Source organism: Notolepis coatsorum (assembly GCF_963971535.1).
Source record: "Notolepis coatsorum genome assembly, chromosome: 12".
In the NCBI taxonomy this organism is placed as follows: Eukaryota; Metazoa; Chordata; class Actinopteri; order Aulopiformes; family Paralepididae; genus Notolepis; species Notolepis coatsorum.
Window position 1 is genome coordinate 52949183 of NC_140176.1, and position 133781 is coordinate 53082963.

The following is a 133781-nucleotide window of genomic DNA, read 5'->3' on the forward strand; positions in this document are numbered from 1 at the left end:
GGCAACAGGTCACTAAACCATAGAACGTTTGTCTCCTTTTTGGAAGAGATGGACACTGATTATGGCGACTTGCAGCTACACACAGAAATCCGATGGCTGAGCCGTCGGAAAGTACAGGAGCGACATTGAAACACTGCAAATGCAATTCAATGATCGGTTTGAAGATTTCAATGGCATGCCGTCACGGATAGCGCTGTTTGCCGGCCCCCTCACCGCTACGGTGTCAGAGCAGCCCCCACCGTTGCAGCTTGAACTGTGCAAGCTACAGTCGGATCCTTTTTTTCAAGCAAAGAGAAATGAGAGGGGAATTTCGTTTTGGAAACTGCTACCTGAGCCCCGCTTCCCACTCCTCAGGGACTTTGCCCTCTCTATGTTTGGGAGCACATACATATGTGAGAGCAATTTCTCAAACATGAAGCACATCAAGTCAAAGGAGAGAAACAGGCTGTCGGATGAAACATTATTTCATCTGATGCAGATTGCATGCACAAACATTGAAGTTGACATTCCTGCTATTGTGCGCCAACAAGAGAGACAACAAGTGTCTCATTAAAGACAGGGGGGAGGAGGAGATGATGAAGAGGTGTAGAGGGGGGGAAGGAGATGATGAAGAGGTGTAGAGAGGGGGGAAGAGATGATGAAGAGATGTAGAGAGGGGGGGGGGGATGATGGAGAGGTGTAGAGAGGGGACCATTATTATTATTATTATTATTATTATTATTATTATTATTATTATTATTATTATTATTATTATTATTATTATTATTATTATTATTATTATTATTATTATTATTATTATTATTATTATTATTATTATTATTATTATTATTATTATTATTATTATAACCATTATTGACCCACTGTGGGGCGAGGGTGAATGTCATGCCAGTTTGATAAAGGGTCAATGGGAGGCATGTAGTATTGCACTTTACTTTACTTGCACTTTACTTGTTTACTTTTGTAGTGTTCAGATAACACTAATAACACAAACACAAAGCAGCATTCCTGCTGCATTTCACTACAACAGTAAATCAAAAGTGCAATAATAAATGATTTTGTTAAATGTATACACTTTTATCCTGCTACTAAACAAAACATTCTTGAGTGCTTCATATCCATAACATGCATTTCAGTGTTATAATGTTTTGTTTAGTAGCAGGATAAAAGTTTATACATTTAACAAAATCATTTATTATTGCACTTTTGATTGACTGTTGTAGTGAAATGCAGCAGGAATGCTGCTTTGTGTTTGTTGAGCAGTGGGCTTTAAGTTCATACATTTATTTTATTAGAAGCCTTAATTATAATTGATAATTTTTGTATATATTTGGGGTTACACAGCAATACTTTTAAATTCAGCTGTTTATAAATTCATAAAGTTGAAATTGCATTACTAAATGCATTTGAAATGGAATAAAAACAAAGTTACAACAAATTATAATTGTTTATATACCTTGTGGCTATTTGAGTGATGGGGTACTACTGGCGGGACTGCCGATAAACAATGCGGCCCCCCAGATTGATTGTGGACATTTTGTGGCCCTCACCATATACAAAGTTGCCCACCCCTGGTCTATGTAATTAAGCTGTAATCATGTATTCTCACTTTTCCAACTTCACATTACTTTAAATTGTACTTAACTGTAAGAAATATGTATGCATATGAGCGTGACTGAATAAATAAATTACCATATAGCGATTTCACTTTAAGTAATTACAGCATTATTACACAGATAGGGAAACTGTGTGACTGTGAAGTATTAAAAAAAAAAAGGAAAAAGCACCCGTTCACACTTTTGAACGTTGCATGCATATCATTGCCTAAGAGCACAGATAACCAGGGTGCTAAGACGAGTAGTATTCACATTCCACATTCACAATGGACATTGAGGCAATAGAGATTATACTGTACAAGAATAACTATAGCCCTCAAAACCTTTCAAATCTTGGGCGGCTGGGTGGCGCAGCGGAGATTGCGCTCGTCACCAATGCGAGAGACTCCGGTCTCGAATCCGGGTGTCAGCATTGCCTCCGGCTTGTGCCAGCCGTCATACTAACTCGTTTGGCTGAATTAGCGGGAGGGAAGTCGATGGGGTGGTAATCTGGCGTTGTGGACAGCGACTCCTACAGGTCAGGGCGCCTGCACAGCACGCGTTACACTTCACCAATGAGAGTCCACGCTGTCAGGTGAAAAGAGAGCCGCTGGCTGTCTCTGCATGTGTCGGAGGAAGCATGTGGTAGACCTCAGGGCTACCTTGACCGACCAGTAGGGGGCACATGCGCACAATGACCAGGTAGGGGAGGGGGGAATTGGCATAACGATTAAATTGGGATGGAGGAAAAAGCACAGAAAATCAGGCGGAGAAAAAGAGGATTAAAAGAAAATAATAAAAAGAAAAATTCAAATCAACTTTTTTCCTCTCCTCACACTATTTCGTTAACCTCCTTAAGACTATAAAATAAAACGATGCAGGGGAGGTAAGGAATGTATAGACATGCAACTCTGGGCTGCAATAAGATCACTAAAATGTTTCTTGGCAATGCTTTTTCTTAAGGTACCATTAGTAATTCCTATTGCTCTTTTTTTATTCAGTTGTCATTCACTCCAATTTTGGTGGGGAAGTAGGCACTTGTTTGCACTAGATAGCATTTTTCTTTGGTGATAAAAGTAAACTATGACTTATAGGCACAACCTCATCAAGACATCGCCAACATAATTGATCTACACTTCTTTCTCTATTAATAATTATCCTCCTAGTAAATACATTTTCTGTGCATTATAACAAAAAGGGGGCAAGGTTGAGGATTCGAGGGCCGAGCTTGGTGAAATTACAGAAGTGATCAAAATATTTCTTTGTACCCAATCCTTAAGAGATGCATCCCACGTAGCAGTTGTCAAATAATTTTGTGTTACGCCTTTCATCAGTACACCAGGGATTCCTTCATCCACAAAAGGCAATGACAATTTTAAATTAACTGAGGTAAACGTTCTGAAACGCAGAATTAAATATTTCAAGTGTTGCGTCACTCACAGCCTATAGGGTGATGATCAATGTAATTTGTGCAATTAAGAACGAGTGGTTAAAAAATAATGAAAAAAAAAACATTAGTGTGGAAGAAAAAAGTCATCAGAAAAAAGATTTCATAGTCTAAAAATATGAATAGGGATGGCAACATATTAAGTCACAGGGCCAGTTCTTAAAATATATCTTATAGAATTTGTGGTAAAAATGTAAGCATACAAGAATTTTTTTTAATAAAATAAAGGGAGTCATGGGTGTGACATCACACTGCCACACATTACCCAAGAAGATGGGCTAATATGTATGGATTTGGGTGCAGTAAGATGGCATATTCCCACCTAAACCTTAACCGTTATAAAATGTAATTCAGCACAGCTGTTTGCGACATCATACACCTCAAACTCTACAATGCATTTACTTTTGTATTATTATTATTATTAGTAGTAGCATTTTCTTTTAAATATCTAGGGCTAGTTTAGTTCTAAATTAAAACTATCCATGTTACACACAATGTAATGTGGTCAAAGTCAGAGACGGAGACTGTACAATAATTATTTGGAGTGTGATGAAAAGTTGACCTAAAAATGGAATATGGAGTGCCACCTTACTACTTCTGACACAGGACCACGAATAGTTTCTTCCCCTCAGCTGTCGGACTTCTGAATCAAAACTCTACTTAGCCCACTGCACCTCACTATATACCTGTGTATATAGCCATAACTTATGTAGACTTTATTTGAATGATTATTTTAATTATTATTTTGTATTCTCACCATTGCACATTGTGCCATTGCACCTTACTGTACAGTTTTATTTATATGCGTCTTATATTGCAACTGACTATTGATTGTCACATCCTGGTTAGACGTACACAATCTCCTTGTACTGTCTTGTACTGTGTAATGACAATAAAGTGAATCTAATCTAATCTAAAGATCTGTAGGAAAGCAACAGTTGCAATTAGAGGATCAAGAAAAGAGGGTGGGGTCTAACATAGGGCCATTAAATGCAAAAAGAAAATCAGAAATGTGTATGTACATAAGCAGTCACTGCTGCTCTCTTTTGCCACTATAAAATACAGCACCTCTCTCTAATTCTTTTGGCCAAACTTTTACTTTCATTTTTCTCTTTGCTGTCCTCCATTTTCCTCGCTCGGATCTCTCTCATCAGGTCAAAGAATACCTGTGGAAAAAAGAAAACCACACATCAAGTGTTCAATATTGACAAATGGTTTCATGATGCCATGTGTCTGACAACTACGTAAGTTAACTCTTAACACATTGTCTGCCACGCAGTATGCCCATCCTTATGCCCAGTCTGCAAGTGCTGTAACCCTATGGAGATGTTTACCTTCTTTGCAGGGCTATAACTTTTTAAATACTATAGCTATATCGACATTACTATGGCCCATTCAACATCCGGTATCTATCGTTCCGGATGTGAGAACGTTATATTTTTTCATTCATACATTGTTGTGTTAATACCGTCGAGAATATAAGTATGTTTTTAAGGTTTTCTGCAGTAATTCCTAAAACGCGAGTTATAGGCCCTGACGCATATGATAGATTATCGATTGGCGTTTCTTTCCTATACACGCTATATTAAAAAATTCAAATGTATATGATCGGTATACATTATGCTTCATCATGCGTGAAGGAAAGGGGGGGGGGGGGTGTTTATAATTCCTTGATCGTCAGTAACGGCTTGATCAGATCAGATGGATTGCCGTGAAATGAATAAACAATCGGGCTGAAAATAACGTTATATTCCTCTTACCGTTCGCAGATGTGACTGGAGGAAAAATATTCCAATTATTTGACGTCGATCTGCTAGATCCATTTCCCGTTTGTATGACGCAATAAACGCCGAAATCATATTGATTATTGCGTTTCGAAAGCGATCCCATGCACTTGAGTGTGTATCTAGACCCACGTTACAAGATATTACTGCCGGAGGAATTTCCTGGATGCACCGAGCGTCACTTCCGGTTTGGCTTGGAGTGTAACTCGCCTGACATCCACCAGGCGGCGGCAATATCAGACAGGGTCCAGCTGCAGTCCCGGAGGGAGGCTGGATGAATTATGAATGCCATGGCGAAAAAATTTAATATTGATCCCAAAAACGAGTTAACTCGTTTCTGGCGCACAACGCATGGCGGGCAATAACGAGTATACTCGCTTTTGGCGTCCAATGTGTTAAAGGAGCAATAGGCGGCCGTTGATTTTGGGCCAAACTTAGAAATATAACACCCTTCCCAATCGGAACGCACCGGGCTGCCTCCAAAGCTCGCTCATTGCAATCATTTGACTTGGTCGTTCATTTGATTGTTGTTGTTTTAGCTCCTGCCCATAATCAGAACATCAAATATTTAAAAAAAAATTTAGTACGATCGATTACGGTCGAGGTATAATGAAAAATCTAAAATGTTGGTCCTTTAAGCCAATCAGACTTACCTTATCGACATTGGCACGGGTTTTAGCAGAAGTTTCCACATAACACACGCCCCACTGCTCCGCTCGTGCCTTCGCCTCGTCTGCGCTGATCTGCCGCCGGTCCTCCAAGTCTGACTTGTTGCCCACCAGGAGGAAGGGGACGTTCTCATCCTCCTTTACTCGTAGAATCTGTTCCCTGCAAAAACACAAAATATTCAACCGCCATCATCAACTATACCACCAATGTGAACATTAACCAAGGTTGACAACACTACTAGAAACAAGATTTGGTGAGCGCCTGGAACCACTGTTCACTCTACCGGGGTGCTTTTTCCAGCTCCGGTCCATAGCCAGGATTAAGGCCATTCTCTCACCCTCAGACCTGGAAAGAGTAATTCACGCCTTCATATCCTCACGCTTAGACTACTGTAACTCCCTGTACCTGGGGCTAAATAAATCCACCATAGCCCATCTACAACTCCCACAAAACGCTGCCGCTAGACTGCTCACAGGTACCCGGAAGAGAGCTCACATCACCCCTGTACTTGCCTCCCTCCACTGGCTCCCGGGGCGCTTTAGAATAGACTTCAAGGTCCTTTTATTGGTTTACAAAGCCCTAAATGGTAAGGCCCCTGCTTACCTAGCAGACCTTCTCACCCCCTATACCAACGCCAGGGCAACTTCAAGTCTAGGGGGGCACATGCTTTTGCGGTCGCAGCCCCTGACCTCTGGAACAGCATCCCCATGTCCATTAAATCTGCCCCCTCCATCGAGTCTTTTAAATCAAAACTCAAAAGTTTAAACCCACCTATATCGCCTGGCCTTCCCTGACTCACTTTGACTCTTGCCTTACTTGTTGACGTGTTGTTCTGTTTTTCCTTTGTCTATCCGTTGATTGTTTTTTTTTCTGTTTATTTTATACTTTTCTTTGTTCTTAGCTTAGCTATGTGAAGCACTTTGGTTGACAAGCGTTGTGTTTAAACGTGCTATATAAATACATTTGATTGATTGATTGATTGAAGGTCTTTGTTACTGGTGTAGAATGTACTGGGGCATATCAGACCACTTTCAGGAATATTTTCTAATGGAAGCTAGGAAACCAGAGCAAAATAAAAAGGGGAACTATGCCCAATAGGGTTGCACAATACACCGATACTAGATAAGTATTGTGATACCTAGCCGTTAAAAATTGTCCTATACTCCATTTTATTAGTATCGTTACTTTTAGAATAATAGCCTGATGCCGTATTTTCTATGAGTAGAGTGGGTGCGTGACCGGAGCTGTGTGTGTGCGTGCGTGAGCACAGGCTTTGCATAGTGGGCGTGTCAACAGTGTCAGCTGAACACTCACCAAAGCAGTTTTCCTCATTGTCTGTTGTGATTCTGTCTAAAGCCAGGACTCCACAGTGCAAGTGTTTTGCTCGCATATAAATCAATAAAATTTACTATTTTATAAAGAATGTTCCATGTTCTGTTCTAATATTATATTCCATAACTTTTCCTGATGTTTTAGGTTTTTGCTGTGGTATAATTTTAGAATTGGTATTGTGATACTGGTATTGAAGTAAATATGTTGGTATCGTGACAACACGAATGCCCAATGTAAGAATTCATACATGTTATTCCTATGGTCTAAAAAAGTACAAAAAGTGAACACAAACAACTCCATGCCAAACACAAAAGCTTGTGTGTAAAAACTAAAATCTTCAGTTTCACTAGTCACCTGCCAATCAGTCCCATCTGTTCTTAAAAACTGTTCTTTATGCCGCTTTACCTGAAGTCCAACGTCGCTGCAAACGACTCCAGTTCTGTAATGGAGAAGACACAGAGGAAGCCCTCGCCACTGCGGAAGTAGTTGTCCCTGATGGCCGCGTAGTCCTCCTGTCCTGCTGTGTCGAGGATGTCTATCTGCACCTCCTCTCCGTCGAGCACCACTTTCTTCCTGTAGCTGTCTGCTTTGGTGGGCTCGTAGTCCTCCACAAACTGAGAGGGAAACAACGAGACAGTCAGGGATGTGAGAGTGACAAATTCAGGCAAGCTAATTGTGAAGAGATGATAGTGCCTATATTTGAAAAAGGCGGGTCAACTTGGTCACCCTTTCATTTTGCAAAGACAAAAATTAGGAACAATTATATACAATCTCTCCCCCCCTCTCTCTCTCTCTCTCTCTCTCTCTCTCTCACACACACATACACACTTGCTCACTACATCATTAGGGCTGTCACTGTCCCTAAGAACATCATTCAACTATGAAAAGGTCGAATTCAAATGAATTTTAAATATTAATGATAAAAATTACATATTATTACAGCATAAAATGGAGGTGTAAACTGCTTACAATTAACAAGTTCATTGTGTGTTGCCTTTTCCATTATGGGTAACACCAATAGGACAGTATCATTAGGCATTGGGCTGTGCTTTGTAAGACCCATTGGCTCACATTGCAGGCAAATTTGTCCAAAATCCCGATAAGGCAGTTTGGTATAAAAATAAAAATTATATTGAAATTTGTTTCCGACAGCCCTACACAATTACATACTGTAAACTCTCTCTCCCTCCCTCCCTCCCTCTCTCACAAACACGCCTGCTCAACTCATTAACTCTCACACCTGCTCACCTCATTATTAACTCTCACACACATGCTCACCTCATTATTAACTCTCTCTCACACACGTGCTCACCTCATTATTAACGCTCTCATACACCTGCTCACCTCATTATTAACTCTCACACATGCTCACCTCATTATTAACTCTCTCTCACACACGTGCTCACCTCATTATTAATGCTCTCATACACCTGCTCACCTCATTATTAACACCAGCAGGGGGCGCACGATTTAGCACTTGAGTGCCAGCGCTGTAGTCAATGAGAGGGTGAGCACATTTGCGAACGCATAAACTATATCTTAAATTATGGCTATGTGTCTAATACGCCCGTCGCTTATCAATGACTTGTTTGCAGTCAACATTGTCGAAACGGATTGTTTTTTTAATCTGTACATTTCCGTTTTATACCATTTTGAAAAACGCTCGTTTTTTTAAACGTCCAGAAAAAAAAATTCTGCAGGAATCGCTCTTTAGTGGAATACACAAAACACGTTGTAATTTTTCGGCCTATTTATTAATCGTTTTCAAATAAACGCTAGATTATCGATAGTATATGTGTACTTATGCACGCTAGAGAAGCGGGCTGAAAAATCGATTATCCATTTCCTGATCAGCACACACACACGCACACACATATGGGACACGCTGAGATATAGGTTAAAAAAACTCTGATTACCCCAAGACTGGTAAAATTGATTCCTTACCTCAGATCAGATGTTCTCCAAAAAGATTATTCCAATTCCTGATCGCCATTCCAAATATCGATCGCGTTTATTGATCCAACGCTGGGTACTGGAAACACATATTCCACACTGTTCTGAGGGTGGGCAATGAATGGGATCGTCTCCGGTTACATGCCTGATAAGTAAAATGTGGATTCCGGAGTCTTTTTTTCCCATCCATTTCATTCAGTCCAATCCAATGGGTGCAATACCATCAGGAGAGACGATAGGGGGCAGTATTTTCCCTGTTTGAGCTCAAAGCCAGTCCCAATGGTAACGTGTGGCTAGATTGATGAAAAATGAATAGAAATCACCAATAAAAAAATGAATGGAAATCACCAATAAAAAGAATAACGATTAAAAACGAGATTTCTCGTCCTTGGCACTCAACGCATGGCATGAAATAACAAGATGTCTCGTGGCTGGCACTGAATGTGTTAACTCTCTCTCACACACATGCTCACCTCATTATTAACTCTCATACACCTGCTCACCTCATTATTAACTCTCTCATACACATGCTCACCTCATTATTAACTCTCTCATACACATGCTCACCTCATTATTAACTCTCATACACATGCTCACCTCATTATTAACTCTCTCATACACATGCTCACCTCATTATTAACTCTCTCATACACATGCTCACCTCATTATTAACTCTCTCATACACCTGCTCACCTCATTATTAAATCTCTCTCATACACATGCTCACCTCATTAACTCTCTCATACACCTGCTCACCTCGTTATTAACTCTCTCATACACATGCTCACGTCATTATTAACTCTCTCATACACCTGCTCATCTCATTATTATTTTTTTTTGTCCACTTTTTCTCCCCATTTTCTATTTTTCTCCCATCCCAATTTTGTATATCCAATTCTTCCCTCCCCTGTCTTGACGTTGCTAGACTATGCCTCCCACAGGTCGGTTGTAGTGAGGACAGAAGCCTTGCATCACGTGTCCCCTCCGGTACACGAGGAGGCAGCCTGTCGCATCTTTTCACTGCAGCAGCTCGAACTCTCAGTGGCAAGGAGTAACGCGTGGGAGGCTCATGCTGCCCCCGTCACTTCCTGCTTCCGTCGCACCGGCGTCACCAAACCGACCTGTAGGAGTCGCTGTCCACAATGTCAAATCCCCACCCACCGACTTTCCCACCCTCTAACACTTGCCAATTGTGTTAGTATGAACGACCGGCCAGCCGGTAGCAACACCGAGAGCTGGGCTCGAACCCAGCGTATCCTGCGTTAGAGGCGAGCGCCTTGCCCACTGCGCCAATCAGCCGCCCCTGCTCACCTCATTATTAACTCTCTCATACACGTGCTCACCTCATTATTACCTCTCATACACCTGCTCACCTCATTATTAACTGTAGCGGCCTCTGCTTGGGTCCGCTTCTAGTGGTAGTCGGGGACGTGATTCCGTACGTGCTCCATCCAAATAATAGTCTCCACACCTTGAGTTCCGTTATCAGATACCACAGATATCCGATTTATTTAGAATATATATGGGTTACATGGGAGAGGTGATCAAAGCGAGCCTATTGTTCCTATAATGGTTCAAAGACTATCTAAAGCGTTCTAAAGCGATCAGAAGCGGTCAGAAAATTGTATGCTTTCCCCGTGGCTACACCACCCAGCTGATTCCTATCACCCATTTATGATCTCCGCCGCGCTGTGGCTGGCTCGCCTGACTCTCTCACACACCTGCTCACCTCGTTATTAACTCTCCCACACCTGCTCACCTCATCATACTCTCTCACACTTGCTCACCTCATTATTAACTCTCTCACACTTGCTCACCTCGTTATTAACTCTCACACCTAATCAGTGATCACCTCATCATACTCTCTCTCACACTTGCTCACCTCGTTATTAACTCTCTCACACACCTGCTCACCTCAATATTAACTCTCACACTTGCCACTCGTTATTACCTCTCTCACACCTGCTCACCTCATCATACTCGCTCTCACACACACCTGCTCACCTCATCATACTCGCTCTCACACACACCTGCTCACCTCATCATACTCTCTCACACACACCTGCTCACCTCATCATAAACAGTCTCTCACACACTTGCTAACCTCATTATTAACTCTGACACACCTGCTCACCTCATCATAAACTCTCTCACACACACACTTGCTCACCTCATCATCAACTCTCTCTCACACATACCTGCTCACCTCATCATCAACTCTCTCTCACACATACCTGCTCACCTCATCATCAACTCTCTCTCTCACACATACCTGCTCACCTCATCATACATAAACTGGAGGGTAAGGGCTGATTTTCCCACCCCTCCACTGCCGACCATGATCACTTTGTGGAGTGCAAGAGAGTTCTGTCCTTTTGGCTTTGCAGCAGCCATGGCTCTTACACACCAAGTGGTCCAAGTATGAGTGGATGAAGGAGGAGGAGAAAGAAGAGTGTCCAGCTGCAGTGAAGAGCAGAGCTTCTCCTGTGGGGATAAAACACAAGAATATTACTAGATATGCCAGTGATACACATTTCTCATAACGGATAGAAGCAGGCCTACTGTATTGCGTGGATCTGGCAATTGACCTATCTCAAGCCATGCCGTCTTTTCTTGATCCTCCAATCACAACTGTTACTTCGGGAAGCAACAGTTGTGATTGGAGGATCAAGAAAAGAGGGTGGGGTTTGAGATAAGTCAATTGGAGCACAGATCTGAGATGAGTACTTGTCAATATCAGCCATTCAGGCCAACTATAGCGTTGGTCAATTTAGAAAACGTACTACTACAGTCATGAATGCGTCATTTGTATCATTTTAAAAGCTTCACAAGTTTGGAATGTGTTGCCTTTTCTAAAGAGCCTATTATATTAAAGGACCATACCAGTCTTTATGACATGTGGGTTTCAAGTAATTATTGTCTTGATATAAAACAAGGCTCCCTTCTTTTTTCATAATCTTTTCCCATTACTGAAAAATGTGGTAATTATTTTCTGCCGATTCACCACTGCCATTGGCTTCCAGTGTATTTGAAAATGTGTCTTAAATACCATATAAACTGAGGAATGTCACCACATTTGACTAAAATGGAAAATAAATGCACCTCAGATGTTAGCACGGCATTTTAGTCAAATGTTGTGGATTTATGTCATCTTTATTTTATTTATATGGTGAATCTGCATAAAATAACATAGGGGTGGGACGGTTCACAAAATGGACGGTTCGGTTCGTATCACGGTTTTTGGGTCACGGTTTTGGGTTCGGTTCGATATACGTACATTTTTATTTAAAAGAAATTTAACACTCAAATCTAAACATGCTTCTCATATATATATATATATATATATCACTGATTCTTGAGAGTCGGGACAAAACACTTTTTAATATTATATTTTGAGAATGCACACTATATTGATTAGAGTTGTATATTCATGTGTAGATAAAGGTCTGAGCTATTTAACCATGTAAAGGTGCGGGCTCTACATAGAAAAACATTTTCAACAAATTCACATGTTTCCCTTTGAAACTTGATTTGTGTTAACTCCCGTCAGACACACAAAAAAGTATATAATTCTAATTATTCCAGTCCAACAAGAATCTAAAGTTCTGAAGTATGTTGTAATAGTGTTTAGTTACTCTGGTATGCAATCAAATATAATATATAAACCTCCGGTGTAATTTCACACTATTCTGAAAACCCAGATTTAGAAATATTTGCATTTTCAAACTTTGTTTTTAATTTTGATATGATAAAAAAAAGATCATTAAGTAAATAAGACAAGAGGATGAAGATTTGATGCTCCTTTATTACTTAAACAACATAAACTGAAGAAGGAATTTGTATTTTCCACAGAATTAACAAAAACAAACATCTGACGGTGTTGACAATGATCTGACGGTGTTGACGAGAAACTGACAGAGTTGACAAAATTGTATATGCATCTCTGATAAATGAACACATGCATTTTTTTAAAACAGATGGAAGTGACAATGATAAGAACTAATAACCCCTTGTCTTATACTGAACATTTTGTTAACTCAATTGTAATAACAACAAACTTTACATAGACTGTTTCCAACTATTACAAAATGCACTGTTTCCAACAACAAAAACAGTAATGGAGACCAGGGCCCTGTTTCATGTACGTGGTTCAACTAAGTCGATCAAGATGTCCATTATCCAGCTTCAGTTAACCCGATGTTCGAAGCCGGGATTTTCCTGTTTCACAAAGGTGGATTCAGTCTCGTTAACTCAAGCCAGACTTGCGAGTCAGGCTAAATGCGCGCGGCCGTTTTAGGTGAAAAGCCAGCACGTATCGATGGCAGAGATCCTGATTCTCAACGGCATTGATTGATTAATTGATTTAAGACTTTATTGACAGATTGCAATACGGCTCAATCGCCTCGCCGACAAGTTAAATGCGTTATCTATAGGCTAATTCTAAGTCCCTCATTACCTCAATCAATCAGATTATATTTCTTTAAACTTGCCTGCTGGATTGAATAATCAAATGAGATCTTGCTAGCGAAAATTATTAGTTAACTGTTATACAGAATTACGATACGGCTCTCTTACCCATTGATTGATGTATAGTCAATCTTTTACTTATCTTCTCTGTGGTGTAACGGGTTGTTCTTTTGACTTTCACACGGACGACCGGGGTTCAAGACCCTAGTCTTTTCCTTCTTTTTGCAATATAGGAATAATTCAATTTGGTGCACGTTGAGAGCTATATAAAGAATGACATCCTCAATGCATGTAGATTTATAATATTTTAACTTAAAACCAGGCTACTTTGGCGTATAATCATTAATATTATATTCAAAAAAATCATATTGGAAACACCGGGATTTGAACCCCGGTCGCTGGATTGGCAGGCTTGAGCACTACCGCTGGGCCACTGGGCCAGATGGGATAAATTCATTGTTTATACATTAATGAACGAGAGACCCGTGTTTAGAATATCCTTTGTTTTGAATGAAGTTTATCTCTTTATCCTCATTCATTAATGTGACGTCAACGGCTCATTCAATTTCTCAAATCCGTCAAACAGCGCATCTCATCAGACATCTTAATCCCAGTTACAATTAAAATAACCACATCATGTGTACATCGCACGAGCGAGCGCCACCGTCGCCACGGTATATATAACGTGCATTATTTAGGACAAAGTGAATTTAATATCAGCATTTTGGGTCTATTTTACATTTCAAAAGCCCCCTCTGGAAGAATGGAGCACAAAAACGTAATTCAGAATGGTATAATGCAGATCGTAGACTGTGGGAATAGTTTCAGGAAACGGGCTGTCACTTCTTTGCGGGGGCGTGGCGATAGTTCAGGCTAACTTGAACTTGAACTCTGCTTTCGAGCAGGCTCAAACTTTTGGATCTGTTGGCATGGTGATCTGGAAAATCCACGTATATGAAACCGGAAAGTCCGGCTAACCCAGTTATCCAGCTAAAGTTATCCGGCTAACTCAGTTATCCAGGTACATGAAACGGGGCCCTGGACCCCTTCTTCTCGTCCCTGTTTTCATCTACACAACTTCCTGATCTCCACGTTCTCACCCTGCACTTCTCCTCTTCATTTCCTTCTGCATTTCCGATTAGTTTCACTATGATGTCTTGAACTGGGCAGAAACGGAACCTTTTCTGTTGGACCATGGGGATGCAGAAATTCCACTTTTACATCTTATTGATCAGTATCCACATCGATGATCTTGGCTAGCCACCAGTGGTCGTCATATTAGGGCGGGCCATACTTTTGTGCAAACATGAATTTTAAAGAAATCTTAACATGAGGGGTGTCTAAAATATGTGTTTCTTGTGGGGAATTAAAATATAGGAAACATTTTCGGATATGATAACTCTAACTTACATCATTTTGGATTTCAAAATGGCAGATTTGACAATTGTTCACCCCTTCGCAGGGCCGGACTGGGGGAATTATTCAGATTTGAAAAGATATGGGAAATAATTTATAATGACAAAGTCATCATTAGCACTATCCATCTTCACACATCGTCACACGTGCAGAGTTCAGGATGAAATCCTGGACAGTCTGTGTTACACCCTGTATGAATGTTGGCTTTTTCTGAGGATGCTCCCTTTCTCTCATTAACTTATAGGTTAACCCAAAGTCTTTCATTTGTTGAAGAAGACGATACTTTTTAAGAATCGTGCCTGATGACACACTCAGTGCTGGTTTTTGGCGCCGTGGGCCAGGAGTTTGTTTGTTTGTCTTCAGCTCTCTTCTGAGGATGTGGTGGAATAGCAGGGCCTTTTGGATTTTCTGATTGCTTACTTTGCTTCCTGATAGCATATTCTTTGTTTCCGTGCCTGGAGAGTCCAGTGGTGATGTACAGTATTTGTAGCCTTTTTTCAGCACATTATTGTTTTTCTCAGGTTGTTTTGTTGCTTTGTTACATTTGTAATCTTCTCTTTTAAAGTTTGTATTTCTCTTGAATGCCTTTTTCGTGTTTTACTTTGTTTCTGTTCCTGTCTGAGAGACTCTCTGCGCTGTCTGGCATTGTTATCTAGAATATCCTGATCTGGGGGGGTGTTTGCCTCCAGCACCGCACCTTCACAGGACCTTTTCTATCTGCACCTTTTCTTGACCTCCAATATTTTCTCCGATACCTCTGTGCCCTGTCTCCCATCTTGTCTATTTCTATTACTTTTTTGTCTTGAACCCTCTTTTTCCACCTTTGTCTTTCCTGCTCTTGCATGACATGTTTGCTCTCTTCGTCACTGTGTAATTCTTCTCTTTCATTGGTACTCTATTTCTTCTCCTTCGCTCCTCAACTGACAATTTCTGTCTAGCCATGCTTTCCTATAATACAAAAGTCATGAAAATGTATTAGAATAAGACTATAAAATCAGGTGTCTATTTACTAAACATGATTGATTGATTGACGTTAAAGCTGCAGTGCGTAGTTTCTACAACTAGATGTTGCAAACATCTTCACACTGGCTTGTGCAGACAAAATCCATGTTCAGTGGAAGCAGTGGGAGAAAATTCAAGAAAATTCAAGAAGACATTCATTCCAATAATCCTAGGGTATATTACAACTAGTGCTGTCAATCGATTAAAATATATAATCGTGATTAATCGCATGATTGTCCATAGTTAACTCACGATTAATCATGAATTAATCGCATTTTTTTTAACATTTTTATCTACCTTAAACAGATATTTTTCAAGTTCCAAGTTTTAATAATCTTATCAACATGAGTCAACAAATGCTTGCTTTATGCAGCCATTTAACACAAAAGGATGACCCTCATGCATTGCAAATTTGCATCAAATTCAAAACAGAGTGATGCACAAAATAACTTAAAAGAAAATAATAATTTAAAACAATGAATAAAGTGTGCATGAAATAATAGGAGAAAGAAAACGTTAGGAACTTGTTACATTCACCCACACAAGGGCTGAGTAATCACACACCCCCCCGGCCCCCTCTCTCTCTCTCACACTCACCCGGCTCTCTTTCTCTCTTGCCCCTTCCTCATCTCTCTCACCCCCCTCTCTCTCTCTATATATATATATCTCACACACACACACTTCAGAAACAAACATAGTATCAATGAGAGCATCAATAATACACCTGAGTGAAGTCTAGTAATAAAAAAATAATAATAATCTTAAAAGTTAATCGTGAGTTAAAAAAAATAGTGGCGTTAATAGAATCGGGCGATAACGCGTTAATACCGTGTTAACTTTGACAGCCTTAATTACAACTGATAAGATTGTGACAACTGACTAGCAAAGAATTATCCTGTTGATCACTCCATACCATAATGTATTACACTATGGATGGAAAGTCAGAGAAAGGATGATGCAGCAATCTAGACAAGCATGAACCAGTCCTATATTAAGAATTATTATAAAGATATTAAGATGAAATCAAATCAAATCAAATTTATTTGTAAGGCCCGACAACACACGTTAATGTCCCCATGAGCCGTACACGTCTTCTTTAAACAAGTCAAGAAGAAACATAACAATAAGTCAAGAACAGAACAAGAACACCATAAGGTCCAACCAATTTAAAATAAATGCAAATAAATGAAAGAATGCAAGCACTCCCAGACATACCCCACGCGAAGGTAAGGAAAAACTCACTAAAACCTAACAAATATCCACAGTTTACCACCGTGCCCCTCTGCTCTGATGATCTAAGTAAACAGTATAATAACAAGAATAACTGTTTTCTTCAGTCTTGTATCTCTTCTGGGATATGAAAGGGCAACATGGAACTCCTTCCCCGCTCTATAAGAGGCAAGAGTGTAGATGTTCGGTAGTGAAAACTACACACTGCACCATATTTTACATCAATCAATCAATCAACGTAGACAAGTGATATATTTATATTTATTTATTAACACATGTGCTGGGAAAGTAAGACAATTATTCAATAAGCAGACCACAGCCTGCCCATGCTCTGATGCATGCTATTATATGCACACTTCTGTGCAGATAAAACTCTGAAATAACATTTAAATCCTTTACCATGTTCAAAAATAGTATAATAATAGCATATTATGAGGTTATTGATGGATTTGTCAACTCCATCAGCTTACACGTCAACTCCGTCAGACACACAATCTGATGGAGTTGACGTCTGACGGAGTTGACAAAAGGGCACACATTTTCCCTCCAAGCCTGTATTGTGCACTGCAGCTAGCTAGTTTTTTGGCAGTTGCTAGCCGTCTTAATAATCTCACTGAAACACTTGAATTCAATCCACTATTGTTTTTTTTTAAAGTATAATAACGGAGAGACGGTGTTGACATGTTCCAGCTGTGACCATCGGAATATTAATAATAATAATAACTTTATTTGTATAGCACTTTTCATACAGAGGTTGCAGTTCAAAGTGCTTCACAACAGTAAAAAATAGGCATAAGCGGGCATAAAAAGATAGACAGGTAGCAAGGTATGGCAAATCACAGTGTTTCACATTAGGATCTAGCATCCCAATAGGCTCTCCGCTTACAGTTTTCAGTAACACAAATAATAAAAATAGTTTAAAATGATTCAGTTTAAAAATAGTCTAAAAATTATAAAATAGAACAGACATAAAAAATACAGGCATGAGCGAGCATAGCAAGGTATGGTAAATCACAGTGTTTCACATTAGGATCTAGCATCCTAATAGGCTCTCTATTCAGTAATACAAATAATCACAGTGTTTCAGTAAGAAATAAAAAGTGCAATAACCGACCCATGAATTTGATAGGCAGGGTATGGTAAATCACAGTGTTTCACATTAGGATCTAGCATCCTAATAGGCTCTCTATTCAGTAATACATATAATAAAGTAGTTTAAAATGATTAAGTTTAAAAATAGTCTAAAAATTATAAAATAGAACGGACATACAACAACAGTAAAAAATGTAAATAGCAAGGTTACAGTAAAAAGTGTGAAAAATAGTTTAAAATGATTCAGTTTAAAAATAGTCATCAGTAAGAAGTAAAAAGTGTGATAACCGACACATGAATTTGATAGGCAGTGTAAAATAAGATAAAATTAGCATAGTAAAGTAGGCAGGGTAAGAATAGTGCAGGTAAGTCATTGAAATGCCTGAGCAAAGAGATAGGTTTTAAGCTGTCTTTTGAAGATGTCTAGCGAGTTGGCTTCCCTGATGTTTTGGGGTAGTTTGTTCCACAGTTTTGGGGCATAGTTGATAAAGGCTGCATTTGACTGTTTCTGGGAGCCTCTAGTAGTCCAGCAGCTGATGATCGCAGTGTTCTTGCTGGCGTGTAATTTATTAGAGTGTTGGTGATGTAGCTAGGTCCCTGTCCATTTAGAGCTTTGTATGTAAGGAGAAGGACCTTAAAGTCAATTCTAAATGTTACAGGAAGCCAGTGTAAAGCAGCTAAGACTGGACTAATGTGCTCTCTCCTTTTGGTTCTAGTTAGCAGTCGGGCTGCGGAGTTTTGGATTAGCTGAAGCCTCTCTGTGGTTTTCTTAGGGAGACCTGTGAAAAGTGCATTACAGTAGTCTAACCGGCTAGATATGAATGCATGAATTCGCTTATCAGCATCGTTCTGATTAATAAATGGTTGTACTTTTGCTATATTTCTGAGATGGAAGAACGATGTTTTCGTTACTTTGCTAATATGAGAATTGAAGTTTAGTTCTGAATCTATGATAACCCCGAGACTAGTGACCTCAGATTTGATCCAAGGGGTTAGTCCTCCTAGGTTCTTTATTAACGTTTATTTTTTAGTTTTGGGGCCGATAATTAGAATTTCAGTTTTGTTCTCATTTAGTTTCAGGAAGTTCTTACTCATCCATTTATTTATTGCCAGTAAGCAGTCTGTAATGGAGCTGATCGCTGTATCATTTGGTTCAGCAGATATGTACAGTTGTGTATCATCCGCATAGCTATGGAAATCTACATTATGTTCTCTGATGATATCACCCAGCGGTAACATGTAAAGGGAGAAGAGTAAAGGACCTAAGCAACTCCCTTGTGCAACTCCATAGTTGTTGTCGTATATATCAGACATGTGCTCTCCTAGTCTAACATAGAATTTCCTCCCTCTGATGTATGTTTTGAACCAGCTTAGTACATGTTCTGAGAAACCGACAAGGTTTTCAAGACGATCGATTAGAATATCGTGATCGATTGTATCAAATGCTGCACTGAGATCTAGCAGGACAAGGATGGAGATCTTATTCTCTAAGATGTTGTTTTCTTCAAGAAAGGAATTTATTTGAACTGAAACTATCTTTTCAAGTACTTTGCTAATGAATGGTAGGTTGGATATTGGACGATAATTTGCCATTTCATTACTATCCAAGTTAGGTTTTTTTAGTAATGGCTTTACAACTGCTGTTTTAAAGGCATCTGGGAAAATACCAGTTCTAAGGGAAGTGTTTATGATATCTAGCACAGGGCTTGAAACACTATTAAACACCCGGTTGAAGAAAGCTGTAGGCATAGGGTCAATGTCTGAGGTGGAGGAGTTACATTCTGAGACAGTTTTGCAGAGTACATCTAATGTGATGCATGTGAAACTTCTCATGGTTACATTGCACGGTTTGCTGCAATCAGCTTTATTTCCATCATGAGTAATGCTGGCCCTGATCAAGGTTATTTTGTTGTTAAAGAATAGTGCAAGTTCTTCACACTTAACCGTTGATGACTGAGGAGGTGTAGGGGCAGTGTTGAGTAGTAGGTTAATAGTGGAAAAAAGGATTCTGGAGTTTCCAGCATTTTCTGTAATGATTTTAGAGAAGTAGTCTTTCCTTGCTAAGCGGATGGTTTTATTATAAGCAGTTAAAGCATCTTTGTATATATCACAGCATGTGGTGGTTTTAGTTTTTCTCCATTTTCGCTCTGCTGCACGACATTTCCTTTTTTCTTTGTTGACAGCATTATAGTTCAGCCAGGGCGAGGCTCTGGTTTTTTTCTTTTTCATTTTTAGTGGGGCGACAGAATCTAATACAGATGACAGTGCATCATTGAGATTTTCTACCATTTCATTTAGAGAGCTGTCATGATTGTGTGGTTCATGTAATCTGATAAGATTAATGAACTTTGATTCAGCCTTGTCGTTTAGGAGCCTCTTTTTAACTATGATTTCTTTTTTTGTTTTAGTAAGGGTTATTTGAGTATCAAAAAATATACAGTGATGGTCGGAGACAGGTAATTCAGTTATTGAGACATTTGTTATGCTTAGCCCAGTTGTTGTTATAACTAAGTCTAATGTATTTCCAAGCTTGTGAGTTGCATTTGTTATATGTTGTGTTAGGTCAAAGCTATCCAGTAGATTTTCTAGCTCTATAGTTTTGGAGTCTGTTTTCTTATTAAAATGGATGTTCAAGTCTCCATTTAGGATCACCTTATCATATCCGATAACACATAATGAGATCAGTTCAGAGAGCTCCTGTATAAATATTGGTGAGTGTCTGGGCGGTCGGTAAATCGTGACAATAATGATTGATTCTGTTTTCAGCTCAATGGCAAGATATTCCATCGACATGAACTCGCCTAGTTCCGTGATTCTAAACAAGAGTTTTGAGGAGAAAATTGCTGCAACTCCGCCACCCCTTCTATTTTTTCTGGGTATTTGATAAAAATTATAGTCTGGTGGAGAAGCCTCAATCATTATTGATGTAGCTGTGTCATTATTTAGCCATGTCTCTACTAGGCAAATGCAATCCAAGTTATTTTCTTTAATGAGATCATTTACTAAAAATGTTTTATTATTCAATGATCTGACATTTAGGAGGGCTAATTTTATTAGCTGGACTTCTTTAGAGGAGGTCTGCTTTGGCTTGACCTTGATGGCTTTGAGGTTAATAGCAGGTGAACGCATTGATGGTGTATATCTGTTATAGCTTTTACCATGCCATTGGCTGGTTAAGATTACCGGTATGTTTTGAAAGATGGCATGGTGTTTGTACTATTCATTTAATACACTTTTTGGTGCTAGCAGATTGTCCGTCTCCTCTAGTGCATGATGAGCTGGTTTGATTAGCGCTCTCGGGGACATTTGATCAAGCGCGTTGCTGGTGGCCATGATGGCCTTGTCTGGGGACAGGACGCCTTGTGCTTGTGCTTGTATCACGAGTTTGATGCCCTTGGAAGTCACTAAGGCATGACGTAGGTTTGCTGCTAGAAGCTTCGAACCAAGGCGGTTTGGGAAGAATCCATTCCTCTGAAAGCGTTCAGGATTATTCCAGAACACATTAAAATTGTCAATGAAATTCAGTCCGTGTGTAAGACAGGCAGATTCTAACCATGAATTAAAATGTAGGAGTCGACTAAAGGCTTCTTGTCCTCTGCGATAGCATGCAATTGGTCCACTGATGGATACATCCTGATATTTGTCTAGTGTGTTCATTAAGCAAGTGAAATCCTCTTTCAATGTCTCTGTGCCCGTTTTCCTTCGCAGGATGTCAAACGATCCAGAGTGAATGACAATTTTTGTTATGTCTGGAGTGTTGGAAGTATTTTGGTCAGCTCCTTCACAGATGTGTTTTCTAGACATCGATTTTCTGTGTTTGCCATTTCCACGTACCTTGTTGTGGAATCTCCAATCAATATGCAGTCTGTTTTCTGTGTGAAGTTAGTATTTTTCTTTCCAACAGTTCTGGGGCTGTTTGTTTTTGGATTAGGCAGAGTCTGCCGGTTCTCACCAGTCTTGTGGCCTTGGTGAAATAGCCTCGCTAGCTGTACCACTAGCCTTCTCAGTAGCCGTCATGTTAATGTTAGTCTCGTACCTTCGGCGTCGGCTACTGCGACGCTCTCGTGGCTCTGTTTTCCTTGTCGTCTCATCGTTAGCGTGTGCTCTGATGTGCCGGCTGTTAGCTTCGCCAGCATTAGCGTGAGCTCCGGCATGCCAGCTGTTTGCTTCGCTAGTGTTAGCGTGAGCTCCGGTATTCTTGCTATTAGCGTCGTTAGCGTGAGCTCCGTTACGCTCGCTGTTTGCTTCGTTAGCGTTGTTAGCCACGCTTCTATGTCTCTTTGCTTTGGGTGTTGATATGCGTGTTTCCGAGAGTAGGTTGAAACTATTTCCTGGCGGTACCGGGGGTGAGGTCCTGGTTCGTTTATTTCTCCTTTTATCCTTGACGGTGGTCCACTGCTTTGGTTTAGCTCCTTGGTTGTGCCAAGGACCGTCTTTTGGGTGGTGCTGTTCTGTAGCTACTAGCATAGGCCAGGTCTCAATCATGGTATTGTTGGCTATATTTGTAGTAGCTTCAAAAATAGAGTCAAGGAGTTGCTCATCCTGCTGTATTTGGTACAGGGTAGAAACCCGAGCCTCCAGCTCTACAATCCTCATACTCATCTTCAAGCAGTTAGTACATTCTGTGGGAGAGCCGAGTCCCGGCATCTTCCCTTATTTCCTGTCTTTTCAGGTTAGGCTAAGCTGAAGCTAAGCTAGGTACTTAGCTGGTGGTGGTGATGATGATGATGGTGGTGATGATGGTGGTGGTGGTGGTGATGGTGGTGATGGTGGGTCACTCACTTCACAACCGGGGTCTTTATGAAATATCATACAAGAGAGCTGTCCGTCGCTCTCTCCTAAACGGGGCAGCTTCCGTCGCCCCGGAGATGTCCGTTTCTCTCCCCTACACGGGGCAGTTCCGTTGCCCTGGAGCTGTGCTATTACTCACACGACCAAACCACTGTCGTCTTCCGTCTCGTTAAAACTCAAAATAACAAGGAAAACCTTCCTCGTCTTTCATAAATATCCTTGCCTTCCGACATAGTCCTTTGTGTGTAGCTGATAAGACGGCTCGCTATTCCTCCCACGGAGAATCTTGCTACTCGTCCTTTCGACTGTGGTAAAAAATCTGAATAGATACGAAAATTCACAGTTCTGGAGAAGTACCATAGGAACTGGGAGTTAACGTACAGAGTAATTAAAGTTGAAAGGGCTGTAATAAATCATTATAATAGCGATAGGCAAAAGCAGCGGAGCGGAGCGACAGTAAAAGCAGCTTGCTTTGCTGAAGCAGGAAGTAGTCCATATTGACATTGTTTGTCTAAAATATCAAAAAGTGTAAAACTTACCAGACCATGTGTGGTAGTGTTGCATTCACCACATTCAGGGGAAGGAAAAGGGGTCCTCAGGGATAGAGCTAGCCATGCTATTGCCTGATTTAATTAGGTTTATGAAAAGGTCTGACAGAGTTGACATAAACTGAGGACACAACTTTGATAGGTAGATTTCTATGGGCAATATTATTTGAGTTTCATGGCATGCATTGTTTTATACATGTATAACCCTTATCTTTGATTTGATATGTATGTTTTCACAAGTGGAGAGGTCTTTCAAGCTTTTTTGGGCTGGTCAATAATCTGACCCCTTGCTGAGGACAAGATAATTAACATGGGAGCTTCTAACCACAGATTATACATTTAAACAAATATGTATACACAATACCTTTAGATGTAACTTTGTGAGTATGTCAATCATTATGAATTTCTTTCTTTTTTATATAAATTAGACTTTTCTATGTAGGACATGTTTTGTCCCAACTCTCAAGAATCAGTGATATATATAAAAAAAAAAAAAAAAAAAAAAAAGGGGTGGGTTACAGTGTTTACAGCCTTAAATAATGTTTGGCACACAAAGACCGAACTGACTGAAAAATATAGGCCACATTTGTCAAAGTATTAACTTAGTGCAAACAAACAATATTCTCAGACAGCACTAGACTTTCCTTTCTTTAATATAAACACAAAGAAACAATGTCAACCATGTTTAAATTCCCTGATTGTCAGTTCTTAATGGAAAGATTAGTTTTCTGCTTGAAATTAAAGTGCAGTATTTGAAATACAATGAAAGTAATATGGCTGGACTTCTTATCAAAGGGAACAGTGTCACTGTTATTTAAAATAAATAAATAAACAATATAGGCCATCAATATAAATGGCAGCATACATCAAACTAACACACACACTGTACTGTTTAAAAACAACACTGCTCTGTTCATTCTATTTTTAAAATACGTACATTATCTGTCTACATTTATTTAGACTAACATTATTTAAATATTGAATGCAACTGTGTAGTGTTGTCAAAAATATCGAAGTATCGATACATATCGATACTGAATATTTAAAACGGCTTCGATACTTATTTCCCGAAGTACCGATACTTTCTGCAGTATCGGTACCAGCTGGCTTGCTCCCGCAAGTTGTTGACAGACAGACGCGCTGCCAGAGCCTTGCCCTTCCGCCTCCTCCTCCTCCTCGCTCAGAGCAACAGACACAAGCTGCTGCAGCCTCCTCCCCCTCACAGCCGGGCAGCGCAGCCCTGTCTTCAGTTTGTAAACAATGCTATTATTAGCTAACGTAGGGCTGGGCGATATAATGATAACGATAAATATCGCGATATATTTTAATAATCGATATCGAATATCGAAATAAAAAAAAAATTAAAAATCGTTTTTTTTTTGTTTTTTTTTTGTGACCTGCAACAGGGCAGTTTTAAAACAGAGACAGTGGACAGACTTGTCTTTCTTGCCTGCAACTTAAAGTAATGGCTTTGCTTGTCCAAATGACAATACTGACCAAATTGAGATATATTTTTCTCTTGTCCATTTATTTTGTTTGCTTTCTAATTTAAAATACAGTTTGAAACCGTCTGTACACAGTAGGCTATGTGTGCTAGCAGAGCTAGACTCCAGTCACGAGTCACGGTGCACATGTGCGGTGGTTTGTCCACCAAAAAAGCGCCAAAAGATCGAAAAGAAACTAGCAGAGCCAGAACTGTTCAACTCCCCTGGAGCCACAGCCAGCAGAGAAGCCGGTTTACTTTAGCTTTTAAACCAGCTGCAGCCTGAGAACTGGAGTGTGAGGGGCTGTAACACTAAAGATGGCGGCAATGACAAAGAATTGCTGCAAAATAAACATACATCTGTTGTTTATAAAAAAAAAAAAAAAAAACGAAAAAAAATTATACTTATAACAATTTCGATAATTATCGATATCGAGAAATATGATAACATTATCATATCGTTATCGCGATATGATTTCTTTCCATATCGCCCAGCCCTAAGCTAACGTTAGCTGTCGTTCCTCCGTTAGCTTAATGCTAGCTAGCTGGCCACCTATTACTTCATGGAAACGGAGTAACGTCAAGCCGAGCCCACTACACCAGTACACGCATGAACTCGACACAACTACCCTGTTTCCAACGTTAGGTCTAGCGGAGCCGGAGCCCATCCTACACCAGTACACACATGAACTCGACACAACTACCCCGTTTCCAACGTTAGGTCTAGCGGAGCCGGAGCCCATCCTACACCAGTACACACATGAACTCGACACAACTACCCCGTTTCCAACGTTAGGTCTAGCGGAGCCGGAGCCCATCCTACACCAGTACACACATGAACTCGACACAACTACCCCGTTTCCAACGTTAGGTCTAGCGGAGCCGGAGCCCATCCTACACCAGTACACACATGAACTCGACACAACGTTACCCCGCCTCCATGAAGTGTCCAATTAGCAGCAATGTTGTTGAAAATGTAACGTTAATAAATGCTCCGAGCATATCTCTCTCTCTCTCTCTCTCTCTCTCTCTCTCTCTCTCAAGTACCCTTGTTTTCGGGTCATAACTAGAAAGGTGCGCTCAGTAGACCTAAAATCTCCAGCAGCCACTCTCTCTTTCTCTCTTTCTCTCTCTCTCTCTCTCTGATCTAAAGATAAACAAAGGGTTTTAAAAGTGTATTTATCTTCTCGTATAGTACCAGAGAGAAGCTGAGGAGAATCAACCAGCAACAAAAGCAAAATTTGTTAAAAAATATATATATATATTGTTATAATAAAAAAAAGATTATTATAATTTTTTTTTTTTGGTATTGAAAGTATCGAAAGTATCGATACTTTTCAAGGTATCGTATCGAAGTCGAAATTCCAGTATCGTGACAACACTACAACTGTGGTGGATTACGTAATTCGGTGAGTTGGAACTATCTATGGGTTGGCGGGTCCCCACGGACATTTTAATGTCACGGACCTTCAACTCAGGCAATGTTATCAGCTCCGGTAACGTTAGGAGGAGTTCATAACATCAACATGCAGTGGGAAAGCGGCAATAGTCCCGGTTGGAGTTAGTAAAACACAGTTGTATGTTAGCCTTCTTGGATGTTGAATAAACGCCTATCATTGTCTTTAAACACCCCGACTCTCAGACTCCCATTTCCTCCTCTGCTAGCTAGTAGCTACGGTAACATTTCATTGACTGTATTAGCTGGCGGGCTACCATAGTTAAAACGTGCGTTGTCAACACCGGAGACGCTGGATTCGCCTGTTCGAATCCAGCTTACAGCTCCGGCGTTGTCACCAGCTTGGCTGGCCGTTCACACTAATACAATTGGCTGTATTAGAGGGTGGGAAAGCTGGCGGGGTGGGTCCGGGTCGTTGTAAACAGTGACTCCTACAGTTCGGTCGGGGCGCCTGCTCAGCGTGGATAGGATCTAAGGGGGGTAGTGTGATCCTTCCACACGTTACACCCTCTCAGTGAGAGTCCGCGCTGCCAGGTGAAAAGAAGCAGTTGATTGGCTAGATGTGTGTCGGAGGAAGCACGTGATAGCCTCCACTCTCCCAGACCGACTGTGGGGGGTAAGTGCGCAGCGACCAGGAAGGGGATTGGGAATTGGCATAACGACTAACATTGGGATGGGAGAAAATCGGAGGAAAAAGGAGGGGGAAAAAGATCAAAAAAAAAAAAAAAAAAGTGCGTTGTGTTGTACAAACTGCTAACGCTATGGCAAGATGTGTGTAGGCCTATGTAATGTTAATGGCTATGTTTTTAAAGTCGTAATGAAGATTGATTTATATTGTGCTTGACATTTTTACACAAACTGACTAGCACCTGGCTGCAGTGCTGCTGCCTGCAGCCAGTGCTCACCTCTCCCGGCTCTGCCAAATGAATTTTTTTATTTGCGCGTCATCTGAACCGTACGATACACAGACGCCCCGAACCGTGGGGGTCGTACCGTACGGTACACGGTTAGAATGCGTATCGTCCCACCCCTAGTAATGGTGAACGATAATGAAAAAAGGAGGGCACCTTGATTTTTGTAGCACGGGAAGAATGACTTGGAACCCACATGTCAAAAATACCTTTGACCTGGCTTTTTGTGTCTTACTAGAAGAGGCCCTAATTGTGTTTGTTATAGCTTTTGATGTGCATTTATTGGTCCTGCACTAAGCATTTAATAAATCTTTGTTTGCATTAAAGTGGCTTTCAACTACTATCCCACGTACAATTTTCTCAAAATATCCTATATCTTTGTCAGATGGACATAGATACTGATAATAACCATCAACACTGTTCTATTAATAGTATTCTGTTACATCATCATCACATATCGTGGTAGGCAACAGGTGATTGTAAACAAATAAGGAGGTGATCATCAACCATGGTAAATTAATTGACTCAGTTACGGTGGGTGACAATATTGTCACAAGGAAAGATGAAATTACATACCTAGGTTCCATCCTAGAGGCAAATCTTTCCTGTGACAAAATGGCATCCAATGTAATAAAAAAAAGTCAACCAACGAACTAGATTCTTTTCTTGTACCGGATCTCCTCTCTGGTAAACAAGAATACCCTGAAGACTCTGGCAGGAGCACTCATTCAAGGGTACTACGATGCTTGCACCTCATGGTACCAAAGCACCTCAAAGGCGCTAAAAACAAGAATACAAACATCACAAAACAAACTGATCAGACTACTACTTGACCTTACTCCTAGAACCCACCTCACCCCTGCCCACTTTGACTACCTAGGATGGCTTAGAGTAGACGACAGAGTACCGCAACTTGCAATGGGCCTGGTCTACAAGATACACTATACGACTAAGGTACCCATGTACATGTCAAAATACTTCCCAAAGGTCAGTGAATGCACGACCACAACACCAGAGGGAGCTCAACAAATCATGTTAAACCCAGATTCGGCTCAAACAAGGGACTAAACACGTTTCGCAATTATGCCACATCAATGTGGAACGCCCTACCCAAAGCTGTAAAGGAATGTGAATCCCTACCCACATTCAAAACCGCTCTTAAAGAGCACCTACGGGAGGCTGCAATTCGAAACTGGCCACCGTAAATGTCCAAACCCCCCCACCCCCACCTAATAGACAGTCCCCTCCCCACCGTATGTATATATTCTCTCCCCACCGTATGTATATTTCTCTCCCACCCACCCACCCCCTCCTAATGTACAGTCTCCTCCCCATCATATATTCTCTGTTAGGATCTATGGGTAACAGTACTGTATATTTGCATATCGTATATGTCACAAATGTAACAGTACTATATACCTGTATGTGATGTATGTCCCTATGCCATAAATGTCATGATGTCATGTATGTTGTGTATGTCATACATTAGGGCTGCAACTAATGACTAATATGGTAGTCGACTAATCTGTCGATTATTTTTTCGATTAGTCGACTAATCGAAAACCAATTATGTAAAAAAAAAAAAGAAAAAAAAATGATTTTTTTTTTTTTTTTTTTATAAACTACCTATCTTTGTGAAAGTGGCTTCTCAGCTCTGGTCCAGCTGAAGACAGAGCAGAGGAACAGATTGGACATTGAGCATGACCTCAGAGTTGCTTGTCTACCATCACCCCAGACTTTGAGACTCTTGTCAGGACCAAACAACGACATCATAACATGATGATCCCATAGCAAATTAAAATAATGACTCATGAAACATTTGAATTTGGATCTTAAGCCACTTTAAATGAAAATGTATTTGAAGAACAATACAGCAATCACTCATAACAAGATAAATAAATTAAATAATACAAATTAAAGTGGAAGTGTACTTTAAATAACTAAAAAAATAATAATAAAAAAGAAATAACTAGCAGCATCTGCCCCCAGCACCGCGGCTGATGGGGCTGTAACTTGGTCCAGGACCAGGAGGGTGACGTGGAACAGCTGTAAGGGGAGAGGGGGATGAGTCAGATCAGACAGACTTCTAGGTATTTTGTTTGCTGTGTGTGAGAGGAGTCCGTGTGTGTGTGTGTATGTGTGTGTGTCTTACTCTGATCGCTGTGTGAGTGAGAGGAGTGTGTGTACTGTGTAATTTGTGTGTGTGTCTTACTCTGATCGCTGTGAGTGAGAGGTGTGTACTGTGTAATTAATTTGTGTATGTGTGTGTGTCTTACTCTGATCGGATCGCTGTGTGTGAGTGAGAGGAGTGTGAATGTGTGTGTCTTACTCTGATCGCTGTGTGTGAGTGAGAGGAGTGCGTGTGTAATGTATTGTGTGTCTAGTCTGATCATCTCCTGCAGGGGAACAATGTTTTCAATGTCCAAAATTTGCTATGGGATCATCATGTTATGATGTTGTCTGGAACCCTGAGAAGCCACTCTCACAAAGATGTGCACACAAAAAAAAAAGAAAAAAAAAAAATGTTAATGACTAATCGACGCAACAATTTCTCGTCAACGATTTTTTTATAATCGACGTCGTCGATTATGTCGACTAATTGTTGCAGCCCTATCATACATGTCACTATGAATTGAAAATGGGGGACCCTGATGTAAACAAGACAAACGTCTTTCTCTGGTCTGCATCCCCTTATATTAACACTTTGGTTGCCTTGGGTTAAATTAATGATATACCATAGATTGCCAGCGCTATTTGTCTATGGAGAAAGTCCCCTTCTTTGCAGGGCTATAACTTTTTAAATTCTATTGTTACATTGCCATTATTAGGGCCCATTCAAAGTCCTATATGTATTGTTCATTGTGTAGCAACGTTAAACTTTTTCATTCACATATTCATAGTAAAGTATGGTCTAATGTATAAGTATGTTTTCATCTCTTTCTGCAGCTTTCTCCAGAACGTGATATATAGCCCCAAATGCATTATATTGATGATGAAATACAGTTTGATGGCAATCAGCGCGATATAAAAAATTCCAACTAGACGTACTTCTAGAAGTTACTACACGTCATCTGATGTTGACCGGATGGGCGAGGGGGCGTTTATAATTCCGTGGGCAGCGTTATACCAATCATCTAATGTGGGTCAAATGTTGATAATAGCAGTTAGTATCTAAGACGGTAACGTTACACGCTAAAACTCACCCCAGTCTCCGTGCGCCGTTGGGCGATCATCGTCGAGTAGACATTTTATCATTATGGGATATATTTTTACCCGGTCCATCTCCAGCTTGTATAATGGTATATACGTCCAAATCATGTTGTTTATCGAGTTATTGCCAATCGATCACCGTGTAGCGTGACGAGCCAGAGTCCCATGAACCATAGCGAGCGCCCGGAAGTACTACGGTCGTCATGACAACCTCTATTCAACATCCTGTGTGGCGATTGCGCCGATCGGCCACCAGATGGCGCTCCTGAACCGCCAGAGAGCTCAGTGGGTCCTGCTGGTGGATCTCAGGCCAGCGGAGGGGGAATATGAATCCGATCGCAGATTTTTGAAATATTGATATAAGGACGCTGTACAGCGTCCCCCGGCAACTTTAGCATGGCCAGCAAAGACGTGAAAAGACGTGTCCCGGCAGTCAAAGTGTTAACAATTGTGTGTATTGACTGAGCCGTACTGTATTGTACCCATTCTCCAATCTGTTAAATAAAGTTTTCATTCATTCATTCACCTATTTCAAGCAAGCTCTAGAATGGATTTAGAGAGGAATCAAGCCTGAGAGAACTACTCTAAAATTGGACCCATATGAAAGTGCTGAACATAAAGTCAGGCTTAATGTTTGTCAGTAGTAGGCCTGGGCGGTATAATTTTTTTTCACACCGTCATACCCTGATCAGATGAACTAATACCCCGGTATACGGTATATGACGGTATGACTTTCATTTTCATCAGCGGGGGGGGGGGAGGGGGCGCAGCTAACAATATACTCGTTATTATCACCATACATAACGCTTGCTTATATTGAAACACGTTGAGATTAGGGCCGTTCTTTCAACCTGAAAGTGCACTTTCTTCAACCTTGAGGTAAACAAATCATAGAAGGTAGCCACTGCCGCCTGCCGGCACCATCCAGGTATCGACGTGAGCTAACGGTAGCTAGTTAGCCCGGCCGTCAGCCCGGCACCATCGTATCAACGTGAGCCAGTTGCATTAGGATTAAAAAATGTCAACACTCACTCACCCCTTTTTATATTACATTCCCAAAGAAGTGCCTCCGTCTCTCGTAGTCTCGTTGTGCTGGATGAAGTCACTGGCAAGTCGACTCGTGGCGCGAGGGTTTTGCTTGAATCCGAACAGACTCCAGTCCTTTAATTGTCCAAATGCGACAGTGTGTGCAAGTTTAGCTCTTGTTTGACAAAACGTTAGCCATCTGTGGTCAGGGAGCTCATCGTGGGCTGGAGTGACGGTGGTTAACTTCGACACTTCATCGTTCAATGGTAAGATATTATTATTATTGCTTAAGCTTTAGCAGCTGCTCAGAGATAGAGGAAATGCATACAGGTTAGTGTATGCTCAGCTCTGTGCGGGGAAATACGGACCGCCTCCCCTGCCCTCTGCTGGCCGTGCTGTGTGTGTGTCAGCGTTTCCGTTAGCCGGTAATTACCGGTATTTGACCGGCAAAATCTGTTGAAGTCCGACATATTTAATCTCTCCGGTCATAATGTCCGGTAAAAATAATTCCCTCTAAACACAATTAGATTATTTGAATTGTATTAAAATAGGCTAAAATTAAATAGCCTATGCGATGAACGAAACAATCATTACATTTGTCGTTGCTTCACCAAGCAGCCGGTCTAATAATGACATCCTGTTGTCAGCGCGAGCTGGCTGCTGATATATTTGCGAGAAGCATGGCTTGGCAGGGTGCAGTACTCCAATTCAGCCATTGGCAATTCAGCTGTTGGGTGGGGGCGCTGTTGAGCGGTTTCCAGACCGGACTTAAAAACACCACTCTGCCTGCTCCATGCTTCACGTAAATATATCAGCAGCCAGCTTGCGCTGACAACAGGATGTCATTATTAGACCGGCTGCTTGGTGAAGCAACGACAAATGTAATGATTGTTTTGTTCATCGCATAGGCTATTTAATTTTAGCCTATTTTAATACAATTCAAATAATCAAATTGTGCTTAGAGGGAATTATTTTCACCGGACATTATGAGCAGCACCAAGTCGTTGGGAGGTGGAGATATACATAGGGCTGGGCGATATAACGATAACGATAAATATCGCGATATATTTTAATAATCGATATCGAATATCGAAATTAAAAAAAAATCGAAAAATCTTTTTTTGACCTGCAACAGGGCAGTTTTAAAACCAGAGACAGTGGACAGACTTGTCTTTCTTGCCTGCAACTTAAAGTAATGGCTTTGCTTGTCCAAATGACAATACTGACCAAATTGAGATTTATTTTTCTCTTGTCCATTTATTTTGTTTGCTTTCTAATTTAAAATACAGTTTGAAACCGTCTGTACACAGTAGGCTATGTGTGCTAGCAGAACTAGACTCCAGTCACGAGTCACGGTGCACATGTGCAGTGGTTTGTCCACCAAAAAAGCGCCAAAAGATCGAAAATAAACTAGCAGAGCCAGAACTGTTCAACTCCCCTGGAGCCACAGCCAGCAGAGAAGCCGGTTTACTTTGGTTTACTTAACTGGAGTGTGAGGGGATGTAACACTAAAGATGGCGGCAATGACAAAGAATTGCTGCAAAATAAACATACATCTGTTGTTAAAAAAAAATAAAAAAAAAAAAAAAAATTAATACTTAGCTCATAAAAATGTGATTATAACAGACTGCTGTTTATTAAGGTCGGGCAGACTGCCCACCGACACCTCAAGTCGGCAGCAGCACGAAGTCTCGAGGGACTTATTTTATTTGGAATATATTAATGACTATATACGCAAAAGTAGCCTAGTTTTAAGTTAAAATATTATAAATGCCTTGATGATGTCATTCTTTATATAGGCCTATCAATTGTTTTTAAGCTCAATAAACTCTGACCGGAATTTATCCCATTTGTCCGGTAGATTGAAATCTACCGGACACTCAGACCTGCAAAAAAAAATTCTAACGGAAACCCTGGTGTGTGTGTGTGTGCACGCACTTCAACCAACTCGAAAGTTAACTCCGTTTCACTAATGGAAACCGAAACCCAATCCCGTCCCTGTATAAACTCAGTTTCAGTGGAAATAGAAACTTAAAACCAACTGTGATTTTGACGGTATTGATTTTCAATACCGTCGGTATTTCTAAATACCCCGGTATACCGTAATACCGTCATACCGCCCAAGCCTAGTCAGTAGTACCTTTTTATTTGATTTTTTGTTAGGCCTAGTTAGTGAAGTGAATACTGAACTGTCCTGGGGCACACAGGAAGAACATGCATTCTTAAAATGGGTGGCATTCCCCTTTAATGTCAAGTCATCACGACAAAGACACACCCATAACAATGGCAACATTAACACTTTGGCTGCCATGGGTTAAATTAATGATATACCATAGATTGCCAGCGCTATTTGTCTATGGAGAAAGTCCCCTTCTTTGCAGGGCTATAACTTTTTAAATTCTATTGCTACATTGCCATTATTAGGGCCCATTCAAAGTCCTATATGTATTGTTCATTGTGTAGCAACGTTAAACTTTTTCATTCACATATTCATAGTAAAGTATGGTCTAATGTATAAGTATGTTTTCATCTCTTTCTGCAACTTTCTCCAGAACGTGATATATAGCCCCAAATGCATTATATTGATGATGAAATACAGTTTGATGGCAATCAGCGCGATATAAAAAATTCCAACTAGACGTACTTCTAGAAGTTACTACACGTCATCTGATGTTGACCGGATGGGCGAGGGGGCGTTTATAATTCCGTGGGCAGCGTTATACCAATCATCTAATGTGGGTCAAATGTTGATAAAAGCAGTTAGTATCGAAGATGGTAACGTTACACGCTGAAACTCACCCCAGTCTCCGCGCGCCGTTGGGCGATCATCGTCGAGTAGAAATTTTATCATTATGGGATATATTATTACCCGGTCCATCTCCAGCTTGTATAATGGTATATACGTCCAAATCATGTTGTTTATCGAGTTATTGGCAATCGATCGCTATGTAGAGTGACGAGCTAGAATGCCGGAACCTATCCCGAGTGGCCGGAAGCAATACGGACATGTAGCACAACCTCCACTGTGCTTCCTGTTAAGCGGTTGCGCGATCGGCCACCAGATGGCGCTCCTGAACCGCCAGAGAGCTCAGTGGGTCCTGCTGGTGGTTCTCAGACCAGCGGAGGGACATTATGGATCAGATCGCAGATTTTTGAAATATTGATATAAGGACGCTGTACAGCGTCCCCCGGCAACTTTAGCATCGCCAGCAATGACGCTGTAAAGCGTTTTTAGGCAGTCAAAGTGTTAATTAACACATCATAAAGCCACCAACAACAATTAACATAAATGCATGCTCACGCCATGTAATTACATCTATGCTTGTGACGGTGTTACGTCAACCATTATGGGCAGCATACCCCCTCCAATGTACAGTAAATGACGAAGTATGGTTGTCAATATTCCAATGTACAGTTTTGCTTGTACAGTTGTACAGTGTCCCTCCCCACCCCACCCACCTCCAATGTACAGTCCCCCCCACCCACCCAACCCCACCCCACCTACCCAACCTCCTCCAATGTACAGCTTCTACGTCAAATGTATATACTCTCTTTTCTGGACTCTTTTTGTATCACAAACAGTAGCCTACTGTATTTGCAAATCTGGTATGTCATAAATGTATAGATGTAGCAGTACTGTCTATCTGTGTATGTCATATATTATGATGAATTGAAAATGGGGGACCCTGATGTAAACAAGACGAAAGTCTTTCTCTGGTCTGCATCCCCTTAACAATTGTATTGAGCTGTACTGTATTGTACCCATTCTGCAATCTGTTAATAAAGTTTTCAATCAATCAATCAATCAAGCACCCCTTCTTATAAAGTGTTGTGTTTCCACCTGTTGAAGCTGCTGTGTTTTTTTACCCCATAATAATAATAATGTTAGCTGCCTAGGAGACATCACTGTGCTAATGTTATACACCGACAACATCTGGCTATCGTTATGACGCCACAATTTCAATGAACACTGCCAGTAACGTTGACGTAAAGCACTGGCTTCAGGTGTAATGAGAAGAGACACAGCTGAGATGTTACGTGGCTCATTAACGCCAAACATGAGCTACTAAACAGACCTCGGGTCGAGAACAGCAGCAGATACATCATCACTAGCCGGCCAGGTAACTACCTACCTAACGACTGACGTTACCATTTAACCTCATCTAAAGTTAACTAATGATAGCAAATAGTCTGAGCTCTGATATTTGTCTAACAGTTATAAAAGACACTGCATGAAAGAATAAAAAAGCTGACAAGGTGTCCTTCTACGTCAACGTAATGCTGACTAACGACGCCGTTACCTTTTCGAGCCAGCTAAGGTAAACTAGTCTACCTAGCTAGATTAACTAGCAGCTAATTAGAAATAATTATGCGATGCAAAGGGGAGAGACCATCCAGGATGCTGCCCGACGACAGTCACGATTAACGTTAGTTACATTTGTGTCATATATATGGTCTGACGCTAATGTATTATGATGAATCGAAGCTCACCTTGGCTTGGCACACTGTTTGATGACGCCTGAGTTATTCTGGCAAATGTTGAAGACTTTGGCTAGTGTTACTTGTTAGCTCATGGCTAGCAGACAGTGCATCCTAGCAGCAGACAGACTGCACGTCCGATGGGCGTGGCTCCAGACCTGACCACGCCCGCCCACTTGGGGAGAGTTGCTACTAGATTTTCTAAAATGAATGTCGATTTAATTTTTTTTTTTTTACTTATAATAATTATTGTGTTTTATTTGTTTTTGTTGATGTGATCATATTTCGGTTAATGTCTATGTGCTACCTAATTGATTCATTGGCCCAACCGTATAATTAATCAAGTAGTCGTAGAGAGTTGGCAGAGAGAAAAGACGCGTGCTGTATGATAATTCAATATAATTTCAGAAGCCATGTAATGTAGGCCTTAAGGCCTCTACATGCTACAGCAAATTCAAAGCAACTTCAACACAACATCGGCGCAATTTCAGCGCGCTTGTTGCAGACAGTCTTGTAGACTGTGTTGCGAGGACGTTGCGTACCTGTCTCCAAAATCTAATCTAAAGACCCGTTGCGTTGGTATTGCGTAGCAGTGATTGGTTGGTAGTGAATGGGGGCGGGGCTGTCTGTCACTTCTAGTGTTTTCCTGGCTCGAGACCAAAAGAAAACTTTCTGACAGGAGCTCGAGACCAAAAGAAAACTTTCTGACAGGAGCTCGATAGCTAGTGTATTGTTTCATTACACTTGTTTAATTGTTTGTTTAAAATGAATCAAATGCAGGAACGTATTGCAGAGGAGGTCCGAAAGTACAAACATTTATATAATAGCGGGTCTAAAGACTACAAGGATAGCATTATGACGATGAATCCGTGGAAGGAGATTGGGGAAACAATGGGGATGGACTGGGTTGATGTGGCGATATAACTATATTACACTATATACAAGAACACAAGCGAAAACAAACATAAACAGGGCTATTATTATACTAACGATGTATGGTTGAGAAGGGAAATCCGTTTGTAATTGCTAGAGTGCGCACCTTCGGCTGCCCAAAGTATTCAGGCGGGCTGGGCGCGCTCGAGCCGCACATCCGGGGTACATTTTGTTGCATCATAGGCTGCGCGTTGATTTTGCAGAAGCATAAAGGTAATGTGTCTGCAACACCGTTGCTTTGTCGATGTTGTGTTGAAGTTGCTTTGAATTTGCTGTAGCATGTAGAGGCCTTTAGTGTGATGCTGTGGTTCCCAAATGAACACTTCTTAAATTAGACCCTTTTGATTAAGGCTTTGGATTTAAATTTTAGAGTAAAAATATATATATATTTAAAGTGTGACTAAAGGGTTCAAACTATACAGTCTTATCAAAGCTATATTTCTGTGTGTTAGTGATGAAAGACGCATCCATACTCTCCAAGCTGCACCTGAAATATGCAGAGAAGACATGGCATGAGACCTTCCAGCTGGTCCATCGATGCATGGTAAGGCAAACACAACGTGGGCCCTTGATGAAAATGTCTCTTAAAGGAACACGCCAACATTATGGTAAATTCACTCACCGTCTTCTACAGAGTCGGACAAGAAGATGGATACCAATTTCCTTTCTGTGCGTTCAGTAGAAAGCTATCTGACTGCAAGCTAGCCTAGCTTTGCACAAATTAATGGAAGTGGATACGGACCACTAACCTAGCCTAGTTTAAAACTCTGGGAGAGGTGTTTTTGGACAACAGCTATAGGCTGTTGTGCTAGCTAGGCTAACTTGCAGCCGGATAGCTTTCTACTGAACGTACAGAGAGGAAATTGGTATCTATCTTCTTGTCTGACCCTGGAGAAGACGGTAAGCACATCCCATAATGTTGGTGTGTTCCTTTAACCTAACAGTACAGTATTTTCATCCCCAGCAACTTGACAAAAGAATGCTTTCCAGATGTTGGCCTACCCTGATCACAGCTGCTGCGCAAAAAGCTGTACTTTATCTCCTCATCCTCTCACCCACAGTAGTATCAAGTGTTCCTCCTGTTCAGCTATTGCGTATAACTCATCCCCTTGATTTCATGATTGATGGGAGATTTTGTGCACAGGTGAGGGTTGTCTGAATGATGGGGCGACAGTGGCTCGGGAGGTAGAACAGTCGTCTGGCAATCCGGAGGTTCCCGGTTCGATTCCCGGGCAGCGTGTCGATGTGTCCTTGAGCAAGACACTTAACCCCTATTGCTCCCGATGAGCAGGTTGGCACCTTGCATGGTTGCCTCCGCCGTCGGTGTGTGAATGTGTGAGTGAATGGGTAAAATATGAGCAACAAATTGTAAAGCGCTAAAAAATATAAAAAAAAAGCAGCCATTTACCATGATGCACTTAACCCTCCTGTTATCCTCAGATTTACTTTACACCCTTTATCCTCGGGGTAATTTTTACGCCAGCAGCTTAAACCTCCAGAAAATTATCATAATCAAAACTGTTACCCAATTTTATATTTCAGGTGCTTTGTTTCTTTATTGACTACATAAATAACCATTTAATATGTAACCATTTAAGTATGACACAAGATATAATGGAATGTCTTTAGAGACAAGGTGGCTGGAAATATTGCCCTTCCGGTGCCGGCATTCCAAAGGCTTGCTATTGCGTCTCCTAAAATGATCAACACAATGTAGGCTTGTAAGTGGGTCCCTCCCAACTGTCTTCCCTCTAAATTCTTCATCAAGTATATCCTTCTCAATTAATGGTGTTGGACATGGCTGACATCGTATCTGGTGGGACCTGGACCAATTTTTATGATATTAGCAGCACTAGTAAGCCTACCCAAGTAGGGAGCGGGACCATGATAACTTTCTATTTTTGGAAAGTAACATGTCTGCTTGTGGTTGAGAGACAACAGGAACATCTGCACTAAGTGTCTCATTCTCATCAGAGGTGATTTTCATCATCAAAGAGATGACAAAACCTCACTAGCAGAAAACCTTTTCTTCTAGGTCATTTTCAATTGAGGGAGAACATGAAGAGAAATGGTGCTATAGCCTATATACAAGCTGCTATGCAAGGTGTTATGTTTGCTCCTCCCCTATGTTGCGTGAACTACCAATGGCCTTGCGGGAACCATATGTCCCCATGTTACTGGAAATAGAGTTCTTGCAATGTGGGTATTATGCCACCAATGTCCTAAAATTTACCCCAAGGAACACTGATGTGTACAAAGTGTGTACAGGACATATGATAATTTTATGTTTACCCATTTGTCCTCATTAAATTAGGAAATAGTCATGAAATAATACTCAAACAATTATGTGACATTTATTTAGATGTTTAGTTAAACATTGAATGGGCAATGGGGGTCAAATTGACCCCAAGGATAACAGGAGATTTAAAGCTGCAGTAGGCAAGTTCTGAGAAATTAACAAGAGTGAGTTTACCTGCCCATAAATAGAGCAAGCTCTGCATCACTTTTCAAAGAGCCCATGCGCACACAATGGTTTTCCACAGACTCCCAGAGGAACCAGCAGCTTTAAGCTGAATTGGGGGGAAAGGAAAAAGCCTGTGAATGGCAGGTGGTACATTGCACTTTTTAACGAGGAATGCAATGGTGGTCTTAGTTTACCCATACGACCTCAGGAGCATCACAGAAGGCCAAAAACAACTTATTGGTTACTGATGGTTTTTGGCCTGCCAAGTCGTGTGCAACATGCCGATCAGAGGCTGGGAAATATATATATATATATATATATATATATATATATATATATATATATATATCACTGATTCTTGAGAGTCGGGGCAAAACACTTTTTAATATTATATTTTGAGAATGCACACTATATTGATTAGAGTTGTATATTCATGTAGAGAAAGGTCTGAGCTATTTAACCATGTAAAGGTGCGGGCTCTACATAGAAAAACATTTTGAACAAATTCACATGTTTCCCTTTGAAACTTGATTTGGGTTAACTCCGTCAGACACACAAAAAAGTATATAATTCTAATTATTCCAGTCCAACAAGAATCTAAGGTTCTGAAGTATGTTGTAATAGTGTTTAGTTACTCTGGTATGCAATCAAATATAATATATAAACCTCAGGTGTAATTTCACACTATTCTGAAAACACAGATTTAGAAATATTTGCATTTTCAAACTTTGTTTTTAATTTTGATATGATAAAAAAAAGATCATTAAGTAAATAAGACAAGAGGATGAAGATCTGATGCTCCTTTATTACTTAAACAACATAAACTGAAGAAGGAATTTGTATTTTCCACAGAATTAACAAAAACAAACATCTGACGGTGTTGACAAAGATCTGACGGAGTTGACGAGAAACTGACAGAGTTGACTAAATTGTATATGCATCTCTGATAAATGAACACATGCATTTTTTAAACAGATGGAAGTGACAATGATAAGAACTAATAACTCCTTGTTAATGTTAATACTGAACATTTTGTTAACTCAATTGTAATAACAACAAACTTTACATACACTGTTTCCAACTATTACAAAATGCACTGTTTCCAACAACAAAAACAGTCATGGAGACCAGGACCCCTTCTTCTCGTCCCTGTTTTCATCTACCCAACTTCCTGATCTCCACGTTGTCACCCTGCACTTCTCCTCTTCGTTTCCTTCTGCATTTCCGATTAGTTTCACTATGATGTCTTGAACTGGGCAGAAACAGAACCTTTTCTGTTGGACCATGGGGATGCAGAAATTCCACTTTTACATCTTGTTGATCAGTATCCACATCGATGATCTTGGCTAGCCACCAGTGGTCATCATATTATAGGGCGGGCCATACTTTTGTGCAAACATGAATTTTAAAGAAATCTTAACATGAGGGGTGTCTAAAATATGTGTTTCTTGTGGGGAATTAAAATATAGGAAACATTTTCGGAAATGATAACTCTAACTTACATCATTTTGTATTTCAAACTGGCAGATTTGACCATTTTTCACCCCTTTGCAGGGCCCGACTGGGGGAATTATTCAGGCCAGGAAATATAGTGCGAAATATAGCCCAAGTCAGGCAAATTTTTAAGCAGGGGGTCTGGGGGTCCCCCACCAGGAAGATTTTTGTTACAATGACTTAATTCCCTACATGCTGGTGCAGGACTTTTAAAATGTTTACCCTTTAAATGCCATTGTTTGTGATGGCATCACAAATTATTGTTAAAAAAACACACGCATTTAAATATTTTCAATATATCAAATGCAAAGTGGATTTTTCTGGGGGGGATTATTACAGGCTAATAATTGTTATAATCATCATGTGTCAATGATTAGCAACAACACTGATTTTGATGGATTTTTAGTTTTTGTAATGTCAGACTTAACAACTCAGAAATCAGAAAAGTTAGAGTATTTCATTTTTAATCTGACATTACAAGAAAAATTTAAATGGTTATGATCAGGACTGAAGTTGAATAAAAGATTTATGTGGGGAAAAAATGACAGGGGATGATGATGATGCATGGTAACATTAGCTATGTTAGCTAGCTAGCATGTTTATTTTTATCACTGACTAACCTGGTGGTCCCGTGGTGCAAGAAAACATTTGGTCAATGTTGCCACATTTAGCGGCAACATTTAGGGCGTCCCGTCTCTGCTCCATGCTTCCTCTTTTTTTCACTGTTGAAGTGTTGAAACATTTCATTTCCAGTAATTCCCATCTGACTGTTCTGTGAAATACAAGCAGTCAGCAGTATGTATTTTTCTCTCCCTCCCTCTCTGCCCCACCCTTCCTCTTTTTTCCACTGTTGAAACATTTCATTTCCAGTCATTTCCATCTGACTGTTCTGTGAAATACAAGCAGTAAGCAGTATGTATTTTTCTCTCTTTCCCTCTCTGCTCGACCCTTCCTCTTTTTCGCAGGTTATGCTTGAAATTTTTTGTCTTTCGCTGTCTCTCCCTGTCATTTTGCAGAAGTGCCATCTGCCATTCCATTCGCCATCTGAAGACATGGCTCAAAAGGGACTATACCTAGACACTTAGCTTAAGGCACCCTTGCATGTTGTATGAGTCTGTATGTATATAAATGTTAAATGGTATATGTGATGTGTTGTGATGTCACGTTTTGTATGATGCATGTTTTAAGCATCACATTCCCCCACCCCCCTACAAGGACCACAATGGAAATAAGCTCTGAGCTTTTTTGTGTTTCATCCTTGGCAGTATATCCCGACTGTGCTCTTCTGTCACATGTTTATTTTTTATATTGTCAAATAAAGTCATTCATTCATTCATTCATTCATCTCAACTGTCAATCAGTTGTATGGCCTGGTACCGCCTCCACCAATCACATGCGGCTCCCTTTGTGTGTGTGTGACAGACAGACAGACAGAGCTCCCGATGGCCAGTCCGGGCCTTCGCCATACATGGATGCCAACATGAATCTGAAGGAAATCCTAACATGCAAGGTGTCTAAATGATGCATTTCTTAATGGGGAATTTAAATATGAGTACATTTTTGGGATAGGATAACTCTAACCTACATAATTTTGTATTGCAAAATTTCGAAGATTTTAAAAGATATGGGAAATAATTTATAATGACAAAGCCATCATTAGCACTATCCATCATCACACATCGTCACACGTGCAGAGTTCAGGAAGAAATCCTGGACATTCTGTGTTACACCCTGTATGAATGTTGGCTTTTTCTGAGGATGCTCCCTTTCTCTCATTAACTTATAGGTTAACCCAAAGTCTTTCATTTGTTGAAGAAGACGATACTTTTTAAGAATCGTGCCTGATGAACTCAGTGCTGGTTTTTGGCGCTGTGGGCCAGGAGTTTGTTTGTTTGTCTTCAGCTCTCTTCTGAGGATGTGGTGGAATAGCAGGGCCTTTTGGATTTTCTGATTCCTTACTTTGCTTCCTGATAGCATATTCTTTGTTTCCGTGCCTGGAGAGTCCAGTGGTGATGTACAGTATTTGTAGCCTTTTTTCAGCACATTATTGTTTTTCTCAGGTTGTTTTGTTGCTTTGTTACATTTGTAATCTTCTCTTTTAAAGTTTGTATTTATCTTGAATGCCTTTTTCGTGTTTTACTTTGTTTCTGTTCCTGTCTGAGAGACTCTCTGCGCTGTCTGGCATTGTTATCTAGAATATCCTGATCTGGGGGGGTGTCTGCCTCCAGCACCGCACCTTCACAGGACCTTTTCTATCTGCACCTTTTCTGGACCTCTCCAATATTTTCTCCGATACCTCTGTGCCCTGTCTCCCATCTTGTCTATTTCTATTACTTTTTTGTCTTGAACCCTCTTTTTCCACCTTTGTCTTTCCTGCTCTTGCATGACATGTTTGCTCTCTTCGTCACTGTGTAATTCTTCTCTTCTCTTTCATTGGTACTCTCTATTTCTTCTCCCTCGCTCCTCAACTGACAATTTCTGTCTAGCCATGCTTTCCTATAATACAAAAGTCATGAAAATGTATTAGAATAAGACTATAAAATCAGGTGTCTATTTACTAAACATGATTGATTGATTGACGTTAAAGCTGCAGTGCGTAGTTTCTACAACTAGATGTTGCAAACATCTTCACACTGGCTTGTGCAGACAAAATCCATGTTCAGTGGAAGCAGTGGGAGAAAATTCAAAGACATTCATTCCAATAATCCTAGGGTATATTACAACTAGTGCTGTCAATGGATTAAAATATATAATCGTGATTAATCGCATGATGTCCATAGTTAACTCGCGATTAATCATGAATTAATCGCATTTTTTTTAACATATCTTTTTTTATCTACCTTAAACAGATATTTTTCAAGTTCCAAGTTTTAATAATCTTATCAACATGAGTCAACAAATGCTTGCTTTATGCAGCCATTTAACACAAAAGGATGACCCTCATGCATTGCAAATTTGCATCAAATTCAAAACAGAGTGATGCACAAAATAACTTAAAAGAAAATAATAATTTAAAACAATGAATAAAGTGTGCATGAAATAATAGGGGAAAGAAAACGTTAGGAACTTGTTACATTCACCCACACAAGGGCTGAGTAATCACACACCCCCCCTCTCTCTCTCTCTCTCTCTCACACTCACACTCTCCCGGCTCTCTTTCTCTCTTGCCCCTTCCTCATCTCTCTCACCCCCCTCTCTCTCTATATATATCTCACACACACACACTTCAGAAACAAACATAGTATCAATGAGAGCATCAATAATACACCTGAGTGAAGTCTAGTAATACAAAAATAATAATCTTAAAAGTTAATCGTGAGTTAAAAAAAATAGTGGCGTTAATAGAATCGGGCGATAACGCGTTAATACCGTGTTAACTTTGACAGCCTTAATTACAACTGATAAGATTGTGACAACTGACTAGCAAAGAATTATCCTGTTGATCACTCCATACCATAATGTCAGAGAAAGGATGATGCAGCAATCTAGACACGCATGGACCAGTCCTATATTAAGAATTATTATAAAGATATTAAGATGAAATCAAATCAAATCAAATTTATTTGTAAGACCCGACAACACACGTTAATGTCCCCATGGGCCGTACACGTCTTCTTTAAACAAGTCAAGAAGAAACATAACAATAAGTCAAGAACAGAACAAGAACACCATAAGGTCCAACAAATTTAAAAGAAATGCAAATAAATGAAAGAATGCAAGCACTCCCAGACATACCCCACGCGAAGGTAAGGAACAACTCACTAAAACCTAACAAATATCCACAGTTTACCACCGTGCCCCTCTGCTCTGATGATCTAAGTAAACAGTATAATAACAAGAATAACTGTTTTCTTCTGTCTTGTATCTCTTCTGGGATATGAAAGGGCAACATGGAACTCCTTCCCCGCTCTATAAGAGGCAAGAGTGTAGATGTTTGGTAGTGAAAACTACACACTGCACCATATTTTACATCAATCAATCAATCAACGTAGACAAGTGATATATTTATATTTATTTATTAACACATGTGCTGGGAAAGTAAGACAATTATTCAATAAGCAGACCACAGCCTGCCCATGCTCTGATGCATGCTATTATATGCACACTTCTGTGCAGATAAAACTCTGAAATAACATTTAAATCCTTTACCATGTTCAAAAATAGTATAACAATAGCATATTATGAGGTTATTGATGGATTTGTCAACTCCATCAGTTTACACGTCAACTCCGTCAGACACACAATCTGATGGAGTTGACGTCTGACGGAGTTGACACACATTTTCCCTCCAAGCCTGTATTGTGCACTGCAGCTAGCTAGTTTTTTTGGCAGTTGCATAGCTGTCTTAATAATCTCACTGAAACACTTGAATTCAATCCACTATTGTTTTTTTAAAAGTATAATAACGGAGAGACGGTGTTGACATGTTCCAGCTGTGACCATCGGAATATTGACATTGTTTGTCTAAAATATCAAAAAGTGTAAAACTTACCAGACCATGTGTGGTAGTGTTGCATTCACCACATTCAGGGGAAGGAAAAGGGGTCCTCAGGGATAGAGATAGCCATGCTATTGCCTGATTTAATTAGGTTTATGAAAAGGTCTGACAGAGTTGACATAAACTGAGGACACAACTTTGATAGGTAGATTTCTATGGGCAATATTATTTGAGTTTCATGGCATGCATTGTTTTATACATGTATAACCCTTATCTTTGATTTGATATGTATGTTTTCACAAGTGGAGAGGTCTTTCAAGCTTTTTTGGGCTGGTCAATAATGTAACCCCTTGCTGAGGACAAGATAATTAACATGGGAGCTTCTAACCACAGATTATACATTTAAACAAATATCCCCCAAAAAACAAATATATGTGCTAAAACATAACATCAGTATACACAATACCTTTAGATGTAACTTTGTGAGTATATCACTCATTATGAATTTCTTAATTTTTTATGTAAATTAGACTTTTCTATGTAGGACATGCTTTGTCCCAACTCTCAAGAATCAGTGATATATATATATATATATATATATATATATATATATATATATATATATATATATATATATAATTGTATTATTTTAAAAAGCTGCTGGTGCCTCTGGAAGTCTTTGGTAAACCTTTGTTGTTCATGTGTGGGCTTAAAGTGATCCAGAGCTTGCTCTCTTTCTGCTGGGCAGGTAAACTTGCTAATTTCTCAGAAGTTGCCCACTGCAGCTTTAACACAAATAAAACTGATATTGTCATGATGGAAATCAATATTTCCCAATTATTTCTGTGGTGTGTTGCAACACTGAGTGAGGTCATCACTATACTGGAACCCTTGGCCCCAGCCCCAATAAGTGCTTTCGGCCGTCTGTCCCAAAGCCGATTTCCCCCCGAAAATAGCTTTCTGAGGCTATACAGTCTGGATGGGGGTGGCTTAGTTTTGGCATGGGTAGAGCAGCAGGATAGATAATACATTGGCTTCATAGGAAGTTGAACTTGGCAGTGGTCACTTCAGTCTCCATGGGTCTAGCTGAGGGAGGGGTTATAGAGGCTGTTACTGTATGTGTGGTCTAAGGGGATGAAGCAATTGGAAGCACGCCAGACAGAATGTCTGCCAGCGGTGATGTCCTGCACATAATGACTCTTCCGAGACTGGATTTCTCAAGCTCTCCTGAAGTACTGATAACGGCGATCTGATGAGCTTTCCTTAGGGTGTGTGACATGATCACAAACATAAATAAGCCTACAATTTATTTTCAAAAGCATAAAGATGCCAACCTCCCGGTTTGACATAATTAACCTATCCCACAGTGCACAGCGTTCAAGCGGCATCATCTGCTATTGCCAGCGTGTGCCTGTTCAAAAATGCTTGATGTGCATTAGACTGTGTGATGACCATAGCATAGAGCAGTGTTTCTCAAAGTGTGGGGCGCGCCCCCCAGGGGGGCCGCAGAGGCATGACAGGGGGAGCCTTGAGATAAAAAAAAAAAAAATTAGATTTTTTTTTTTTGATTACAGAAAATTATCACTAAAGTGCTATCTGTTGCAGCTGCACTGTTCTCCATGAAAATACCATATTTGGATAAGTTTGACCATTTCTCAAAATCTGAAAATCATTATTTAATAAAACACAGAAAAGGATCACCAAGTTACTCTGGATAAAACATTTTTTTACAGACAACATTGAGACAAATCTTCCTGACACATCTCCATCCAAACTCTTGGAAGAACTCATTGAAATCTCATCTGATACCACCTGGAGAGCTAGTTTCAGAGTGCGGTGCTGAGTACCAAGTATCTCATGATGCAGCAGTTAAGGTGTTGATACCATTCAGCACCACATATCTGTGTGAAGCTGGCTTTTCATCCATGACAGCTCTGAAAACAAAATATAGGGCCAAGTTGAGCCTTGAGGATGACATGCGTGTTGCCTTGTCAAAGACTGACAGCTATAAAGACTGTTTGCTTATAAATGTTCGCTTTGTAAATTCCCAGTTACTGAGTGAAGATCTGCTGTTTTGCAAATATGTCAAAAACAGAGCGACAGCTGATGAGCTCTTCAAAATTATTGACAGTTACCTGACAGAACATGGACTGAAATGGGATAACTGTGTGGGCTTTTGCTCTGACGGTGCGCAGGCCATGGCAGGGAAAAGGAGGGGGCTACAGGCGCTCATCAAGGGGGTCTCGCCAAACGCGCAATGGACGCACTGTAAATTCACAGAGAGGCGCTAGCTTCAAGACAGCTTAGCCCTGAGCTGAATGAGGTTTTGACAGAAGTTAAAAACGTAGTAAATTTCATCAAAACCCGACCCCTGAAAGCGCGCCTGTTCTCTGCGCTGTGTGAGGAGATGGGAGCTGACCATTCTGCAGTGCTGTTTCACAGCGAGGGAAGGTGTTGTCAATTTGAAAGGTCACGATATTGGTGTTATTTCAATACATTTAAACATGGCCCATTTCATGACTATTTTGTTGGGGCGAGGGGGGGGGGGGGCCCAAAATATTTTGTTCTGCCCAAAGGGGGGCCTGACAGAAAAAGTTTGAGAAGCACTGGCATAGAGAATGGTGTGAATCCAGGAAAGCTGCCATCTTTATGCTGCAGCTGGTCCATTGTGTTTAACAGGCAAACTGGAGAGAAGGCCCCAAACCCAGTGAACCACTGGTGAGATGCCTCAAAAGACTCCATGAAGCTCTGAATGGTAAACATGCAAGATATTGTCATTTTTTATTTGATTTCTTTTATTTAGACCATTTCACTGGAATTCTGTTACAAGGGGAACATGTATGACCTTTATGGGTGTATTTCCTGTCAGTTATTGCATTAGCAAACATTGCAACAGGAACATTTGGAATGTTTATGATGTCAAGTTGAAACCTAAGTATAAAGGCAATTGAGGTTAATATTTGCTTTACATTTAGTTAAACTTCATATTTGTCCTTCTATTTTATCCTAATCTGTTCTAGTGACCTCCTTGAGTGGCATGGTTTCTCGTTTGGAAATGATTGCTAAACAAAGAGGGTAATGATCCTTTCTTTGTGTCACTGGAAATATGTTTTAATTTGCTGTCCCTCTACTAGATTATTATTTCCTTACCCAGTATTACTGCTACCACCACCAACAGTAGTTTTACTGCTACCACTAATAGTGTCTTGAATTAAAGTGCTATTTGACTTAAGTAGAATATGAACGGTCAGCTACTTACTTGCTGCCCTGTATATACTGTATGATGCGGTGGATGTTACTAGGTTGCTTCCATTTTGAACACATGGGAATTCCTAATATTTTGTACACTCTATATATATATATATACTGTACACTGCTAAATCTGCCAGGACATTTGAACCTTCTGGCTGACATGAATAGCCCATAAATGCTTGCATTGTACAAGAGGCACATTATAAGATTATTATACGACTTGGACTGGGAGCTCAGTGGGTGGGTGTTTGATCCATTTTCAAATGCAAAACAGTACGGTTTCATGTGATAAAATTAATGAAGTCCATCACTGTAAAATGAGTGAGGGTTGAAATATTTCCTCCCCAGATTGGGTTCCCACTTTACAGAGGCCACCTGCTACCTGACTGCTGACCTTTTCTACCTGGAGGTGGTGCTGCTGCCGGGGGGAGAGGTGGACGAGGTCAAGGTGGCCCAGCACGGAGCGGCCCCTGTGGTAAGAGGACGAGCTTATATTCCAACAAGTCATCCATCCCGCCCCTTGTAAAAACCTGACAAAAGGAAACTGTTTTGCAGGCCAGTGAGTCGCTTCTTAAGCTGCTCAGGTAAGGCATAGTTTGATAGTAACTGTACATTGATATTTTCAAAATGATGGAATGACCCATTTCAAAGCATGCGTTGATTACCGTTTTATTGGGTTATTTCACAGGTCACATAAATTTGTGGAGTTCTCTGTGAAGTTGGCGGACCTGTCTGACCTAATCAACGTCCCGGGAGACGAGTACTGCATCTTATTTTCTTTTACGTTTGTTTTCCTTCAATGTCTATACAACTACTGTAGTCATATGGCTAATTGTGTCTTTCTTCTTTTCTCTAGTGAAACCAAAATTAAATTGTTCACATCCCTACAATACCTGGGAAAAGATCTGCAAAAAATATCGTATTTGCCAAGGTGAGTGAAATAAAATGACCAGACCAATGACTTGTTAAGAGATTTTTAGAGATTAAAAGAGATTTGATTCTGATCCCCCTCTGATTCTATAGGGCACTCGTAGAATCTGATTCACGGATGGATATGATTCTCAATGGCAGGATTGGGTATCTTACAGCTGGAACAGCAGGTTCAAAACAAACCCATGACTATAATTTTTTAATTTTCTCTTCAGGTGTTCTGTTTTGATGTGTATGTATCTCTCACCCCAGACTGTCCACTGACGATCCAGTTTTACATCAACCCCTCTGACGTTCTGAAAGCCTCAGATCCAGGTTAGGTGCCACATTTGGAAGCCAGCTATAGTAATTTAATAACTTGATGGCTGATTTCACAGATGTGGATTAAATCCAATCCTAAACTAAAAGGTTTTATAAGAGAGATTGCCATTTGAAAGTTATTTTAATCTAAGACCTGGCTTAATCCATGGCAAAAGCTCAATGACCTGAGCTGCAAACTACGCTCTTTACACTCGCAAACTTTGACTGTACTGCAACTGAAATACACCTGTGACGGTCTGATGGAATGCATCGAGCAATTAAGGCACGAGTTTACCTATGCTTTCTGCTGTCGTAGACTCATTTCCAAAGGCAAGCAAAATCCACACGCCTGTCTACTTACTGCCCCGACGTGTCTTAGAATTTCTTGTTGAAAATATTTAAAGGGATCTCGGAGGTGGAGAGTGTCGGCTACAGAGCCCAGGTGATTGTGGGGCTCAGTGACTCAACCAACAAGCTCCAGATGGCGTCTCTGATTCCACAACCTCCTCAGCTCGACACCCAAGGGTAACGGCCTCTCCCTACATAGACCTGTTTATGTTCCATCAATGCATTGATGTTGTATTCCACAATGTGTATTTGATTGGCAGTGTATAACAACTATGTTTTGGTGTTTACTAATGTGCCTTCTCAAAGTCATCCAGTGTTCAGTTCTTTGAGTGAGATGCCCTATGAGACCCTGCCAGCCTACTTCCTGCTCAAACTACAGCCACCGCTACCAATGTTCTCATCCTTTGTACACAAGCTCAGCCAAATTACAGGTCTGGAAACCTTTCACAGTAAAACATAAATTAATGGATAATGAATTACTATTACAAATATAATATTACTCCTAAAATGGGTTGTTGGGTTGGGGTGTTTCATACAAAACACACTTGCACCTGGGAGGAGCTGCCCAGGACTACAATTTCATACTGTTGTTGGGCCACTGGGCAGCTCTACAATAATTATGTATTGATATTTTCTCACTTGAGGTGCCAAGCAGCAACCAACAAACATGTATTTCAGTCACATACTCTGACCTGTTCTCACTCGTTGGCCCTGCTGTTATTTTTGAAGATGTGGCCATACCAGATGTCGACCTGCAGGGGGCACTCTTGCCTAAGCTTCTGACAAGAAGTTCATTCAGCGCAAATAATTTTGAGGAGGCGTTCGATCAACAGGATAATATCTTTATAGTGGTATGTAATGGGCCTTGAAATTATAAGTCCCCATCGGTGTGTCCTGACTCCTTAAGTCTCTTGACTTGCATTTTCTTTCCCTCCAGCCTCTCCCTGGGGACACGATGCACAGCTATGTCTTCCCTGGAGCTGCGTGGGAGGCAGCTGCCCTGAGAGGGACTGTGGTGGGCAGCGTTCCCTTCACCCACCCCGGCCACATCCCTGCCTTGCTGGAGGTGCTCCGTCACCAGTGTGCCATCAACACCCTACTGGCCAGCTGTATCACTGCCCAGCGGGGCAGCCCAGGTAAGTCGCCACACGTGGATCGATTCTTTAATGGGAGTTTGGAGTAAAGAAAATAAGTCATCCTGGCATGAGTGACTTTTTTTGTAATGTCACTATATTTCCTTCAATTTTCAGTCTTGTGATATTATGGTTGCAAGGTTCACATCACTTTAGCTCACTTAATCCTGCAGATTGCCGAGATTAGCCAAGGTTAATAGCAATCTATAATCGAATCTATCGAAATGACTACATAATCGTGATGAATCCATTTAAATGGAATCTGGAGATTCTCAAAGATTCCCACTCCTAGTGTTACCTGTTTGATAATGATCCTGTTGACCCTTGCATTGCCACCTGTTTGATGATGATCCTGTTGACCCTTTCATTGCTATATCCTGTTATTACCGTAAGGGTCAGTTTGTAGCCCACACCTTGAAGTCCTCCCAGAGTCCGACACCAGCTTCTCCTTGACCTTCCAGCGACCTGACACAGACTCCCTGGCTGTTTGTGAGTATTTACCCAACAGCAACATTTATTATTTATTGTAAAGTAATAATGCCAATTAAATTATGTATTCTTGTCTGCAGTGCTGGTGAATGTCCCAGAGTCTCGTCAGCTCACTTGCAGCCTGTTTGCAGCGGGGTTAGGGGATTCCTTTATGGATGCATATATCTCAACAGTTATGAAGAGGTGTGTTTTGTAGCTTATATTGTCCTTTTTCTTCTAAGTGTTTTTCTAAATGTGTTAATTCATCGTATTGCCTTTATACCCTGCCTCTTTGACGTTGAAGCATGCTTGTGATTGGACATGCCTGTCCAATCACTGCACCAGTGGGCGCATGAGTGCCGCCATGCAGAGTTGTCTACTTTCTTTTTGAGTATAGAGGGTGGAAAATGGGATTCAGCCTAGGTCCATCCATATTCACAAAGTTCCTCTAAAAGTATGATCGAGATTCAGCTTGAGTCTTAGTTTGAATAAGGTCACAAAGACACATATTCCTGGTCACTGATCTAGAGTTAGATTAGATGGATTAGATTCCGATTTATTGTGATCATACAGCACAAGTATAGTACAACGGAAATATGTTTGGCATCCAACCAGAGTAAATGTAACAAGTGAAACTTAACATGTAAAAAGGATTATACCAGGTATGTACAGACGGATGATGTATATATATATTATACACAGTATTATTCTACATGCCATTATACAGAGTTATATGGGTAGACTATAGTATGAGGTACTGTAGGTATGGGAGGGGGCTGTCATTGTGGTACAGAGTTCAGGGAGATGACAGTTGAGGGAAAGAAGCTGTTCCTGAATCTGCTTGACTTGGAGCAGAGGTTCCTGTAGCGCCTCCCGGAGCGGAGGAGGGAAAACAATCCATAATGCCACCTTGACTAGAGTCGGCCAAGACTCTAGTTTTATCGTCATTACAGATTTGTATGCCCCCCCCCCCCCTGGTCACTCATCCCAGATCAGCACTCCTACTCTGGGAAGCTTTGTAAATATGGGCAGAACCAGTTATTTTATTCCAATTCATGATTCATAGTGTCTGTCTTTATGATGCAGGTCTATGTCCGTTCCTGTGACCATGAGGGAATTGGGTGCCAAGTTGACGAAAAAGATGACCTCCCTGCTATGCACCCCTGTGTACCCAGTCACCATAGCAACAGCAGAGCACAACCCTACTCCCTCTCCTGTTCTCATGTTCTGTAATGCACACATTGCCAGCGTCACTGAGTACAACGCCACTCTTGCCACCCAGCCTGCCATGTTGTCCCAGAATGCAACGGGGCCAGAGGCCATCCCAACAACGACCTTCATCTCCGGCGGCACTCTTACCACCCTGTCGGCCATGTTGTCCCAGAATGCAACGGGGCCGGACGCCATCCCAACAACAACCTTCCTCTCCGGCGGCACTCTTACCACCCCGTCGGTCATGTCTTCCCAGAATGCAATGGGGCCAGAGGCCATCCCAACAGCAACCCCTGTCTCAGCCTGCTATCTCATGTCTGTAGCCACATCTGAGTCCGTTTCTGAAATCAATACAAATCCTCCTGTCAACCCTTACCCTTGTGCCACTGTGAGTGTGTATTCACATTGGATAGCTAACAGCCATCTCCCAGAGCTAGTCTAGACTTCTAAGTACAGACCATGGTAACTCCTGAATCATTTTAAGCCTTTCAATTGTCACTTGATTTGTTTTAGAATTGTTTAATAAATAGTTTGACCAAGTAGTTTGTTTACAAATCCGTATCATTTGGCTTTTGAAATGAAATTTATTTTCATGTAAGGTAATTTTGAAATTGTCACTGCATGAAACTATCAGCCTCTTTAGAAAATATTTTAGGCTCTTTGACTCTTTCGATGGGTTATAGTTGGGTCTAGACCGGCATGGTAGAATAAATTACATTTGAAATGTGACTGCTTGGGTTGCTAATGCCTTAAAGGGGCACTTCACCAAAAAAGAAAAACATTGATTTATTTAGCACATAAAAGTGTGTGAGATTATGTGCAAAATCTACAGTTTTTTTTGGGGGTGAAGTGCCCCTTTTTAAATAGATGTCTAACCGAACAGATCTTTGTTGGTTTGGTGTCGACTTGAGAAGCCAGAAACGCACCAGTTTTTAGTTTTGCTGCATAACTCTCTTCTCATGCTCGCATCCATCAATAGTATACTCTTAAATGCACAGTGGGAGAACACGTTCTTGGTGTGCGTTCCAGTGTGGCAGAGATGGTTTGCTGTAAAAGGGATTGGGGCTTGGCATTTGACCCCTCTCGAGACAGCCAAGAACTTGAGCTTATTTACATTTAGTCATTTAGCTGACTCTTTTATCCAAAGTTCTGTACAGTCATCAGGAAGGGCACAACTCTTATCAGCTGAGTATGTTCATCAAAGTGTTGAGTAGTGTATGTTAGTTTATTAGGACCAGTGCATGACAGTAAGGTTAGTTAGGGTTAGATTTCTTTCTTTTATTATTTCAGATAGTGGTTGAAGTGAGTCTTATTGTTTAACGCATGCTGTACCACGTAAGCACTGTAAAGGAATAGCATGGCCAACAAGAAATATACATGCAGTATTTTAATCTTTTAACACAAGCTTAATATTTTGAGTCAACTGTCTCCATATGTTTTATTTAAAAAAAAAATATATATAGTAGTCCTATTCCACACTATGCATTTCTTTGAAGACAATAGTGGGTGTGAACAGAAGACAATTTCCTTTGTGACATGATCGTATAATAAAAGCACCTTTTGCTTATTAGACAAGCTATGAGATGTGACACCGAGAGGAAGTAATGGTATGGAATGAATTACCTCAGTCCAACACATGAATCACAGAGGACTTTCCCCTTCATGGTGAATGTTAGCCTATACATAGCCTACGGGTATAGTATTCTTATACCTCTTGCTACTGAAAAGCTAAAATAAATCAGTCAGTCCTAATTAGCAAATTTGTCAGTGTTGAAGATATCAGTGTTTACTGTATGGTGAAGGTGAATGCCTTGCACATGTTGTACTATGTCTATGACTCTGTTGTGGGTGTTTCAAACACTTTTGGGTCCAGTTTCCTGCCCCAGACCTGCGGTCCCTTTAAATCGAAGCGCACTGGACGAATGCTATGCGTCCTCAGGATATACTCCGAAGTAGCCTGGCCGCTGTAACTGCACGCACTCAACCTGATCAACAGCTGCTTGCCATTTAGGGCGTTTGAGAAAGTTTTCTTGATAGGCTCCCGCTATAATCCGGATTTGGTGAACGATGCTGTACCGAGGATGATCACAGATAGTAAACCTACTCAAAACTCAACTCTACTTTAGCCATTGGTTTTGCGTAGTGTTTGAGACGTTCTCTTCTCAACATCTGGATTAACTATTTGGAGTCATCACATAACGGACTGCAACAATAGGCCAACTATGTGTTGCCCATCATAGTCCCTGACAGGGACTCTTATTCTGGGATTTTACTTTTGCACATAGATTATGTATTCTTTAGAATGGGTGCGAACAATGGCAAACAGTATGGAAGTGAGGGTAAGTAACTATGATTTATCAGCACCAGACTTTCTAGCAATAGCTATACGTTTTCCTTTTAAAATATGATACTTTAGAATGTTTTTAATGGCAAAGGGTAATGCATTTTCAACCTTGCTCAATATATGGACCTTTTTCATAAGCATATCCAACATTGGTTCTGATATCAATTGAAAATGCCATCATCACCAAACAACGTTTCACTTTGTATTTGATGGCTTCCAGCTCTCTTAACACTTTCTACTCACCCCCATCACTTAGAAAACTACTTGACGGTCGCATCAATAATTATTTACGGTATGATAATGGAATGGGAATTGCAATACTTTGCACAACAATTAGCTATTTGACACGCACCTTAAATTAACCAGCTTTATGCAAGTAAAGGTTTTGACCTGGAACTTGGCGAATGCAGTGGCTGTATATTGTTGAGAGTGAACATCTGTGTAGCCATTGGTCTCACTCTCGTTATGTTACACCTGCATCAATTCCTCACTATAGTATAGAGCATCTCTCAAATAAATAGCATATTTCTTTATTCGTAATCACCTCATCCCCAACAAATCAAGTCAACAATAGCAGTCATTTTCAATTGAAATAACGTCCATTGCGTTATTCGCTTTAATCTTACAAAATATTCATTATAAACCAGAAGTGGGTTAAATGACAATATGCCGGTGTTTTGACACCGGGGTCCAATGTCCTCCTTGTCTACTAAATATGATTTATATGGCGGAGAACGACATACCTGGATCTTTTACCATTAAAGAGGTATTTGGTTACCATTTTGCACTGATCCTTCACTGCCACAGGCAGTCTTTCTGAACGTGTAACAACCGCATTGAAAATCCACAGTGACCTCATTGACGAAAGAGGCCACTCTAACCTCAGAAGTGTTGTCACCTCGTCTGTTATATACTCGGCACATTTTCAGATTATGGAAAAAACCAATGGCAGCGATGAATTAACCCACAATTGCAAACAATATCGGTATAATACAGGAAAAAGACCAGACCGTGCGGTCTGAGGTCATCATTACTCAAGTAAGAATAGCAGGAGGGCCGGCCGGCCCGCATGTTAATAAAACCGTCCATGCCAACTACTGACAATCTGACATATATTAATATTATTATTACATGCTTACACAAAATGAAATACTATAGTCTTGTATGATCATTTCCAAGACTACATCAATAACCAAAGCAATTGGCACAGCAAAATATTTATGTCCACATCTGTTTTCGAGTCTTGACGCTGCAATTAATCATGCTTTGGTCACAAACACGCAGTAAAATTCCCATTATATAAGCACAAGACAGGAAGCAGGAGCCTTTCTGAAAGTTGTTTTCCATAAATGTCAACAAACAATTCTCAGGCGCCTTTAGCAGTTAGGCCTATTATGTCTTCAGCATGTGTCAATCCTTAGGAGAGGATCGACTCTCAAATCAACAAAAAAAAATTATATTTGTCTTATGTGCAGGCTTCACTTGTTTCGTCTTACGCTGCATTTTTAAAGGGGTAGTTCACAAAAAAAAACATATGTCCCCCCCCCCTTACCTGGAGTGCTATATCTATCCATCCAGATCGTTTTGGCGTGATTTGCCTAGTTTTGTAGATATCTGCCGTCACTCCAATACAATGGAACTGAATGGCACTCGGCTTGTGGTGCTCAAAGCATAAAAAAAACTAAAAACTCCACAGTAATGTCTCTTCCCAGGAATCATGACCCGGTTACTCAGGATAACACACAGACCCGGTTGTGAGCAGTTTCAAGTAGGATCTATTTTCTATGAAGTACACCCCCATTCATTATTATGGGGGGTGTAGTGTATAGTTTTAAGTTTGGCCTCAGCTAATGGAATGGAAATGTGGTCTCAAGTGGCCATCTGCAGGCCCCTCCAGCATGAGGCAGTGATTCACTCTGTGAGGACCGTATAGGAAGCAGCCAGAGCAGATGGCTCGGTGATGTCACCTCAGCAGTCGTCTCTATCGAAGACATGTCCCACATGAGCTGCAATCATTGAGCACCTCAGACGAAGAACCACAGTTTTAAAGAGGCATTTCGCAGATAAAAAAAAATAAATCTGAATCCTATCATTCCGTTTCACAGAGAATGTGTGGGATAATTCAACATGAAACCCACCAACGTGTTCTGTGTTTCGAGAGCTCGGCCACGTCGGCCCCCTGACAAACTGCCGCCAACTAAGTGATGTCACCCGGCTGAGAGCGGACCTTTAGTGAACTGCAGGCACTGTTCCATATCTTTTTCAGAGGAACGATGTTTCCAAACTTTTATCATCTAAAGATGTTGTGTTGTCTAAAGTGTTCATTCGTAGCCAAAGTCAGTAGAGGTTGAGTGCTTTCTTACGATACATCCCATTCATCTGGATTGTACTTTACAATTGCAAATGCATGGGCTTTCCAAAAAATACAAATTCAAAACAGAGTTATTGGTTCTTCAGTGGAAGGGTTCAATCACATATCTGACATGATCAGTATCAGTATCCCAAAATTGATGTTTTTTGTAACTTTGGGATCGGTGTATAGCTATCGCAGATGCCGTCACAGCATTCACATTTACCATTTTTCTTTAGGAGCTGTCAAGGCTGTGTCGCTATAGTTGCACTTGACATTTTCTGCATTGCATGCATGCGTATACTGAGCCATGTGTTTGTGTGTGTGTGTGTGTGTGTGTGTGTGTGTGTGTGTGTGTGTGTGTGTGTGTGTGTGTGGGTAGAAGTGTTTGGGAGTACCTCTCAGTCTGTCATGCTGCTGGGTAAAGGCACATACTTCTGCTCAGGAAAGCCACAAAGCCGCATTTATGATCTGACAGAGGAATGAAGTGCAATAAACAACTACGCTACAGGCAGCCCACAGTCCTGAAAGACTGTAGGCACTTCTCAAGTGGGCCGCAAAGAGAGACACACACACACAGAGAGAGAGTATCTCTTTGGAATTCAGCAGATCAGTCTTCAGCCTGGCTAGGCATTATGCATTATGTATATTTGATATGTTGTGAATTGTGATGACAATTCTGTTGTCTGGATTAACCCTTTCACTACCACACCACCAAAGGGTTAACACTTTCACTGTGACAATACAGAAGGTTAACCTTTTCACTGCCACACGACAAAGGGTTAATCCTTTCACAACCACACTACAGAAGGTTAACCCTTTCACTACCACCATCTGCACTAGTGTGGTAGTGAAAGGTTAACCTTCTGTAGTGTGGTAGTGAAATGGTTAATGATAAAAAGTAGATGTTAAACATCCAGTAAAAAAAGAAAATCATAAATGGCTGTTTTGGAATGTTAATGCCATGAGTATAGTTTATTTCAGCGTCAGATGTCAAATTGTATTTGCACCCTCTCTGAGCACAGCCAACTCTCATTAGACACTATAGATGCTTGATTGTTAAGAACAGAGTGTTGTCCTTACACCACTCAGCTAGATGGGCCAATCAGAGTAACCCAAGGACATTACGCATTATCTTCAAGGAAGCAGATTGGATATCTGAAATGGCTTGATTCTGTTGATATCCGGGGGATAGACATCAAAGAGCTTTAGTCATAATTTTCACAACAACCGTTCTAACATTTTGGATGATTTTACATCAACATAACTTCTGTTAAAAACTGCAACGCAATTGCAAAACACAATTGTCATTGTACTGAATCTTTAATGTGGGACTCAGAGGGTTAAATGCCCAATCAGTGATTAAATCGTAAACAAATTATAGCCCCAATACCAAAAATAAGAAATAGGCTATTTTCATTATCTAGTTGATTAATTGAGCTTTTCAAACAATGACTAACACTAGACTAACAGGTACATATGACTTGGAGTTAAACATATCTATATTCCGATTTACAATGGCGTATTTTCCATCTATAGTTCAAACTCTTCAATAATGTTTGTGAATATACCCCACATTTGGGGCTTGGCGATTGGGCTTTAGATTTCTCACTACATGATTATTGAGTGTTAATTGACAATTAGTGTTTCATATAAACACTGTCATAATTACCATTACCCTGCAGTCCAATATGATCAACATCAAATGGATTATCTTGTGATAAAAAACCTAAACAGATATCCAATCTGGAAAAAGCTTTTCTGAATAGGGTTCTGAATAGGGTTATAGGCGACAAAAAGTCCTTAATGTGATCATAGTTCATAATGTAAACGTTGCAAACCAGTGTGTACTAAAAGGCACCCTAGAATGGCTATTGTGCGGTCTGAATGACTGAGGAAATGATATGCTGTTGACGACAGATGTAACTGTAATCAGAGATCTATAGAGCAATTACTCATACGGGAGCGTTACCACTTGTTCCTTTTGGAAGTAAAGGCCAAAGGGGATTGATGGGAGACTTTATTCCTCTTCCAAATACCGAGAGGGGACACTTACTCATACAAACGAGCAAAAGACTTTGTGCAACGTGCCAAGGCTAATTATTCTTCCATAACCGAGGTACCGGAGGGAGCGACGAGGCTTCCCTTACACTTCACCCTTCCATCCCATATGAAAGTGTTTCAATACGAGATTACATTGCTTTCAAATGAAAACGTCATGTCTGGGGGGGGGGGGGGGGTAAACTGAAACTATTTAGATTACAGCCCTGCAATGTACAGTGCAATCACTTTGGAGTTATGGCGTAATCTTTTGTACTGACGGTGTACCAGTACAGTACAGTACAGTACAAAAATAAATACATATGTAGGTACAGGAGAAAAAGATGTTAAGGGGGTAACAATTCAGGATCTTACAAAGAACTTATACTGTAGTTATTTTTTGACTAGCGGGTACCTATTCTATTATAGGGTATCTACAACCTACTGAGAAATAATCTGGATGTTTGGGAGTGATGATTTCTCCAGCACTTAATAAATCTGATGTGATTTTATTTCAAATTGACCTGATTACCAACACACAGGCGAACTACATTACTCTGGGGTACTTAAACAAGCTACAGTACAGGGTACATCTGTGTGTTTACTTGGGAACAAAGGTCCAGGGGACAATGTATCATCATGGATACTGTCGGCCTCTGAAGACTTTCTCAGCTGTCGTTCACCTCACCAGCAAACCTCATTAAAATTATAAAGGAGAAATGTAGTTATTCGTAGGAATAGTTTTACCGTCACCAACACAACTTCTGTGTTAAGGACTGCAAATTACCATTTAAAAAAATTCAACAATACAGTGTGTACTATATTGAACAGAATGTCCCCCTTGACTGCTACCGACTGGAGTGGCGCTTTTTGAAGCCTCCAGAGTGTTAATGCTCCAGCTTCAAAATGGCCTTCGTAACACGTACCCTCAAAAAGGCACAACTTCGAGCCAATCTTCAATCTTCCTTTCCTCAGCAAAATCCTGGAAAGGGCAGTTGCCAGCCAACTCCACCAACGCATGTCCAACTATGAGCTCTTTGAACCTCTTCAATCTGCCTTCAGACCAAACCACAGCACCCAGACCACCCTCGTCAAAATCACCAACAACCTTCTCACTGCTGCTGACTCCAGCCACATCAGTATCCTCATCCTCCTCTTCCTCTCTGCAGCCTTCAACACTGTCTCCAACATTATCCCCCTAAACTGCCTATCTGACCAACTTGGCCTCACAGCTCTCTCTTGGTTCCACTCATATACGTCAGCAGGAAACAATTTGAGAACATTAGAGCCTCCAGTTCCACCCTGGCTCCAGTCAACGATGGCATGCCTCAAGGCTCTGTGCTTGGCCCCAATCCGTTTCACCATTTACATGCTCCCCTTTGGCCAGATTATCCGTCACCATGGTCTGAGCTTTCACTCCTACCTACGACACACAGCTGTATCTCACCACCAAACCATCCGCTCAGCTGCCCCCCCCCCCCCCCCCCAGTCCCTTGTCAACATGAAATGAAAATGTGGATGTCATCAAACCTCCTCAAGTTCAACACCAACAAGACAGAGCTCATGGTTGTGGCTCCCACGGCGCTGCTCTCATCTGCCTGTCCCCCGAAGTCCACAACCTGGGTGTATTTTTGTATAAAAACTGCATTCTTTCACATAAAAAACATCTCCATACTCAAGCTGTCACTCACTGACTCACTGTGGCAGAGACCCTCATACATGCCTCCATCACCTCCTGCCTTGGCTACTGTAATGGAGTCCTGTCTGGGGTATACCCATGAATGCCCTGGACAGGATCCAGTATGTGCAGAACTCAGCTGCCAGGGTTCTCACCTGCACCAAGCCCTGGCAACACATCACCCCTACCCTCATCCACCTCCACTGGCTCCCAGCCAAGTCCTGTATCCTCATCCCTACATACAAATCCCTCCATGCCCTTGCCCCCTAGTACCTATCTGACCTCCTCCTTCAAGACAGCCTTGAAAACCCACCTGTTCACTATGGCCTATGTCCTCTAGTCCTGGGGTTCCCAAACTTTTCAGGCCAGGGCCCAGAAAATAAGGCGTCAGAGAGCCGCGGCCCAATGCACATCGTCGGGCTTTTTTTTTTTTTTTTTTGCCAGTCGACCGATTTTTTAAGCCAAATATCACTTCAATCCTATTAAGTTAGTTCAAGTTAGTTATTCATTTATATGTGCTATTTATGAGAGGGCTAACTTGTTGCAAAATAATAATGATAATAATCATAGCCTCATTAAAAACTATTGTTGCTTCGGTTGTTTTCAGCATTTTATGTGCATAATCAGTTATTTAGTTTGAAATGTTCGTTGAAATAAGTAGATTTTTCGTTTTTGTTTATTTATTAAGTTAACCATATAGTCACATTTTAGAATACAATAGAATAGAATTTTAGAATACAACTAGAAACACTGTCCTGGCCTGCTTCTAAGTTCAGTGGCCTGACAAAAAAAATAAAAAATAAAAAATAAAAAATAAAAAATAAAAAATAAAAAATAAAAAATAAAAAATATTATTTTTTTTATTTTTTTATTTTTATTTTTTTAAATCATCTCGCGGCGCACCCGTGGTTGCTCGCGGCCGACCTTTGGGTCGCGACCCCGACTTTGGGAACGACATTGTCATTGTGACTATGCTTTTATAAATGTTTTATTTGTTATTTGTTTTATTAAATGTCTTTGTGTTGCTTTATAAAGCGTTTTTCTTTTGTTACACTCAGAACATATATGGCATTAGTCAGTCGACTAATTTATCATTAGGGCCTAGTGGCCTAGGGACACTTTTTTGTTGTTGTTGATTAATGTGTTCTTTTTTTCATGCAGAATGAGTTATTTCCCAGGAAATTGTAAACACATCTCTGGCATCACATTAATGTTTACAAATGGTTTGATCTTTCATGAGCACTAGATTTAAAGAGGTCTCTCTGTATGATCACATTTGGAAATCAAGGGAAGTAGGAAATATAACGTTATAGTCAATTTCTAAGACTTTCTTTAGTAAAGAACAGCTCCATCAGGAATGATGAAAATACCCCTATTTATGCCTTTTATATTATTATTATTATTATTATTATTATTATTATTATTATTATTATTATTATTATTATTATTATTATTATTATTATTATTATTATTATTATTATTATTATTATTATTATTATTATTATTATTATTATAATAATAATAATAATAATAATAATAATAATAATAATAATAATAATAATAATAATAATTATTATTATTATTATTATTATTATTATTATTATTATTATTATTATTATTATTATTATTATTATTATTTCAGCTTTATTAAAACCCATAGATTTTTACATTATACATTGAGACTGGACTTAACCTCAGCACATAAAGACCCATGCAAACTTTACATTCAAGCAAAATGAAACAAACAAACAACAAACAAACAAACAAACAAACAAACAAACAAACAAACAAACAAACAAACAAACAAACAAACAGAAAATACATCTGGACTATCACCTGAATTGACCATATTCACACAGTGGGCATTTTGATCTTATGTCCTACTCCGGTTGGGTTCCTTTCCACCTTGTTCCCTGTGGGGAACAGCATGCATACGTATACATTCTAAAACACATCCTATATGCATTTGTTCCTATATTTCCAGTCCTTTAAGTTCTTGTGTTGTCTCTCTTGCTGTTTTTTGGCTGCAGGTAAAGGGAGCTCCAGTATCTCCTCTGATATAAGCTCCAGTACAGATCACACACCAACTAAAGCTCCAAAGAATGTGCCTACCAGTGAAGGTAAGACATCTGGTGTTCATTACCCAAACTCTCCTCCCCCTCTCCCCCGAACCCACTTTCTGTAATGCTGCCTATTTTTGGAGAGACTTGTGTGTTCCTGGGATAACCCTAAATTTAAAACAAACTCGCAGCTCCTATCAGAACCAAGAAGCCGAAGGCATTTCTTGTGCTTTGTTTGAGAGAGTGATTGAGTGAATGAGTGTGAGAGAGAGAGAGAGAGAGAGAGAGAGAGAGAGAGAGAGAGAGAGAGAGAGAGAGAGAGAGAGAGAGAGAGAGAGAGAGAGAGAGAGAGAGAGAGAGAGAGAGAGAGAGAGAGAGGCAGAGAAGAGAGGCAGAGAGGAGAGAGAAATACTGGCTTCTAATTGTGGAAGAATGCTTGTCTAAACTATGGTAATATCAGGCCTTGCTAGTGAGGTGTGTGTGTGTGTGTGTGTGTGTGTGTGTGTGTGTGTGTGTGTGTGTGTGTGTGTGTGTGTGTGTGTGTGTGTGTGTGTGTGTGTGTGTGTGAGAGAGAGTGTGTGTGTGTGTTTGTGGTGTGTGTGTGTGTGTGTGTGCGTGCGTGCGTGCGTACGTACGTGTGTGCGTACGTGTGTATGACAGAAAAAGATGGTAAGATAGTATGGGAATCAAACTCTCATTAGTATTCACAAACAAATGTCAAGTTACGTAACTTGTAAAACACAATGTGCGGTAAATCACAATGCACAAATAATTGTATTTGTAAGTAACCCATCATTTGTATTGGCAACCCATAATTTGTATTTGTAATCCATCATTTGTATCTCTAACCCATAATTTACCACTTGTATATGTGTAACGGTTGTGACAACGTCACCTCAAACTTCGATGCCCCGAGTGGGAGTCGAACCCCGGTCTCCCACACTGCAGGCAGCAACACAGACCGCTATACCAAGAGGTGAATTCACTACTTTGCAACGTGTCTATCTGTCTTTGAGGATGTGAGAGTGAGTTTAACCCATAGCACCGCTACTCACCCCAGCCCTTCTTGACTGCGCTTCACGATACCATCCGTTACACTCACCCTCTCAAACTCACTCCACTCCACCCAAGGCATCCGGGTCAATCGGCACCATTGTAACGGTTGTGACAACGTCACCTCAAACTTCGATGCCCCGAGTGGGAGTCGAACCCCGGTCTCCCACACCGCGGGCAGCAACACAGACCACTATACCAAGAGGTGAATTCACTACTTTGCAACGTGTCTATCTGTCTTTGAGGATGTGAGAGTGAGTTTAACCCATAGCACCGCTACTCACCCCAGCCCTTCTTGACTGCGCTTCACGATACCATCCGTTACATATGTAAGGGATAATCAACAAGTTGGTTTGTGTTGAGCGGTTTTAAGGCATGACATGGAGGCGAAGAACCACCCGACACGCAGTGGAAATGCCTTAAAACCAAAACAATTATAATAATTATCCCACTTATACCATAGCCACTTACCAAACAAAAACAATATGTGCCATTTATTCATATTTTCAACATTAAAATATAAAGAAATGTGTTATTTATGCTTTGCTCACTGCTGACTTTCATTATAGTCCCTCTGCACCACCTTACTGTAGCTAGAGTGCAATCAGCTGAATAGTGAGATGAAGCACATCCTACCTGGTCAGCAACATTGTTGTAAACCTTGCCGCAGTGACACTATATACTACATCTAACGTCAACCCCCATCATCAGTGTTACTGACAGGGTCCACTGACAGCCTTCTGTAAAACAGCAAGGAGTAAGAAACTTTTATATTCCTTGTAAAACAGTCACAAATATGAAAATGATGAATGAAAGTCCCTATTATTAGGCTCCTCAAATATTGTCATTCATAAAAAAACATTTATGTAATATTTTACAACATTGAGTATACTCAACGTTGTAAAATATTACATAAATGTTACATAAATAGATGCTGCTGCATATTTATGCTCTGTCATCTTTGAGATGGCGAGATCCGCAGTTGGCGCCATGTGAGGCCATGACATATAAGCGAATGAAAATGATGGAGATTTGAGCTAAACTTGCTTGGTAACAGTTAGGATGTGGACGACGTGCGCCATGATAAGTGAAGGGATTATGAAGTGAAGGTTGGGTAGTGAATTCATTCACAATGGTGATTAATCTTGAGCCAAACTACGCATGCCAAAGCTGTGGTATTACATAATTTCTATGTCAACTTAGAATTTTTTAATGGAAATAAACGTGTCACCTATTTGCAGTGGTGGAAAGTAACTAAGTATTTTTTACTCAAGTACTGTACTTAGGTACAATTTTGAGCTATTTGTACTTTGCATGAGTATTTTAATTTGAGGTAACTTTATACTTTTACTCCACTACATTTCAAAGTAAATATTGTACTTTTTACTCCACTACATTTATCTGAACACATCAGTTACTAGTTACTTTGAAGAAAGAGATTTTGCATAGAAAACATGGTAAAAATGTATGAAGATTATATACATTCACAATTGAATCTATCTATCTATCTAGATAGATCTATCTATCTATCTATCTATCTATCTATCTATCTATCTATCTATCTATCTATCTATCTATCTATCTATCTATCTATCTATCTATCTATCTATCTATCTATCTATCTATCTATCTATCTATCTATCTATCTATCTATCTATCTATCTATCTATCTATCTATCTATCTATCTATCTATCTATCTATCTATCTATCTATCTATCTATCTATCTATCTATCTATAATTATATCTATTGTAAAAGGACTATGAAACAGTGTCTACAATATGCCATATCTACTGTTGAGGTTCCATGGTAACCAGCATTCCATTTGTAGGCCGACCTTGAGAGTTCTCTCTCTCTGTCGAGGTTGGGCCAGGAACTACTACGTTTTGCTATGACAGACTCACTGGACAGACGGGAGCTTCTTGAGGGAAACTGCTGGACAGCTAACTGACCCCACCAGTCTGTGTGGCATTTTGTTTTAGGGACTCACTGACTCGAGAATATATTCTGTTGTCTTTTATTTTTCTGCATCAACTGCTCTGTTATTCTTATTACTTTTGTATAATTCAACTATAAAAGAAATCCACATCTGAATAGAACTAAATAATTTGTTGCGACGGATCCCCCTCTTTCAAAGAGGATGAGCATGGTCGGAATCCCAGACAATACCACTTTCATAACCTATAGGTCAATGGACCGAGGCTTGAATGCACTGACTAGGATACACAAGCGTCATGTAGAATGCATTTAGAAGGTCCCGTGTTTTGCTATTCCTTTCACTATTTGGGCAATTTTACAGAATTCCTGTGAGTCTATGGAACACAATTGTAAGTTTTTCTTTTTTTTAAATGCATTGTTTTGTATTTCTAATCAAGTACTCTAAAGCTAAATGTTTCCGCTTCCGCATTATTCCCACTGCTCCGTTGTTGATCGTATTCTCTCTGTCGGCACCTGTCAACCCGTTTGAAGAAGTGTCAGTATTTCCACTTGCTCTGTTGTTGAGTGAATGGTTGAGTGTGCGCTACAACCATAGAGGGGGCGTTAGTTATGCAGATGAGAATTCTTGGACGTCACAGGTACGCAAAATTCAGAATGGCTTAGTTCAGTGGGGGAGGATCTCGTGACATATGAAGTGGACTGATAAGCCAAAATGAGAATTAGAGACACAGACCCCATTGATACAACCCCACATTGCTAGAAAACAATGCTAAACACTGGAAAAGGCAATTTATAAGACATGAGACCTTTAAGTACATTCAATAGCAAATACTTCTCTACTTTTACTTAAGTAGAATTTTAATGATGACTTTTACTTTTACCAGGGTACTCATTTATCTGGGTATCTACTTTTTTTTGTATCCACTTTTTCTCCTCTTTTTCTATTTTTCTCCCATCCCAACTTCGCTGTGCCAATTCTCCCCTCCCCTGTCTTGAACGTTGCTCGCCGGTTGTAGGGAGGATTTGTATCATGTGCCCCCTCCGATACACGAGGAGGCAGCCTGTCACATCTTTTCACCTGCCAGCGCGGACTCTCATTGGCGAGGTGTAACGTGTGAGAGGCTCACACTACCCCCGCCATTTCCTGTCTCTGCTGTGCAGGCGTCCCCCAACCGACCTGTAGGAGTCGCTGTCCACAACGTCCAGATTACCCCCCATCGACTTCCAAGCCGGAGGCAACGCCGACAGCTGGATTCGAACCCGGTGTCTCTTGCGTTGGTGACGAGCGCAATGTCTGCTGCGCCACCCAGCCGCCCTATCTGGGTATCTACTTTTACTTAAGTAAAGGAACTGTGTACTTCTTCCACCACTGCCTATTTGTGTGGATTCTTTTGAGACTGTTCTACCATGCGGTTTCACATAAAATCCACAAATGCATGTGACTTGTAAAATGTCACACCGTGCCTTGTATCTGTAACCCATAATTTACCACTGGTATATCACTAGCTACTACCATGGAGTAGAGTATGTCCTCTCATAGCTTTTTTGATAATGTCCTTTTCATTATGAAGATGTGTTTTCATTCACACTTTAGGTATTAAGAAAAGTCACTCAGAGCCATAACTTAGCGAATATAACGATTAGACAGCATCTGAGCTCCGCCGTCGGAATGGGCAGTGTGTCGGCTGATAGCTGCAGAGGCGACTGCTTGGATCAGAGATGACACAGAACTCAAGATGGAAGTAAGTAATGTCAAGCTAACTGTCTTACTTTAGTCAAGTCTGTGTCAGAAAACCTCCTTCAGATGAAAGGAATTTGTGGTTGCAATTAGTGGTATCACAGTTTGGGACCTGACCTGCTAACATTACAAAGAAAAGTTAGCAAGCAACAGCTGGCTAACCTGCTTAGCTAGTAGCTTATGGGCTGGAGAAGGTACAACTGTAATTCTGTGAGTTAGCTACTAGGATCATAGTGACTACAATGTGTCTTTCCAAGTGTCTTTCCATTATCTTGCGTGGAGGAGCTAAGATGTGGCATTAAAAAAAAAAAAAAAAACCTGGACCAGAAACCAGTACCATCTTGGGAGGAAGCAGAGAGTTTAATTAACCAAGACGCCTAGAGACCTGGGACCACAACACCAGTCAGCTGCATGTGGAAAGTTACTGTTTTCTTTCATATACTTACAATAAGGTTAACCTTTGCTTGACAGGTTTAGAGGGAAGAGGAGGTGTTGGGGTAACTATGTAGGTAGTTATGTACCTGATGTCCTCTTGTCGGTACTGAGGAATAAAGGAAATTACATAGTAACCCAGTTGTCTTATTTGCCCCGATGAGAGAACAATAGTTCATACTCAACGAAATAGGGTTGCACAATAATTAACATATTAACAAACTATTCCATAGTTCTATCATTAAATTAGTTGTTAAGGTTGATGAGGCTGTGTTACAACCCCTGCCTCTCAGGGTGCAACAAAGGATGGAAACCACAAAAAAAACAAGAAAATCTAATGATTTATTAACAAAAGTAATCAAATCAACTACGTACAATAAGTATGCATGTTTGTCAGTGGAATCAGTGGTGTTGGTGAGTTTGACTTTACCCTGGAGCAAACACCCGAGGCCCAGGTGTATGGCCTCAGTGCTAACGAGCCAACGTCCAACCTAGACATGAAATGGAATTGAACAGAAATGAACTGAAACAACCCAAAAGGGGGGGGGGGGGTCGTCACAGAGGCTAACTGGATATCAAATTGATTATGATTGTGATCAGGGGCCATCATAGTTATATAGGTCCAGAAAAGTATTTTCATAGTAAAATTACAATTGCCTTTGTATGGCCATTATACGTGTCAGTGTATCAACTAGAGGGTAAAATGAGATTTTTTTTTTTTTTTAAATTGTATTTCATTATTGACTTGCGTGATCACTTTAGCAGGTGATACCTCACTTGTCACAGTTGCTGTGGATGCCATGTGCAGGGGACCCTGTGTACTCCCCTCGCATCACAATGAAAGTCCATACTAAAGTGGATATAACATTGACTGAGCAACATTTTTGAACAGCATTTGTTTTCTGGACTATGGTATTTCCTCCCAACCTGATACTATGCGGTTGAGCATTGTATAGGTTCGCTCTGAAAGAGACCGCAAATATACCTGACTGTGTGGTTAATGGATATGCTGTTCTTTTTACAGGTGAAAATATCTGATAGACCAGAAGGTTTACAACTACCAGGCATGCACAAATGATCATCCTGACAGCAAGGTTCAGGATCCTACCTACGTCACCCCATCAAGAGCTCAGTGGACAAGGTAGTGGACATAGTGAAGGCATGTGTGGCTCTGCACAACTACCAAGTATCCACTGATGTAGCATCTGGGGAAATGGCGTTTGGTATATCACCACAAATCTCCTAGCACCTCGGCAGAAGGAGGTGGGGAATACCCTGGTGAACCTGGGGAGGCAGCCTGGCGCCAGGGCACCATGTCCTGCGAGTGCAACAAGGGAAGTCCTGAAGGAACACCTGTGGGGTGTGTTCCTTGGCAGCTTGACAGTTCTATAAAAGAACAAAATAGTGTTTCATAATCAAAGCACATCTAAATTTGCACATTCCATGAGCAAAAAGAAGCAGGGAGAAGACAATTTTATTTAGCCTGCCCCTTACTCAAAACATAAATAAACAATAGAAATAGATGGTCTGTCAATTACAATCATTTAACAATCAATACTTACAATATCATGAGAAAAATACGGAAACCTGTTACCCCTCAACTTCATAAAGTCTAATTGTTCTTTCTTTATACATTTTCTTGAACTGAAAGATATGTATACAACTCTTTAAATCATTCTGTAGAGAATTCCAGTTTTACGCCACATACTGAAATACACATCTGCTTTAAAGTAGTCAGTGCATACTGATCAAATTACATTTTCTTCTATGGAGCACAATCATGTAGTTGGCCGCGGTCGCATCGATGGCGTGTGATCAAGCTACTGTGATACTTTTTCCCAAGGGATGGCGAACATTTGCTTTTATAGACTTGAAGGAATTTGTCCTCTGCTTGGTTTCCCTATAGTTTAGATGCTATTAAATACTGTGTTTCTGTACCTACATTTTGTATGTAGTCAATAAATGTTTCTGATTGTATGCTTGTCCTATCTTTCATCAAAAAAGCTTTAGCCATTTTTATAGATGTGACGTCTTTTCAGAGGTTCCATTACCAAATGGACTGCATTTATATAGCGCTTTTATCCAAAGCGATTTACAATTTGTTCCTTACATTCACCCATTCACTCACACATTCACACACATACGGCGGAGGCAACCATGGAAGGTGCCACCCTGCTCATCGGGAGCAGTTAGGGGTTAAGTGTCTTGTTCAAGGACACTTCAATACGCTGCCGGGAGGAGTGGGAATCGAACCGGGAACCTTCCGATTACCAGACGACTGCTCTACCTCCTGAGCCTCTGTCGCCCCCCATTACCCATTTCTGTAATCACTCGTTGACAATCATGCAAGTACAAAGACAAAGAAACAAATGGTGCGCACACTGCATGGCTCTGTTAGCCATAATCTGTAACACATCAGTGAGATTTCGTGTGTGAGCCGTTTGTTTATTCTTTGGACTGTCTTTAGACATATTGTTTTATATGGCCTGTTCCACATGAACTGAGAACACTATAAAATAAACCTCATTTGAGTATTAAAAAAACATTCTGTGGGTCCACCAAATAAAGTCCCTCATTCACTGCACAAAAACACCAGCATGCAATACAAATGCCCGGTTGCATATTATGTGTTAGTTGGAAATGGTTTCCATAACTTTGTATTTAGTAGATTCCTTTTTTAGATTAAAATATATTGTAATGTAGAAATACATGAATGGCATATTACTTCAGTAAAAGTATTTTCGGTTCTGCATTCAAAGTTAAACTCAGTATCTATCTACTAATTGCAATTGTCACTTTAACAGGTGAAGTGAATATCGGTACTATGGTTCACACACTGCATGGCTCCATTAGCCTATACTCTTTAATACAACAGTGCTGTTTTGGCAAAGAGGAAGTGTGCTGGAAATGCCACTCTGGTGAATTGAAGATTACAGGGCCTTTGTTTATTCTTTGATAACTGGGGAAGTAACAACCACGCTGCAGTCAGAGGCATTTGTTGAGCTTGGTAGGGATGATACACTTCAAGAGAAAATAGTGCAGTCAAAGTCAAACGTGTCAATGTCATTTATTGACTAATAAAATATAATTTCTGGGCACACAGCATGCAGTTAGTAAACTTAAAATTAGTTGCAACAATAACATAATTTCACGGCACACAGCATTTTTTTTTTTTTTTTGGAAGAGCCGACCCTATTCCAAACTGTTTTAAAGCACAACCAAGTAGCTACAAACATATTTTCCCATGTCTGCAAGAACCGTCACATATCGGTCAAACACATCAGGTTCGTGCTGCTCCTTGTCCCGTAACAAGTCTCACAGTTGTCTGTGTTGTCCCTTCTCCTTTTCCTTCTGCTCCGAGTTTGGTGAGCTGCACTTGAGGTCCATCGTGACCGGAGACGGAGTGGTTGGGGAAGGTGTAGCTTGGAGAACTCATGAAGTCATTCATGCAAATAGTGGTATGGTGTTCGTCAGCACCGCTTGATGTTGGCGGCGAGGGCTCTGGCCCAACGCCATGCACTGTCGTCTCCTGCAGAGGAGCCAGCAGTAGCAGCCTACAGAAAGGGAAGACATTGTTTTAATAGCTTTATATGGGACCAAGAAAAAAAATACTTCCAACATAGCAACTATTGTTTTGCAATGGAAGAGACAATGGTTGTGCAAAACAATGGTTGCTATGTGTTTATGCAAAACATATCAACAAAAACAATAATTTGGTACTAGATACAAATGCTTGGGACTTATATCCTGAAGAGCAGGAGCACTGTCATGTGCCAGAAATAATCAATGCAATAATCACTACTGCAGTCTACTATCAAATAGATTTTCAAGAATCCACGCCATTCGTGCAGGTAAATTCATAACCTCATGCAACCGGAGACCTAAACTGATCACATCTACGTTGCAAGGCACCTTCCATCTGCGTACAGAAACATTTTCCTATGTATTTATTCCCAACCATCTTCGCCTTTCCAAACGTGTCTCTCAGATTCTTCCATTTTGCTTTGCACAGCTCAGGATCTCTGCAACCCAACATAAATCTCACGCAGGAGTTCAGCAAGTCTTGCTTCAAAAAGTGTTCATTATGCTACCATAGCAGTGCCACACACACACACACACGCACGCACGCACGCGCACACAACCATGTGATATTTGGACCAGTTGCAGACAGGGGGAGGTCTGAACCACTGTGAACTGTGCCGTATGCATATGCATAATACATCCATGTCAATGCTCATTCAGTAGGGATATATGACACAATAGCTGAACAACGTAGCAACTTTAGGATTAGGCCACATCTATATCAGATAGCTAGTGTCTATACTTCTCAAAGGACACATCTTGTTACAAGCCCACAAAGCTTCTCCATGCAATTCGATATGATCCCAAAGGCTGATAAACATTTGGCTTAATTTTCAAGCAAACAATAACATGATTGCTCTTAGCTAAGCTAGTTGGTTGGTTGATTGCATCAAGTAAGTGACATGACAAAGATCTCCAAAGATAATGGACATTGGAAATGAGTATTGAGAGAGAATTGTGGTCACATCCTAGTAGCTAACCTTTCACAGAAATAAATGTTTTGGTTAACCAGCCAACTAGCTAAGCAACTTAGCCAGTTGTTAATTTTGCTAATGATTAGCTTGCTAACTTTGCTTTGTAATGTTAGCAGGTCAGGTCACAAACTGTGATACCACTAATTGCGACTGCAAATGCCTTTCATCTGAAGGAGTTTTTCTGACACAGACTTGACTAAAGTAAGGAGGTTAGCTTGACATTACTTACTTCCATCTTGAGTGCTGATGCTGTCTAATCATTATGTTCGCTAAGTTATGGCTCTGAGTGACTTTTCTTAATACATAAAGGGGTGAATTCACAAAGAATGGATTGCGCCCGCTAAACATTGAATATCTGTCAGCACAGTTGGCTCGTGGAGTGCAATTTGCTCCTGATATGGTAAAATAGTATGAATACTGCCCATACAACAGTATGTATGTCATAGGACAATGGCAGACAGAAAACAGAATCTTAAAAATCCATGATCGCGAATTGAAAGTCCTGACAATCAATACAGTAGCTCTTCTAGTCTTTGGGCCAAACACCTTTTTGGTACCAATTGGGTAGGCAAATTCTAGATGTGATTTATTTTATTCCTATACATCCCTAGATTGTGTTTTGATGTGACAGCTATATGTTAACTTTCACGCACCTACCCCCTACAGGTGAATGCCTCATTGTTGCGGAGGTATTATGCGGTAGGTGCGTGAAAGTTACCATTTAGCTCAGCGTGGGAAGATCCGATCGACTCAGGCTTTATCTCTTCGCATTCAGAAGACTCTGTGCATAAAAACGACCCCCACAACCTGACCTACAAGCAAATCTATGAAGGGGAGCAAAATATGGCAGGATACTTATTTTGCCCAAACCTATTTTGCCCCCAAAAAATTGTCTATCTATCATACTCTGACTTTTACTTGAGTACGATTTTGAGACGGTACCCATACTTTCACTTAAGTATAATTTCTGGGTACTTTTTACACCCCTGGATAACAAGGTGTGATTGATTTCAATAGAGATAGTCTACGAGAGAGCGAGAGAGAGCGGCATGGGTACCAATGGACATGAGTTTAGGATTAAGTTAAGGGTTAGGTTTGTAAACATCGTTTCAGCTTGGAAGTGATGGTCCTCTGACTCCCATCCCAAGTTCTCTGCCTGCCCAGGCTGAGCTCCAAGCTGGCAGACTTACCCTAGAACTGCTCCTCATTGTATTTTCAGTGGTGTACAGTATGTGTCCACTCATGTACATTTTACACTTATACCTATAGTTAAAAAAAAAATAAAGTAGTGTAGAGGTCTGATAGATCCCAGTTCAATTCCCGGCAGTGGTACCTCCGGCTTGGTCAGTCGTCCCTACAAACACAATTGTCAATGTTCGCGGGTGGGAAGCCGGTGGGGTATGAGTCCTGGTCGTTACAACAGCGATTCCTACTGGTCGTTCAGGGTGCCTGTTCAGCAAGGGAGCCAAAACTCCTGATGTCTTTCAGTAGCTCATGCAACGGGAGGGTGGCTGGTATTACATCCATGTCATTACATCAAGATGTCCTTGAGCAAGGCACTTAACCACCAAACAGCTTCAGGGCCACTGCTCTGCAGCAGCACCAGCACTCTCGACCTCTCTGAATAAATATGTCGAGGACTTTGTGAATAATGTATCTTGGAGGGATATGGAGTAAGACACATTTTAATTGCCTAGAGTGTTACGTTCCGCCTGGTCCTGCCCTCATTCCCCCTAGCATTCCTGGACTTATCCCCCCACTCATTCATGGTCCTCTTCCTCCACCTGCTGGACAATTCCCTTCACCTCCCCTTGGACTACCCTCACCAGTGCATACCCTCCTGGTGCACTGGTGGCTCTTTAATGTGTCCATGTTCCTCTGTGTCCTTCCCCTGTTACTGTGTCTCCCAGTGTGTCTCTGGCCCTTCATGTCCCCTGTTAGTATTATGTTCCTAGTGTGTTAGTTTCCTTGTGTTGTTGTTATTTTTCTAGTGTTCAGTCTTGTCTTGTGTCTCATCTAGTCTTGTCAGTCTGTTCCCATCCCAGGTGTCTCTCGTTACCAATCAACCCTCTTGTGTCAATTACCCTGTGTATTTAAGTTCTGTGTTGGCCTTGTCTCCTTGTCGGTTCATTATTCTGTTTCCTGTCGTATTCGTGTCAGTTCCTGTGCTTTAGCTGTTGTTGCTGTCATTCCTGGTCTCCTCGTGTTTAGTATAGTGTTTTTGTTTTTTGTGCCTTGTTCCTCTTCCAGCATTGCTGAGGTTTTTGTTCTTCTTTTTGGAAAGTACCTTTTGTTTGTTGCATTTAGTTTATGTTTAAGTAAAGCTATCTCTTTGATTTACACCCGTCTCGTCATGCCTGCTTCCTCCTTGTCCTGTCTGCGATTGGGTCCTACTACAACACCAATCCCTAACACTAGAGTATATAGATTGAAAAGTAATCTTCTAAGATTTACAAGAGCTGGAGGCAGAGTCTAATATGCAGCTAACCCAACTTAAGTCACACACACACACACACGCGCGCACACACACACACACACACACACACATTCTACCATGCATAGTCATCACCAGTCTTATATTTTCTCTGAGTATGATGAATGAGGTATTCTTGTGGTTGAGGGCTGCCCACAAGAAAACAAACCTCGGGCAGAGCCTATACTTCTAGCTGTCAGTCGGTGCTACATTTCAAGGTGTTGCTTTGAAAGAATAGACTAGGATAAAGAGAGAGAAGAACGCCTCAGGCATATAACACAAGATATAATTTTGGTTTAATGTGAAACTCCATGCAAATTTGCATATTTAGAATGCTTTTCATTGTGGAGTACCAATATGTACCTTACTTGTCTTTGGCCTTGTATATATATATATATATATATATATATATATATATATATATATATATATATATATATACAGCATACTTAAGTATATATTTCACATATATCTGAATCAGGATCCAGATCCCTTTATTCAATAAAGTAATTGTATAGGAATTTGTCCTGGTGATACAGACAGAGTCATATCAACAACAAAGTACAAACATCTTACTGACACACATTGTGGGCAAAAGGGCAAAATAACCTCATATACAGCGAAGGAGACATGGCATAGACCGTAGACTATACATAGAATGCAGTATACACTTAACAATGTAGATCAGTCGTTTTTGCAGTATTGCGTACGTTGTTGCAGCTGTACAGGTGTACCATGAGAGTGTAGGTATATACTGAATAGGATGAGATGCGTGGAATACATACAGAACCTATTAGACATAATCCCTGAGGCTGAGAAAGTGGTAAAATCTGAAGTTAGACAGGCTTGTGCAGGCCTTTTATTTGAAGATTCAGAATTACCCAAAATGTTAGAACTGTTGTTGATGTGAAAATTATGACTAAAGCCTGTTGAGGTCTATCCCCCTGATTTGTTGATAATTTCACACGTCCAATCTGCTTCCTTGAAGATATTATATATTATACTTGGGTTACACTGATTGGCATGGTCAACTCCATTATGTCTGATTGGCCCATCAGTCAATTCTACTATGTCTTATTGGCCCATCAGTCAACCCTACTATGTCTGATTGGCGCATCAGTCAACCCACTATGTCTGATTGGCCCATCAGTCACATCTGGCTAAGTGGTGTAAGAACACTTACAGAGTGCTTAACAATCAAGCATCTATAGCAGGGGTTCTCAAACTTTTATTTACCACGACCCCATTTTATTTAGGCATTTTTTTGTCGACCCCACACTTAATGTATCACGTAATTTTGTGGAATTAAGGAATATCAAAATAAAAGCACACATTGTTGAACTTGATCATACATATTTATTATAAAATGTAATTACAGCACTATGTTATCAATACACATTTATAAAACGAGGCATATTTAGCCAAATTATGTTGCCAGAATATACAAAAATAATAATAATAAAAATATATCTTTTTATTTTTTATTTTGACTTGCCAATGCGAGTCACCTGCCCACGACCCCACTTTGGGTCGCAACCCATAGTTTGAGAACCGCTGATCTATAGTGTCTAGTGAACAGAAGGCCACGCCCCCTCAGTATATACTGAAAGTTGGCTGTGCTCAGAGAGGGTGACTTAAAACATATATAACAAATCAAATGATATGTCTGAAAAAATAATACTTGTAACATTAACAGTCCTACAATAAGCAATGTATGACAATGATTAAAACATCATTGTACTGGATCTTTAAGTAGTATGTTTCAATCAGGTAAATACATTATCTTAGAATCCGATTAACTGTTTGTGACCTGTATTAGCCAGGTCAGTTTGGAAGGATATTGAGTTTGCTCAGTGTGTTCAGAGTTGCTGTGCAGACTCTGTAATACTGGAAATGCTGGCTCACTGGGATGTCGCCATGGAAGAGCTGCTGGAAGTGAAACCCTCAACCAGGGTATCATGAGGGATTGATCATTGTCTGTCTCTGTGTGTCTGCTTAGAGAACAACCTGCATGGATAGATATACAGAGAGAGTACAGTCCGTGGCCGGTGGCCGCCCAACCATAATTTCCCTCCTGTGTTATGACTGAATGGTTTTTTTCTTCTTCTCCCTGCTAAATGGGAGTGATTACATGGTCTGGAACCACCACAGCCACAGTCAAATCCCCCCTTGCTGCACACACGCACGCACGCGCACACACTCACACACACACACACACTCACACACTCGCACGCACACACACACACACTCACAAACTCCACACCATCCAGTTTTTTGGTTCACTAAACTAATCAGGATGCTGTCTGGTCTGGATGGCCACCATGTTGAGAGTATGCTCGGATCAAGCCTAGCATTCTGCCCTTCATTCTGATACAGTGTTGGCAATCTGGCCAGGAGGGTTGTAGCTGTTAGGATCTAGTCACTAGCGATATGTGCTGTATATATTATGTACTGTATACCAAAGCTGCAAATAGATCGATCTCTATTATTACCAAGAGATCATAGTATCATAGAAATGAGTAGGAAAGTATTTTCACGTCAGTACTGTATGTGGATGGAAAGTAGGCTACGCTCATTCTTCACTGGCCTTGATACAGTACATTGTTTTCCCCCCACAAAATAAAAACGAACACACTATATCCATTTTTCTTCTTAATATGACACGAGCTGGGCCTGGGCCTGTTTTGATGATGTAATTATTTGGCATGCTTTTCGCAATGTGTCACTTATTTATTGTTACATGGTGCATCCTGTGGGCTGGCTGACCACACCAAGTTGCCTTTGAGCCTGCAGACTGAGAAGCACTGACTTGTTACAGTACATTCCTGCCGTCGGACGAGGAGGCGTCTCACAGCATGTGTGTGTGTGTGGTGTGTGTATGTGTGTGTGTGTGTTTGTGTGTGTGTGTGTGTGTGTGTGTGTGTGTGTGGGGGGGGGGGTTAAACTATGGCCCTGCAGAGTGTCGGGGGCCTAACGGGTTTGCTTTGGCACCACCCGCACTCTGGAATGCGGCTCAGAGCCGGCGGTAGTGTGCATGTGTGTGGAATGGGCGATGGCCTCCACATGCTTTCCACTTTTAAATCAGAATTGACCATGGTTTTGATCATCTCAAACCCCGCCCCTCTTTTCTCGATCCTCCAATCGCAACCGTTGCCTCTCCCTCGGACAAACTTTGAGGTAGGTTGATTGTTATTACAGTAGTCTTGATCCTGTGACATCTCTGCTGGAGTTGGGTTTCATGCTCCCAGGCCTGGGTCAAATGGTATTTTGCAAATCATTTGTATGTGTTTGTGGCGTGTCTGTGGTGTGGGGTTCGCCACATCAGGACATCACTCAGATAAATAATACTAAATTGACTGTCAAATATTTCCCTGGGATTGTCTAACTATCTGGCGCTGTGTTGTCCTCCCTTGCAGAAATTGGACCACATGTTTTGGGAACACTTAACCGCGCTGTTTACACGGTTCCACGAGTATGAAACTTTGCTTTTGCGCATGTGGATGTGTGTGCAATGAATGTAGAATGGATGGCTTAGTGTCGCATAGAGTCCACATTGAGCATCCTGATAGCCTGGGGATAGAAGCTCCTTTTGAGTCTCTCTGTCTCTCTGATTGACATTTGAATGACATCCTAATGTGCATGCATGTATGAATTCAAAATAGAATTGTACTGAACAATGTTTGCCCTCAAGTGCAGAGTGACGCAATCCACAAATTCACAACTTTTTGCAGGAAGAGAAAACAATGGATTTCTTTAGATTAAACTTAAAGGAAATAATTTTGTGAATCTTTTGACATATAGTGATAGATGAGGAAAAATAGACGAGACCTAGGTGCAGACAAAAGCTGTAGATGGAGTCACACACATTCTCCATTTCATGGGATCTTTAAGTCAGATCTTTGCAGTCGATTCAACATTTTACCATTTTGGTTGAAATCATGTTTGACATGTTGATTGATTTCGAGGGGCCCTCTGATTGGCTGACTGACCTCCATACAGCCAATTAAATAAATAATAGGGCATTATTTAAAGGTGCTGTAAGTAAATTTTTGTTAAAAATAAGTGTTAAATAGCTCTATATTCTGACAGTTATAGAGTGGTTGGTCAGTAACATGGGTCTCCCAGTCCCTCTGTTCTGCAGTAAACAGGTATCCCATTCCCACTTTATCCAATCGATTGAATTGATTGATTGATTGATTGAAACATTTTATTAACAGATTGCAGAATGGGTACAGCACAGTACAGCTCAATACACACAATTGTTAAGGGGATGCAGACCAGAGAAAGACTTTCGTCTTGTTTACATCAGGGTCCCCCATTTTCAATTCATAATGACATTTATGACATACACAACATACAGATATACATACTGATATACAAATCTAATCTAATCTAATGATGACATTTATGACATACAGATATACAGTACTGTTACATTTGTGACATACAAGATATGCAAATATACAGTACTGGTAAACAGAGATCCTAACAGTAAATATATACATACGAGGGGGAGGGAAATGTACTAGGAGGGGGTGGGTGGGTGGGATTGTGTTCAGACATTTACGGGGGCCAGTTTCAAATTGCAGCCTCCAGAGTGGTTTTGAATGTGGGTAGGGATTCACATTTTTTTCAGGCTGTGGGTAGGCCGTTCCACATTGATGTGGCATAATTGCGAAATGTGTTAAGTCCCTTGTTTGAGCCGAATCTGGGTTGCACATGATTTGTGGAACTCCCTCTGGTGTTGTGGTCGTGGTATTGACTGACCTTTGGGAAGTACCTCGACATGTACATGGGTACCTTAGTGGTGTAGTGTATCTTGTAGACCAGGCCCATTGCAAGTTGTTGTACTCTGTCGTCTACTCTAAGCCATCCTAGGTTGTCAACATGGGCTGGGGTGGGGTGAGGTGTGTTTTAGGAGTAAGGTCAAGCAGTAGTCTGACCAGTTTGTTTTGTGATGTTTGTAGTCTTGTTTTTAGTGCCTTTGAGGTGCTTTGGTACCATGAGGTGCAAGCATAGTCGTAGTACCCTTGAATGAGTGCTCCTGCTAGAGTCTTCAGGGTATTCTTGTTTACCAAAGAGGAGATCCGGTACCTTTTTGACGTTCTCTTTTTCCACTTAAACTGTTCACTAAAATACTGTATGTTTAATTTTAGGCAAGAAATATAGGATATGCAATTGATCTTAATTAATATTTGATCTACAATGCCCATTTTGACAGAAGTTAGCCAAAATACAGATATCACTTACAGTCCCTTTAAAGGGGTAGTTCACAATTCACAAACAATGTGGTATCTAGAGATATCAGCCATAGAGATGTCAGGCTTCACTCCAATACAATGGAGCTGAATGGCACTCGGTTTGTAACGCTCAAAACACCAAAAAATACATTTGCAAAACCCAAAAGCACTTTCCAGAAATCATGACCCGGTTAATCAAGATAATCCACAGAACTTGTTGTGAGCAGAAAACACCCACATTTCATTATGATGGGAGGTGTAGTTCGGTATAAAATAGTTCCTACATGAAACTGCTCACAACAAGGTCATGATTTCCGGAAAGAGACATGGGGTTTTCTAACGTATTCCTTTTGTGCTTGGAGCGCCGCAAACCAAATACCATTCAGCTCCATTTTACTGGAGTGACGGCAGACGATCTCTGTGGCTGATATTTTCAAAACGAGGCAAGTCACGACCAAAAGTATCTGGATGGATAGATAGCACTCCGGGTAAGTGAGAAAATACCTTTAAATTTTTTCTTTTATTTTGGGTGAACTTCCCCTTTAAATAATTCCACTACTAATTCGGCAGTCATCTTTCAAACAGAATTCTGACTCTAAGCTCCTTGTCTGCCTAGTGGTTCAGGACAGCCTGCTCCTCCAGCCAGTCGATGCGTGGCACCAGGAAGACAGGCCTGAAGCGGTGTACGGTGGGAACAATGCTGCTTCCTCTCCGTCTGCCCAAGGACCACAGTCATACTGATAACATTGTGGAGAAACGTAGACTAGAAAACACTGTGTTAAAAGTAGGGCTGTCTTAAATACTTCGAAGCTTCGTTCGATGGGCATGGGATTCGAATGGGAAAATAAAATTCGAATATATATATATATTTTTAATTCTATTTAATTAAAAAAAAAAGTATTTTTTTACCTGCAAAATCAACTCTGCCTCTCTTTGTTAACTACAACAAGCAATGCCGTTTGTTATTTAAGATGAGGTCGGATTCGGCACTGACTGTGTTCATTGTGCTGCTTTTATAAAGCCTCAAATGACGGCTTACAATATTTCATGATTTTTTCATGATACAAGATTTCATTTCAGTGTTTCGTTTGTCTAAGATTTCAAAAGGTTTAAACTTTACAGCACTGACAATTCTTTATAGTATTTTTTATAGTGTCCCGACCCATATAAAAACATGTCTTAACACTTTGGGTGCCGGGAACTGTGTTTAGACGTCATTGCGGGCCATGCTCAAGTGCCGAAGACGCTTTACAGCGTCTTTAATATCAATATTTCAAAAATCTGCGATCGGATTCATATGTCCCCTCCGCTGGCCTGAGATCCACCAGCAGGACCTACTGAGCTCTCTGGCGGTTCAGGAGCGCCATCTGGTGGCCGATCGGCGCAACTGCTTAACAGGATGTGCCATAGAGGTTGTGCTGGACTCCGTATTACTTCCGGGCACTCGCTATAGGTCCCGGGACTCTGGCTCGTCACGCTACACAGTGATCGATTGCCAATAACTCGATAAACAACATGATTTGGACGTATATACCATTATACAAGCTGGAGATGGACCGGGTAAATCGCCATCCCATAATGATAGAATTTCTACTCTACGATGATCGCCCAACGGCGCGCGGAGACTGGGGTGAGTTTGAGCATGTAACGTTACCGTCTTCGATACTAACTGCTATTATCAACATTTGACCCACATTAGATGATTGGTATAACGCTGCCCACGGAATTATAAACGCCCCCTCGCCCATCCGGTCAACATCAGATGACGTGTAGTAACTTCTAGAAGTACGTCTAGTTGGAATTTTTTATATCGCACTGATTGCCATCAAACTGTATTTCATCATCAATATAATGCATTTGGGGCTATATATCACGTTCTGGAGAAAGCTGCAGAAAGAGATGAAAACATACTTATACATTAGGTGTCAAACTCACGGCCCGCGGGCCAAATCCGGCCCGCCACGTCATTTGATGTGGCCCCCCAAGAGCTCAGGTAAAAAAAATTTTTTTTTTTTTTTTTTACATTAATATTGGGTTAAAAAATACCAGTGTTAAAATAATTGTGGGTTAATGCGTTAATAAAGCTTTAACTTTGACAGCCTTAGTTATTACACATTCTTACACATACATGTATGTTGAACATCTGAGGTAACAAAGGAAAAAGGCCAAAAGCACTTACTCCTCAGACATTCTTTGACAATTTTACAGCTCAAAATACAAAAAAGATCCAGGCGGAATAGGTAACAAAGGGTTGAAGAAATATTGTCTGAACTGTCAGATGCAAACTGGCTGTGTGACATAACCGAGCATCTCGCTCAATTGAATAAGAAGCTGTAGGGACGCAAACAAGTCCCACCCAAAACTTGACCAATATAGTTGTGAACTGAGACAACCCTTATTTTGTTATTTTTGAGTACAGTTACAGTTGTGTGTTCATGCAGACACATAATAGCAATTCCATTACGAATTGAAAATGGGGGACCCTGATGTAAACAAGTCGAAAGTCTTTCTCTGGTCTGCATCCCCTTAACAATTGTGTGTATTGAGCTGTACTGTACTGTACCCATTCTGCAATCTGTTAATTAAACTATCTTCCATTAGTTGGATGTATGGTCTCTGCAAGGTTGTGTGCAGCCATTTGTTTTTGTAACATCTGCTACATCTGTCCCACGTGTTCTTTGCAGCTCACAGTTGTTAGTTCTGCCCCTCTTGACTGTGACAAAAAGGTTTTGAACAAACTTAATGTCATAGCTTGTATTTGATGATATTCTTCTTTGTTATTTACTTGAATGGTTTGATCATTGATTGGTGGAGTAATATGGGGTTCTGATAAACTAAAATTATTTGTTAAAATAACATAAGCTAACATATATTTTTACATTTATGCAAATTAATATGCAATATGTATAACTTGAATAAGTAATAAATACAGAAACACCATGTTTAACAATATGTAAATGTGTAGCTACATTTATTTTACATTACATTAACATTTATACGGTCTTTGGCCCTTTGAGGGCAACCATAATGCTGATGTGGCCCTCTGTGAAAATGAGTTTGACACCCCTGCATTAGACCATACTTTACTATGAATATGTGAATGAAAAAGTTTAACGTTGCTACACAATGAACAATACATATAGGACTTTGAATGGGCCCTAATAATGGCAATGTAGCAATAGAATTTAAAAAGTTATAGCCCTGCAAAGAAGGGGACTTTCTCCATAGACAAATAGAGCTGGCAATCTATGGTATATCATGAATTTAACCTTAGGCAGCCAAAGTGTTAATAAAAAATTAAGTCGAATTCTGCCTGTCTCTATTAACTACTATTAACTACATAAATTGTTTGCTTTATAGACAAAGGTTGCAACATAATTATGTAATGTAATGTTGTTGGCTGTGTAACGGAGAGCAGCCGCCCAGGCAGCGCAGCTCCCGACTCAATATTTTTTTATTATAATATATATATATATTTTTTAATCTTGAAGCTTCGAATTAAAATCGAATCTCGGCCCTGAAGCTTCGAATGCCAAAAAATTATTCGAAGGTCAGCCCTAGTTAAAAGAACACACGGTAGATATTTAGGTGCAGTGCTGCTTAATTGTAGTTTGACTCAAAGCAGTTGATAAGGTCAATACATTAAAAAAATACCTTGGCCTCATGCGTATTATCTCCAGCCCTAGAGTCTGTAATGTGAGGTTCAGTGATGCCAGTAACGCGTTACTAAGTAACGCGTTATTGTAATCTGATTACTTTTCCCCGAAAATAGTAATCTAACGCGTTAATCTTTAAAAGCCAGTAATCTGATTGCAGTTACTTGTCCAAGTGGCTGTGCATTACTATTTCGTTACTATCTCATCATAAATTCATAATGCAGGCGGAATGCAGTATTTTATTTCGTTTTCGACAGTCAAAAATACATTTTGAGCTGTTTTTCTTATTTGGGAGTGACGTGGTGTGGCAGTGAAAGGGTTAAATACAAGAATGTATCCCGCGGCGTGACTGGTCCCTCTGTCTGTGAGTGACTCTGCTTTGGTCCAATCACATTCCCCATACACAGTCTGCGAATCAGAGGCAGAGTAGGGCGGGTCTTCACAGCACGTCATGTGACATATGCGCCAATCGTGTGACAGCAGGGCTCCGTCGTCGGAGAATTCCACCCCAAAACGCTTGGCAAAATTAAAAGTGAAACCGCAAGATGACTTTTGCGGTTTCTGTTCAGAATTCCACCCCAAAACGCTCGTCTAAACGTAGCCTCAGTCACTACTTCACGGCGGAGGAAACAAAATACTGTCTACCGCTAAAAACAGCACATCCAATTGCATTGAAAGCATCTGGAATCACAACACTAGCCGACGCTTCCACTAGGTACAGGAGGGTTGATGGTGGCAGAGCAAAAGCTCTTATTTGCCAGATTTACAGTTAATTTACATGTTAAAGAGAGACTGATTGTATGTTTATAGAGAGACATTTATAAAAACAATTTAATAGTTACAGTTGATATAATTGAATAGTTCAGCCTGCATTTGTTAGATGTGATACACTGGTTTTGTAAAACCACTGGCTGGCTGCTCTAATGCTGTGAGCATCATAGACTGTTGCTTTACCATACTTGATGGTACAGAAGCTGAAGCACTAGTTTAACAATTTACGTTATGTGCAGAGAAACAAGTTAAAAACAATTTATGCACTTTCAATAAAGCGTTTAAAAAAAACTGTTGGGGGAACGACGACGACTTCGTAACCTAGTTACTTTCAAAGTAACTAAGTTACTCTGATAATCAAGTAATCAGTAAAGTAACTTAGATTACTTTTTAAAGGAGTAATCAGTAATCAGTAATCAGATTACTTTTACAAGTAATCTGTGGCATCACTGGTGAGGTTGGTGTGTGGAAGGCAAGCTGTCCAGTCTAAACAGCACTTGATAGAAAACGTGCCTGTCTCCCAAGATGTTAATATTTTCACCCTCTCAAGGGTGACGAATCCCCCCAGCTGTATCTGTTTGTAAACTTACCTCATGCTCTCATGACAAACGTGGTCATGTATTCAACTGGTATTATACAACTACAAGTGCTGATTTCCTCCATGCGATGAGTACGAAAGGAGCTGTGAGGAGGTGTTTTATGTCTTGTTATTGGACGGACAAGCACTGTGTTGAAAAGATCTACCATCTTCCTAACTGATGTTGTAAATCAAACGTGTATCATGTATCGCTTGCTGCATGTCCCCTAAACCAAACAATGATGCAAAACTCGACACGAGTGTGTAATACAAATCTGTGTAGTAGTTCAGACTGGGGTCGGGGTCCAGCATTTGTTCAGCAGCTCGACAGATGTGTTGAAAGGTGCTCAAACAGCCCCGAGAAGTTTGTTTAGAAGAGGAAGCCCCCGCTGTTTCTGGAGGGAAATGCCTGGCAGGTGACAGACTACCAGCGGGATAGGCACCGACCTTGTGTTTGTTTGCTTTCGGGGGGATTAGATGGAGCCAGTGTTTGAGCTTGAAGTTCATATGCGTGAAACGTGACAGAAGTTCATACGTGTGATGCACCACGGTTCCTTTACAAGTCAGGCATCCGCCGGATAGCAGAATTAAAAGCGAGCGTCGAAGGAAGAGAGATCTGACGGTTTTCACCTGTTTTAAAAAAAATGGCGCAAAATAACACTGGGGTGGGGAGGAGGAGAAGAAAAAGTGTTTCTGCTTGTGTGCGGAGTGTCGAAAGCAGGAGACGCGTCTATTGCAATCTCATTGTCTCGGAAAATGGAGACGAAAATAATGTTATTGTTGCTTTCCCGTATTCTCCCCACGAGCTGTCGCTGCCCCTCCCTCCTCCTCCCCCTCCCCCGCTCACAGAGCCAGGGAATTCGAGTGAAAATGCACAGAAAAAGGGCGACGGAAGAGAAGGAAAAACAAGTGAAAGCCATTTACAGAAGGAGGGAGGGGGAGAAGGGAGGCAGTCGAGCCGCGTTCCATCTCATAACTCTTCTCTGATTACTGCTTAGTCCTCTCCCCCCCCGTCCTAGGGAGGAAGCGCACACGGTCCTCGCTTGTTTTGAATGTGTTTTTTCCCCTTTCTCCCTGTCGAATCCCACTCGTCGTCTGTGTTATAACTGGAGCCCGTTTGACAGCCATCGGGAAAGGCGCCATCTGGAAGGAAAAACACGTGCCTCCCTCTGCTTGTGCGATTTTGGCTCGCCAGGCGATGTTTTGGACCACTGTACACCTGGGGTCTATGGGGGCTTTCTGCTCCAGCATGACATCAGTTGTGGTTTATACCTTGCACTGGTTGAACCGACACACTGTGCTTCGTACCTCCGCCTCTGTACACCGCGCTGTGGTTTATCCGGCTGTCATTACGTAAGACAGACCGCGTCAGCTGCGTGCGAGGCTGCTACGGCGCTCGGATGAGAGGAACGCGGTTCGCCTATAGCACTGCATCTCTCTATTCCAATGATGGGTTCATTGGAACCCAATACACCCCCCCACCCCTATGTAACCCCCAAGCCCCCAGCCACTCCACTCGCTCACATTCCTCTCTGATACATGAGATCACTGCATTTGCTCCTCATCGCGACCAAATCAACCCCTCGGGGCTAGAGTGGGTTCTCCCGGTCCCGTGCGATCTGCAGCACACGCTATCCTCTTCCTGACGCTCTCTACACCTGTTGTCCGGTCCGCTGAGAAACCTCGCCCCTCTATAGGAGCGCCACGTCAAACACGCTCTATATCCCGAGGCGACTCTTCCGCCTCTTTCCTCCCCATCCTGACGTCCCGATTCAACAACCTGTAAATGTTGCATCACCCTCTTATATTCCGGCACTTAGCAAGAGGCCATATCGGTTTTGCCCTCCGGCGCCAAGCGCTTTCGGAGCCCGGAATGTCGTCTCCGGGGAATTAGTGCTGTGATACGTACATAGACACACACGCACAGAGGCCCCTGTGGACCTGGGGGGGGGGGGGGGGGGCTGGAGCAGATCGACTCTTCCTCAGGTTTAGGTTGTCGGATGTCTGAGCGCCTGCAGCCCTCCACAGCTGGAGGGGGGAGGGGTCCGTGTCCTTGGAGCGGACTGCAGGGCCTGGAGAGATACACAGCTGCCGTCGGGACATTAGTGGTGTTTTTTAAGGGGGATGTATATCAGAGGGCTTGGCACACTAGCCTTGTACTGCTCTGAACGTATGTCTACTAGATGCATGGATGGTACTGTATAGCAACCCCCCATTGTGATTAATCACAGTATTTTTGTATGTTTGCTAATCTTCAACACCCGTCTTTGTGTCAGGTTGTGTGGAAGGGTTAGATACCTTTTCAGCAATATTCATTCACAGTCATTAAGGAGATTGGACCAGCAACCCTTTGACTATGAGGCTGCCGCCTGACCCAACCTTCTGTGATGTGCCACAATGTCAAGTCCTTGTTGTAGTCCAGAGGCAGGGGAGTTATGCGGGCTACGAGAACGCCCTCTGTTTCCTGTACTAGTATGGACATTGTGAGGGACGCACTAGGCCCTATTGTACCTCAGCTTGTCTAGTGACGCAAGGACTTCCTGTAGTGAAGGCCGCCGTGATAGCGAGCCGGTGCACTGCACAGTAAAGTCAACTTCCACATATTCAATAAAACACCAGATAGACCCCAAAGTTTTTACCCCAACAACACTTGCTCTGTCGGACTCATTAGAACGTTGTCCTTCAAACTAAATGAAGCACAGAGCCTCGCAGGCCTGCCTTGAAACCATAGTAGCTCATGAGTACTGTATCATTTTCCCTTCCGTCGTCGATTAGGAAAAGACACTGACCTTTCCATGGCCTGTCAGGATATGAGAATATTATAAGCAACACACACACACACACACACACACACACACACACACACACACACACACACACACACACACACACACACACACACACACACACACACACACACACACACACACACACACACACACACACACACACACACACACACACACACACACACTCACTCCGTGGACTTGGCAGGGAGGAGCCCAGTGGAAAAGCCCCAGGAGCAGAAGCGTGTCACAGGACTAATGGCATCGAGGTAATGGATTGCTCTGTTCTGCCAGATGCAGCCCTAATAAGCCCAGACAGGGTCTTAACGGAGCTGCACAGCACTGAATAGAACCCCCTCTAGCACAGAGTTTATGACCCAACTGCGTCGAAAGGTCCGGACTGACCCTGCTGGTGCACTTGTCTCAGTCTACGGTAAAGTCTGCAGGCTCGCATGCCAATTTATCTTCTCTCTCTCTTCTCTTCTGGCCTCTCTCTCCGCTTTTCCCTTTTCTGACGGGTCCTCGTATGATTTCCTAAACTATGTCATTCCTCTGCTTTTTATCCTCCCTCTTTCTTGATCTCCATCGGTGCACGTTCCACTTCTCTGAAATGTTTCAAGTTGTGTGTAATTTACAACACTCGGGGACAAACCATCTGTGGCCTCTTCCATCACGAGCAGCAATCTCGCCTCCGCGAGGACCACTCCTGTTTGATTTACATGAAACTTCTGCATATCAAAGGATGCTCCACATGTGTCACACAAGTTGGGGGTAGTGAACTTCTGCTGTTAATGGGTTCCTGCTGTGGGGACTGCGATGGATCATGGCGGATCTCGGGCAACGGTGGCAAACGACTTTCAGCCAGCTATGCCTTTCTGTGGCTTTACACACATTCAGAATGCATGAGTCTTTCCTGCGTTCTCCCACCAGCCGCTGTAGTCTGTCCAAGGTAAAGACCAGATGTCTGACTGTTTCCTCTCCCGATATCCAAGACCCAAAATGAATCTTCCACCATCTGCACTCCGTTGCACGTTTCGAGCCCGGAGTTTAATCAGCTGCGTTGATATTTGTTCTTCTAATGATCGGTTTTGTGAGTGATACAGAAAATATGCAACGCTGCCTCGCTGGTTAACGTCCACCATTTATAATTTTAAAGCCCCAAGCTTTTTTTTTTTTTTTTATATATATATTTATTTTGAACTCTATCAATGCAAATAAAGAGTTTCTCAACCTATTCAAATTCTAGGTCTGTTTGACTCCAGTGTTTACAAACATTACCAACTAAAATAAACCTTTTACAGCCATGAAATACAACACAATATATACAATTTAAAAACTCATATTTGCCTGTTAGTGTTAAGCTCAGCCAACCAACTAGAGGATGACAATGTGTCTCCACTTCTTTTTGTGGTGGTGTGGCTATCCATTTGTTTGGATCATTGATTGGGCCTTTAAAATCTGGAAAAGTTGCAAAACCAAAGGCAAACACCCCACCATCTCCCAATTCAAGATGTATCTGTTTTTTATTATTTGTTTTTTGTTAAGACAGATTGGATGAATAGGACAGAGTATGATGGAGGAGACACAGGGTTGGATGAATAGGACGGGGTATGATGGAGGAGACACAGGGTTGGATGAATAGGACAGGGTATGATGCAGGAGACACAGGGTTGGATGAATAGGACGGGGTATGATGGAGGAGACACAGGGTTGGATGAATAGGACAGGGTATGATGGAGGAGACACAGGGTTGGATGAATAGGACAGGGTATGATGGAGGAGACACAGGGTTGGATGAATAGGACGGGGTATGATGGAGGAGACACAGGGTTGGATGAATAGGACGGGGTATGATGGAGGAGACACATGGTTGGATGAATAGGACGGGGTATGATGGAGGAGACACAGGGTTGGATGAATAGGACGGGGTATGATAGAGGAGACACAGGGTTGCTACAGGGAAGAGACACAGTCAAGAATATCCCTTGTGTGGTCCTGGATTTGATCCCAGAGGATTGAAGCCCTTCAGAGCATAATGCACTTCCAGACGTGAGGATTTTAACCACTGCACGCTCTCGGCCATGACGATATCTACTTTTCCCACCTGGAGGACCTTGATTGCTTCTCATTCCAGGTCATCGTGTTATGTCTGGCAGTTGTTTGTCTGCGTATGTTTTGTAATATGATTCTTTTAAGTCTCAGGGGTTGTGGTTCTTTTATTTGTTCAGCATGTTTTTTTTTTAAAGACATTTGATGTTTGTCTCACCAGGGGACTAGATAGAATGTCTCTAACGCTACGGCACACAGTGCATCAGCCTCAGAGGGAGGTTCAACTTTTACAAGCCACGCTGCCTGTTTCGGAGGTTGGAGTCGACGGTTTATTGTAGGAACTCTGTTTTCAATCAAGCTTAGAAAATGATCAGAACTGCTGAGGTCAGTGTCCTTTTTTTCAAACAGCAATGGGTGTTACTTGGTGAGAATTTGGATCTCAGCGCTCTTCTGCAAAGAGCAGACCTCAAATTTGGACTGCAACTCCAGTGTGCAGACAGACACACACATACACACATGCACAGATATACGGACATACAGTACGCACAAACACAAACACACACACACACACACGCTCTGCATCAATGGTCACTTGTGTTTAAAAAAAGAACAGATGGCTTAATCAACTCATAGACACAGCCAGTGGTTCTCACCGGGAGAGTTTCATTCCTCTTTGTTTTTTTTAAGGCATCCTTTAAAATGGCATCCTTCATTCCTCCATGAAAGAAAACCAGGTGCTTTTCTCCAAAACAGAACATAACAAATGGAAATCTGTCTTCATTTAACTTATCCCACCAGCTGTGTGAAAGGAAGGGTCGGATGGAGTGTGTGTGTGTGTGTGTGTGTGTGTGTGTGTGTGTGTGTGTGTGTGTGTGTGTGTGTGTGTGTGTGTGTGAAGGGGGGGGTTGTACCCTAATTAGTTGCACTGTGATGCTCTGGGAACACCCCTGTGATCAGTGACACATGTAATTACGCAATTTGGAAGTTGCTCCTTGGCCAGTGGCAGATGATTCTCTCCCCTGCATGCAAAACCCTCTCCATTATCCATTATCATGGGTTTGGATTATTAGCCTGCGCCTCGTTCAAATCCATCAAATCTAATGGCTCAAGCGACGCGTCTGTGTGACGCATATCGCAAGGTTGAGTGGGTCCCTTTGATGTCTTTATACATTAGGTTTTGTCAATGTTGTTGTATTTAGTAAAACAGCACAGTGTGTTCCATTGGGTCCATTTGCGCCAGATGTCAAAAGTTCACTTGGCTTTCGCTTGTTTGTGTGGACTGTAGAGTCATGTTGCATAGTGTGTGGTTCTCAGTTATGCTGGATAAATCCGCAAACACTAGGTATTCCCTTGGGAATTCTCAACTGTTTATGAAGCGCTTGAATAAACACGAAAGCTTACAGCCACCGCCGCCATCTTGAAGTATTTTTACAGGCATGTCAAATTTGAAATAGATGGTGTATCCCGACCATTTTGACAATGGAGCGTAAAATCCCTTGGACTATGAAATGTGTTGCCATCGTTGAAATCCATCCGAGAGCGGCGGAAGGCCACCGCAAGTTAGACGTTAGCGTCTTGGGAACAGCTCCACCTCTTATTCATTGTACATGTTGATGTTTAATGTTTAGCATGCCACATATCTCAAGTGGAACCCACTATGGACAGACCACCCAGGAGACGAGAAGGCGAATCATTCAAAAACCCAGGCCAAGGCCAACCATGGGGCCTCCAGAACCCCCCAACCCACAGATCTGCATGAAGGCCAGATGAGATGTTATTGCCCCAAATTGAATTACAACGTTCTAATGACAGAGTGTGTGACACCGTGTGTGGAGTAATGCTGTTGCTGGTTTCTTTTTTTTAAAGGAGGGTTTTGAATTTGTGTTAAGCTGTGATTCTGTAGACTGTGTGACCCCCCCCCCCCCCCCCCCCCCCCCCCCCACACTCTGAGAGTATGAGTCTGTGGATGTCATTACAACCAGGCTATAGGAGACAGTCTGACCCCCTGGTCTGGAATACAAATCTACAGGACAGGCTGCAGGGGTGTCACTGCCCGTCTGGCTGTCCCAGCATACAAATCTTCTTGACAGGCAGGACGATGTCCATTTGTCATGTACATACATGACAGCCACACATGTCTGTGAGTGCCTATAAATCTACTTTGCTGAATATCACCACCTGGTAGGGGAATGGCAAGGACCGCAAGGCCCTGCAGAGAGTGGTACGGTCCGCTGAGCGTACCACCGGAGGAGAACCCCCCCCCCCCCCCGACCTGCAGGACAACCACAAGCGGTACAGGACTCAGCCCAAGAGAATCATTAAAGATCCCAGCCATCCGAACAATGGACTCTTCTCTCTAATGAGGACAGGCAATCGCTACTGCAGCCTGAAGGCCAACACAGAGAGAGAGAGAGAGAGAGAGAGAGAGAGAGAGAGAGAGAGAGAGAGAGAGAAGAAGCTACTGCAGCCTGAAGGCCAACACAGAGAGAGAGAGAGAGAGAGAAGCTACTGCAGCCTGAAGGCCAACACACAGAAAGGACCAAGAGAAACTATTGCAGTCTGAACACAAGAGAAGCTACTTCCCATCAGCATTCCCACCCTAAAGAATAAAAAGGAAGACTAAATACTGTGCAATACTCATTGATTGTAGCACATACTATTCCCCTGTATAGCTATTCCCCTGCACAGCCACTTTAAATGTCTTACTTTGCACATCCTATGGATTGTAAGTAGTTTTTATATAGACAGTTTCCTTTATCATTTGTTCTATATAAGAAACATTTCACTGCCATTGTATTTTTGTAGGTGACAAATAAAGACTTAGACTGAGCCTGCATGGTTGACATTAGAAGTTGATGGTGTGCTATCTCTAAATCCTACGTTTTCTTTGTTTTTTGATCATCAGTTTGATCAAATCTACTTATGCTATCTTATGTAATGTTGTGTAATGCTGTGGCTATTTTAACACTATTTTAATTACACACATGAAGATTAATATACATGTAACGTATGACCACCATAGGATTCCTATTCACACAGGCACCAATGCCTTTTTTTCTGGGACGATAATGCCTGCAGGCTCCCACAATGGGAACACACAATAGGTGACATCATACGCTGACTACTTTCAAGGGCTTTCAGTGATCACTATCAGTACAAGTGAACTATTTGAGTGTGTATGGAGCCTGCTTTGAGGGGTGGTGAGCAGACAGAGAGAGATAGCATCAAGAGAGAGAGAGAGAACACTTGCTGTCCCAGTGTGACGGGTCAGCCCCAGGAATCCAATCCCAACGCACACGGGCCAAAGTATAGGCGGGGGTCTGTGCCTTCTCACGCCATTATGATGGGATCCAGCCACGAGCTTCTCGCGGCTGCATCGCACCAGTCGGAGCAGCAATCAGTGAACATCTGTCGGGAGGGCCTCTGTGTTTACACCGGGCCAACCATACGGTGTCAGCCACAGCGTCAGACTCCTCCCTTTGAACCCTGGGAGTTTCCTCTGATGTGGGAGGCCCCGTGGCCCCGCCGCTCGAGTGCGTGCAAGATAAACGTGAAACTTCATTTTCTTTTCCACAAACATCTCCAAAACACGACAGAGATCCATGGAAACTCGAAGTATCCGTTGACGATGGAAGCTGCTTTGTCTGTGGCATCATCCATGCCAGAAGGGCTTAATCAGGAGTACAGTTGATAGCGACCACATTCAGTACCTCCTTTTTGGGGAGGAGGGGTTTTGCCAAATGACCTTATTATGTTATTATAATGGAAAAACAATGAGTTCAGAAAATCACCCCCTAAAATATTTCATGCCATAGAAGCCTCGAGCTGCAGAATCGCTGAACACTCCAGCTGTTTCCCTTCTGTTTTTTGTTTAGTTTTCTTAATTCTCCTTCTGTTTCTATTTCTCCAGGTTTGGAGGTGAGCACGCGGACTCTAAGCACGCCCAGCCCTGGCCTCATCCTGCCACCCAGGTCCTCCTCTTTCTCCGTAGCTGCCCTCTCCAGCAATGGCCACGAGACCAACTCCTCTTCGTCCTCGGCTCCCGCCGAGACGGTTGTCATGGTGCACACTCCGCCCGGCACCCACACACGCTCCCGCCAATCGAAAGGCCACCACCGCGCTCCCATCGATCTCCTCCACGACCACACCCTCCTGCAGATCTTCTCTCATCTGCCGACAAATCAGCTGTGCCGCTGCGCACGGGTGTGCCGTCGTTGGTACAATCTGGCCTGGGACCCGAGGCTGTGGAGCACCGTACGGTTAACCGGGGAGCTGCTTCACGCTGACCGTGCCCTCAGGGTTCTGACCCACCGGCTCTGCCAGGATACCCCTAACGTGTGTCTGACCCTCGAGGCTGTGGCGGTCAACGGCTGCAAAAGGCTAACTGACCGCGGGCTGCATATGGTGGCTCAGAGCTGTCCAGAACTTCGCCGCTTGGAGGTGGCGGGCTGTTACAACATCTCCAACGAGGCCGTGTTCGAGGTGGTGTCTCGATGCCCCAACCTGGAACACTTGAACCTCTCAGGTAAATATAAAAGGAGCTTATTATATTGCACACTGAACATGAATGATGGTGGAATGTAATATTAAACTTGCAATGTCTTATTTCTTTTGATTTGAGAATCAACTATGCTGTCAGTTACCCTTGTAAGTTATTTATCCTAGTTGAAAAGGCAACAAGAAGCCTTCCGACCATTGTTCATGAGGAGCCCATCTATAGCCTTCTCCGTCCTGGAGAGGTGGTGGACTTACAACCCAGAACTCAATCTTTTGTCGCATTATTTCTCTCACTAGTGAGCTTGTCCTGGTGACACGAAACTAGACTATACTTTAACCAACCATTTTCACTTGACTAGTGACTCAAGGCAGGCTTATTCACAGTTTTATTGAGGAGTGGCTGCTACCTTACATCACACACATCTGTGGACTTGCCTCCAAAGAGTTATTCTTCTCAGTCCTTCTCAGACATTTCTCCAGAAGCTGGTAAAATCATTAGAGGAGCAGGGGAAGCTCTGCCAGCCTTAAGCTCCCATGTGGGAGAGGAAAGGCTTTCTTTAGCTGAAAGCAGGACTTTACCCCGACAGGAGAATGAGGACCAGTCTGCTGCTTTCATTAAGGAAGTGACACTAAAAGACTTTGACTGGACTTTGGTGGAGTAGAACAGCCTGCATCATTAGCAAGAGGAAGTAAGCTCTTGGATGTAAAAATAGCCTCAAACACTTGTGGTTTATTTTAATTGAAAAGGTTCAAAATAATGAAATTAATCTTTTTGTGTTTTTCTTTTTACTGGAAAGGATATCCACCACACAAGTTATTTGCCCTTTGAAAAGTGCCATGAAGGCATTTGGCCAAATGGAGCAGGTTTTACTCTGGCACCCTCAAGTGGCCACTTATTGTTCAGCATTCAATATGGACACTAACAATATAGATAGCGCCATCGCTAGCCCACATAATAGTGGGCTTGGTTTGTCCAAGGGAAACAACAGTTGTGATTGGAGGATCAAGAGGGTGGGGTTTAAGATACTGTAGGTCCATTGGGTAGGGAATGTCTGTCTCTGTGATACCTGTGTGAACCAGCTCCCTTCCTTTCCTTGCAGGATGTTCCAAGGTGACGTGTATCAGTCTGACCCAAGAGTCGTCAGTCCAGCTGTCCCCACTGCATGGCCAGCAGATCTCCATCCACTACCTGGACATGACCGACTGCTTCTCCCTGGAGGACGAGGGTCTGCGCACCATCTCCTCCCACTGCCCCCGTCTCACACACCTCTACCTGCGCCGCTGCACCAGGCTGACGGATGAGGCTCTACGTCACCTGGCCCTCCACTGCCCCTCCATACGGGAGCTCAGCCTCAGTGACTGCCGGCTGGTAGGGGACTTCGGCCTGCGCGAGGTCGCCCGCCTGGAGGGCTGCCTGCGCTACCTGAGCGTGGCTCACTGTTCCCGCATCACGGATGTGGGTGTGCGCTACGTGGCACGCTACTGCCCGCGGCTGCGCTACCTGAACGCAAGGGGCTGCGAGGGGCTGACGGACCACGGCCTGGGCCACTTGGCCAGGAGCTGCCCCAAACTCAGATCCCTGGACGTGGGCAAGTGTCCCCTGGTGTCAGACAGTGGTCTGGAGCAGCTGGCTCTGTACTGCCAGGGCATGAGGAGGCTCAGTCTGAGGGCCTGTGAGAGCGTGACAGGGAGGGGACTCAGAGCTCTAGCAGCCAACTGCTGTGAGCTGCAGCTTCTCAACGTGCAGGACTGCGAGGTGTCGCCAGAGGCGCTGCGGTTTGTGAGGCGCCACTGCAGGCGCTGTGTCATCGAACACACAAACCCTGCCTTCTACTGAAAGGGTGTTTTCTGGATCGATCCTCCGTGACAAGTGGATGTTATTTTTATTTTTACATTCCTGCTCTTGGGGTTGGCAGAGTTGAGGGCTGAGGTGCCAGGACTAGTTGGAAACCAGTGCAATATTTGCCTATATTGGTCTTTTCTAATCTGCATGGTTGTTGATAATGAATGCTGTCTTTTGCAAACCCTTCCATAGAATATATTTAACATATTTATCTGTAAAAAGGTAGAGAAATACAGTATTTCATTGTATTACATTTTTGTTCCACATGTCACAATTTGTGATGTAACGATATTCTACAACTTTGAGCACTGGGTACAGATGTGTTACCATTTAAATGCGTTTTAATATCTTTTTTTGTTTTTACACTCCTCACATTAAGGCCATGAAACATATTCATACAATGCTACACTTATTTATAAACAAAGCAAATATTTTCAATCGAAACCACTAAGAATGTAACTTACAGTAGCTAATCAAGCAACTAAGCACATCTTGTGACCCTAGTAACCCAATCAGTCTTATTAGTACTTTAAATGTTCTTGCTTAATATTGTTATGCACTTTAGGAGATTAACTGGCAATCACTTCTATTGAGCTCAACATGTCATGTTTCAGATGATCTTTTTTTTTTAACCAAAAGTACAGTTTATCACAAGTTGAAGAATTCTCACAGACTGGTTTGTTTAAAATTGTTTAAAACAGGAACACACTGCTGCTATAAATACTCCAATAAATGCCTTCAAAATGAGCCATTTGGTTGTTTCTACCCGAGAGCCCCCCCCCCCAAATCCCCCCATTTGAATTCCAGGCTATTCTTAATAATCTGTGATTTTATGGCCATGCAGGTGTTTGGGAGCGTGGACATTTATGTAACTAGGAAATGAGTGCACTACCATATTGGGTATTATTGTGCTTAATTATAGAGGAAGGCAATAGAAAAGCGAAAGCCTTTAGTTTGAAAGGCTGATGTGTGTGCATTCAAAGGGTTTTGTGATCTAAGTCTACTTTTACACATGTGTGGAAAATAGTGCTATCCAGCAAGCACCCCCCCCCCCCCCCCTCCACCCATATCATTGGCTGAGTTCATAACCTGGTTGTGACCACAGACCTGACTGTAGCCTGTTGCCACACCCACAGCCCTAGTATGTTGTGCTCTTTTACCATGAAGATATGCCTCACAGATACAAGGAGGGACCCATGGCAAAGGTTCTATACAACCTTTGCTTGGTTGCGGTGCTCTTAAGATGTTCATTAGTTAAAGCGGGCAAGTAACTGTATGACACCATCAAATAAAAAACTGAACTATGAAAATCTCAATATAAATTGACCTGACTTGACTAATCAATGGGTTTAAAAAATAGTTGTTGCAAACCAAATATAATGTCCTTTCAGTGAGTGAGAGCCTTGTGTGTTTTCAGAGAGCTCTGGGCCAGTGGCGAGGCTGAATGTCGGTACGGTAGGTACGGGACAGTGAGGTGCACAGACCAGGTGGTGGAGGAGTACCTGGGTATCCCCTACGCCCATCCCCCCCTGGGGCCCCTGCGCCTGGCTGCTCCCCAGCCAGCTGCCCCCTGGGAGGGGGTGAGGGATGCTATCAAAATACCTAGGGTGTGAGCGTTCAGCCAGTTCACCACTGGAGGATTACTAGCTCTTGTTGCAGTCTTTAGGAACCCCAACCTCCTCTGGAATAGAGGGTGCATGGTACCAGGGCTGTAGTGGAGGGTAAACCCACCAGTTCTGTTTCGTAATGGCTCTCGCTCGGCGTCACTCTCTGCACTGTACCTCGCTCGTGCACGCGCACTGAATAAAAAAATTCCACAATGTACCTTTACATCCCAACATCCGTCTGGCCACACCCCTATCAGCTCACCTACATAAGCAGGGGTGGGGCCACATACTCGCCTCCTTCTTCGCTTTCACCACAAGGAAGTGCCTTCGGTAGATCCCCACTTGAAGAGGTTGTTAGGTAAAAGAAAGTTGGAAAACAAGAGATACGTTGACATCATATCTTTACTTTCTCTCTCACTATTTTTTTCGAGAAAATACGGCGATATTGTCTTCGTTACTGGAGTGTCTGGAAGATGATGATCATTCTATACCTCCACCGGTTTTTTCGTATTAGGAGTTCACGCCGCTGACATGCCTCCCAACTACAATCCTCCTTGGATGGGGTAAGACCCTCCAGCAACACAGCTGGACTGTAGGACGCACCGCTGTTGTGAGAAGCGGTGGGTTCCAGGTTTGGTGAGTAATGTTTGCTTGCGAGCACCACTTGTCTGTTAGTGCTATGGGGGCTAGCTGACAATGTTTACGAAAACCGGCCCCAGATTAGGGTCCTTTGTTCAGCCTTTTTAGGCGACGGCGGAGGATCTTGGTTTGAAGCCCATTATAGTCAACTAGTGGGCCACGACCAGTAACTGGTGATCCCAGGATTCTCTGGACGAGTGGATACTTCTCTGTCACCGTATAGGCCCCATCTTTCATATGCAAATGAGAGTATACCCTAAACGAGGAAATGTGGGCATGGATGTTCGTTATCGGAAGATCCATGTTCAAGTTGGCTACAGCCCAGATGGGACTTGTGCTGGCTCCGCCGGATGTATGGTAAAATCACCGTTGTAAACTGTGTTGACATCTCGTTTCTCTTCTCTCTTAAAAGGTGAGGAGGGTTTCAGAACGGCGGCCTGTCTGAGTGTCGCTTGTTATATCGTTGTGTACAAGTTCAGGTGATAGCTGCTTAGCTTGCGTGCTAGTTGTGGCCTACCTGTTAGCCAGTCAGCTGTTAGCTGCGGCGCTAGCCCGTTGTGTCACTAGGCTAGGAAACGTTAGTTTGCTGCTATCGGCTGAGAGCGGCTGTTAGCTTGATGCTACACTGTGGAACATTGGTATGACTATAACATGCCTTGAAACACTCTGACTACGACGTCATCTTTGACAGAGGATGTTAGTCGAACCTACCCAGAGCCGGCCGGCGAGGACTGCGTCAACAAGGAGAACCGTAGCGGCGGGATGGAGCAGCGACGCTGCCTGTGTCGTCAACACAGATGCTGTGTTTATTATCGGTGCCTTGTTAGAGACTGCAGTTCGCTTGATCTGCGCTCACGGTAGGAAAGGTCCTGACCAGACCTTGAACACTTCTTCTTTCTTTCCCTTCTAAATGTTTTGTAAATAACGATGTTTTCCAAAACGAGTGTTGCTGCACTACATTTAGGATACGACGCGAGTTATGTGTGAATTGTCTTGTCACTGGTATTAGCTTCTCCATGCAAATCGGGTTGTTTGTTACAGATGTGAAAATGATCTGGTTTGTTGTGTTGAGAAACATCATGTGTGTTCATGTACCGTGTACTCACAACTAAGGGGGTTAAACTAACCTATAAAGCTATGCTTAGTGACATATGAGTGAAGAATGAATTCTTTTCTCAGCCTGTAATGACAATGAACAGTGTGTTCACATATTAACAGGTTTACCTGTTCAACTGGCCGTATTAAGGGTAAGATAGGAGGGCTGTTTTCCCCCCGGTTCCCTGGGGACTTCCTCACCCTCCTCTCAGACATGTTGTTACAATATATTGTGTCACTGTGTGGTGGGATACGATGTAACCCTTAGCTTGATTGCTGGGGTTGTGCTAAAACTGCTTGAGGAACTGTATTTTCCTAAAAGAAAAGATTGTTTGGTCACTTTTCGTGTGTGCTTAGCAAGGCCTGTGGCCGATACTAATCGAGAATTGTGTATTCTCTCATTATGGAAAAACGGCGTTCCTCTGTAGAGTGTATTGCCATTTTTTGTGGTGGTAAAGGGTTGTGTGTATCTTGTGATCTACAACTGGGTTGGGTTGGCCACAGAAGCACATGTGTAAGTCTGGTACCGGGGCTCTTAAGGGGGCCCTCTCTATTCTGTGTTTTTTCCTTAGTAAAAATCAGATAGCAGGTTAGCACATGCGCTGTGTGAAGCTGTTAGACGCTTCATGTAGCTGACTATGACTGTGTCATACTCTTTTTTGTCATTACATCGTATCATGGGTGTGGGGTCGTAAAGGGGTGTACTGGTAATCCTTTCCTCCCCTTTTCTGATTGGTCAGGGGTTAAAACCTCCTGTCCTTCAAGGTTCCTGTCACGTTGCTGTTCGGCACGTTACAGGGTAAGAGGTGGGGGGGGGGGGGGGGGGAGGAGTTTCCTGGTCCCACGCCCTGGAATATTGGGCGTGTGCACCGCAGGAATTCCCCCGCCATAGAGTACGTCACTGTGCGCGTCTCTGTTGGTAAGACTTCCGTGTGCTGTTCAGGTCCATATGATGGATCTGTTTCAGGGAGTGGTCAGGGCTCCTCCTCACGAAGCTCCTACTCGGGCCGTCTGTGAGTTAGGACTCTCCTTCCCTGTGAGGAAGCCTCCTCAGAGTTCAGAGCCTCCTCCTCAGATTGTCAAGATGAGTAGAACTTCGAAAAGGAGTTCTGCTCTATTGTGTGTGTATTCGATTCAATTCGATTATTGAGTGTATTGGTTCAGTGCCTCCTCCTCGGAGAGCCCTAATCCAAATATTACATAGCTCAATGTTGCAATATATTTTTTTCAATCTATACAGCTCGCGTGGGAAGTCTCTCTGGGGATTTCCGTCTCCTCCCTATGGGAGGGTGGTGGGATGTAAAAATGTAAACAATTTTTACCCTCAGCCTGCGTCACGAGGGATTCATGTCAGTCTGTGTTCTTTCTTTTTTGAATAAAAAGAGGAAGGTACACGAAGCACGACGGCTCCGTGTCGTTCTCCCAGGCGACTTGGAGGAACAATGTTTGATGTGTTTGGGTCTCGACGCATACATAGTGCTGGCTCGGTGTGTTTCTGTTCAGGGTCACACAGGGGCTAAGTGCGCCTTGGTTGCTTGTTAAAACAGCGTTTTTATAGGGCAACTGGGATGGAGTTTTGTCTCTTCCGAGCGCCAGTTTACTAGGTTGTCTCGATGAATTCTCGTTCATATCTGGGGGATGTTAACGGAATAGATCTGAACATAGGTAGAGGGGTCTCACGCCCTTGGGGTGGGCCACTGAGCACGGTCTAATTGAGGACCGTCTGGGTGGCGCCCTCTTTTCATGTTTTAGATCGACACGCATACCTACCCCCTCTCCTGGAGTGGGCAGGTCGGCGTGGTTAGGACACGGTACTGGCCTGGTCACGCTGGTCCAGGTCAGTTAACCCGTTGTCCGCCAGGGATGCAGATCTGCTGTTCTGGTACCCTGAGGGACTTGTGCTTTTTTTGGGGGGAAAAATGCCAGGTCGGTCCGGGTGTCACAGGGTTAGGCGCTATGGAGACCCTTGTTGGGTACATATTGTACTCTGCACTACCGTAATGGCTTACGGCCATGCCAACCTGTACATGCCCGATCTCGTCAGATCTCGGCCGCTACGCAGGTTCGGTCCTGGTTAGTTCTTGGTAGGGAGACCTCCTGGGAATACCAAGTGCGGTGTGCTTAGGGCTGGTTCTCCATTATTTTCGCTCCTCTCTCACGCGTGGCGAAGAGGGGCCTGTTGGGGTGGTCTTGGACCTCCTCTGGTAACCCTGTGCTTCCCGTGCCGCCGGGCCCTGGTCCGAAGTAATGGTCGTCGACCCGTAGGCCTGGAATAACCCTTTTTTGAAAACTGATACACTTGTACTGTGGTATAGCCAGTGTGTATCCGCAGGTGTGTTTTGGAGTTTTTTCTTGAGGGGTTATAGGAACAACCACCGCATTGGGTAACGACAAGGTGGTTGATTCCCTGGTGTGTTGGAGCAGTGTCAACTCCCGGGTTACCCGGTTGAGGGTGCCCCTGCACGTTCATGACGTCTGCCAATCATGTCAGCCTTCTCTGCTGGGTGGTTTTTTTTTAAATGGAGGCTTGGTCATGCAACAACGCCAGCATACGCCCCTTCCGCCGGGGGGGGCTGTTCTCAGCTGACTCCTTTGGCGCCTGTCTCGTCCGCAGTGCTCCAGGCTCAGGTTACAGCCTGTTGCCTGGTTTTCCCCGGTGCGCTGCCTGCTTCCGTTGGTTAACCTTTTTTGTGTGCTTACGGCCATGCTGACTGCCTGTTCTGCAGGGTCAGTGTGCCAGGCGGTGTGCTATTGGGGGGAAAGGGCCCGGAGGGGCCTTATCCGAATACGCTGGCGATGTGGGGGGCGGTGTCACTATGTGACCGCCTGGTGGGGTCTTGATGCCTGGCGTCATTGACCTCTCCGGGCCCCCGTTTTCCAGGGGATCCAGTCCCTTCAGTGGGTCTGGGTCTTCCTTCGCGCTCCGCTGCTACGGCCTTGCCACGGGGTTGGGTTTGCTCTTGACCCCGTGATTCTGGGGGCAGTAACGAGGTTGTTCCTTCCGTTCGTTCCCGGGTGGCATGCGGGTTGTGCGTGTGTGTAGTCGTGGGGTCAGGCCACGGTCTGCTCACCCTGTGCGTTGAGTTGCTTGAGTGCCTCTTCGCACGGTCGGATCCGTCGCCCTCCAGTGATCCTCCAATAGGGGGGGTGCCCTCCATTAGGGGGGGTCGGGGGGGCTCGGTCCTCCCTGATCTGATGGTTGTGGGGGGCCTCAGCGGGGTACATTTGTCGGCCGATGGCTCTCGCTCGGCCTCCCTTGTGCAGAGAGTGACGCCGAGCGAGAGCCATTACGAAACAGAACGATAGGTTATAACTATAACCAAGTTCTGTGAGTAATGGTGACGCTCGGCGTCCGACGCCACTGCGGCCCTTGATCTCACCTTGTGGTGAAAGCTTGGGAAGGAGGCAAGTATGTGGCCCCACCCCTGCTTATGTAGGTGAGCTGATAGGGGTGTGGCCAGACGGATGTTGGGATGTAAAGGTACATTGTGGGATTTTTTTATTCAGTGCGCGTGCACGAGCGAAGTACAGTGCAGAGAGTGACGCCGAGCGTCACCATTACTCACAGAACTTGGTTATAGTTATAACCTATCGTTCATCCACATTGGAAATCAGCACAAGTCCTTCCATTGCATAAGGGTACAGTAAGAGTGATCCCAATAATTATAGACCAATATCTAGGTAGTCTTGTTTGGCTAGAATTATGGAATCTATTGTAAATTGTCAACTCAATCTGGATTTAGAGCTAACCATAGCACTATCTCAGCCATCACTTCCCTCAGTTAGTGGTTGTCAAATTGATCTGTATGCTGATGATATTTTGTATTGTGTTGCTGACTCTGTGGAATTAGCTATTGAAAAATTTCAACTTTCTTTTAATGCCATACAAGATGCAAGTACTTAATGAGAACAAAACAAAAATGTAGGCCTTTTTTCCTGTTTTGGACTATGTGGAATGTAGTCTAGATATGCTGCTGCTTCTACTCTTAAATCTTTAGACACAGGCTTTCATTCTGCTCACCAGATTTATTACTGGCGATAGCTATGACACTCACCATTGTTTTCTGTATGATAGGGTTGGTTGGCCCTCTCTTGCAGAGAGGCGTAATAAAGATTGGTATTTGTTTATTTTCAAAGCTCTTGTTGGTCAGCAACCTCCTTACATTACAATGATGTTGGATTGGAATTCTGAATTCTATCAAACCCGCTCAAGTGATTTGATATTCTTCCAACCTTTGGACAATTAATCAATAGCTTTGATTAATAACCATTGTATGTCATTTTAGTCTGCTTTTCCTGTTTCTTGTTTCCTATTTTTATCCTATTCGAACTTAATTTGATCATGCTGATTACTTGTTTTTATCTTTGTTTTATCTTTGTGTTATTCTCTCTCTTTTAGTTGTTTACTCAACGTCACTGTAAACAAGGGAAACCTCAGTGTCCCTCGAGTTTAAATAAAGGTTGAATACATTTTTATTAGTGAAATTAGAGTTTATTCACCTTTTTAAGCGGATACTGTATAAATCTTGATGATTTAATACCATTTTACATAAAGAAATAGAGTATTTTTTGTAAAAAAAGAAATCTGAAAAAGTATACATAAATAAATGAAGAATCATTGATTGATTGATTGATTGAAAACTTTATTAACAGATTGCAGAATGGGTACAATACAGTACAGCTCAATACACACAATTGTTAAGGGGATGCAGACCAGAGAAAGACTTTCGTCTTGTTTACAGGGTCCCCCATTTTCAATTCATCAGGACATATATGACATACATGACATACAGATAGTCAGTACTGCTACATCTATACATTTATGACATACCAGATTTGCAAATACAGTACTGTTTGTGGTACAGAAGGAGTCAGGAAAAGGGAGTATATACATTTGACGTAGAAACTGTACATTGGAGGAGGTTGGGTGGGGGGGGGTTGGGTACACTGGGATATTGACAACCATACTGGGTAATCTACATTGGAGGTGGTTGGGGGGGGGGGGGGGTGGGGCACACTGTATAAACAAGCAAAACTGTACATTGAGGGGGGGGGGGGGAGACACTGTACAAACAAACAAAATTGTACATTGGACTATTGACAAAACCATACTAGGTAAATGACTGTACATTGGCAAAACTGTACATTGAGGGGGGGGGGGGAGACACTGTACAAACAAACAAAATTGTACATTGGACTATTGACAAAACCATACTAGGTAAATGACTGTACATTGGAGGGGGTTGGGTTAGGATATTTACAGGGGCCAGTGTTGAATTGCAGTCTCCCGTAGGTGTCCCTTGAGAGAGGTTTTGAAAGTGGGTAGTGATCCACATTCCTTTACACTTACAGTTTTGGGTAGGGCGTTCCACATTGATGTGGCATAATTGCGAAACGTGTTTAGTCCCTTATTTGAGCCGAATCTGGGTTTAACATGATTTGTGGAGCTCCCTCTGGTGTTGTGATTGTGGTATTCACTGACCTTTGGGAAGTATTTTGACATGTACATGGGTACCTTGGTCGTGTAGTGTATCTTGTAGACCAGGCCCATTGCAAGTTGCTGTACTCTGTCGTCTACTCTAAGCCATCCTAGGTTGTCAAAGTGGGCAGGGGTGAGGTGGGTTCTAGGAGTAAGGTCAAGCAGTAGTCTGACCAGTTTGTTTTGAGATGTTTGTAATTTTGTTTTTAGCGCCTTTGAGGTGCTTTGGTACCATGAGGTGCAAGCATAGTCGTAGTACCCCTGAATGAGTGCTCCTGCCAAAGTCTTCTTGTTTACCAGAGAGGAGATCCGGTACAAGAATCGAGTTCGTTTGTTGACTTTTTTTATTACATTGGATGCCATTTTGTCACAGGAGAGATTAGCCTCTAGGATGGAACCCAGGTAGGTAATTTCATCTTTCCTTGTGACAATATTGTCACCCACTGTAACTGAGAAGCCGTCGGTCTTGCTGAGTTTGTTATTTGAACCGAAGAGAATGGACTCTGTTTTGCCCATGTGTAATGATAGTTTGTTATCAGCGAGCCATATGCAGATTCTGCCTAGTTCCGAGCTGAGGGTTTTTTCAACCTGTAACTTGTTCTTGTCAGAGACCAGCAGGGCTGAGTCGTCCGCATTAACTGGAGTGCATAGTTTAGCCTCCTTTTATTCGACCACGGCATCACTAAGTGGTGCCAGACGTGGCAATAAACTGGTAATGACAGCTCACCTCAGATTGCGGATAGTTTTTGTTCCAAGTTAAGTTACATAATAAACCAAGTGATGCTTCACTGTGACCAATTAGGTCTTCAGATTCAGTGTCAAGCTCTCACCCATCCTCTAGATGTCTACAGGACACGAGTCACGACTCCCATGCAGGGTGCAAACTATGGGGGAGCTATGGGAGTTATAGCTCCCCTTAATGAGACATCAGCTCCCCTGAAAACATCATTTGTGAAATTTTGGGGGGTCTCTAAAATACTGACAATAAATGCTATTTTTGCCATGCATTTCTATTTTTCTCAATTTTCTGTATCATCATCATCGTGTATAATGCGTAAAATTACAAAATGTATGATTCATGATTGCTCACTAATTTGCCGTAATAGATAAGTTAGCAAAATGCATGCTATTCTTGCATCGGAGCATGGCGGCGCTGCAGGCACAAATCAAACTTTATGTTTTATCAGAAGAAAAATCAAAACATCTGCTTCTATTTTAAGGTAAGACCTGCTTTTCCTAATTACAGTAACTATTATCATTATAATTATATTATAATATATATATATATTATCATTATATCATATCATAATTATCATTATTTCTCATTTATTAATGTTCATGGTATGTGTAGTGGCCGCTTGTTATTCCCTAATATGTTGACATTGCGCCACGATGCACCTACTTGTGTTTCTACTCGGGTCGGGTAACAAAAGTTGTGGATGTTGACAGAATTGAATGTCCCGGCTGCTGCTGATGTAGTTTGTAAGGTTTATTGTCCAAAAGAAAATAATGATTGAAAACAGAACAGTTTGCGTCTCTCTATTGCTCCGTGGCTCCGGTCGGAATTTTTCTTCTCACAGCAGCAGTGGTGGACTCAGGCTGTTTGAAGGGCAGGGGCGAAAAGAAAAAAAGGGCACCTACTGCACAACATGGGACCCCATCAGTGAGAAAAAAGCTATGATGCGTCATGTATGGTGAAATAGTCTTCATCCTTGATTAAGATTAACATTAGAATAACAGACAACCCAGATGAATAGCATAACCACACCTCTATGATAAAAACACACAGGGAACAATACACCTTTAACACTTTGGACGCCAACAACGAATTAACACGTTATTGCCCGCCATGCGTTGTGCGCCAACAACGAAGGAACACGTTTTTGGGATCAATATTTCATTTTTTCGCCATGGCATTCATAATTCATCCAGCCTCCCTCCGGAACGCAGCTGTACCCTGTTCTGATATTGCAACGCCTCAATACCGCCGCCTGGTGGATGTCGGGCGAGTTACACCCCAAGCCAAACCGGAAGTGGCGATCGGTACATCGAGGAAATTCCTCCGCCAGAGATACTGTATCTTGTAGTGTGGATTAATATACACACTCTAGTGCATTTGGATCGCTTTCGAAACGTAATAATCAATATGATTTCGGCGTTTATTGCGTCATACAAACCGGAAATGGATCTAGCAGATCGACGACAAATAATTGGAATATTTTTCCTCCAGTCTCATCGGCGTACGGTAAGAGGAAACTAACGTTATTTTCAGCCCGATTGTTTATTCATTTCACGGCAATCCATCTGATCAACATATCAACCCATACTAAATAAAGCCGGTACTGACGATCGAGGAATTATAAACGACCCCCCCCCCCCTTTCCTTCACGCATGATGAAGCATAATGTATACCGATCATATACATTTGAATTTTTTAATATAGCGTGTATAGGAAAGAAACGCCAATCGATAATCTATCATATGCGTCAGGGCCTATAACTCGCGTTTTAGGAATTACTGCAGAAAACCTTAAAAACATACTTATATTCACGACGGTATTAACACGACAATGTATGAATGAAAAAATATAACGTTCCCACATCCGGAACGATAGATAATCGATGTTGAATGGGCCATAGTAATGTCAATATAGCTATAATATTTAAAAAGTTATAGCCCTGCAAAGAAGGTAAACATCTCCATAGGCTTACAGCGGTGGCAGACTGGACCCAATGATGGGTACAATGCATGGCAGACAATGTGTTAAAATGTGTATTTCACCTCATTGTCATAGTGTTTGAAAAGTAGATTTATCATAGTGTTTGAAAAGTAGATTGTCATGGTGTTTGAAAAGTAAATTGCCATGGTGTTTGAAAAGTGGGTTTATCATAGTGTTTGAAACTTAGATTTATCATGATGTTTGAAAAGTAGATTATCATGGTGTTTGAAGGCCTAAACCATTGCTGCAGTGGTACATTTCTCAATGCTAAAGTTATCAGTGAGGAATATAAATATTTGGGAAACAGCATTTTAATATGGTCTGGGTTGAAAAATAGTGAACCTATTCTTTAAAAGCTATTTACAACATATATTTGACAGGATATAAAACAGTTTAACAGTTAAAGTTAATTTGAGTGCTGTTGAGCTTCTTCCTTTCTCTCTCCTAACTCTCCTTCTCTCCTGCCCTCTCCTTCTGTCCTCCTATACTCCCATGCTCTCCTCCTGTACTTCCCTTCTCCTCCTGTCCTCTCATTCTCTCCTCCTGTACTCCCCTTCTCTCCTTCTCTCCTCATGTCCTCTCCTTCTCTCCTCTATCTCTCTCTCTCCCTCCCCCCTCTCTTATCTTCCCCATTCTCTCCATTAAACTTAATATATTGTACCTGGATACTGGCTGGATCAGTGGGATATTTTAATGGCAACAGGAGAGCATTCAAGTTATTTGTTGTCGTTTTCATCCTCGCTTTCTTTAGCATCTCCATGACCGTCTTCATCATCATTTCTCTCCATAGCATCATCTGCATTCTCTCTTTCCTCAACTTCTTCGTCATTTCTCTCCATTTAATCATCTGCATTTTCTCTTTCCTCCACTTCTTCACCATCTCTTCCTGATATCATCATTTCCCTCTTGAATATCTCCATCTTCATTGTCTGTACTGTCTTTATCTAAGGTGGAGCAAATACTATTTGTTTTATAATAGTAATATAATTGTACTGTATATAATATTCGTACTGTAGCCTACAATGTTATAATTGTATTATAAAATAATATGTCATATAGCACTACCACTAGCCCTCTTGCCTTGATTGGAATAAAAAGGGTCTATGGTTAGTCAATTTAAATGTTTAAGACAAAATTGTCTGTCCAAAATAAGCATTATTGACCACTCAAAAGGCCACTTTTGCATGATGTTTTTCAACTGTGGGGGCACATGGTCAAGTTTAGACCATTGGAAGGGCACCAATGGGCATGTCCTCTCATTTTCGACACTCAAAAGGGCATTTTAGCACAATGTTTTCAACCGTCGGGGCACATGGTCAAGTTTAACCATTGGAGGGGCACCAATGGGCACGTCTTCTCATTTTTGCCACTCAAAAGGGCACTTTAGGTTTAGCACAATGTTTTCAACATTTCAACGTTTAACCATTAGAGGGGCACCAATGGGCACGTCCTCTAATTTCTTCCACTCAAAAGGGCACTTTTGCATGACATTATTTAACCGTGGGGCACATGGTCAAGTTTAGACCATTGGAAGAGCACCAATAGGGCACATTGTGAAGGGTAATTTCACATCCCCTCCTCCTCCACCTTCTCCCCTCCTCCTCCACCTTCCCTCCTCCTCCTCCTCCTCCTCCTCCTCCTTCCCTCCTCCTCCTCCTCCCCCCCCTCCTCTATTTGTGAGGTCAGGATTTCTGTTTAAATGTGAAGGGTAATTTCACATTCTTAATCCCCACAACAGGGTTGATCGTGAAGTCATGTTATCCTTCTCTCAAAAACTGTTAAAACACTATATCCATTCATTATATTCAGAGCAGGCCAGATAACGCTTGCATCCAAGGCCGCAGCGAGCCCTCCTCAAAAGCCCATTCCATTTGACTCCCAAATGACCATATAAAGCCAACCCAATCAGAGACGAGCAAGGCGTCTCTATTCCACTGTGTTAAAACACATGACACTTTGCTTTGTCTTCACTTTCACTCTGACAGACTTGTGAATATGCACTCTGACAGACTGAAAGTCCGTCCGTATGGGCGTACTGTATATATATTTTCTTTTCCAATAAACCTGTATTGTATTCATTTAACGTGAGTATTCCGGCTGTCTCTTTCTGCTCCTGTTTTATTATTTCAGAATATCTAATTCGCAGTGTGACACTGTTTTAGGCTGCTGGATGTCCGTGGAGAACCTGGTGGTTTGCACTCTGATTTAAGGCCAATCTCTTGTCTCTGTATTTCATTTAACCATCCCTGGAGACGTCAAAAATCCACCACAACATCCTCTAATTTTTCACCACTCAAAAGGGCACTTTAGCGCGCGTTTTTCAACCGTGGGGCACCAGGGGGGGGGGGGGGGGCAGAGCCTATTAAGAGGTGGTGTGCCCCTAGTGTTGCACTTGTCTCGTGTCTTTTAGTGTTGGATCAGAGGGGCTAATCTGAGCATGTGTATTTCAATATGTGCGTCTTCATCATGCATGCAGACCTGTGTGGAGAACATATGTGTGGACTATGTGTGGTTCTGTAACGTTACTCATCTACAGCAAGCGTCACAGTAAAGTCCTTGCGCTGCGCGCCGCTGACCGGCCAGCCCCCCCAAGAAAAAAAAAGAGAGCTCCCGCGAAGACCATGGTATGGTTCGCACACTGCCCCCATGGAGACCCTCTGGAAAACCGTTCTCATGGAGTACCTGTCAATACAAGTGTCAGAGGATTCTCTATCTCAACGTGTACCGTCCCACTGGATCTAAGGAGAAACTACCAGTTAATTTACATGCATTCTCACGAGCACACACACAATTACTGTCTTCTACTATTATGTATTTCGCTACTGATACTAATATCTACTATGCATATGCACTATGCTATTATCCATATACTACTACCTAGTATGCTACTATGTTTACTACTATGCACTCAGAGTGTAGCACTCAAGTTCGACACTGTATTGATGAACAATACCACTTACCCTTAGCTGCCAGAGATATACCCCTCCTGCTGACCTTTTTGTAAGTCGCTTTGGATAAAAGCGTTAGCTAAATGACTAAATGTAAATGCAAATTTGCTTATGTATGCATTCTCACACACAGAAACACAGAAGTTTATAAACAAACATGCGTAATGCGTAAAAAGGTGTGGTGAATTGAGTCAGATTAGGATATGATTGAACCATCACGTGTTAACTGTATTACAGCCTTATCAATAGATTATTGATGTAAATCACATTTACAGAACTGATACTTATGTGCATATCCCAGGAAATGTGCACAATCACCGTTTTCCCACATGTATCACAACATACACACACATTCAGCTAAGTAAGGAGAATCCATGGTTGTGAAAGAGTTAAACAATGTCACGTTGCCTATTAGGTAATGGTGTGGATTCATGGAGGAGGCTTGGCAGCAGGTGGAACCTTCCAGTATGGCTCTGCCCTGGCAGCCTATCAGAACCTGGTTGTGGTCATCATTCAGTATCGCATCAGCCTGGGATTCCTAAGGTACTGGACTTAAATACTTTCCAATTTGCTTAAATCCATTCATTTATATGAATGTAGTACATCTGCATTCATGGTATTCCATCGCAGACATTATTTGATTACATGATCAAATAATAGTTTTGTAAGTGTAATCAAATAACAGGTGATTATCATACGATAAATGACAACCGTGGCCAATGAATTGTGGCATTGAGCTGTATTGGTTGGCAGGACAGGTCATGAGAACATTCTCCCTTGCTCAGTGAATTGGTTTGTTTCCCATAATAGGGAATATACTGCAGGCATGATAATCCCAGGATGGATTGAAATGATTTGTTTGCTTGTTTTTTTATTAAATATTGCAGATTAACATTTTCCTGGGAACTGGGGCTTTCTAGACGTGCGTGACAATATCGAGGCCTTTCCAGACTCAGTCACCATCTTTGGCCAATCTCCTGGGGGCATCAGCGTGTCCATGCTGGTGGGTGTGAAGGAAATTATACAGTGGTGGTGTCACAGGAACATGACAACATTATGGGAAATGCTCTCTGTGTGTTCAGTAGAAATCTATCTAGCTGCAAGCCTGCTTAGCACAAATGAATGGAAGTGGATACAGACCAGCTAGCCTGTTGATGATAGCCAATCTGACAGAGTGTGATGACAGCGTTAATGAAAAACTTGCCCAGTGTATAAGGGGGAAGACTAAGGGAGACATACTCAATGCTATTAAAAAGGTATGTGTATATATCTAGGTTACCTAGGTTGACTTGGTTGAATCACCACCGCCACTTAAAACAAGTGTCATGAAATCTCGTGAGAAATAGGCATATTTCAGGTCCAGGCGTTGTTCCTGAAAGGTCCTCCCAAAGAGGTTTTGAAGAAGGGGACATTCCAGAAGGTTCCGATACTTATAGGGACCAACCATGAGTTTGGATGGACTCTACCGCAGGTAGGCTCTCTTCATCATCAAAAACAAAAAACGTTCTGTTGTCCCGACGTGCCCGTGCACTGAACGCATGAAAGTCACGGGGACTTGCGAGCATCTAGCGGCTCGGGGCTGCATTTTTCGCCCAACATATAAATTACCGTCTGAAAGATCTATTTGTTGCCGTTCGAACGCCACCTCACTCGTCCATTCCTCGGTTCTCGAGTTACATGCCAATATGTCAGGCGAGAGCGTATTTTTATGCTCCGCGCATCAGATGACCACCCCGGACGCGTCTATTCGTTTCCTAACGCATTTATGCTTCCGCGTTCGCGTTTCGCGAATCTGATTGGCCACTGCCGTTTCTGGTGCGATCTGATTGGCCACTGACGTTTCTGGTCATGTGACATGTGCGCCCAATCGTGTGACGCGCCCATTTCCGCCTCGACCAGCAGCAAACTACCTAACGCCTAGTTTATCACTGGTTAAGCTTAGGCGACTCTTTCGAAGTTGGTTAAGGTTAGAGTTTGGAATCAGGGCTGGTGTTCTATCGCCCTGCTCTAAGACAAACTCTAACCTTAACCAACTTCGAAAGAGTGCCTAAGCTTAACCGGCGAAAGAACTTGCCGCCACACGATTGGTGCAACCAGAAACATCAGTGGCCAATCAGAGCGCAAAACGCGAACGCGGAAGCATAAATGCGCTAGGAAACTAATAGACGCACCCCGGACATCCGACGCTCCAGAACTGCCAATCATCCGCTGATGGCGAAAATATTGTAGCATTGTAGCGAATAAGGGATCTAGGTGAAAGTTGACGAGCAAAAGTGAATAACACTTCAGAATGAATGGCCGTGGATGAGGAAATGGATTTTGGAGAGCTTTTTTTTGTTGCACGGCTTACCCGGATCTCTCTCAAAGACCCAGTTCTGAACTGATTTTAAATTTTTTTTATTTACTTTTTTCTCCCATTTTCTATTTTTCTCCCATCCCAATTTCGTATCGTTCAATTCTACGCTCCCCTGTCTCGAACGCTGTTAGGCCATGCCTCCCACAAGCCGGCTGCAATGTGGACGAAGCCTTACATCACGTGTCCCCTCCGGTACTCGAGGAAGCAGCCGTCGCATCTTTTCACCTGCACAGCGCGATCTCTCAGCGGCGGGGGTCTGCGTGGGAGAACACGCCACCCCCGTCGCTTCCTGATTCTGCTGCACAGGCGCACCAACCGACCTGTAGGAGTCGCTGTCCACAACGTCCGATCCCCACCCATCAGCTTTCCCACCCCTAACACTGCCAATTGTGAACGACCAGCCAAGCTGGTTCTGAACCGATTTTTATCAAATTTTTACCTGTACTACATAAGACTTCTGGCTATGGATCTGCAGTGTTTTCCAGCTTATACCTATTTTTTTTTAATATTTCAACCACTACAGAAAAATGTGAGTACACAAGTTCAAGTTCAACTCAAGTTCAGACCTCTGTTACTCTATTTCATTATTTAGCACTAAAAGTGATTTTCCATTTTTGCATTAGTAACTTCAGAATGTTATCTTTCAAAAGAGACCAGGCTCATGCATGTGCTATAAGTATAAAGTATAAAGCTTTGCAAAGAAGGTATGCAGTCCTCAAGTTCAAGTAGAAAAATTGCCTTTTCTGGGTGCCTGTTAATTAAGAGGTTAAAGGCACAATGAGTAGCGTTTTACAAAAACAAATACAATGTATATGTGACCAGTGTTTGCGTTGTGTTTCAATTATGCACGGGATAGCCATGGACTCCGCTTGGTAGAACACAGGTCAGCAACGGTGCTCTCAGGCCGTACAACAGTTGCCTTTCTGTCTCATCAACATGACAAGAGGGGATCATCCATATGTTCCCCGGGTCCTATGTTCCCTGGGTTCTATGTTCCCCGCTTTGATTGATTAATAGATTGAAAATTTTATACATTTTTATTATTTTATTAATTATTAATGTCCGCTTTGTTTCGAACGGTTAAGCTTAGGCCCTCTTTCGAACTGGTTAAGGTTAGAGTTTGGAATCGGGCTGGTGGTCTAAAATTTTCAATCAATCAATCAAAGCGGGGAACATAGAACCCGGGGAACATAGGACCCGGGGAACATAGACATGCTCCCGACAAGAGAGCATAACATATACGAAGTGGGTCTGCACCCACCCTTATGCACAAGCACATAACAATGATATCTTCTAAAACCCCTAAGTAAAAAAATAAATAAAAAAAAGAACAGTAGCAGCCCAAACATACCTGTACAAGCAAACAAACACACACGGGTTGAGTCAGCAACGGTGCTCATGGGGTTCTAACTAGCAGCTATTAGCCAGCGAAATAGCTAGCTAATAGCTATGTCGGCTAGCGAAATAGCTAACCAGCTGTTAGCTAGCGACATAGCTAGCTAGCCAATGATTATGATTATTGTAGGGTGACCAAACGTCCTCTTTTGCCCGGACATGTCCTCTTTTCACGCCCTGTCCGGGCCGTCCGGGGGGGGTTTATAAATTCATGAAAATGTCCGGGTTTCACGGACCGTTTGCATGTACTTAAATTGACTGGCGCATTGCACAGAATACTACGGTACTCTGTTACGTGTGTGACGTAATCCCTGAGAAGCTTTGTGGGCGGCTCTACAACTACGCTCACCTCTCAACTACGCAGGGTGGGAGAAACTGTACAACTGTACAAGCAAAACTGTACATTGGAATATCGACGAAACCATACTTGGTTCCAATAAAGATGCAGGCGATCTTAAAGCGCACATGGACATGTGCAAATTGAGAGTTTGTCTGCAAAGTTGACAGACTTCTTTGTTAAACCCGGGAAAACAGAGGATGCTGTAAAGTAAATGCAGCGGAGGGTGCGTTTGCATTTCATACTGTGAAACATCACAATCTATGGATTGCACAAGTGCCTTGCTAAAAAAGGCATTTCCAGACTCTGACACTGCCAAAAAGTTCAGTAGTGCGCGCACTAAATCCGAAGCCAATGTGTTATAGCGGCGCGCCCAGCGTTGCATTGCTCATATCAACACTGGTTGCATGCACGCTAATGACATTGACGCCACGTGCACGCACGCTCCCGCGCATGCGCATAAATGTTCCCTCGCATAAGGACAGACTAAAGACAGTGCCTAATTGCCTCTACGAATGGAATGTAACACCTGACGACCGGCGCTATTGATATGTAAAGTAGCCAGGTGGGTACTGCGAGTTGGTGCATCAGTCGAGTGCAGCGCATTCCTGTGTGCACGGTGCGTCGGTGTGCAAACCCGTCCCATGAGCAACGCATCACTGGGCGTGCCCCACTCGATTGATGTCGCACATGAAGCACTCAAATCAAATCCAGTACTGTGGTGTTTCTACAGACAGGAGTAACCACGGAGGTGACGGAGCAGTGAAAATATTCCCAATCATAATCCAGTACTTTGACTGGAAGAGGGGTGGCATGCAAACAAAATTAATCGAGGTTAAATACACCAAATGAGACAGCAGAAACCATTGCGCAATATCTCATTGAAACATGGCAAAAAAAACTATTTGTCTGAAAAAATGCATTGCATTTACTGGCGACAATTGCAACACAAACCTTGGAGGAATCCGACGTGATGAAGGGGGAAAGAATGTGTTTGCAAATTTGAATAGGTTGCTGCAGAACAACACTGATCGGTGTGGGTTGCCCAGCACACATATTGAATAATTGTGTTCATCATGGGGCAGACACAATAGATGTTGACCTTGAGAATATCATGTTCAAAATCTACCAGTACATCCACATTTACACTGTGCACACTGAGATACAGGGGCGACAGTGGTTCAGGAGGTAGAGCAGTCGTCTGGCAATCCGGAAGTTCCCGGTTCGATTCCCGCTCCTCCCGGGCAGCGTGTCGATGTGTCCTTGAGCAAGACACTTAACCCCTAATTGCTCTCGATGAGCAGGTTGGCACCTTGCATGGTTGCCTCCGCCGTCAGTGTGTGAATGTGTGAGTGAATGGGTAAAAGATGAGGAACAAATTGTAAAGCGCTTTGGATAAAAGCGCTATATAAAAAAGCAGCCATTTACCATGTGCACGCGCATGCACACAGGAATGCGCTGCACTCGACTGATGCGCCAACTCGTTGTACTACTTTGCATAACAATACGGCCGGTCGTCAGGTGCGTTCAGATACATTCACACAACTTGTGAATGAAATGTGTTACATTCCATTCGTAGAGGCAATTAGGCACTGTCTTTAGTCTGTGCTATGTGAGGGAATATCTATGCGCATGTGCGGGAGTGTGGCATGCGGCGTCATTAAAACATAGTGCAACCAGTCGTCCCATGAGCAACGCATGCCTGAGTATCATTAAGTATCTCGAGGCTGGGGGGGCAGCATGTCCTCTTTTTTGGAAATCAAAATATGGTCACCCTAGATTATTGCCAATGAGCCACTATTATTAATGAATAATTAATGTAAACAAAAATGTCCACTCCCCTACACTATGTCCCTGTGCCCAACAAGTAGCATCCTGAACAAATGTGTGCTCAGTGCTCAGTATGTATGTGATGACGACACGACACACAAGAGTAATAATAATTTGTGTCGTGTCATCATCACTGAGCACACTGAGCACACATTAGGAACAAATGTAACGTTAGCGGCCACCACATCTACACGAACGTCTACACAACATATAAGAGTTGTTTGTAGGTCGGAAATGATGGAATAGATTTACCAACAAAAAAAGGTGTTTAACCTCCTCATACCTTATTAAAAGCGTGGGACAGGAGCAGGCATGCGTTCTTCATGGGACGGGGGTGCACTACGTGCAAGCCCAGATAAGTACTCGCTATTTGCATATCAATAGCGCCGGTCGTATTTAACACACCTGACGACCGGCGCTATTGATATGCAAATAGAGAGTGCAATCCCAGTTGATTTCAGGAACGCACCACTGGACAGGAGCAGCACGGATAACTTGTGCTTCCATTCAAACAGACGGCAACACACGTGACGTCAAGTCTCGCTCGCGTGAGACTTCCTCTCTAGATACTCTTCAATACCTGTGTATGTGTTACTACACATTAAATGTGTTCAGTGGCGTAACTCTCTCTCAATGTGTGCCGGGGACAGATTTGGGGGCGTGGCGAGTGACGTCGATGGGGGGGGGGGGGTTAGGGCCCGTAGCCGCATTTCTGCAGACCCCTCTCTGATTGGTTGAACTCTATTTCTGCAGACCCCTCTCTGATTGGTTGAGCGAAGCCCCTCTCTGATTGGTTGAGCGTGCGCATCAGGGGCGTTTTTAGGGTTAGAAAACATTGGGGGCTTCAGCCCGGGGGGGGTGGAGGGGGGGCTCCCCCCCCCCCTTTTTTTTTTTTTTTTAAACACAGAAATACGCAATTTTAGAGTAATTAGAGATGAATACTGAAGAACTCGAATCATTAGAGGTTCTCAAAGTGAGGTCCATGTCCATGAGAGGGATCTGGGCAGTTCCCATAGAAAATTCAAAGTTAACAGGACCAAATCATCAGTTTCTTATTTATTTATTTAACCTTTATTTTGCCAGATAAAACATTGATCTGGTCCATGAGGCCCCAACAGGAGTACAAATATACATATATACACATATATATACATATATATATAATATATATACATATACTGTACATACATACACACATACTGTATACACCAATAACAAAATAAAAACAGTTAAGAATCATACACATAAGCAAATAAACAAACAAACAAACATTATGCACAGCCTATGTACAAAAGAAATAAACAGTTCATCTCTAGTCTTTACAGTTTTCTTCAATTGCATAAACACTCAAATCAAAAGTATTACACAATTATCAAAACCTTACACTCAAGGAGCAAAACGTAGGCCCAGATTTGCACCCCTATAAGCACAATGTCAGCCTCACACTTTTTGCAAAACAATACACACAGTGATTTGCAAAACACTAAACACACTTCCATTACATTAGACACAGAATGTCAAATTACCACACATATGAGCCAATTGGTTAAACACAGCCATCAGATGCACAAACACACCATTGCTTAATTGTAGATACACCAATCAGGTTTAAGCACTATAAAAATGCAGCAGGTGAGTTCACCTGTCTTCAACCAAAATGGAAAGAGAGTGAAGTACTGTACACAGAGAACGTGAAAATATACAATACATTCACCAAACACTACACAAGACAACCAATGATGCAGACTGATGAAAATATACATTTTCTCCCATTTTCCCAAATCAACATGGAGAATCACAACAAAAAATGATCTTGCCAGATCCATAGGCAAAGAGTGTGTTTCATATGGTAACAAAATGTAGTTTTTATAAATTAGTGTATGGTTTTGACAAGTGTTTAATTTAGCAAAGGGTCTGAGGTGTTCTGATAATTGTGTGTGTGGTTGTGCTAATTGTGTGTTTTGAAACACCGGGCCCTGTTTTCAAAATCATGCTTAAGCAATCGAAAAAAAACTATTGTGTGTTTCATTATAATTATGTTTCAGTCTTCTCATAAAAGAAATATTCGATTTTTGGGTCTTTTCCTGCCTTTGGTCCGCTTTGCATTCACATCTCAAATGAACTGTAGCAGGGTTCACTTGCAAGAGTGAATGAGCTTTCACACCACCCCAAACCAACCGGACTATCCGAGGAAATGAACCAGGGTTCGATTAAAGCTTATTATAGTTTATCACAGTATCATGAGCATGTCTTTGTCAGTGGACACTGGACATGGGTATGGATGGCTCCAGGTGCTGCTGTGTTAAAGTGCACATCTTCAAGTCCACAAATCGGTGAATGAAAGAATGATAGGATCAAATGAAAACTACTTACTAAAAATGGATTAAAAGTACTAAAAACCAACAAAAAATACCAAACACTAACAAACATTCAGCACAGACAATGGTGATGCTGACATAAAAAAAAAAAAAAAAAAAAAAGTAAAAAAAAAAAAAAAAATGTAAACAATTTTTTTTTTTTTTTTAAGGTCCGGGGCTAGGAGAAAAACATCCGGGGCTAAAGCCCCGGAAGCCCAGGGCTAACGACGCCACTGGTGCGCATGCGCATGAGCCGCGACAAGCTCCTCCAGAAACTCCGTTAAGCTCCAGAGAGAGAGGCTGAAAACCCACAGTTCTTGCCCGACGGATGGGAGCGAATCCCGGATCCGAGGTTTCTGATGACTACCCCCAAAACACGGAGGTTGCGAACGCAATTTATACGCATGGAAGTATTGATTACGCCATAACGAATCATTAAAAAAATATACCGTTAACTGGAATATGTTGTGTGTGTGCCTTTCTGAATATGATTTGGGAGGGTTATAATAGAAGAAAGACAGTGTAAACAATATAACGTTATGTGAATAAACTGCGAAATAATAACTAATTCCTTGGTCAATAGAAGTCTCTGTGATACTTTCTGAATATGATTTGGGAGGGTTATAATAGAAGAAAGACAGTGTAAACAATATAACGTTATGTGAATAAACCGCGAAATAATAACTAATTCCTTGGTCAATAGAAGTCTCTGTGATACTTTCTGAATATGATTTGGGAGGGTTATAATAGAAGAAAGACAGTGTAAACAATATAACGTTATGTGAATAAACCGCGAAATAATAACTAATTCCTTGGTCAATAGAAGTCTCTGTGATACTTTCTGAATATGATTTGGGAGGGTTATAATAGAAGAAAGACAGTGTAAACAATATGTTTGACGTATTTTAACACACACCTAGGCTGACGACCCGAGCTATTATTATGCAAAGACAAGTACTTTAGCGAGTGGGTACTTGGCCCTTGCAGGGCAAGAATGCGACCCCCATCTACTGCTCTTTGCATAATAATACAGGTAGTCAGACTCAGCTCTTTGGACGGTAAAACGTGGGGGGGACACTTTCCGCTGTCCCCGGCGTCAAATACGCCCCTGAATGTGTTACTACACATTAAACAACATTATTTAATGATGAACAAATCAAGTACAAACAATGTTGATAATGAGTTATAAATAATGTAGAACTAATCTGTAAATGTTATACAAATATGGTTATAAATGATTTAATAATAATTTATGAATGTATATAAATGGTTTGTTCATGATTAGTTCATTATCCACTAATGCGTTATAAATACTTTGTAAATGGTATACAACTATAGTTATAAATGGTTTAATAATCATTTATGAATGTATATAAATGGTTTGTTCATGATTAGTTCATTATCTACAAATACCTTATAAATGTATTATAACAGGGTGTTATTATAAAGTGCTACCGGTACTCTTTATGTGATATGGGTACATACTGTGTGGTAATATTTAGGAATTTATAAAATGGGTGGAATTCCCCTTTAACACTTTGAATGCCCAGCAGGGGGCGCACATTTAGTGCTTGAATGCCCAGCACCACTTCAATGTTAACGTTAATATCGCCTAATCTATGTTTTAAATTATGGCTATGTGTCTAATCTGCCCGTCGCATTATCAATGACCCATTTCCAGTCAACATTGTCGAAGCGGATTGTTTTTTTATCGGTTCATTTCTGTTTTATATCATTTTGAAAAGCCCTCGTTTTCACGGAAAAAAGAAGAGATTCCATGATAATCGCCCTGTACTGGAATATTCTAGAACGTTGTCATTTTTCTGCCTATTTATGAATCTCTCATTTCCTGATCGCTTTTACAGTCAAAACAGCCATATCACATATAGGGGGAAAGCTTATATCTCCGTGAAAACAGGTCTGATTATGCTAATACTGGTAAAATAGATTCCTTACCTGAGATCAGATGGTATCCAAATGGTTTATTCTAATTCCTGATCGCCATTCCGAAAACCGATCCTTTTATTGATCCACCGCGTATACTGTACAACACATAATCCCCGCTGCTCTGAGGGTCCATGAAGCTGATCGACTCCGGTCACATGCATGAGAAGTAAAATGTGGAGTCCGGGTTTTTTTTTCTCATGCCTTTTCATTGAGTCCAATCCAAAAGGGTGAATTACCATCTGGGAGACGATAGGGGGCGCTTTTTTTCCACATCTGAGCGCCTGGAGTGGCTGATTTACCAACGGTAAACTCGGTTGATGAAATATGAATTCAGATCGCTAATTTAAAAAAAAAAAAATGTATTCTCGTTATGGGCATTCATAGAAAACTCGGGTTGAGTATCCAAAGTATTAAACCATTGTGTTTTTGTTGTGTTTCTTTTACTTTTTTTTTTTTTTTATCTTTTTTTCCCTCCTTTTTCCTCCGATTTTCTCCCATCCCAATGTTAGTCGTTATGCCAATTCCCAATCCCCTTCCTGGTCGCTGCGCACTTACCCCCCACAGTCGGTCTGGGAGAGTGGAGGCTACCACGTGCTTCCTCCGACACACGTCCAGCCAATCAACCGCTTCTTTTCACCTGGCAGCGCGGATTCTCACTGAGAGGGCGTAGCGTGTGGAAGGATCACACTATCCCACTTAGATCCTATCCGCGCTTAGCAGGCGCCCCGACCGAACTGTAGGAGTCGCTGTTTACAACGACCCGGACCCACCCCGCCAGCTTCTCCCACCCTCTAATACTGCCAATTGTATTAGTGTGAACGGCCAGCCACGCTGGTGACAACCCCGGAGCTGTGAGCTGGACTCGAACAGGCGAATCCAGCCGCTCCGGGGTTGGTGACGAACGCAATCTCCGTTACGCCACCTGACCGCCCCCGTTTTCTTTTACTTCTAAACGAGGACCTTCCTACTAGGGCTGTTCTCCACTAAGTCAACTAAGATATTCTCGTCATTCTTCAGGAAATAACTAATTCAGTAGCAAAGAAAAGCATACAAAATGACTACAAAGTCTTGGTTGAGCATGACCAAACCAGCCCATTGATGGACTAAGAGGGGACGGCCCAAATCTCTACACAGTATCCTACAACCAATCATGAAGACATCATGCAATGATGTATGTAGCACTGTTTTCTATTCTTAGGAACGTGCCAACATTATGAGAAATCAGCTTACCGTCTTCTTTAGAGTCAGACAAGAAGATAGATACCAATTTCCTCTCTGTGCATTCAGTAGAAAGTTATCTGGCTGCAAGCTAGCCTATCTTAGCACAAATGACTGTAAGCGGATACGGACCAGCTAGCCTAGCTGTTGGCCAAAACCACCTCTTGGGGTTTTAAGCTATGCTAGTGGTTTGTATCCGCTTCCATTAATTTGTGCTAAGCCATAGGCTAGCTTGGTTAAATTGGTATTTATCTTCTTGTCTGACTCTGGGGCACATTTCCCATATTGTTGGCGTGTTCCTTTAAAAATAAAATCCACCCTTCCTATAACACAAGCCACAGATGTTATTTCTATAATACTGTGCAGCTCAGTTTCATATGTGAATATAAACAAGTCTCTCCTTAAACTGAATACCAGAGAGACATGCCTGTAGCAGTGATGGCGGCCATCAAGAGACACATCCTGGAGCTGCTCCATAGACAGTGAATAATGGAACAGCTCCTAAGACACTATGACAGGTACCCATGGTGATATGCCTGGAAATATATGAGTACATTTTCTGATTCAGAGCTGTAAGCCCTACATTTAAATAAAACTCATTTGGATGTAATAACTCAAGCGAATATTCTTTGAGCCCACATCGGTCATTAATTCATTGTCAATGGGCCGACTCCAAAATGACTCCAATTCGAGTCTTGATGCTCCGATTTCCAGCTCGGGGAGACAGTAGTCTAGATATGGACTTCCAGGATGTCCAGGATCATTACAATTGCACAATGTGAATTCGGTTTTCTGTGGATTTCCCCTTTTAAAACCATATACTTTCTGTTCTCCATTTTAGGCCCCAGGTCGGAATGAATTAATAGTGAATGAATACCTCCAACAACTTGACTCCCCAGAGGACATAAGGGATGCTTTCACAGAGATACTAGGGGGACATGGTCCTCGTTCTGCCCACAGGGGCGGAGCTTCCTATAGGCAACAGAAACTGCGCCCACCCAAAAATAAATGGGGGAAAAGTGGAGGGGGGAGGGGAACGAGCACCAGGGGTGATGCTAGGGCACCTTAATGTGCTAGGTCCGGTACGCACGTATAATACGTGACCACATCAGTTCCGTTTTTATTACCTATAGCCTACAGTAAGTAATAGTACAGGTAACGAACGCATGGATTGTAAATGTTCACACATTTGCTTAGAAAACATTGGCGCCCATCTAGTTTGTCACGTCAGCTGACTGCAACTTCACTGGTTTTCAAGCTCCATCTAGCGTTGGTGGCAAAGATATGCTGTCCACAGTCCACAGACAGAAGCCTGCCTATTAAGCTCCATATAGGTCTCTGTGGCCTCCTTAAATTAAGTGAACTTGTACCTTTATTAATCCCCTTGGGGGAAATTCATCCTCTGCATTTGACCCGTCCTAACTATTTAGGAGAGCAGTGGGCACTGGGCAGCCACACAGTGTGGCACCTGGGGACCAACTCTGTTGGCAATGGCAGGAAACCTACTGTAGCATGCATGTCTTTTGGTGTGGAAGGAAACCGGAGTACCTGGAGGAAACACGGGGAGAACATGCAAACTCCACGCAGAAAACCCCTCTGCTCTGGTTTTTGAACCCATGGACTTCTTGCTGTGAACCACTGTGCCACCGTGCTTATGAACAGTAGTAACTATCCAAGTATATCTATCTCTCTATTCCTCTCCTACATAGATGCAGGTGTACAGTACCTGTGTACTTTTATGAGTTCCAGCATTCTCCCGCTAATGCATGGTGAGACGAGGCCCAGCTTCGTCAAGGGGGGCCGCTTTGATGACGCCATCATTTTCCTTGGGGCCTGTTTCTGTACCGGACACACAACAGTCACAGGTACTGAGAGCAGGAATAGCCTCCATTCATTTCAACTGTCCCGTCTGTCAACGCTGAACGTGTCAGCAAAGCATTGGGACTTTACTTAACGATATGTCCCCCCAAGGAACATATCGTTCAGTAAATGACCAAGTATGGTTGTCAATATTCCAATGTACAGTTTTGCTTGTGCCCCCCCCCCCCCCCCCCCCCCACCCACCGAACCACCTCCAATGTACAGCACCCACCCCACCTACCCAACCTCCCCCAATGTACAGTTTTTACGTCAAATGTATATACTCTTTTCTGGACTCTTTTTGTATCACAAACAGTACTGTATTTACAAATCTGGTATGTCATAAATGTATAGATGTAGCAGTACTGTATATCTGTATGTCATATATGTCCTGATGAATTGAAAATGGGGGACCCTGATGTAAACAAGACGAAAGTCTTTCTCTGGTCTGCATCCCCTTAACAATTGTGTGTATTGAGCTGTACTGTATTGTACCCATTCTGCAATCTGTTAATAAAGTTTTCAATCAATCAATCAATCAATCAATCAATCAATCAATCAATCAATCAAGGACCTAAGCAGGAAAGCAATGGCATACATGGGCAACTTTGCACACACTGGGTAGAGTATATTGTTTCACACTTAAAGGGATAAGTCTGTATGAAATACTTGCCAGTAGTGTAAAAATCTACGCATAGCCATTACCTGATTTACCAAGTCCTGTGGTCGAAGTTCTGCCGAAGTACAACAGTCCCTTTGTATTTCCGATGCTTGATTCTTCTCTCAGACAGACGCAACACCTTGGAATTATTTAGTTTTCTTGAAGAGGCCAGTGTATTAATACGCTATCTAGCTAGCTAGTCCCAAGAAGTTCAGCGACTTCGAGTCATTGAGAAGCGCTATATAAATTAAATTAATTATTATTATTAATTAAGATATCACGTCGGTCTTAGAGAAGAATGTCCAAACTTAGTCAAAACACAGCCAGAACTTTGACCATGGGACTCGATAAGTCGGCTGATGACTATGCATCAATTACACTACTGGAAAGTATTTCATACCAAAAGGAATGCTGTGAAGGCCACATTTGAGGAGGATTCACTGTGTCACAGATGTACATCACAGGCTGTTAAGATCTTTATTCTCGTCTGTTTGATTCCCCAGGTCACCCAACAGGCCTGGATCACAGTATGATCACAGTGAAAGCTACCTGAAGATCCACCTGCTGCAGGCAGTGGGTCAGAGGCTGAAACAGAACCGGGCCCACTTCCTCAACGTTGTCCTGCCTCAGAAACTGACATCACATGATCCGGCCAATGGCGAGCTCTGAGACTAATTTGAACATTGTGTTGTATTTTATTTAAACCTGTAGTTATCTTTTTCTTCTGATTAACATTGTTTGATTTCTTTCTTTTTCTTTAATATACATTTGTTTATTGAAATTTACATAGTTCACAAAAAAATTACAGAAGGGCGGCTGATTGGCGCAGTGGGCAAGGCGCTCGCCACTAACGCAGGATACGCTGGGTGTCAGTAAGAAGGGTACATCTCCGGCAGCTAAGGGTCAGTGGCATTGTTCGTTAAATAGTATTGAGCTTGAGTGTTACTCTGAGTGCATAGTAGTATAGACATATTAGCATGATAGGTAGTAGTAGGGTACTAGGGCCCTAGGGTACTCATGTGAGAGGCTTGGGCAGAGAAACATACTGTAGCAGAAGAAAACAATGCAGAAGAGCATCAATATGGTATGAAAACAGCTTATTTCACCAAGTTTTGTAATGTAATATATTCTAATATATTCTCAGGCATCCGTGTTAAAAAGGATGTATTTGTGTGCATTTGACAATCACGGATCACTCTCCCTTTTGCAAGATATACCCACAGCAGCTTTGAGTAATTGTTACATACAGTATAATGCACCATTAAATAGTAAAGATACAAATAAATTAATCAATAGATTTATGATAAAGGCGAAAATAAAATCTCTGGATTTCTTCTCAAAGACAACGATTGAGGAGGAGATACATTTTATAACTTATAATTGTTATAGATCACAGTCACAGTTCATCATAAAAGTGCAGCCTATTTATGAATGAGGTTTGTGTGGTTGAGGTAGTCAGTGATACTGGGCATTAGTGTGAGTCTTGTCCTCCTGGGGTGGCGTACGGGCTCGAGGTATGTAGGTACATTCAGGGGCCTGACGTCGAGGTAACGTTGGAGTCCATGTCACCTGGAAGAAGACGTTGATAGTTCATTCATACTGAACGAGCCACAATTCTAACTATAAATTCAGATAATCTAAGGCACCTTGTTACATATACACTTGACATGGATCACATCTGGACTACTGAATCTAAATGGTAAATGGTGCATTTATATAGCAGGTTTTATCCAAAGCGCTTTACAATTTTGTTCCTCGCAGTCACATTCACCCATTCACTCACACATTCACACACCGATGGCGGGGGCAACCATGCAAGGAGCCAACCTGCTCATCGGGATCAATTAGAGGTTATGTGTCTTGCTCAAGGACACTTCGACACACTGCCCAGGAGGAGCGGGAATCGAACTGGGAAACTTCCGATTACCCGACGACTGCTCTACCTCCTGAGCCACTGTCGCCCCACATCTACTGCCTCGTAAAATGGTAAAAGTAAATTGGAAAATAAATGGGATTTCAAACAATCACCCCCTCCAAGATCTGTAGTTATTGAAGCCTTTCCAAACTTTGGCATGTTGTCTAGACTCTAGAATAAATATATTTCTCATTCATGACTATTTTCCAAAAAATATTTTATGCTAATTTCCTTTTTTTGCGACCGAGTCAGCAACCATGGCAAAGTGACTTCTGCTCTTTAGTCAGCATTTTAATAATAAACAGATTTACTCAATTATTGAAAGACGCAAAGACATACAATAATTTATAATCTTTCAACCAATCAAATGCTAGAAGGACAGCAGCAGCACAAGAAAAACACCATTAATTTGAAGAATTGATTGTTAAATGGGGATATTCAAGCTATTGGACATTATTCTATATACTGTAGACTTCAAATGGACCTCTGAAGTGTTGTCGTCATAAAAAAAAACGCAAAGCCCTGGTGCTAGTTTAATAAAGACCTTGTTCAAGGTAAATAGCCTGTGTGAATCACAGATGAAGCTAGTTTAATAAAGACCTTGTTCAAGGTAAAGAGCCTGTGTGAACCACAGATGAAGCTAGTTTAATAAAGACCTACCTGGGACTTGAGGGTATGTAGCTCAGAGTGAACTTTACTGAACCTCTGCTCCAACTGTAGCTGTTTCTCCTTCAGCTTCTCTCTGTCTCTGCGTTCCTTTAAGAAGTCTTCTTTATACACCTGGGCCTGGTAGTTGACAAGGAGACATTATGGGAGTCTATTAATGGGAAATGGTTGAGCTAAAAAAAAGAAGACATAGTTTAGCAGCTGGGAGGTATATTCAGTCATGGATCCATGTAAAAGGTATATTTATTTTTTACAATATCACTGTACACAATATATACATATTGTATATTTTATCCTTGCAACAATATTTAAAAAGTATAAGAAAACAAACCATTTTCAACGACATAACACCATGACAATTGCATTACAAGATAACGACGTACAAAACACACGTCACATCACATCTGTACTGAGAAGCTAAATGCCGTCAAATACAGTTAAAATTGAAAAATGACATTTTGGCCATAATTTGCCCTGCCCTACATCAAAGTATGTTGTGGTTTTATAGACTCTTTGTGACCTCAGTCAGGCCTACCTGGTGTTTCCAGATCTCCTCTCGTCTATCGGGACTGATGTCCTCAACATGTGCAGTGGTCTGGAGGGCCTCCTCAAGGACCTGAACAAGCATGTAAAAATAACCAGAAATGACAACAAGTCTATTGTTAAGAGGATATATATATAGTGCTGTGTTACTGTTATATGGAAGTGGCTTCGAGTATCCCAGTATTTACTTGCTCATTGTCTATGGTCTACAGATTGTTCCTGTTTGTCACAGCGAAATGCTGTACATGCACTCACTTTATTGAGCCGCTGAATCTCTTTATGTTGGCGCTGTCCTCTTCTGCTCAGACTGCAGTTCTGGGCTCTCAACTGCTCCGCTTCCTGCTCTGCTTCCAGCATCTTAAAAGCCCAATCAGGGATCCAGATGTAAACAAATGGTTAGCCAGAAACAAGATGTAAGAACGTGGACATGCTTTTATTCCCTCAGTAGTTGATCGACTGAGGGCACGATACGAGGGCTAACACGAGACAACAGGTAAGAACATTATTATGTTTTAAGTTTTCAATTGAACCATTTTTGGACAGCCCATCTCTGCAGTTGTAAAGTCAATCCAATCAACACTTGGGAGTGTGGATGTGAATGTGACACCACAGACACTCTTAATTTACCATCTTTACATAATGAAGTTTGAAAACATTGTTCCTCTGAAAACTTAAAATGGAGTTATATTAGGTACGCAATTATATTTGCTGTGTTTTGTGGCTGTAAAAGGTTTGTTTACATTGGTAATGCTCATAAACACGGGAGTGAAAGAGATCTATAGTCCCATTTACAACGGGTGAAGACAGTTCAAAATAGCCTATTTTCCATAATACAGATCAAACTCCTCAAAAACGTATGTGAATATAACCCACATTAATATAGTTAAAAAACAATAAAAACACAGATTGGGCCTTTAAGGCCGACATCACCATCTTTCCACCCCAATTGAGAATTTTTTTTCGAATAGAAAAAAAGAGGCACAGAAGTAAAGTTCTACTGCCAAAGCTGCGTTTACCTGTGGGCTCTCTTTTCTGTCTTTGATTTGCGATACTTCAGTTTCCACACTGTGCCTTTCTTCTGCTTCCCTTCTTGCTTCCTCGGTTTGGCTCGGGCCGTGTTGCACTTGTAAGGTCTTCAGCTTCTGGACCTACAGTACAAGCATGGTGTGAGTAGACAAATGAGTGTATGCATCAATGTGGATACCGACAATTCAAGGAAAGTAGTATATATTTTTTGGTACTAAATTGAAACAACTCTTGACGTCCACATGGTGACATGAGATATATAATTAATTATATAATTTGCTCACACTTTTAATAGTCCATTGTAGACTACCTACATATTAGTGTGCCAGTTGACTGTGGGTAGTAAGATAAGATAATATATTCCTTTATTGAAATGCAGGTGTCATAGCAGCATGGGGGGGGGGGGGGTACAGGTATGGGCAGGGTAATAGTATTAAGACATACATATAGGCAATACAATTTGATCTGAATATGAAAATATGATAAACACTTTCAACAGGGTATAGTTTCAACAGACTTTCGACAATTCATTTTTTATTTGTAGGTAGCGGGAACAGTTAAGGTAAGGGAAAGGTTTATAAAATAACTTTTTAGATGGAAATTACGATCAGTTACTGTGACATCCCCATGTTGACAGTCAACTGATAAGACTGTTGACAAGTTACTGACACACTATTGATAAGATGTAAAGTCTACAATGTTCTGTCGAACTAAAGTCTTATCTATAATTTCACAAGAAATAACAAATTCAAAAATCCCAGATACATCAATATATTATATTAATTTTCCTCTTCTTACCTTTTCTTTGTAAGACTGTGTCATGGATTCATACTGCTCTGCCCATTTCTTGTTGATGGCAATAAGCTGAGTAAGACAGAAACACATAGTAGTAATTTTATTCAGTCATCACCACAATACAATATGCACAATCATTTAACAATATTTGATTTGGCAGTGACTGAAAAGGTACAGACTTAAGCATAAGTCTTATACATGCCTGTCCTATTTTCTTAACAAAATTAAGACTCCAAAACAGTATTCTAAAAGAAAATAACAAAAAATTATTCACATTTATAATCTTCAAAAATAGCTATAGCCTACTGTACTAACCATTTTCTTAAAAACCAAAAGCGAATGTATATCAGCATTGTTCCACAAGTTAACCCCAACAATAGAAATACACCTCCTTTTAATTATCCCTTTCTTAGCTTTTTGAACAGTAAAAATTTACAAATATCTCTCAAATCATATTTTCTTTCAAAAACATACCAAAAATGAGCTGTGTCTTGCGATGAGCAAAGTGTGAATTTCAGTATTGACGTTGACTCACCTCTCTCCTCTGCTTCTTCAAGAGAGCTATCTGTTCTTTCATCTTGTCAACGCCATCGGTGTCTGACATTTCTGGCTAAAGCGAGGTGGGAGAGGAAAAACCAAATGACTTGGTAAAATAAAGGAGGCTACACTTCTATAGCAATAGCTTCATATCTGTGAGTGTTTATAGGCAGCAGTGCAACCTGTTCAGTGACTTCCTTTTACACATTTTGGAAGTTCTACTCTGAAGTGTTTCCAGTAACACAAAGTACGGGGTCATTTCCTGACTGTGTGAGTGTGTGAGTGAGTGAGTAAGAGAGAGAGAGAGGGGCGTGGGCGTGTGTGTAATAATAATAGGAAATCCTATGTTGCCTAACCACCCAAATCGCATGTGTTTATTACGCCCCCTTACCTGTGTGTCTTCCCCTGCATGAGGATAGTCAACTGCATCTGCTTTGAGCTGTTTCATGACTGCATGGCTCAGCTGGTCGTCGACACACCTGTCAACGAAACACATTAGAACCTGTATAGTAGGCTTCCACCTAAACCAGCATAGTGACAGCCTATACCTACTGTAACACCTCCTATCCCAAACCCATCACTTTAAATACAAGTGTATCATAATGCCATTCCCTTGTACCACATCAATACATCTTGAGGAGGATTCTGAATTCAGCATATTGAATAAGATTGTATAATAATTATTATGAAGATGATCAAATTCAACCATAACAATATTGGTGCAAATAGAATAGCGAGGATCCAGACAACTGAAGCGTCCACTTCTTGCCCTTTTTCAAATGTCATAATTCTTCTAGAATTAAATTATGAAGTGGGCGATTCAGGGGGGCTCGATCCAGGCTACAAATAGTACAAATATAGTAGAACAGTGTCAAATCCATAATAACAATGCGTTACAAAGTGCCTCACCCATCTAGTTTTGGTAGCGATGGATACAATCTGTTAGCTGGTGTTTTGGTATTCTGTGTGTCCATCATGAGAATCCTATCATTGGCTTGTTGTGATCTCTCCACCCATCCGTCTGTCATTTCCTTATACTATAGGAATGTCAAAGCGGGACAAAAACAGTCACACACAAAAGCAACATTCACTTTTTATTAACAACTTTTTATTATTATTAGTATATATTTTTTATTCAGCTGTAAATAAATAAATAACTGTAGGTATAGCCTATAGGCCTATCCTACGTAAATTAGCATAGTCCTTAATGTTGAAAATATGAGCAACTCACCTTGTTTAATTTAGGCCTCGTTGCTGATTGTCCTCAGTGAAGCTCGAACAAGTTGAGATTTGCAAAAGAAAATGTCATAGGTGTGTGATAGACTTCATGCTAATTATAGAGAATCCCTCGTGACGTCAACGACCGGCACACTTTGATTGTCCGCCGCCGCGCTCCTTCAGCTGCTGGGATTCCCTCAAAAGATGCACGCGGAGAAGAGCCTCGCTGCGAGCGCAAACGAAAGCATGTACTCACACACCCCTTGGCCTTGACCATTGCATTGCCTGGAAACGAGGGGAGTGTTTTAACCCACGATACAGATGGGTTTGAAAGACCCACCCTGGCCTGCTACAGTTCTCGGCAGTTCAGTGCTGAAAACCCAGTATGTGCCAAGATACGACTCAATTGTGCACACTCACATCCTAGGTCTGCGAATTACACGTGGCAAAAGGACACCATAGCCCACAGCATCAAAACAAAGTATCATAATATTATTACTATTATTATTGTTCCAAGTTTTGTTTTATTGATCACATTTAAGGTACAGTGAAATGCTTGGTTATGTATGAGATTGAGCCCCCTGAGATTGTGCTTCATATAAATAAAAGTAAAAGAATAAAGACCAAACACTATACAAAATATACAAACTATAAGTACAAAATGCTCAAATACTAACATCAAAACCTAGGCTAGGGGAGTTGACATTCTGGCATTTTACACAATCACTCGAGAGCTCGTTTCCTTCTCTTTCTGTTCTCTCAAGGTGTGACTCAGCGCGCGCTTCTATCAGGAAAGCGCGAGAACGGAAATACCGCATCAATAACTGGCTCTCTAGGTGAGTCAGCAGTAGGGCTGGCCTGGGTCTACCACCACACACATTTCTAATCTTTGGTCTGAGTAAAATATTTTGTCTAATGGAATTATTGGTAACCAACTTGCATGTATGTATGACCATGTTTAATCATATTGTAAGAATAACATGCATGTTGTGGTAACCAAATAGTTATATGGGAGTTTAACTATTAGTCAAGTCAGGCTATATTTAGCTTGTGTGATTCTAGCCGTGTGAACGTGACCGGTGACTCTGTATAAAGTCCATGTGACCCCCCCCCAATGTACAGTTTTGCTTGTTTGTACAGTGTTCCCCCGCCCCCCCCCCCCCCCCAATGTAAATTACCCAGTATGGTTGTCAATATCCCAATGTACCCAACCCCCCCCCCCCCCACACACACAACACCACCCAACCTCCTCCAATGTACAGTTTTTACATCAAATGTATACTCCCTTTTTCATGACTCTTTTTGTATCACAAACAGTACTGTATTTGCAAATCTGGTATGTCATAAATGTATAGATGTAGCGGTACTGTCTATGTCATGTATGTCATATATGTCCTGATTAATTGAAAATGGGGGACCCTGATGTAAACAAGTCTTTCTCTTGTCTGCATCCCCTTAACAATTGTGTGTATTGAGCTGTACTGTATTGTACCCATTCTGCAATCTGTTAATAAAGTTTTCAATCAATCAATCAAGTCGCGTTCACACGGCTAGTGAGTCCAGTGTTTGTTCCCAGCAGCAGCTGCAGTTTGTAGCCCACAGTATTCAAGATGACACAGCAACTCACGAGAAAGGAAAGTGAAGGCGAGACCATTCCTTTCTGCACCATCACCCTTTAACACTCTTACTCTT

At 41.9% G+C, this 133781-nt stretch overlaps 3 protein-coding genes across 3 annotated transcripts; 2 read left to right on the plus strand and 1 right to left on the minus strand.

The window, feature by feature from the left end:
• Nucleotides 1–3276: 3276 nt before the first annotated feature.
• On the minus strand, nucleotides 3277–35994 carry ralaa (v-ral simian leukemia viral oncogene homolog Aa (ras related)). The gene is made up of 5 exons (XM_084325721.1): nucleotides 35901–35994; nucleotides 11058–11261; nucleotides 7230–7438; nucleotides 5477–5651; nucleotides 3277–4205 (listed from the first exon to the last, which is right to left on the minus strand). The coding sequence occupies exons 2-5, from the start codon at nucleotides 11169–11171 to the stop codon at nucleotides 4092–4094; spliced, it is 612 nt and encodes a 203-aa protein (XP_084181847.1). The 5' UTR covers nucleotides 11172–11261; nucleotides 35901–35994; the 3' UTR covers nucleotides 3277–4091.
• Nucleotides 35995–48254: 12260 nt separating this feature from the next.
• Nucleotides 48255–53913, plus strand: med1l (mediator complex subunit 1-like; the record flags this gene model as incomplete). Its single annotated transcript, XM_084325835.1, has 15 exons — nucleotides 48255–48292; nucleotides 48818–48944; nucleotides 49025–49053; nucleotides 49158–49229; nucleotides 49326–49400; nucleotides 49493–49569; nucleotides 49652–49714; nucleotides 50104–50224; nucleotides 50354–50478; nucleotides 50777–50898; nucleotides 50985–51183; nucleotides 51574–51669; nucleotides 51750–51852; nucleotides 52735–53248; nucleotides 53890–53913. The coding sequence occupies 15 exons, from the start codon at nucleotides 48255–48257 to the stop codon at nucleotides 53911–53913; spliced, it is 1785 nt and encodes a 594-aa protein (XP_084181961.1).
• A 1004-nt stretch (nucleotides 53914–54917) lies between these two features.
• LOC311238160 (F-box/LRR-repeat protein 7) lies at nucleotides 54918–97604 on the plus strand. Its single transcript, XM_084326172.1, has 4 exons — nucleotides 54918–55199; nucleotides 63303–63392; nucleotides 94512–95126; nucleotides 96199–97604. Exons 1-4 carry the CDS (start codon nucleotides 55163–55165, stop codon nucleotides 96933–96935), a joined length of 1479 nt encoding a protein of 492 aa, XP_084182298.1. The 5' UTR covers nucleotides 54918–55162; the 3' UTR covers nucleotides 96936–97604.
• Nucleotides 97605–133781: the final 36177 nt, after the last annotated feature.

Excerpts from the sequence above, each read along its gene's own strand:
- ralaa (XM_084325721.1), bottom strand. The coding sequence starts at position 11,171 with ATGGCTGCTGCAAAGCCAAAAGGACAGAACTCTCTTGCACTCCACAAA. Across the intron at positions 5,652-7,229 it reads GCAGCGACGTTGGACTTCAG|GGAACAGATTCTACGAGTAA; the intron begins GTAAAGCGGCAT and ends GTGTTTTTGCAG. Across the intron at positions 4,206-5,476 it reads CCCGTGCCAATGTCGATAAG|GTATTCTTTGACCTGATGAG; the intron begins GTAAGTCTGATT and ends TTTTTTCCACAG.
- LOC311238160 (XM_084326172.1), top strand. The coding sequence starts at position 55,163 with ATGGGTGCGAACAATGGCAAACAGTATGGAAGTGAGG. Across the intron at positions 55,200-63,302 it reads CAAACAGTATGGAAGTGAGG|GTAAAGGGAGCTCCAGTATC; the intron begins GTAAGTAACTAT and ends TTTTGGCTGCAG. Across the intron at positions 95,127-96,198 it reads GGAACACTTGAACCTCTCAG|GATGTTCCAAGGTGACGTGT; the intron begins GTAAATATAAAA and ends CTTTCCTTGCAG.